This window comes from Struthio camelus, chromosome 7 (genome assembly GCF_040807025.1).
Source record: "Struthio camelus isolate bStrCam1 chromosome 7, bStrCam1.hap1, whole genome shotgun sequence".
NCBI classification, from domain to species: Eukaryota; Metazoa; Chordata; class Aves; order Struthioniformes; family Struthionidae; genus Struthio; species Struthio camelus.
The window spans coordinates 22,934,519-23,076,151 of NC_090948.1; the positions used below are offsets into that span (position 1 = coordinate 22,934,519).

At 46.5% G+C, this 141,633-nt stretch overlaps 4 protein-coding genes across 16 annotated transcripts; 2 read left to right on the forward strand and 2 right to left on the reverse strand.

The window, feature by feature from the left end:
- Positions 1-34,330: 34,330 nt before the first annotated feature.
- WNT8B (Wnt family member 8B) lies at positions 34,331-39,507 on the forward strand. Its single transcript, XM_068951167.1, has 5 exons — positions 34,331-34,471; positions 34,556-34,694; positions 36,116-36,241; positions 38,250-38,392; positions 38,831-39,507. The coding sequence occupies exons 1-5, from the start codon at positions 34,331-34,333 to the stop codon at positions 39,386-39,388; spliced, it is 1,107 nt and encodes a 368-aa protein (XP_068807268.1). The 3' UTR covers positions 39,389-39,507.
- Positions 39,508-43,234: 3,727 nt separating this feature from the next.
- Positions 43,235-80,848, reverse strand: SEC31B (SEC31 homolog B, COPII coat complex component). 13 transcript variants are annotated; one of them, XM_068950265.1, is made up of 28 exons: positions 80,702-80,831; positions 78,769-78,995; positions 76,073-76,161; positions 74,817-74,972; positions 74,352-74,475; positions 73,426-73,621; positions 72,533-72,628; positions 71,235-71,375; positions 70,127-70,269; positions 69,775-69,874; positions 67,587-67,748; positions 65,473-65,625; positions 64,530-64,760; positions 62,967-63,041; positions 61,897-61,980; positions 60,860-60,968; positions 60,277-60,455; positions 59,485-59,611; positions 58,191-58,336; positions 56,670-56,843; positions 55,877-56,065; positions 55,226-55,439; positions 54,500-54,826; positions 50,508-50,563; positions 49,115-49,261; positions 48,571-48,687; positions 47,087-47,158; positions 43,235-46,429 (listed from the first exon to the last, which is right to left on the reverse strand). In XM_068950265.1, exons 5-28 carry the CDS (start codon positions 74,384-74,386, stop codon positions 46,250-46,252), a joined length of 3,453 nt encoding a protein of 1,150 aa, XP_068806366.1. In that variant the 5' UTR covers positions 74,387-74,475; positions 74,817-74,972; positions 76,073-76,161; positions 78,769-78,995; positions 80,702-80,831; the 3' UTR covers positions 43,235-46,249. The 13 variants fall into 13 exon arrangements, with proteins under 13 accessions (XP_068806366.1, XP_068806368.1, XP_068806367.1 ...); XM_068950257.1 differs by lacking the exon at positions 74,817-74,972 and adding an exon at positions 53,402-53,440 and having other exon boundaries at positions 44,527-46,429; XM_068950260.1 differs by lacking the exon at positions 74,817-74,972 and having other exon boundaries at positions 44,526-46,429; positions 80,702-80,833.
- A 2,869-nt stretch (positions 80,849-83,717) lies between these two features.
- Positions 83,718-87,781, reverse strand: NDUFB8 (NADH:ubiquinone oxidoreductase subunit B8). Its single transcript, XM_068950270.1, has 5 exons — positions 87,617-87,781; positions 87,290-87,416; positions 86,789-86,888; positions 84,793-84,948; positions 83,718-83,951 (listed from the first exon to the last, which is right to left on the reverse strand). The coding sequence occupies exons 1-5, from the start codon at positions 87,711-87,713 to the stop codon at positions 83,859-83,861; spliced, it is 573 nt and encodes a 190-aa protein (XP_068806371.1). The 5' UTR covers positions 87,714-87,781; the 3' UTR covers positions 83,718-83,858.
- Positions 87,782-90,209: 2,428 nt separating this feature from the next.
- HIF1AN (hypoxia inducible factor 1 subunit alpha inhibitor) lies at positions 90,210-99,225 on the forward strand. Its single transcript, XM_068950271.1, has 8 exons — positions 90,210-90,493; positions 91,490-91,740; positions 93,095-93,243; positions 95,049-95,194; positions 95,503-95,609; positions 96,006-96,069; positions 96,311-96,421; positions 97,604-99,225. Exons 1-8 carry the CDS (start codon positions 90,329-90,331, stop codon positions 97,646-97,648), a joined length of 1,038 nt encoding a protein of 345 aa, XP_068806372.1. The 5' UTR covers positions 90,210-90,328; the 3' UTR covers positions 97,649-99,225.
- The last annotated feature ends 42,408 nt before the right edge of the window (positions 99,226-141,633 follow it).

A 141,633-nucleotide genomic window follows, 5' to 3' on the forward strand; every position in this document is an offset into this window, starting at 1 on the left:
AAACACATCTGCTTGTTTTACATTTTTTCAGTTCTCCTAAAATAGCTTTTTACAAAACCCTGGTCTTTAGCACTCCAAGAGAAAAATGCCTAGCCCTTCTCAAAATGCTCATGACCTTCAGTCATTTTACAAGCTGACTAAGTGAAATTCACATTCTGACCAAATCATTGTAAATATTTGTCACTTCATCTAGATAGAATTTTCACGTTCTGACTGTAACACTTACACAGATATATAAAATTCATTGTTTATAAGCTAATCACATGATTCTGATGACACCTGCCATGTGATTTTTAACATTCAAAAACAGGGGGAAGGCCTATGCAGACATAACACTGGACCTCTTCCTTGTCTTTTTGAGTTTCCTAATTAAATACTGGTAAGGTAAATATCATGAGTTTAACTGCTGTTTCATCACCCAAAAATATTGAATTAGCCTGATCCTGAATCTCCAAAAACCCATGCTTAAATACATTGTTCTTGGGTGACCACCAGCAAGTGCATCACTCAATAACCAAGCTAATTGATTTAAAAGTCCTGAAACACCACAACCGTGAATGAGTTTAGAGGGATGTTCTCACTCCTGGGTCCGGTGACTGAGAGTCAGGTTACACTGCATTCACCCACCCAGCATTCCCCTTTGGCCAAATTTCTTATAAGGTGACTTAAAGTTTAGGCATCTCTTTTTATAGAGCAAAGATGGTGGGGGCAGGTTTCAACTAACTTCAGCAGTTTTAAACCTAGGTGTGAAATCTGCTCCAGTTTAATAGGCATGCTTTGTAGTCAAGAGAGACAGGGAGCCAGCTCCTGGAGTGATTCACACCAGGAGTCTTGGATACCTGTATTAGAAAAGGACAAATCATCCTCTGGTGGTGCATCTTTAAATCAGAAACCTAGATGAGTGGCCAGGTACCTATATTTCAGATGGTGAGTTTGGTGCAATGAGTTCCACTCCTGGAGTTTAAGCATGGAGAGCCCTCCGCTTTCCAACAGCGACCATGAAAATGCAGGCTCCGAGCACTCAGACTCCGACACACATCGGCCAGGGCACCTCTTGAAAACAGCAGCTCTTGTCTGGGACTCAGCTTCCTCATTTGTGAGCTGGGGAGGTTCAAAATAACCCGAGAATTACTGGAAACTTGAAACCAGAAAATTTTAGATGTTTTTGATAGATAAGAGTATCTTTTTTTTTTTTTTTTTAAACACATGAGATGATAAGCTTCTGGAATTTGTTCAGTAGGAGGTCATGGAGGCAGGCAGCGCCAGCATGATCGCAGAGGGATTAGAGAGACTCACAGGCAACAAGGTCTGTCAGCAGATGCTAAAGGCAGGGATGTGCCCTCAGACACATGCAAGGTTTGAGAGATGAGAGTAGTAGACCACAGACAGCAGCCAGGCTTGCATGCTCTCCTAAGATAGCCTTTCTGGTTGCCACCCACAGAGACAAAATAACAGGCGAAATGGAGGACCATTGGTGTGACATGGTACAGCATTCCTTCTGGAAAACCTCTGGAAACCACTCCCATGTGAGTACAGTAGGCTAAGAAATTATTGCCAGGAGTTACCCTGCTCTAAATTCTCCTCCGATCTTTGTTGTAATCACAGCATGGGGATACAGAGAGCTACAACCACAACTCCAGAATCCCACACATGTTTAGAGACAACACTCCTATTTTTGCCATATCATTCCTTTTAGGTCTTCTAATTCATTTTTATTGCTCCAAGCTTCTGAGAAGTCCAGCTGCCAAATTATCAAGATGTCCACTGGCAGAGTACACAAAAAATAAATATTGAATCTTTGGGAATGAAGCTCATAACTCCGTTTGCCACTCCTGACTAACGAGCCCATCTTAAACTCATAAATGCATGAATATGTTCTTCGGACTAATGACCACATAACATGCTGGGATTGACATGGTGGAAGATATCGCAGACACATGGGAGTTTTCAGGAAATATCAAGGCTCTTCAGAACCGCTGCCGACAACACACTGGCTTTGTTTTAATGTCCGTATGGGATTTATTTTCTGTGTTTATGAGAATTTTCTTTGTCTCTAGTTTCTCCAATTCCAGTTAAGCTGAGTCACATGTAGGCAGTACATGAGGAGTTGTATTAGAGGAGCATCAAAAATGGATTTTTTTTTTTTTTTCCAGAGAAAGTGCCTATTTCAGTACTGGTTTTCATTTGCATTCAGGTCATAGTATAAATGTGAAAATCAAAGCAAAAAAATCCTCACTCTTTTTCTAGGTTTTTTCTTTATCTGGAGGTAAAGAGCTGGGACTTCTTGTTTGGCTGTTTGTTCATGAGGCAGTTCTCTCCTCCAGCTTCCCTTCCTTTTGATTTTGACTCCTTACATCATAATATATATATAAATGGCATCTCTGCACATAAATATAGCTGAAAAGTCCTTCCAAGCAAAAGCTAAAAACATTTCATTTTAAAAATACCCAAACCAGAACATTTGAACATAGCCAGAACTTTTTTTTTCCTTTTTTCTCTTCCCTGATGATATTTCTGGCAACACCAACATGGTTTCAGGAGGCATTTCACTTCCGATGGGACTATGTTATCTCCTGGCAAGGGGTCCCCTCAGTGGAATTTAGCTGGTCAGGAGGATGACACAGTCCTCATACCACTCGGGCTGGGCCATCCTATTGTTTGAGTCACTACGAATGAATTCATTTCGTTCCCCACTCTAATATTGGCTTCTTACGTGACACTGGGCAAGTTGCCTAATACCAGGTTTTCATGAAGGCATTGGCACAAATGTTGCTTTCCTCCTTCTCAATTTGTTTGCTGTCTTCACCTTCCATGCCCAGCACAGGGAAGCCTGAGCTTGGTTAGGGATGTTATCATAACCCAAATGGCCGTAAGAGAAAGCTTCTGTTATCTGCTATATTGGGATTCAGCTATTCCTGTTTCTGTGAGGTTGCCGAGGCAGGCCTGCAGGGCCTTCAGCCATCCCTCAGCCTTTGAGGAAAACCAGAGCAAGATAGTATCCCTTCTTTTCTTTGTGTGCAACAAGAGGGAACTGCAATAAGCACTGAAACTAAAGCACCCTTTCCCAGGAGATGCATGCACAGGTTTTTCTCTCAGGAGTCTCAAATCAGTTCTAACTGCACATGTAAAAATTTAATGCTTTTTGAATGATTGATGGTTTGAGATACAGATCTCCTAATGCCTGGTTTACTCTATGTCTGCATCCTCATCTGGATGTCCTGGGCTAACAGAACAGCATAGCCTGATGATAAAAGCCTTTGCCATGGGAACTGGACATATTTCATTCCTTAGCATCATGTTTACTGTCAGCTCCTTCTACCTGAGCAGGTAGAGGACATACCACAAGGATCACTAATTGCCTGGCACGTCTTTGTCAGTTACTTCAGCTCAGCTGAATTTTCCCTGCCCTACTCTGTTGGGTTCATTCAGCCCCAATATCATGCTGAGGCATAACGAATTTCTCTCTAAGTGGGGGAACCCTTCTCTGCCTCCCATGCAGCCCTGCTCTGCTACCCAGCAGTCCAGTGATTGAGCCATGGCACAAGAAGCAAACTCATAGCTCAGCTCCTGCTAAGTACAGTCCCATTGCCCTTTAATAGTGCAGTAAAGAAACACCTCAATTCTGTATGGCCAGCACATGCAGATATTTCTAACCCAAATGGCTGCCTAGGCATAGTGAATGGTATCAGAGTGAATGCCTCTGACCCTTCTCTGGTCTCCAGGAGATAGGGCAGACAGGTTTCCTGACCTCATGGCACCAGCCCTAAAGCAAAGGTTAGCACCAGTGCACACACTTGCAAGTGTGCTTGCTGTTTATTGTTGTGCTGAAATGCATAGGACTGGTCAAGGCACACCAAATAGTAAATATTTATAAGATGAGGCTGGGATCTGGCAGCGCACCTTTCATGCAAACTCCACTTCAGTGCACATTAGCATGTTAAATGTACTCAGTTCCCCTCTGTAAAAAGGGTCCTGTGGGGAAGAGAAACCATTCATGGTCATGAAGGGGCCCCAGCGTAGCAATAAAAGAGAGCAGTGTTCACTTAGGAAGTGAGTCAGTCTAAAGCTAATCCCCCCCATGCTCAGTGAAAACTAGTGAGACACTCTAGGTCAGCTGGCATAGGTAAAGCACCTCCCAGTAAAAGCACAGACTTACAAGTACTGAAAAACTGCCTCCTTCTTCCTATACTTGGAAATATCTTCTCCAAGGCTGAAAGGAAAGGGTTAGGCAGCTCTTCCTATCAGGGAAGATGGGGACACTTAAACAAAAGCACCATCTCTCGGAGAAATAGGCAGCAAAAGCTGAGCAATAAACTAGAGCTGTCTGAGCTGTTTGATTGAGCCAGCAGGGAAATGGGAGTGGGGGTTAATTCCAGTTAAGGGCATGACAGATAACAAATGACACAATTGCCATGGTTGGCACTGTACCTATCATAGCGATGTCCTCAAATAAAAAAGGAGAAGGTGCTTAGCATTGCAAGTGTCCAGCAAAGTCCATGCAAGCCAAGGTCTGTCAATAAGGGCCCCATGTGCATCTGATTTCCCAAATGACAGTACTGTAATAATGGGGCAAGAACCGGGCTTTGTAAAACAGCTGGTATCACTTCACTTAAGACTTAAATCCACAGCTAGTGACTCTTTACTGCCAGGTCATCTTGGCCTTTTCACACTTTCCTGCTGGTTTATATTTTTTAATCATACTAACCACAAACAACCATCTGCTTTTAATTTCCAGTTGTGTCTGGAACTCCTGAATAGTTCTCAAACTCAACAGAAAATGCCAACAATGTAAAGATTGAATGTACATTAACCTGCACATCCGCTGACCTCACCTCCACATCACAGGTCATAGCTACACAGTTGTTGTCAAGCACAGCAGCATAACCCTCTCAATTTTCCCCACAAAAACTGTCTGAAGTCATTTCTTCCCCACTACAACATGCCTGAGTGAGGCAGAGAGTGTTTCTACATTCTGGTTCCTTCTAAAAATTCTCTTTTCTTGGTTACTCTGGTCAAAGCCCCCGCCCCCCCAACCCTCCCTGCTCCTCTGCCACTACGACCTGGCTCCGTACACGCTCCTCCTGACCACTGGGCTGCCAACTGATTGAAGCAACAGGGTTCTTCTCTCCTTGCTGCTGCTCAAGTCACGCTGAAACTCAGCCAACATGCCAGCCTGCCTTCCTGGTGAGGTGTGGAGCAATACCTGAGGGATCCTGCAGTGGGAAAGGGAATGACCCATGCAGTAGTGATCAGGAGTTTCTTCAGTAGCCTTCTTTGTTACACTGTCTCAGTACCCAGCCCCTTTGATGAGTCAGGGCAGGAACCTCTTGGAGGATCAGGCTCATTGAAGGTGAAAAGGCAAGGCTAGAACAAGGAAGAGTTTCAGAGCACTCACCCCTTCCTCCACTGTTGAAACCCAAGGTGATAACAGTCCTCTCTCCAGGCTCACTGGCTGGCATTAAATTCAGGCTTGCCAACTACACACCAGCTGCACCCCAGACTTCTTTGGAGACCCTTGCTGTGCAGCCAGCAAAGGTTTTTCCTCCTGCAGCAGCAGGAGACCAAGAATTGTCTGGGTGAAACCAAGAAAAGCCAACTGAGACCATTGGAGAGGCTGCCAGACTAAGTCAGTGCTGCTCACAAAAGAACCAGACTAATTGAGACCTTCTGAAGGAGCAGACTACCTCATTAACCACAGGTAGGAAAGCTCCAAGCGAACCTATTCACAAGCAATGCAGCATGCCATATAGCTAAATGCCCAGAGAACTCTCCTGGTTTGAAAGCCTGGGCCATCCTGCTCTGCCATGTTCCCATATATGGCAGATACATAATTTGCTAGTTGCTGGATGCCATGTGGTTATATTGCTCCTCTTAACCCTTCTAGAATCTGCATGGAACTCTGTTGCCTACCAGTAGACAGACTGGGTAGCTATACTTTGCCAAAGAACCTTTCAGAAGAGGTCATTGCTCCATATGTGAGACAATTAGACCAGCTGTAAAAAACTCTGCCTGTCCAGATCCAATTACATGGAGCATCAGAGGGAGTGTCCTGAAGACAAAAATGCTGAGACTGGACAAAAGCCTGTGGATACTATTAAAAATCAGGAACCAGACTGTTCTACCTGAATTTGTCAAGTGTCTATACACCTTTAAAGGGTTTAACTGAATGGCTTTGGTTAGAAAGGAGAGAGACAAAGTTGGGTCATAGGGTTGGTCACAAGCCCAGGCATAGGCTTTAAAACGGGAAGAGAATTACATTTGCACGGATAGAGAGTTCCAGAGAACAGCAAAGGGGAAAAAAAAAAGTTCTGAAAAACACTCAGGAGAGCTGTGCAAAGAGCCTTTCCTTTGAGTCAGGAAGCATCATATACAGACTCAAGACTAGCTGAAGTAGATGAACATTGAGTCTATCCGTATAAAAATGGTGGTGGTGTGCCCAAAGACTGATCCATCCACCTATTGATGCAGCTTATTCTCAATGAATCTGAGCCCACCTCATGCCACGACACCACATACTCTGCCAAGGTCATACCTTAGTGACAAGTCTGTGCTACAAGGGGTGATGCTTATTTGCGCTGTGCCTTGCCTGTATGAGGCAATTCAGCTGTTCATTTCAGCTTAGATGCATGAGACTTTACAGGGACAAACAGCCCATTTCGAGCAGGCTACTTGTTCTCATGGTCCATCTTCCTGACCAGGAAGGTTTGCCTACCGCCACCCCAGTAAAGTGATACTTCCAAGTGTTACAAAAGTCCCCTTTGTGTGAGTTTTGTATGGTTGAGTTCTGTATGTTTCTATAGGTGTGGATGGAGAAATAGTTCCTAAGAAACATTCATGCTAAGGAGGTACTTTGTGAATGTTTCCCCAAGGACTGATAAGCTCTGTAGACTAGTAGTCCTGATAAATTTGCAAGAACTGACAAACTTAGACCACCAGAGTCTAATGCTGTACAAGGCTGCTAGCACACATTAGCATCAAGAACAGGTTTCATAACCTGGATCACACCCAGGAGGGTGGTGGCTGCTATACACAAATGAAGACTGCAGAAGTATGCACGCACCTGAAGAAAGCAAGCTCTGGGGAGGAATTTCCAACCACCTACCTAGAAATCACTGGTGGGTCAGGATGACCTCCTGCTTCTGAGTACGCACGTTGGGGTTGGCCTCCCAACTGTTGCTCCAGTTGGGTAACAAGAGTGAACGTCAGTGAACTATGCAAGTAAGTGAATTGTTGTGTAAATAATTATTATTAATAACAGATTGTCTCTATTAATAATAACAGCTATTGAATAATACATATTGTAAGAAGCCACACTTATGATCTGTATCTCCTCCCAACTCTATCAAGAAAAAAGGAATTTACAATACCTGTTTGGGAGAAATGCGTTAGAGATGGTGTAACACTCATACATCTTGGTGGCTGGAACCTGCAAACCCAGCTAGGACAGACATTGTTAGCACAGGACAGCTTCTTTGACTGAACAAGCCGCGAGCCATGAAACAGTTTGTTGAAATCCCAGTGAAATCCTTGCTGCTGCTTGCCAGAGGGAATTGGTGGATATGGGGAATATAGCCTTCTCCTGAAACATGCTGTAGAAAATTCAGTCAAATCCAGCCCTCAGAAGGAATTTAACAGGAACCATGTGCATGTTTATAAGGGCAAAATCTGGTCAAAGGGAGAAGGTCCCACCTAAGAGCCAGCTAACCTCTGTCTGCTCCAACACCCACACATCTTCCCTGCACGCTTCAATGAGTCATTGGGGATCAAACCAGCAGACCCAACTCTGTCACTGAGTCACTCATACAGACACAGGTTGTCACTTAAATCTGCATTTTTTTCTAAAGTGTGTGCTAATTTGGGGTGTTTCTACAGGTGATGCCTCAGGGCTGCCACTGATGTCCAGAGAAACTATGCAGATTCAGCACTTCTAATGCAGAAAAATAACAAATGTCGCAAGTTGCTTGGCCCCCCAAAAGAAACCAGCAACATTTGACCTTGTAAGCCTCCCCCTCAATCCGACTTAAGGTGATCTATGTTCACATCTCTCCAGGGCTGTCATATCTGTACCTCCAGTTAAGGAGCAGACAGATTTCTCCATCTATAAAAATAATAATTTTTTAAATGATTATTGCAACAAAACTAGCTCTATTGAGTCAGACCAAATGTATCCTCTGCCCAACTACAGCCAGCAGCAGATATTTAGACCTATAGAAGAGCAGGCAGATTACAGCTGGACTTTTATGTCTAATAACTGTCAGTAGGCCCACCCTCTGTGAAGCACTCCTCCCATGTAAGTGCTGAAAGGTTTCAATCGGATCACAGGATCTTGCACATCAGAGCAGCTCCTGCCCTAGAGGAAGTTTGTAACTTGTCTTGCAAGAGGCAGCCCAAAGCTTTCATGGCAAAGCTGAGAATCAAACACAATCTCTTAAGATGTGCTCCTGGGTTATATCCTCAAAATCGTCTGTCCAAAACATGGTGGAAGTGTGCAGACTAAAGAAACAAAGGCTTTAACAGCTGAAACTTAATTCCAAATTTTCTGTAGGAGTTCCAGCCTTGATCACTGAAGTTTCACATGCATACCTACTCTCTGTTAGTGCACGAGTCCAGTATGAACACACACACCTAGCTGAAACAGCAATCAGGCAAAATATTCTGCTCTGGTGAACATATTTCCTGTTGTCTCTGGTAACTCCTTCGATCCTAGCACATTAATATCAGCAGCATCATGATTTATTAAGATCTGGGGCAGTGTTTTTCCTGTTGTTTTTTTCCCCCCCCCTCACCATTGACATTGCTGATTAGGTCCCAGCTTTGAGTGCTTTCTCAGTTCAAGCAGCCAGAGCTGGCACCTTCAGTGAGCTGCAGCCAGCAAACATCTGTGATTAGACAGCTGATTTCTTTCACCTGTCCTTCACACAGATAACAAAGCACAAAGCACTTTGAGGCCAGCACCTCACTTGGACAGCAAAATAAAAACCCTCAGCCCATGGAGCTTCCTGAGCTTATGCATTTGCCTAAAGCTATTGAATCTCTTCAAAGCCCAAGAAGAAGAAACTAAACTGGGTGCAGTCGAAGAACATGGGACAAGTGAGCTCTCTCAGTTGTGCTTTAATAATATTAGTCATGAACTTTTAGTCACTCAAAGTTTTCAAAGCTTGCTTTCCTTTTTCCCCTCTTACCTCTTTCATCTGTGTGAAACACAGGTGATATCAAAGATGGTGAGACATTCTTGAAAACTTTGTTTGGCATTAACACTTTCACCTCTGTCTCAAGCTTCAAGGAAAGCCTGTGGGACATCAACAGCTGTAAAGCTAAACAGACTACTTTCCAATTCTCTCTGCTGGTGCCAAAATGTTATCCAATCTCCACATATCAAGCAGAAACCTTCCTCCTTCAGAAAGCAATATGTCTTCCCCTCTAACCCCCCTCAGGCATCACCAAGCACGGTAGCTGGTGACATGGCAGCAATGGGTACCCAAGCAGATGCCATCTCTAGGGTAGCATTTAGAAAGCTACAGGTTATCAAGTGAGTTTTCCAAGGCTGCATCCCTGGTGCTGCTAGAGAGAAACCAGCAAGAACCACAAGATCAAATCCCATCACTTTAGGAGTTAAACAAATTATAGTGCAGATGGAAGGGAAAGAAGTGGATGGGCCAACTCGTAATTAAGCAGCACACCTACTCAAGGTAAACCTGAGGGACTTCCACTCCCTTGCCTTAGAGAAGTGTCTCTGCTCTAGGCCTATATGCGACAAGGTGAACATACCAGCTCCTCCACCAACAGGGAGGAAATAATCACCTCTCCCTTCCCTCTCCCATGGGTATCAAAGTATTTTTTTCATCTGACACATGAAACATGAACTGGACTGGGACTTGGGAAGTTTGAATGCCCATCCCCACTCATATACTGAATAACCTTAGCCATGCCTTCTTGTTCCTCCTTCACCTTTTGTCTTTTCAACTCCATACAAGATGGAATAAGGCTGCTGTAGCTTATACAATATTGCCTCACACATTAAAGGGATAACTGGACCTGCCCTAGATCTCCAGAGGATTGGGGAAATACTTTTTTTGAAACATCCCAAGGTCTATTTGATTCTGCATTCTTGCCTAAGATCTTTTTGCAGATGGGGAAATAAAGTAAACTGCAAGCAAAAACACTTTTAAAATTGAGATAATTAAGCAATAGAAAGGTTTGCAACTGATTTATTTGCTTAGTGATGAAACAGAAGAGAAAATACAGCTACTGGAAACCTTTCAGCCAGTATATCTGTTGTTCAGATATCAAAAGAGATATGATAGCCATTCAGATCTAGTAAAATTCCCTACAGACAGTGTTTGGGGATCAAACAGCTCCAAATATCCCTCAGACATGACAGCCTGCCAGCTACCTCAGGGACATGGTCACACTAACAAATGTGCCAGATTTTCTGTTTGTCTATGAGCACCAGGGCCAGGGAGCTGTTGAATCTTTGGTTGACCACAGAAACCCAAGAACAGTAAACTTCATGCATGATAGGACTCATGCCAGACAGTGAGGAAGCTGGCTGATGCACATCCCATGCTCTCTGAGACCAGAGAGGCAAAGGTGTTACCCAAGTGAAATGCACTTGCCGGGCACCGCCATCACACGAACACCCTCTAGTCTGAAAATACCCAAAGATAGCAGCTCAGGGACAGACCTCATGAGAGGGGTGGCCTTCTGCAGAAGATGGACTTTGCTTATAGATCCTCAGACGACATTTCATGAGCTCTGCCCTCCAACACAGGATCTGTGAGGTTGCCAGCTAAGAACTACTACTGACTTGGCACAAGAGAACCTGCAGCAGAGCTGTGCTAGCATAGAGAGGAACCTACATGTCCAGTAGGGAGTTATATGGACCTCTGAGAAGAGGCACTTCCACTAGCTTCCAGATCCTATCAATATCCCAGTGGTAAGTAGAGAAACACTGTTTGGGAGACCAAGCTATCACATCAACATCAGAAGAGAAAAAGACTCTCAGAAGCCTTCATTGCACATATGGCCAGGGACACAAAGATACTCCTTCCCTAAAGATAGCAGGCACAGAATCCACACTTGCAGAAACACTTACAGGCTCTAGAGCCTCAGGATAGCTTCAGGCTTCTAATATCAGAGCTTAAAAGCTTCTCTCTTTCACAACCCCCAAAGCATTACCTAGTCCCAGAAACCAGACAGAGACAAGAGAGAATTACAAAAGATTACTCCCTTTCAAAAAAAAAGGGCTTTCTTTCTCTGAAAGCAGACCATGCATTGCATTGCTCCCTATCCCTGAGGAGGTACTAGCTGCAATAAGCACTTTCCAAATATGTCTTATTTTCTCTAGCAGTCAGGTTATTAGTCTTAAGTAACAGCCTAACTCATAGCCAAAATTTCTGAGGACTAATCTCTAAATCTGCCTGAGAGCTTTGCTCCTGCACATCATTCTCTTCTCCCCCACCCACCATGTTCACATCCCCAGAGGAAGAAACAACCTTCTGCTGTTCCAGTAAGCTCCTTTTATAGGAAAGGCTCACTGCATCAGCTGCTCTCTATCACTCAGTACCTCAATCCCTGACACCTGGGAGGTGGAAGCAGGCAGAGGTGAGGTTCAGCCTGGCTCCCCTTAAGGGGTCAGTCTGCCTTTCTTCAGCAGAGAAGTTACATGGTTTTGTTAGTTTCAGCATATGCTATCCTCACTGGATGGCAAAATGCATAGACAAGCCCCTAACCATGCCCAAAAAAAATATTAATGGATCTAGGTGAATGTAAAAGAGTGATCAACCATCTTAGCCCTGGAGAGAAGACATCCAGCTAAGGTTCACGTATGCTGAACGTGGTTTGGGAAATCTTACCAAAGAAATTGTGAAGGGCCTGGTTTTCAGAGGGCAGGGATCTGTCCTTACTGGTAACCAGGACTGGGGGGAGGGTACCTTCTTTTTCTTAGGTAGAATTCTTCTGAATTCTACTCTGGGGAACCAAAGCACTCACTAGTTCCTTGGAAATTCTGGCTTTTGTCCTCCCAAGATTACCCAGCAAAGGGGAAGGGAAAATAGTTCCAAATGACCTTTTAGTTAATGCTATAAACAAAAAATTTGTTCTCCCTGTTTTTATAGGGCTTATCACATTTTGAATGTGCTTTGAATCAGCTCAGATTAAGTCCCAGCAATATCTGCTGATGGTCCAGACCAAAAGAGTCATTCAGCTCTGCATCAGAGGTAGCAGGTGGATGACACACAGGAGCTCCTTTGGTCCACGGGAGAGATGGCTGGCATGGTAGAACTCTGATAAACTCCCCTGCCACTGCATCATTAATGCAGCTGATTTCAGAGAGAAGGAGAAGAGTCTAGGTTTGATGGAAATGGTCACAGAGTCCTGACACGCATATCCTTCCACTGAGAGGAGACTTTGGTACTGAAGTCAATTCAGTGAACCAAATGCCATTTCATTAACCAGTCATTTTCTGGGCCAGTATGGCCAGCAATGATTGCAAACTGCCCTGCCTTTGGCCAGACATTCAATAGACTGCAACATTATATATTTATTAAGGGAGTAGAGAAATCCTAACTGGATAAAAATAGCAAGGACTGGATTAGAAATTGGCTGGCAGTTGAGGAACAGAGGTTCACTGTTGCTTCAGGATGCCCAGTGATGCCAGAAAGATAATGCACGATGTTGATGTGGCTCCGCTAAACTGGGGTAGAGGAGACACAGAAGACACAAGAGTGGCCTGAAGAAGCACAGTGAGAAACAACACCAGGTCTCTGGGATGAGTGGCTGATGTCTTAATCAAGAGAGGGAACAAGCCAGTGAAGTAGGCTCTGTCTGGTATAGACTGTGCACAGATCTGCTCCTTGCAGCTCAGCAAAGCTGGGTGACACTGCTGTTGGAAGTGAGGCTGTCAGTGGGGTTCATTCTTCTGCCGTGCTAGATGGGAAATTCACCCTCTTAACAGACCAAAAGAGCAGGATCAGCAGGCCTCGCGTTACTTACGGAAAAAGGACAAATACCCCTATTTAGAATGTTCTGTGCCTTCCTTTAGTCAGAAGGGGGTTTCCCTTGCAGACGAATACCTCCTACCTCTAGGGATGTTTCTGGTTTCTGGTTAGGAAAGGAATAGGGACAGGAGGTTCCAGTCTCCTCAAGGCTCTGGCTTTTGCTCTCTCTTCAGAGGGGGTGAGAGGTTTCCTTTTGTACCTATTTATGATGAAGGTATCTGTTCTTCCTCCAGCATTACTGTGTTATTAGCCCCTCTCACTAACAAGTTGCTCTCTGCAGAGAACCACCACAACTGCTACAAGATCACACTTTGGGATCCAAGACCAGAAGCTGACTCCTTCTTCTTACACAGAAGAAAGCTTCCAGCAGGCAGTGGAGATAGCAGACAACATCATGTCTGAAGTGCAGTGCCGTACATGGAGGGCACCGTCACCTCCACTCACAACCCAGATGTCAGACCTTCCCTCACACCAAACCTAGAAAGTGATTTTAAATGCACACACACACACACACACACACACACACACACACACTTACTTTCCTCTGCCACTCTTTATCACACATCTGATCTAGAGTCAACATGGCCAAGGGAGTGTTCAGGTAAATTTTTTCTATAAAGACTTTGATGCTTATTATTAAAATAATGAATGAAAGCTGCCATCAAGATCAAGGTCTCTATTGTGCTAGGTGCTGTACAGACTCACTCTGGGAGATACTTACTGCCTCCAAAAGCTTACTGTTAAAGAAGATACTTGACTGGGGAGGGAAACTGGGACATGTGATAGGGGAATAATTTGTCCAAAGCAAAGGACTGGGCTGGAACTAGAAGCCTCTGTGTCCTGATGGCGGCCTGCTATCTCTCCTCTGCATCACCACCTACCAATCACTGATACAGTCTGCAAATAGTTACAGTAAAAAGCCTCTCAGAAACCAGCAGCACTTAATCCCTGAAGACATGTTGTTCTTTCTTTGGTTACAAACCGTGGGAGGGTAGGACTATTTCAGCAGCTGCAAGGCTTTGAATATTGCAAGGCTTTGAATATTGCAATGGCAGACTGACTTTAGCTATAAGCATGACTCCTGTCATATGCAATCAAATATCACCTTGCCCTGTGGTGTTAAAAAAAAGCCCTTCACAAATTGCATAGTATGCATTAAGGGCTGAAAGAAAAGCTGAGACAGCATCGCCATCCCTGAGTCAGAGAGGGAACTGCAGGGGAAACTCATCCCAAGTCTGTGCCTGCAGTGCTATTGTGGGTTACTCTTCGTTCATCCTGTCTGAATCTCTTTGCCATACCTTCAAAAGCTGAGGGAGAGGAAGGGTGGGAATCTTTCTCCAAACTTGTACTGCTAGGAAATCTGATAGCAGAAAGTCTCAGAGTTAGCGCGTCTTTCACAGTAGTGACAGGTAAGGAGGAAGTATAGAAAATACCACTCAGTGATGGATTAATATGAACGTTACTCTCTTCTTAAAGTGGTGACAGTTGGGGCTTTTTGCCTTCTGCTCTCTATTGGTGTGGCATGCATGGTGTAATGAATACTTTGCCGTCTAAACATAGGGCTTCATTCCTACTTTGCATGTGTTAACATAAAACCAATGCAAACATCACTGTTGAAATATATCATGAGATCTTTATAAAAACTCACTGTATAGAGAATCTGCTTTTTCAGATACATTTGTTCCTGAAATGGTTCACTTCCAGGGCACTGGGGTCTTAGCCCAAAACAACCCTGACCAGAAGCCCCCCATTTCACAGGATACTCTTGCACCTGCCTCCATGGGGTACCCCCCATCTCAGCATCATGTTGTAGGGAGCAGCCTCACTCACTTTCTTCTCCTAAATGGCAGGCTATGCAGGGGTAATTTATGAGCATGCAACAGCCACATTATGATCAGGAAGTCAGAATTACAGTTCTTCCACTTTAAACTTGAGAAGACACTTGGTAAGCTCTCTGAAGACTGGTGTGCAGCTCCTGCCATCTTGCGGCCTGACTGTAGGCAAGCCAATTTATCGGTGCCATGCTTCAGTTCTCCGCCTCTAGCCTAGGCTGAAACTTCATAAGCATACCAAGAGGTTGTGGTAGACTGTGTCCTGAGATGCTGCAGGTAAGATCTGGAGGGTAAGATAAGGATGACTTTGTAAAGCATTGATATGAAGCAAGCTGGATTGCTGTCAGTCACGACAAATGATTGTAGCTGTCCAGAAGAAAGTTAGCTGTCATGCATTGACTCCTCTCGGCAGCACCTAAGCAGAGTAAAGTTCTCCTTCCTAGCTGTGTTCCAGCACTCACAATGAGCAAAGGGTTATTGTTTCTGGCACATTTCTTTTTCCCTCGCTCTCTGGGTCCTTATTTTTTAGGACTTGGTCCAAAATCATTTCAACTGCAGCAGACCTCATACCATGCTCATAACCTGTAACCAAGATGTCTGGTCCCTTTAGTCAGGAAGAGAAACATCTCCAGAGTGTCTTATGCTTCAATAAAGCCTCTCTCTCTGTGTTGACCCTCATCAGGGTTGAAACCTTGTCCAGGCTGACAGTATGAAAGCCAAAGGTCTTGTTCCCAATAGGCCAACACAAGTGCTGCTTTACTGTTTAGATGACAGCATGCTCGCTGGAACACTTTTATAAAAAAGGTCAGGGCTGGTGAACAACAATTTTTTCCAACACCCATCAATAAAAATACCTCTTGCTTAAGATTTTGGTAAGAAGCTGGATTCTGGCTTTGTCAGCAATGGTATTTGCAATGAATTTGCAAGAGACTATGTGGTGCTCATTTACCCTAGCCATCTTGAAGCTGTTTCTTCATCTCAGCTGTCTGATTCGGCCTCCAAGCTCCTGATAATCACCATTTATTGGGATTGACTGAATATTTTGGCAGAAGAGATGATCTTGGTCATTACAAATGACACAAGGAAATGCAGGAGCTCAAGCCAGCGCTTGAGCCCTGGGTTTTATTATGAAACAATACAGCTTCCCTTGCAGCTCACTGGGAGCCACAACACCCTGCCGGCTGGTCTGATGCTCACCACTGAAATGCAGCCACTCCCATGGTGAAAAGTACAACACGTAACACATTAAAGGCCAAGAGAAGTTCCTGGCCAAGGTCAGAGTGGAAGAGACTTAGTATTTTAATGCAGGAGCACTGAATGCATGAGATCTCTCGTGTAACTCGCCAGGCTCCCCACTCAGCAAGTTCTGTACAACTCAGGTCCTAAATCCCTTCTCAGCCTTGCTTCCTCCTAAGATTTTATTGCCAGCCTTTTGACATTTGATTTTCATTGGAAAGCCCCATCCCCTGCAGCCCAACACTCTCAGCTTGCCTTTCGTTTCACAGAACAGCATGTTCCCAGCCCTGCCGATTCCAGAGGAAACGAGCCCCAAGAGTACCTTAAAGGCTTGGACACAAATAACTCCCACTGTGTATTATTTTCAAGCTAGCCTCATGATTCTGAAGGCTTGACTCATTATGGGTAAATGCCTAGGGTTAGAAATATTAGTCATCAGTAGGAAGAGAGGAAGAACTTTGCTGGACTTGTGCAAGCACAATTTTTACCAGTGTTTTAGGGCAAAGACCTGGGTCAGACCTGCTTGTCTCTGGCCATGGGATTTGACCTAGGATTTATTAGAGGACATGACTGGAGGAAAAGTGTAATTCTAGATCTTCTGTGCATACATTTGATAATTTTACATTCATCTCCATGTCTGGGGTCTCTAAGCACCTGATCTTTCCCAAGCTAAGGGCAGACGTCTGTAGGAGACACTCTGGCAGTCGCCACACCTGCACCGCAGAGAAACATGCCACAGCACACATGCAGCGGCTGCACTACATTGTGCTGGGGCTTTGGCGGAGCACGGAGGCAGAGGGCTTGTGTCAGGCCCTCCACCTAAGGGCCCAGTAGCCAGCAGTTCGTCAGCACTGCTATGAAGCTGGTCTCTTAACCAATTGAGTGATGATCTTTGTAGTTAACTTAAGCTGAGGCCTCAAGGTCCTTTGATCTGGAGAAGGGAGGAGGCGGAGAGATGTTTTTCAGGAGACCAGATCCACCGCAACTCACGTTGTCAGTGTCTCACTCGGCATTTCCCTGGAATCCTGCCATCAGATGATGCTTTTCGGAACCAACACTGAGCCCAAGCCCTGCTGCAGACCAAGCTGGGAGCACCATCTGCTGGCTGCAGCAACGGTGAGAGGCATCACGAGAGGGAAAATTGCAGGGGAATTCAGAGATGTCTGTGCCTATGCACGATCGTTAGAATGTGTAGCAAATTAGAGACGGAAATGATCACACGCAGCCCTCAGATAAACACCCCCGTCTGCACTACGAAAGGGACTCCAGACCAATCAGTCTTTGCTCTGCACTAGAGCCAAGCAAAATTGCCTTGGTGAAGGATATCCAGTTCTAAGTCAGCTGGGGCTATTCATAGCTCCTGCATAACTCACTGATAGTTTCAGCTGAAAAAAATCAAAGCATTTCACTAGGCGGTTTTCCTAATGAGAAGGCTTGGTTTTGTTCAGTTTGAAATGAGGCTTTGTTTCAAAATGTTCCTGATAATAATAATATTGAGGGCAGCACAGGGAGCTTGAAAGGGAAACAAAATGTAACTCTCCAGTTTAACAGTAACCCCATTTCATCAGCTCCCATGTAGATTTTTTTGGGTTCCTCAGGTCTTCCAAGACCCAAGCTGGCAATTATTTACACTGCTCTACTGAGCCACTTTCTTGCTTTATCTGCCTCAGCTTCTGGCCTGCTGAAACCCATATCCCTTTCCTCCTCCAGCTACTAGTCCTTCCAGCCAACACAGAATGGTGTTTCTCCCTCACTTTTTTTTTTTATGGCCTTGCCCTGAGTCTTAATGTGCAGGGGCCTAGCCAGCCATGAAGGGGGAAACACCCTCTTGGGGGCTGAGGAGATGCTCCTTTCCCCCTGCTGCCTGCAGCTGTGCCCGATAACATTACTCCTCGTGTTCGCTAGCTGGTATCCCATAGTCCAGGCAATGCTCTGGGAAGGAACGTGGCCGCATCTGAGCCAAACCTTGGCATGTGGCTGGGATCCTGGCCCAGGGGCCATGCTACAGCAAACATCAGCATGTGAGCCAGGGTTTCCTGCAAGCTGCACAGGGGCAGGAGTGAGATGTGGTTGGAGAACTGCTGGGTATGTTGCTGGACCTGGGAGCTCTCCTCTCACCTCCTGGGTTACCTTGCCAGCAGGTGCTGTCTCCTGCTAGCCAGCCAAGAGTATATTCCAACTTGTTCAGTCCTGCTTCCTAATTATACCTTCCTGGAGTGCTAGACATAATTTCTCTCCCACTCTCACAGTCTTTTTTATCTAAACTGAGCCTGCTAGCCCTTTAATGTATGACATCTCCTTGCTTTCCTTTGATTATTGAGAGGTAGGTCACGCCCAGTAACATCAACTCTCAGCACTCCTGTCCCTTTCCCTCTTGCAGTTCTTGGCTGCCTGCTTGGCAGGTGCTGGGGAAGGGGCTCTGGGCCCATACCTGCTTTCTAGACTCTCAGAAGAAATATTTTTCTGGGCAACACAGCGTGAGTCCATGCAAGTCACTGCCACAGCAAGTCGAGACCATTTCGAGGCAATATCCTCTATTACTGTAACTAAGAGTATGAGATTAAGGAATTACAGTCCTACAGCAGAAGGCTGAACTGTAGCTTCTGAAGTGTTCTAAGCTCACTTGCTCCTGGGCACAACCAACTTCTTGTTAGCGTGGCCAAAGAGGACCTTTTCTTGGAGATCTTTGTCTTTCCCCTGAAACCGGCTGCCTTGGACAGCAGCCTGGTCACACAGAGGCTGAGGCCCACCCTAGGACACTGGAAACTGGATCTATCCCCAAGACACTTCCCATTTCAGTGCCTCAGTTTCACATTACGTAAAATGGGAAAAGTGCTGCTGCACTAAGGCACTCTGAGTGCTGCAGATGGAAAATTTTCTGTAAATGCCTATGTTTTGAACCCTCAACAGATCCTTTATAGCAATTGCAGTCTCCCTGTCCCTTCTGAGCTAAATTTTTCTTGGTTTCTTGTGTACACATTAAGATTTTTTCCAGCAATTGAAGAACAGCCTAAAAATCTGACTCTCCCACCTTTCCCAGCCATTTAGTAGTCACCTCCTATGAGATACATGATGACTGTATCCAATCACAAGCTGTTAGTCAGAGTGTGTCGGTGAAATTGGAGACCCCAAAGGGTCAAGCTTAGCCCAAGTGAAGTATCCCAGGGAGCAAGCATCATCCAGCAGCTGTTTGACACGCTCTAGGTGAAATCCCTGCCATAGCAAATAAATAGACAACCACCTCCTAATTCACCTGCTCCGAGTTTCCAAGGTGGCCAGTGGCTGAATGGAGGAATCCAGGCTGGTTCCTCCTGCTTACAAGTGGGCTGGCTCTGCCCATCTCCCCTCACTTGTAACTGCAGGGACCAGCTGCCAGGCTGCACAGGAGTCAGACCCTGAGACATGATCCCCATCCCCGAGCAAGGATCCTTCCCAAGGACAAGGAGACAAGGTCTCTCTCTGGCTGTAGGTAAGAAACCAAATGGTGCGTGCACAGCCTTTTGCTCCCTGCTTTCTCTCCTTCCCGGGCAGCATGAGCTTTGCAGAGCCCTCCAGGGAAGGGTACGGAGAAGGTCTGGTGGTGGGCATTTTGCTTTGCATGCAGGCAGCCAGTCACAATGGCAGTTTTTCCAAAAGTATTCCCTCCAAAAAAGAAGAGGAAAAAAACCCAATAAACTTTAAAAGTGTTCCTTTTTCCTGAGACAATGCCTAGTCTTACTGAAGGCAAGGCACTTTGGTTGTCAGCTATACAGTCCAACCCCTGCCCGGCTTGTTTATTGCAAAAGACAAATAATCCTTGAACTGTTCCTATACGAAGGAAAACTTGCAGGTATGAGGATACATTCAATATTGATGAAGCACAAGCCGATCTTACGGGAGGCTGTTCAGTGTGTGTCACCATGCAGAGAACAGTGCTAAAGAGCACAAAGGTTACAATGGCAAGCTCACAGTGAAGAGGTCACACAGCTGTTTGTGTGTGCAATATTATCATCTGTGGCATCATCCCATACTGACAGAGCTAAAAAAAAAAAAAAAAGACAGGCTTCTGGGCACAGTAGCACCTTTTTTGCCTTTTCCGAGCTGGAATGCTAAAAAAAAATGTTTGTTTCTTCCATTTTGTATCAATCAATCTAATAAAAGCTATTAAATTTCCCCCAATGTTTGTCTTGCTATTTTTCTGAGACCACATGACTGTAAGAGCACTACTGTGTATTCAGTGTTAGATTGCAAGCAACACTTAAATTTTCTTGAGGCCATTTGGGGATATTTTGACAGGCATTGGCTACTACTGAAGCTGTATTTAGCTGCTGTAAAAGGCAAAGATGCAGTCAAGTCAATCGAAGTCTGTGACCGCTCTGATAAGTGCGCCCTTCCTGTATCTTTTTCTAGCTCTTTCAGGGTTGAGTTCTGTGCACTCCCCAGACATGATTAATTTCCTTTTATTTTGATCCCTTTATTTTGATACTTCTTGCATATCTTTGAAAATAAGAGACTTTTAATCCCTTCTTGACCTTTTTAATGATTATTTTTTTAAAAAAATTTGTCCATTTGGGCACTTCGCATTGACACAAAGAAACCTTTGAAATTCCTGTGGGCCAGATTTAGAATTTTCACCTCACCCTCTTAACCCCATTTTTTAAAATCCATCAGTCAAAGTGATATCAGAATGGGAGGCAGCAAGAGCAACAGAGGCTTTGTTTTTTTAACTTTTTGTAATCACTTTTACAAGCTCTTTAAGGAAAGTTCAGATCTTCTCTGTACTCTTGAAATTAAAGCTACATATCTTATACCCTTTTTTTCTTTAAACAAACCAGAACAAATCACCACAGAGGGTGGTAGGTTCTGTATCTCCTGCTGTCCTCAAACCAAGGCTGCCTTTCTGAAAGATGTGCAAATAGTCAAACACACATTACAGAACTCAATGCAAAGGTCGGTAGAGAACTGTATTTGTCAGTAGGTCAGATGGGATAATATACCAGTCTCTCTAGCCATAAAATATATGTAATGTTTTCTGGGCTCATTTTAGACAATTTACAGAGTTTTTGTCGGTAGCAGTAACAAAATTTGGGGAACATTATAAAACAATTTTGCAGCCCATTTCTTTAGCGAGTACCTCGTAGATGTTGTTATATAGCCCTTGAGAGCTGTAATTAAGTGCTTTGAAACATATTTGGGGCTGTTTCGTTTCAGGCTTTGCCTCCAGCCTCTCTGGCTTGAAGAGCATGTTTGTTTACAGGAAAGTTACCATTGCATTTAATTGAGATTAGAAATCGACTGGGGAGGCTCCTGGCTCTGAAGCACTCCGGTGATCCTGGTGTTTTGTGAGCTATCAGAAAGGCCTGACTGTCACAGCCAGAATAATAAAAAATAAATTCCTAATCTTTGTTCTGGATCTACCTACAACTACTTTTTCCTCATTTTTGCATTCCCCAATCTAATTTAGCTTGAAAGTAAATAAAAATAGCTCATCCCACTTGGCCAGTATATGTCCTGCCTTTTCAGTTAGTCAAGATTTGTCTGAAATTTTGTATGATTTCAAAATGCTATTGGCATTCAACCCAAGGAACCAAGAAGGTCTGGTTCAAGAGTAGTGAAACAAACATTGGGACACTTAGAAGAAACAACTGAAAATTCATCTTCTGCCTGCCGTTGAAAACATTTGTCAAATGCAGAGGGCATTTGGAAAAAAACTGGTGGCTGCAGTGTTTCTTCCCCTCCCAGGCTCACTCCTCAGGCAGAGCAGCCCCAGCCCCACTGTGTGAGACCATGGGGACACTCAAGGACCCAGGACACCTGGGCCCTGCCCGGGGCTCTGCTCGCCTTCTTCAGCATTTCCTCCAGCAGTGCTCATGCAGCGCCTTCCTCGGGGGCCCCTTCTCCAACCTGCTCAGACTGCTGATATTCAGGACCCCCACGAGCATCTGCATGCCCCCCCCCACCTCCTGCCTGGGCATGGGGGGTGTGACCATGGTGTCCCCTCCGTCCCGCACTCCCTCTCCGCCACTGCGCCCTGTGTGGGGACCCGGGACAACAGCTGCTGACAGGGGAGTGCTCTCTCTACATGGCCAGCTCTGAGTACCTTGGAGGCATGAATTAGGCCACTGAAACCATTCAGTTGTGCTAAATAGCATAGCATTAAAATGATAATTGGGCTTATTTCCTTTGCCTTTCCGTTTCTGGGGTTTTAACCTCCACTAGATACATTTTCAAGCTTTTTCTCAGTACATGTAACACCCTGTTTTTTAAGTGCTCAAGACTCCAGGAGCTGGGGCTTTAACTACTGCCAAAGACTGTGAGCTTTCCTGTAACAGGATGCAGGTAGAAAGCACAGCTGGCCCTGGCATAAATTGCCAGTGGCTGCATTTTCTTCTTGCCTGGGTACTTGGAAACAGCTAAGCCAACCCCCTTGTAAGACAGGCCCCACCAGCAGGCTTGGCAGCGCTGGGGGCAAAGGTACTGATTTGCCAGCAGGGCCTTGCATGCACCCTGCGTTTGCCTGGCTGGAGCTCCCTGACCTGGGACAGAGACGGTCCCCGCGTGGCTCGGTGCAAAGTCCTGCTGAAAGCAAACCTCTGCAGGACACAAGGATGGAGCCAACAGCTGAGCGGATTCTCCTCATTTTCGAAGGCAAGTGATCATCTCCCGTGATGACTCCCCCTTGTGTCCCTCCGCCCCACCTCCACGTTTTGTGGCAGCTCCACACCAAAGGCAGAGGAGGCTGTGTGACAGTCATGCTGTGACTCAGGTCAGGGCCCAGGAGGAACATTTTGGCTGCCTGACCTGGCACCGGGCACAGCACGGCTTCCTGCCAGCCATAGCTAAACATTCAGCTCCAGGCTTCATGTCCTTGCTCCCATTCAAATCCTGCCCCAGGGTGGCGCACTGCTTTTGCCTGGCAGCTGCAGCTCAGATGAGATGAGTTTGACTGGTCTCAGCCAGGTTTTGAGCCAATCACCATCCACAGCACAAAAACCTGCCCTGCAGCCATGCAGGGCTGTGAAGACGCATCCTACATCTGGGAGGGCAGCACGGAGGAAAGACACAGCTCAGTGCATGAAGGGCCTGCGCTCTGGTAGCACCTCTGCTGGCAACATCATGGGCACAGCGGTGGGAAGGGACAGGGACATGGGACAGTGGGTGGTTGCGTCCTGCTGCTTGCCTCGGCAGCCTGGAAGCAGACCTCCATTATAGCCCCTATAGGCCTGGGGAGGTGCCCCTGGGTGGACGCAGAGGATGCTCCTGCAACTGGGGCGGGGAAGCAAGGCCAGGTGCCATCGACCAGGGGAACTCAGGGTGGCTGTAGTATGCAGCGCAGCAGTAACTGTGGCATGCCCCACACAGCCAGGAAGGACAGGCTGGGAGCATTTCCAAGCAGCTCCAGCTTGGCCTGGGAAAACCCCTTACCACTAGCTCTCCCGAACCAAAGATCCCCTGGTGTGCATGTTATGGGAAGCCCTGATTGCAAAATTTAAGGGGGAAAGTAAGGAGGCTGTCAGAGGGTTTTCTTGCAGGCTGAGGATGGCGTGTTGCAGACAGGAGCCAGGAAGAAAGGGCAGGTCACCATGCTGAGGGCGAATCAGCTGGATCTGGCCCCAGTGCCTCCTAAACCCCTGGGGGAGACCAAGAGAGAGACAGTGTTAGTATATCGTTTCCCAGCCTTCACCCTAAGCACGCTCCATGGCCACCGAGCAGCCGGCACGGGCGGCCTGACCCCGAGCCCCATCTTGCAGCAGCCGGTGAACCCCAGCCCCAGCTATCAGGGACATCCCAAAGGCAGGCGAGATGGAGCTTGCAGAAAACAGCCCTTCGAGTCGCCTTTGGGGGATGGAGAGGAAGGCATTTCTGATGGAGATTGAATCTAGTGATTACTTCAAGGGATTTGCTCTATCTCTTTCTTTCTTCCTCTCTCCCTCTCTCTCTCTCTCTCCTTTTTTTTTTTCTTTTCCCTCCCTCTTATCCCTTTCGTGGTGCATTTGTCTTCGAGGAACCTGGGGTGTTCTTTTCATCAGTTCAATCTCTCTCTGGCACTTGAGTCCTGATTGGCTGAAGGACTTAGTGAAAAAAAATCTTTAATTAAGTAGATAATCTCTTCTTAGGAAGTTCTGCGGCTCCATTTCACCAACCCCCTTTAGCTCTTACTTTAGGATTGGTTACCCTTCACAGAAGTTGGGATTCAGGGGGCATATGCCTCTTCATCACACCAGGAGCGCCGAGTGGAAAATAACTCCATCCCTTCCCTAATTTTGTTGTGTTTCTTTTTTTTTTCTTTTTTTTTTTTTTCTTTTCCTTGGTGGTGGTGGTGGTACCCAAGTTTTTTTAGGATCTCCTTTCTCCCTCTTTATTTGGATTTTATGTTTCACATGGACCCTTATCTGGGCATCTTCTTCCTCACTCCCTTCTTCCAATCCTGCTATGCCTGGTGAGTATTGAGAGCGCCTCCGTTTGTGTCACAGGCAGGTGCTCTTCTCAGAGACCCTAAGGGTATTCCTCTTCACCTTTCTAAATGTCCCCTCTTTTCCACTTAACTGAGTTTTGGCCTTTAATGGGGTCAGATATTTAACTAAGTTGAAACATGCTCAGTGGTAGAGAGGTTTGATCTAAGCAGAAAAAGCCCCCTTTCCCCCCCCCTCACCTTTCTGTAGTAATTTTATGGGCCAAATCCTGATCTGATGTAAATTAAAGTAGATGCCCTGAGAGCAGACTTGAAAATCTAGCCCCTCATTTCCAATTAGGAAGATAACCCAACTGGAAAGCTGGGGATTTCTTTTTTTTTCCCCCCCAAAGGCTTACAGTCTGCTTGTCTCTTGTCTCAGTCAAGTGGGGCTTCTCTCACTTTCCCTATAGAGGACAGTCACTGATTAAGAGCTCAGAGACAGCAGGGATAAGTTAAACGCACAGGAGTGTCACTCCGTAAGAACAAACTGAAACCCAGACTCCTTTGGCAGGCACAGGGTCAGGACTATGTACGTCTGAAATTCAGGTATTTGGATTTCCTGGGAGAAGGACATTTTTGGTCTAGAGCCTGCTAAGGTTTTACTCCCTTTTCAAATGGTTCCCAACCACCTGGACCCCATCAGACCAGTCCTCCCAGTACAAACCAGGAATCATTTCCTGTGTGCCTACTGCTCTGTCCTCAGGGTGGATTACTTTAATTCCAGAAATATTTCACAAGGTGAACAGAAAAAGATTACACTTGCATCAAATCTAGTGTCAATCTTTTTCGGAGTGTACCTTGTCCCATCCTCATATGGAGGTGGACTCAAGTGACCTGGCTCTGCAGGTATTTTTTCATATGTAATTTCTACTGAGCATCCACACTTCGTTCTCTCTTTCTGTGATACCCTTGGAAATCTGTGCAGTAGGTTACAGCCTTATCTCTGGCAGCAAGGAAAGTCTTTTCCCATTCAGTGACTAAAATCTCGTCTGCCCCATAGCAGATCTCTAGAGTTATTACCATGCACGGAGAAGCTAAAATTACAGAAAGAGAAACTCAAAACTAAACGGGAACTCACTCCTTTTAGGCTGAGAATTAAATCTATGTTCTCTCAGAGCTTCTCTCCTCCCTTCCTTAAAAAAAAAAATATGCAACTTTTTGTATATCTCTAAATATTATAGAATAGCAAACTCAAGATAAATTCCCCATCCTGAACAAGGAGAATATGTAATTTTGCACAGCGAGAACAGGCAAGAACTATGGCTGATTTCTCTTTTCTCTGTCTCCTTGTACGTTTCTCTTGCTTTCCTCAATATTAACAGGTTTAGAATATGCTAAAAGAGAAAAAAATCAAAGTTTGTTAGGAAAAGTTCAAAGGGGGGAATTTTCAGAGGCACAAAGTACAGTTAAATGCACAAATCCCAGACATTTTCAATGAAAATTGGGTGTCTAAGTGCTCTTTGTGCCTTTGGGAAGTCTTTATCTTAGGGAAAATTTTATAGCTCAAGATAGTCCTACCTCTCTAGATGTCTTACTGATAGGTCATGATTTCCTGAGAGAAAGGAATTGTTAAGATATAATGCAAAAATTTTATTCCTGATTATCCTATTATAGACCCTCTCTCTTACTTCTTGAAGAGAAAAAAAGTAAGGTTCATAGAAATCATGCAAAAATACTATTTGCAATTTTTACCATTCTTTATCTGATCCAATAGTTTAAAATGCAATAAGATTCTTGTTTCTGTGATCTGATCACATGCATTTGCGGGGAGGGACAGACATTTAGATCAACAACTAATATTTCTTATAGAGGTGGTCACTTCTTTTCTCTGAATGTTTATTAGAGACCTCTGGTGATTCTACTGTGTTGGCTAGGTTGGATGGCCAGTTTGTTTCTAGGCGATTAAAATGTCAGGAGTGCGTTTAGGAAGAAAAAAACTAATATATATAACAAAACAGAGAGAAACAAAGAAAAGAAGAAAAAAAAAGTAAAGCCCCCAATGTTAACATGTTGCCTCCCAGTCTCCTATCTTGCAGAAATAATGTAACGCTCTCTAATATTGCAACTTGCTCTTAGTTGTTTTTTACAGTTCAGCTATGAGTTTGTGTCTAGTTCCCAGTATTGCTGCTTTTCTAACAACTTGAGGGGTTTTGTTTTGTTTTTTTTTTAACTAGAGAACAAGATTCAGATCCAAAGTGAAATTGGATCCATTTTCTGTATTTACAATAATGTCAGTAAAGATCTAAATTGCAACCATATAATTTTCTAAAGAGAAAGAGCCAGCTCAGCAGCTCAGGAGCTTGTTATTGGATGATCAGGTATCAAACAAACACTTTAATGGAAGACTTGACAAGGTTCTCAGGGTATGTTCTCAGTAATGAAGATTGATGCTGATTTAACAAAACTGATGAGGAGAGTGCAGTTATTGGTAAAATTGTAACTGAGCTGAAATTTTCAAAAGCTTAGTAGTGTTTCATGTGTGTAAAATATAACGGGATATCTGCTTGGCAGGGTAATTTGCTGTTGTTTCCAATAGAGCTATGTTAAATAACTCCTGCAGTAGACATTCATTAGCTTTGATATAATTATAATTCTGTAATATAGGATGCAATGAAACGTCACCTGTCCTAGATTTGTTTTTACCCTGGGTGAACGAGTTGCGGTTAGTGAAGAAGCACGCCCTGCACCGGCCCCTGCTCGGGCTGTGGAACGGACTGAAATTCTTGGTGGGACCCTTCTCTCGCTACCTGCCAAGGTCTATCCATGCTTCTGTTTTAGTCCACTTAACATTTTCTTGGAATTTGAAGAGAGAATGAAAGTGCATCATATAGCTGGAATCACCACAAGTTTGCTGAAGCAGAAAAATCATATCAAGCTCTTCCTTTCATGTTTTTCATCAGTGTGGCAACACTGAAATTGTTGGAATTGGGCTGGTTTACACCAGTGGCTGGTGAGGCCAGCTAGTTAGTTTAGGGTTAGATTCTGCCTTCCTTTACAGTGGAAGGGATAATTAGTGAAAAAACTCTGTCTCACCACAGAGGCAAAAATGGAGATTCATTTTCATACTGATACCCGTTTATAACGTAGAAATTACTCTACTGCTATTGTCAATATTGCATTATGTTTGTGGCACAAGTGGCAAAATTGCTCTCTGCCATCACTGGAGAATATATCCAGAACAGAGATGTATTTTTCTTACCTAGATGATATGGGCAAAGAGAATTTGGTTCCATTATTACCTTTTGTTTCTTCTTGACTTAAATAAGAAAAAATTCCAGCTACCTCCCAGACAGGCAACTGCCCTGCAGCGTGTAGCATCCTGATAGCCAAACCGTCCCACCTCCCCTGCTCCTCAATCCACTTGCAGCTACAAGAGTTAAATGTGGCAGGTTAAGCATATGCGTCTAAAAGACTCCTTTACACGCTTAACTCCTACAAAGCTGCCCTGCAGTATGCCTGCTAATCAGAGCAAATGCCTTCTGTCTCTCCGACTTCATAAAAATGTTTAGAATATCCTGCTGGGAAATTGCTACTGTACCATTTGCTCAGCTGCAGATGGTGAATTGGCATGTCCTGAACTTGACCTTTTCGTGAACCTTGGGGTTTATCCCTCTGCTTCAATGCGGTTATATCAATTGGCACCTGCTAACGGGCTGGTTCTTTGTAAATCCTGAACTTGTGGATTACTGTCCTCCTCCAAAAGCCACCCTTGCAACTGCTCAGATGTTCCTAACCCAAGATGAGGCCAGCAAGGCTTTGAAACAGATACTTCTGTGAGTTCAACTTTTCCTACCAAGGAAGTAGGAAGCAATGCAGATGGGATGTAGTTCTTGTTTTAGTCTCAAAAGCAGGACAAGAGAGGACTTGCTTCCTCTTAGTCTTGCCTACGTGTGGACATTTTAGCAGAATTTTCTCGCAGCTGCTACGCGGGGGTCAGATTCACACTAACACCATCATGAGTGAGCTGGTACAATCCCCATAGCAAAGCGCTTAAGGAAAAGGCAAAGGACGGGAAGGAAAATAGAAAGAAAAATGACTTGTTCATGCAACTACGCAGTTGCATTAGGATAGGGACAAACAGAGTTTACAAGTCTGAAAAGACCCAGGTTCATGCCCCTGTGTGATTCCGGTCACTTGATGCTCTAATCACCAGGCGACAGATCCCATCTCTGTGAGTCCCAGGAAATATTTAATTAGCTGTACAATGCAGAAGCAGCTCCCAAAGGAAAATTCTACTGAAAAACAGCCATAAACTTAGTGCAAAGGCACCCATAGGGGTTGAAGAACAGCTGGGTTGGAAACTCTGCCCGGGAACAAAGGAATAAGGATTGCCTACCCTCACACTGTGCCCTTGTCACAGCCCGCTCCCTCCCGTTTTCGCCCAGAGGAATCTTTCCCAACGCAAGCTTCACTCTGGGTACATTTCCACAGCAAAATTTTAGCCTTCCCAAAGAGAAACTTTGGAAACTAGTTCTCTCAACTCTTCTAAAACTTTCAGCTAGTTTTAAACAAGGTACAGTACTTTCTCCGAATAATAGCAAAGATCAGGTTTCCTGTGATTTTGCCCAAGCTACAGTAGCTACACCTCTGTCTCTGAGAGGACCTCTATGAGGGCAATTCTAGCTAAGGTGAAATAGGCTCGGTGACCACAGGAGCAGTTTTCCAGGGCAGGGAAACATCCTCACTGAATCTGTCCTGTGCTTAGTGTCTCTCTCCATTTTGGATTTGTATCACTGCAGGACAGTGCTTTTCTCTAAACAGCAATGCCCGTGGCACCAAAAAACATGGCTTGAAGGAAGAAAAATATTTGAGGCTCCTTCATTTGCCCTCCCATTCCTCAGGGAGGAGGCTTGCTGGCCAGCCGGCCAGCCACCTCTCAGCTGAAAACACTGTAGAGCATCCCTGTGGCACCCATACCCAAACCCTCCTTCCTCCACCATGCACAGCCAGTATCCGTTCCCTGATCTGCCTTTTACCCTGTGTGCAGAAAACCCCAGGGCATGCAGTCACGCTCGGCGCCTAAGCCCCACCAGCCGGGCTGCCAGCCCCATCCAGGAAACAGAAGCAGCTCTGCCAGACGTTGGGGTCTCTGCCTGGCTTCTGGCTAGAGCTGTTCGCGTCCCTCATCAAAATGCCTGGTGTGCATAGCTCTTCAGCAGCCTGTGTGCTGGGAAAGGGGTGGACTGCGAATGTCTGCAGGGCTCACCAATGCCAAGAGGAGTGTGAGAGTGTGCAGCAGTCACCATGCAGGAGGGTTCTTCCCAGCCAGGCTACACATCACTGTGCGTGGCACCTCGGGGTGTGAGAGGGGCAGTCCAGAGGGGGGGATTCTCCAGCCCCTGCAAGCTTGAGCCCGCGGGCAGAAACAGGGGGTCCCACAACCCCTTGGCTTCACATGCCAATGTTAGGGCAATGAGAGGGAACTGGACTGAAGCTGCAGTCCCATCGTACCACTGCTGACCCCCCTCCTCAACTCTACTACCGAGATTTTCAGGGAATGGAGTAGATCCCAGCCAGCAATATAACAGAGACAGAGAAGCAGAAGCAAAGGCTTCAAGCATCACCACACTCCTGGGTAGCCCAAAGGTGGAGTGGTGCATGCAGCCTCACTGAAGGGACGGAGTGCACATTAAGGCTCTGCAAGGGCTAGCAAAAAGGGGAATGAGAAGCATCCTCCACTGGGAGACAACCGGCATTTAAATGGGAACATCGTCTTTAGAAGTTGAGGAGCCCTGTTTCTCTTGGTACGTGCTCTAGCTTTTCCCCTGTCATTTACTCACTGCAAGGTCTCTATCAGCCCTCATCACACTTCTGGTCCTCAGTGCCCTTCTTGGGCACAAGGACCCTTACTTATCTCTGCAGGGTATCTGGGGGCAGGCAGGTGAGACGCTCCTGGGACTCAATAGGAAGAGCGATGAGAGTAATTTTGCAGATCTGTAGAGGATGGAATGAGGTGTTTGCAGTGGAAACCTCCCTCCTCCAGCTTTATTTCTAGCTAGAAACAGTTAGGGTGGGCTCCTGGGCTCTTTTAAAGTCCTGTTCCTATCTGCAGTGGCACAGCTAAGCTGGATTCACCCAGCCATCCTCCAGAGTCCTAGCAGTGGTCACTGCACTACAGGGTCCCTAACACACTGACTGACCATTTGCACTGAAACAGCCTTTCTTAATGGAGAAAGAGATCCAGACCATTTCCATGACCCTGGTTTGTAGCACAGGCCTACAAGTGGTTGTGGCAGTGTGTGTGAAAAAGCCCAGGGCTGCAGTGAATAGAGGAAGTATGTGGAGATTTTGCCAGTGGGGAAATGTACAGCTAGACACTGGCCTGCATGTATGCAGTTGTGAGAAAATATGGCTGGACATGCACGTGTCGAGGAAGCAAGAGCAGGGAAGCTATGAGCAGGGGATTTCAGTGCAGCCTGCCCGCGTCCCAGGGTCCGACCTGTGTGGTGCCCCAGCTCTGCAGCACGTCACCTGTGCTCAGCCTTCCGAGCGTTTGGGCTGCAGGTCTTACAGGACAGAGCAGAGACTGAAGGGAATTCAGGGCTGCTTTTGAAATGCTCTTTGTAACCCCTCTTCAAAACAGTCTGTGCTCACATGCAATCAGATTGGTACACGGTCTTAGATTTGGGCTGGCTACTGGGCTTCAAGCACTGGCAACAGAAGTCCAGAGGATGCAATTTGCTACTCAAGAAAAGCAAGCCACTTACCCAAAGGGTTGTAGGCTCCAGAGGGCAACGGCAGCACCCTCAGCTGCTCTAGTCTCTGTTCCCGTGGCCCTGATTCAGCACACAGCATGTGCTGAAATGCAGGTTCAGTGACAAGCCTACAAGAGCACCCTGGAAGGAAAGACGCAGGAACCCTGCCCACCAGCAAGTGTTACCTCAGACCTTTCACTCTGTTAAGTGCAGAAGTGTGACGTGTGATGCAGCTGCCTCCTCTCCCTCTTTTCTGCTGGAGGGAAAGCTGTTAAAACCTAGGAACCATGGACACCTGCAAGAGCCCCATCTGCTGCCTGACCAGCGTGAGGCTTGAGCAGGGGATCATTAGTCTGAAGGGCTGTGTCTAGGGATTGTTTGGAAACAGCTGAAAGCTCTGCTTCTGCCTCGGTGCCTCACAGCTGGGTCCCACCTTCCACCTCCCCCAGCACATTAGGAAATTCAGGATCCTGTCAGCCCCCCTGTGAAGAGAGCTCATCTTCAACAGACAGTCACTGGCTGAGGGAAGGACGAAGCTTCCCATCACTAAGGCAGAAGTTAGGCCCACGGCACCCTGGCAAGAGCTAAGCAGAGCACCCCATACCAGCACTGACAGCCATGGAGGAGCCCGGGGCGGGGGGGGGGCAACGAGCCAAGAGGGCTAATTTGCTTTTTTCTCCTCTGCCACCTGGAAGTGGGAGGAATGGGTTAATGACCTTGTTGCACCATGCTAAACCACCAAAACAGGTGCCAGAAGGCTGTGAAATTTGCTTTAAAACCTTATGATTTAAAAATAAGTAAATATTAGTGTTTCTTTTATTTGCCTTCCAACACCCTTAGGGACAGGGCCCACATTTTAAAGTTTTTTCCCTTCTGTACAAAAACTAGGAATGGCTGCTCCAAAGAGCAAAGAGGGGAGAACCCTGTAACTCCCAGAGTTGAAGGTTTCAGGAGCCTGAAACTTAAAATTACTAAAACAGACCCCAGCATTTTCAGTGGAACAGTTTTCCATTAATAGTGGCAAAATCAAGGGTTTCACGGAAATACTTACAAGTAGACAGCTTTTGAAATAATTCATCTTGAGTTTCATATTTCATCTAGAAAACATCAGAAAGCTTAATTCTGACTAGCATTTGCTGGCTGACTCAAATTGCTGGCTATTATTAAGTATAAAAAGATACCACATCACAGAAAGAAAACCCTTTTGAGGGTTTTTTTGAGGCCAGCTGAAACTTGGGAACACACTGTCCCATTTCAGTTTTTCAGAATGGCAACTTATTTTCATCTTAATTCAAGAGGAGAATAAGAAGACCCTGAACTATTTATTTCATTGATAAACTCTAGAGGAACACAACCAGCAAACCCGGCATGCACAACCCTCAGGAGCACCTCTGTGCACCCAGCCAGCACTGGGGCCGGCTGTGGGAGCCCGAGGGCAGCACAGAAGGCGCAAGGGGCAGGAGTGCAGCTCCACTCCCCGCTTTGCTTCCTGGGCCACCCAGGGCAAATCTCCATGTTCCTCCCTCAGCACAGGGGGGATGCAGGGCTGCCCAGCAGGGCTGATGGGATAAACGCGGCCAGCGAGGTGCTCGGCAAGTGCAGTGATGGCCACTAAAGAGAGACTATGGGCTGATGGAGATCAGGGATGCTGGGATCTGGGGGATGCCATGGGGATGAGCCCTGGGAAGGCAAAGCAATGCAGCCTCCCTGCTATGAGGTCCCTTAGCAAGAGGCAAGCTGCCACCATGCCAGGCTTGGTGGTGCTGGCACACAGGGCCATCTCCTGGGGGCTATGGGAGGCACCAGAGAGGCTCCAGTGGAACTGAGCTGAGCAGACATTTGATAAGGCAAAAGGCAAGGCTAGGGGAACATGAAAGCACTAAAAATGGGGGAATCAGTGTGAAAGGCAGCCACAAGGAGGAAAGTAAAAGGGAAGAAGGGTGAGAGAGGGCAAGGGGATCACAGCTGGGGGAAAGGAAAGGAGGTGAGCAGGCAGCTAGGCTGGGGGGGATGAGAGGAGAAGGGAGGGGGGCCACCCTCAAGAGGCTGGAACAGCCATGGAGAGGGAGCAGGGGAACAGAGGGGAGAGGGTGCTCATTCTGGAGGAAAGGCCAGGAACATTGTCACCAGGAGGTGAGATTCCCAGGGCTGTTGGCTACAGCCTGGATGGGGGGAGGAGGAGGCACTGTCTCCCTCCACCACCCCAGGGAGCTGCAAAGAGGGACAGGGGTGAGGCCGAAGGTGCTCAGAGCTGGGGGTGAGAGGATAGCTCTGGGATGGCAGGCATTCCCTGGGCCCTCCACCATCACCGCTCCCCATTGATGATTTGTCTTTCTCTTCTAGGTCAGTGAATAATTTCCTGATGACAGGCCCCAAGGTAAGAGAAATCCCTCTGATGTCCATCCCCAGTTCCACTGAACTGGGAGGGGAGGAGGCTCTGCATTTCCCTCTCCTCTTCCTCCAGTCTTGGCCAGCGCTTTCCTGCCCCTGGTTTCCAGGGACAACGCAAGGGAGAGCCAGGAACAAACTGGTACAATCAACATTTCCTTGCTCCCTGGGCTGTGCCAGCCTTGATCAAAGGGGGTCAGATTTTGGAGATGTGTTTATTGACACCAGCTGAGGATCTCACCTGTCATCTATTTCTTCGCAGAGATCAGGTTACATCAGGACCTATGTTCATCAAGGTGGAAGAGCACTTTCTGTGGGTCTTGCAAAACTTACTTCCCCAGAGAGCATGGCTGGACTTGCCAGGACCTTGTTTCAATGTTTTTTACTCCCTTTCTCCTTGCACCTTGCTTTCAGAGGATTTTTTTCCTAGCCAGAAGCAACTGTATAATTCATCTTAGATTTTTGTCCCTCCTGAAAAAAACTCATCTTTAAAAACCATAGCTATTCCTCAGGAACACTTCCAAGCATGGCTAGCTCTTGCCAAAGCTCCCGACACTATGCTGGAGCCTAACCCCAGAGCACCAAACATCCCAGCACACAGCACATCGACCTTGCAGGGCAAGGCAGGAAAACTACAGCCATGTTAGCCTCACAGCTTGGTGGGAAGTGTCTGGGACTATACTGGCTTTGCACTACCTGGGGGGGAAACTAGAGCACCAGGCTGTGAAGTGATTCTCCCGAGCCTCGATGGCCTGGGAACAGCTCAAGGAAATTCCTGGCAATTCCCCCTTACACATAGCGCTGTCTCTGCCTGCTGACCAAGGAATTGTGACTCCAGTCTTGCAGGCTAATGCTAGCCTCAGGGGTACCAAAGCGGGAGCTGTCTCTGTGCCAGGCACCCTCTGTCCCCGCACATTAATGTGGCACTCCCTGAGGAGGCATCTCCCCTCCTGACCCACGCTTTGCTCCTAGGCCTATCTCATCTACTCCAGCAGCGTGGCAGCGGGGGCGCAGAGTGGCATTGAGGAGTGCAAGTTCCAGTTTGCGTGGGACCGCTGGAACTGCCCCGAGCGGGCACTGCAGCTCTCCAGCCACGGCGGGCTGCGCAGCGGTAAGGAAAGCATTGGGTACCACTACTGGGACCCCTTTGCTGCAGGTTAGCGCCTGGGGGCCCCTCCTCTCTTCTCAAGTGCCTTCTTTTCCTTCTTCTTCTTCTCCTGGGATGTCACTGTCTCAGACGGGCCCTCTCTCCCGACACACGCTGGGAACTGGCTTCCTGACATGGTGGCCTCACAATGCCAGCATCATCTCGGGACTTGCTGGGGCCCCAGCTGGCACGAGATAGGAGGGTGCTGCCAAGCCTGGCCTAGCTGGTTCCCCGAGTGGCTGCCAGCCCCGTGAAGCAGCGTTGACACAAAACACTGCGAGGGCTGCCAGATACACCAGTCCCAAGTAGTGCCTGTGGCAAGATTGTCTTGGGGAGACTGAGAGCCAGTGGAGGTGAGGGAGAGGCAGGCAAAAGGATTTGGCTAAAGGGAGCAATGAAGAACTCTTCAGTGGCTGTGCTCTGGCCAAGTAGCAGGAGAGGGAGGGAAGTCTTCCCACAGCTTCCTGGAGACCGAAATGTCAGTTACCTTGGCCAGTGATCCATGGTAGCACAGGGCATGGGGCTGCCATTCACTGTCACTGCATCCCTTTCTCTGTCAGCCCTTTCTTTACTTATTTGCAGGTGCCAGGAAATGCTTCGGTGCAGACCTGAATCCTCTATACCCATGTGTGCTGCTGGAGTTCATACCTGTCACGTACAGGCAGGACCTAGTTATGGGGGAGTGCCTGAGGACTTTGGTGGGACTGGCAGTAGACAAGGGACCAGGGCCCTAGGAAGAGAGGGAAAGAGGTTTCAAAAGCTGAGGAAGGTTGCCAGGGGCCCTGAGGAGGAAATTGCAGCATGAAGTGACACCCCTGAGACAGGGAGCAGGTCCCAGAACTGTCCCTATCTAGGTTATCTGCTCAAATCCAGACCTTGTTGATATTTAGTGTAAGCCAAAGGCTCAGGGAAGTGAGCTGATAATCACCACACAGACCCCCCACTGGCAGGTAAGGACATCACCCTGAGCCCTGGACACTCTTGAGTTGGTGTCTGGCAGAAGCTAAGGCTCAAGTGGACTGCAGGACATGAGCTCTCTGATCCTTGCAGAGGGCCCCTTCCTCTCTGAGGTACTAGTAAGAGGTGGGAGACATACTGCTCTGCACCATCCCTGCTGGTGAGCTCTCATGGTGACAGCCAAAACTCATCTATGCTCTTGGAAATGGCACAAGTCAACCTGGATCAAACCTGGAAGCTTCTGTCCCCATGTAGCTTAAGCCAAGACCAGGCTAATCTGACACATAGGCCTTCCTCTCCACCCCACAGAGCTCTGCCCTTTGCAAAGCTCTTCCTGCCCTGTCTCCTGCATGGCAGGAGCACTTCTGACACTGTTCTCACCATGAAATCCTTAGCACGTCCCCTCTCCTTGTATTCCCATTTGACAGCCAATCGAGAAACTGCTTTTGTCCACGCCATCAGCTCTGCGGGCGTCATGTACACGCTGACCCGGAACTGCAGCCTGGGGGATTTTGACAACTGTGGCTGCGACGACTCCCGCAATGGACAGCTTGGTAAGGAAGAGATGAGCTGCGGTCCATCTCTCATGCCCCTCACTCCGTGGAAAGCTGTCATTCTCTTCCCCTAAGGAGGTCTGGAGAAACAGCTCCTTCCCCTGGTTCCAGCATCTGCAGGTACTTCCAGAACAGAGCTTTGTCTAGCTTAAATCAAAGCAGCTCTGTGGAAGTTAATGGACTCACCTCCAAATTACACCAGTTGAAGCCCTTGATGTTTTCTATTACCTTCCGCTGGAGAAATAAAATGAGCAGAAAAGTGGAAGGGGATGGCAGTTCCTCTGATTCAAATTAAGAACAACTCGGTTTAAACCACTGGAGGGAATGGAAGCGTAAGACAAGCAGAAGAGCAGATCTAGTGCTGTATGTCTAAATAGTACATCCAGTTAGAAAAGTGCTGATCAGGGATCTCAAGGCTCCTGGGTCTGCAGTACCAGGGTAGTCCAGGAATAGGATTACTAGAATTACAGGGAGGGGAAAGCAGGGTGGCCTCCATAGGCCCCCATCAGTATTTGTCAGTATGGCTTGCACAGTCAGGAAAACTGCCGTGGCAGCACGCAGCCTTCACCCCATCGCTGTCACAGCTGTACCCAGGCCTGCAGTCACATGTTTTGTTTTGAATGGAAAGAAGCCACATTTCAAATTATCAAAATCTTTTAAGTGCTCAGCAGTACTAATCAGTTTATGACAAACTCAACAGTAGTGCCCAATATTTAGTAATTTGCTTTTTTGGCTAATAGTCTTAAAAACAACCAGTGCTTCTCAGGTGTCTGATGTCCGGGATGGTCCATCTCTAGGAGAGCAGGACTTTGGGGCAATGACACACCAAATTTTAACTTCTCTGGAAAATTGAGTTAGTCATGCTACACTTTTTTTCCCCCAAAACACATCTGTTTTCCATGAAAGTTTTCCATCGTCAATTTAAACCCTTGGAAGGCAAAGGAAACTTTTGGAGTTGTCCAAAACAACATGATTCAGTTCTAAACACTGCTGTACTGACTCCAGAGTTGTTATAGCTGGGCTTGTTAGTGTTTCCATTTTCCCTTAGACACAGGGCTCTTGATCTGGACTTCATCATCTGCTGCAATTACCCTCCTCCCCTGAGACACCACTGCCTTTCACTGGGAGAGTGGACTGCGATGCTCTGTGGAAGTCCAGTTAAGGACCTGATCTTTCAGGGAGAAGAGAAGCACAGGGCCATTAAACCACAACTCCCAAGATGTGCCACCAAGACGCTTTAGGGTCAGAATAGTCCAGATTTCAAATCTTCACAGAGAATTTGGTGATCCTCTCTAGGAGGAAAGGAAACAAACCACATGACTTGTTGCATGTCAGCTGAGCTAAATTATCAAGCCCACATTAGGTTAGAAAAAGTAACTTCCCTATCTTATTACAGAATTTCCCAATTCTGTGCCAACTCCTTTGTCTCTTTATGATAATTAGAAAATTAGAGCCTTCTGAGATGCCCAACATCTGTCTGGGATCCTGGGTACTCCAAAAAGAGAGCCTTCTAGATACTTATGTACCAGAGTTGGCTTGTTTCCTGGTGGAGGGGAATCTGTCCGCTCTGACTAGGATGTGTAAACCAGTTAAATAATCCACGTTGGCAACCTGTGCTAGACAAGCAAGATGATGTCTCTGCAAGTCAAACTGAACCAGTTAAAGTCAGGGTTTAAGGGAAAGGGATTAAAGACACACTGCCTTATCTGTACAAGTCTGCTAATGCATGATAATTAACATCCTCTGAATCTTACTTTAGAGAAAGCATGGAAGTCCCTGGGCTGGTAACATGGAACATCCCCCTGACATTGCCTACATGAACCACTTCATATCTAAACCTTTGTAGAAATGCCATGCACCAGAGAAGACAGAATCTGGGAGTATCACTAGGCAAAAAGCTGGATTTTCTGTTCCCTCCATCACTTCTGGGGCCCTTTCTTACCCTGGGAGCCACAAGCCAGGAAGGCGAAGGATTCCCTGAAAGTGCTCATCTTGTCTCCTTCCCTAGGGGGACAAGGGTGGCTGTGGGGAGGCTGCAGCGATAACGTGGGCTTTGGGGAAGCCATTTCCAAGCAGTTCGTGGATGCCCTGGAGACTGGACAAGATGCCAGAGCTGCTATGAACCTGCATAACAACGAGGCTGGTAGAAAGGTGAGCCCCATCTCTACTTCCAAATCTGAAAGTGGGTACCAGCTTTGCTCTGGCTATCCACTGCAGAGTTGTGCTCCTTTCTGTGGTAAAAGCATGTGCTCAGAAGAACTGATTACCTTGCTGAGGAGAAAGGGAGGCACGTTAGCGGTACTGACGTGATCCATGTTGTTTGCTCTAACATGGCCACCTCTCCACGATTACAGTGTTAACTCCTGCCTGGTGCCCTCTTCCTCCTTCCTCCCACTATAAATAGTACCATACCTTGGAGAAGCAAATCTGTGAGCTTTAGATCAACCGTCCCTGTGCAATGCTATCGCCCATAGGAAATCCCTCTACAGTCTTGGAGCAAAAACTTATCCTTGAGCTGCAGTATAGAAATGACCCCCATCAAGTCCTCTGGGCTTCCTCCTGAGACCCTTTTCTCTCCTCACCCTGCAGGCTGTGAAAGGAACCATGAAGCGGACATGCAAATGCCACGGCGTGTCTGGGAGCTGCACCACCCAGACCTGCTGGCTGCAGCTGCCTGAGTTTCGGGAGGTGGGCACCTACCTCAAGGAGAGGTACCACAAGGCCCTGAAGGTGGATTTGCTGCAGGGGGCAGGAAACAGTGCTGCCAGCCGGGGGGCCATTGCCGAGACCTTCAGCTCCATCTCCAAGAAGGAGCTGGTCCACTTAGAAGACTCCCCTGACTACTGCCTGGAGAACAAGACGCTGGGGCTGCTGGGCACAGAGGGCAGGGAGTGCCTGAAGCGAGGCAAGGCACTCAGCAAGTGGGAGAAGCGGAGCTGCCGGCGGCTGTGTGGGGACTGCGGGCTGGCGGTGGAGGAGAGGCGGGCCGAGATGGTGTCCAGCTGCAACTGCAAGTTCCATTGGTGCTGCGCTGTGCGGTGTGAGCAGTGCCGCAAAAGGGTCACCAAGTACTTCTGTGTCCGCAAGGAGAAGCGGGAGCGGAGCGGAGGTGGCGGGGCCAGCCGCAAGCTCAAGAGGAAGCTCTAACCAGCCCCTGCTCCTCCATGGTCCTGTTTGCCGCTCTCTTCCCCTTCCCTTCCCATCTCCCCAGCAGTCATCAGCACCATTCCCTTTTGGCTTAGTTTTGTCCCACTCTCAAACGGGGCCTTTTCAGCCAACACCACCTCACTAGGTCTTGGATAATGGAAAAGAAAGGGCATGAGCCCTAGGGCCATGTCTACACAGGGCATCTCCCATTAGTGCAGTGGCTGATGACATCTGGAAAGACACGCAGCTGTTTAAAAAGCAAAGTGAGATTTGGTCCCTTCAATCCGGAGTCACTCTGATAGCTCTGGTTTTATAGCAGAAAACACAGCCAGTCACTGTGGCCTGTGTTCTCTTGAGCTTGTCTGCTTCCCCAAGCAAGCACCTGCTCTGGGTTTTAAGCAAGTGAGATCTACACTCAAGAAGGCATGACTAAGCTGAGATGGCACCACCAGATTTGGGCCATGCAGAGTTGTAGTCCCTAAAACAGAAGAGGCTTGTTTGATAATTCTGGTGTCCTAAGAAATAAGAGGCATTAAAGAAATTGTCATTGCCTTTTATTAGGCCCTCCACTATGAGGGAAGATAAAAAGTGCATAACTCCTTTCTGCAGCAAGCCAGCCTCCAGAAGTGCCATAAATTCACATCCCATTCATTCACAGATTTGCTAACCTCGCCCATGCCTTACTTTGCATTGGAGTGACTCCAGCAGCAAGATTTCAAGCTGCTGCTTGACCTGTCCATTAAAGAGCTGTCCAAAGGAGGGGTCCTATCTCTTGCTTTCACACACTTACTCTGTATCTTCTCAGCCCCAGGTCTGGCCACTCTTTTCACCCAGCACCCCAACCAAAGCCCTCGACTGATGCCATAACGATACCCTCACACTTCTCCTCTCCCTCTTTACTCCCAAATCTCTCCCAGAGAGCAGCTGCCAGCTGAGCCTACTCCCCACCTCCTGGTGTACTTGCCAAGCACTCTTACCCTGTCAGCTAACTAACTAAATACTTCTTCCTAGTCTGAGAAAATAATGTCAGTTACTATTTAATGGTGTTGTAAATAGGAATGTGAAGCACTTTGAAGTTTAATTTATTGCACAGTTACTGTGATGTATACATAACAGTTTTTCTCTACCACTTATTGTATATATTCTATAGGCTAAGCAAGCAGCAAGAAGATTTGGTTGATGCATCTCTGTTCCCTTGCCATCGTTGAGGTAGGGAGGGAAGAGGCTGTCAGCTGCAGGCCCTGGGCTAGCTCACTGCCCATCACAGTGATTTCCCCTGGGCTGTGAGGTTATTGTCTACTTTGCTGTTTGAAGTGTGCTTTAGACAGATGAGAAGCCAGCAGAGCTAAGTGACTGGCCATTAGACCTGTCTTGTAGCCAATGTTCGTAAACCAATAGCCAATGCAATAAATCATTAGCCAAGTGCTTGCAAAATGCTGGTGTGTCTAAGCAGTCATCCAATTGCATGTGTGGATACATGTGGTTACAGTTCTGAAAAGTAAACCTCAGCCACTTACCTAGTGGTGGGGAGACAGAATAAGAAGAGCCATTTCCCTGCACATAGCACCACCTCTGCCCCTACCACGAGGGGAAAGGGCCTGCTCTCTCCTTGAACTTGTCTGAGGTTGCATCCAACTGCAATGTAGCTACCTGGGAAGGGCAGATAGGAGCCCAATTGCCCATTTTAGAGATGACACATCAATGACATTCATCAGTCTATCTGTGTCTCTTGGCTAGAAAACATCTCCTTGATATCAGGACTCCTTTGCTGGAGACAGGAATTTGGACCTAGTGCAAACCTGGGGTCTCCTCTGAGCAAGACTGCTCACATCAAGCAAGAACCTGGCCCTTCAAAAACAGCCCATCCTCAGGGAAAGCTGAAACACTTCACACACACAAGCCACCAGCTGTTTGTTCAAGGGTTCTTATTAGCACAAGGACCCTGCCCTAGATTTCCCTTGCATCAATGTCAGTAGATACTCCTTCACACTGCCCTGCTCTCTATCTCCCTGCAGTGGGGTATGTCCTCAGGCAGGAAAACAGAGAGCTCCCACCTCTTGCTCCATGGGGGAAGGCTCCAGCATAGGCTGGCTCCGAGTGTCAGACTGCAAGGCACAGAGGACAGCTTCTGCCCCCCTCTTGGCCCTCTCAGGCACCCTTTCCAAGGCCAGTTTGAGAAGAAATAAAAAGGGGAAGATATGGAAGTTGCTCCTCATTTCTTCCCCCTCTCCAGTACATGACAGGGCATGGGACCCCTTCCCTCCCTTGCCGTTACGACTGCCCCACACAGTTGCCCCGCAAAGGTTATGGCAGAGCCCAGGATGCACCCTCTTGGTGCAGTGACATCAGCCAGTGGAAGGCAACCAAGTCCCCCTCCCTGTTGCTGCCAGAGTGAGGGGGCGCACAGGGAGCATTACAAGCAGGGGCCCCACCGCTGCATGCATTTTTCTGGGACAAAATGGCGACAACGCAGCTGCAAAATGTGCTGACCTCAGCAGCAGGTCAGGCCCAGAGGGGTACTGCTTCTAGGCAAAAGGAGCCCTTAGTGGTAAAGGCACTGCTGCCATTGTGCAGTAGGATTGGATGCTTCCATGTATTCATTTCGGTTTAATGAAGGCACATTCCTCAGAGGAGAAATATTTACATTCAGCTTCCCAGGTGGTCACCTTCGCCCAGATGACACACAAACAGGCAGCCCCCCGCTCCCTTTTCCAATCCAAACCTCTTTAGAGGGCTCAAGGAGGAGGGGAGCAGAAGGAGGGGGGTGGCCGGGGGAGTAGAACAGAGAAGGGAACAAAATGCTAATAAATCAGCCAGCCAGCCCTTTTCCCCTCCCCTCTGTGGAGTCAATGGAAAGTGTCATTTCACATGCTAATCCCCCTCCGCTCTCTTCACAACACCTTTTCCGAAAAGTGTTTGGGAAAAGTCCTTGTGGCCCGTTTACAGCTCCCTGCCGCTTCGGATTCCTTCTTGTCTAAGGCCGCGGCCCCCGTGTGGGTCTCTCCCTCCAGCAGGGCTCCTTACAAAAAAAATCTCAACAAAGACTTTGGAGTTCATCAGCCTCCCACTGAAATTCACAGCTGCTGAACAAACTAATCCCCTCTCTTGGCCTTTCTTCCTTTCAATGGGTTCTTGGCTTCAAAGACACTTTGGGAAAGGACTTTGTGGGGACTCACACTGCTCCCTCAATAGAAGTTAGTGCAAGCATTATCTTCAGAGCAAGTGGCTTTACAAACAAATACTGCCTAACAATCTCTGCCCCTCCAGCTCCCCCAAACACACACAAGCCTAGCCTGCAGACATGATGTTATCTGCAACAGGATTAGAGCTCAGCTTGCTCTGTGCCCAAGGATCCCTTCCTACTGCCCCCCCAACTCTTTGTCAACTCAAAGGCCTTCTCACCCAGCAGAAAATGCTTTCTCTGTTGAGCAGTGCAGGATGCTGCGGGAGCATGTGCCCACAGGGGAGGAGGCAATGCCAAGCAGCTGCTGTCCATAAACCAGAAGCTGTTACCAGCCAGTAGAGATAGTGCTATAACTGGAGCAGCTCCGTCCAGTGAGGCCTGCGAGTCAGCACATGGCATGAGGGCCCCAGAGACCTGGGTTCTGTCCTTGGCTCTGCCATGAGCCCCTCAAGGATCCTTGGGCGGGTTAATTCACCACCCCTCTTGCCTGGTTGCCCTCCAGTGCTCACTGGAGTAGGCCTGGCACAGAACTGAGCAACAACATGGCAAAGGGAACAAGCAGGAAGGACATGCAAAGGCAGGTTAAATAGCTAGTCCCTACACAAATCCATGGATAGTAGAAACAGTACACTGGAGGGAAATTGAGAGCCAAACACATCTGAGAAACACAAGGAAAATCCAGGCTTATTTCTCCGTGGTACAAGTGGCCTGAGTTAAAGAAACAGCCAGGGTGGACTGCACAAGGTACTACAACTGGATCCAAAAAAGCAGAATCTAAGAAATATGATGCTCATTAAATCATGTCAGAAAGTCTGAGGACTTTGCTTATACACAGGTTAAGCACATCAGAATCCCTGGGGCTACCTGCTTACTTGTTCAGCTTCAGAAAGGGTCATAACACAAGTGCAGCTCCTGAAAAACAACTTGCATCTCCCCATTGGCAGACAGCTGGGGAGCTGTCTGATTGCTAACTGCTCCCAGACCTGGCTGCAACATCTCTGCAAGCAAGACTACTGTCCAGTTGGTATTTGCCTCTGTGAGCAACAGGACTAAAGCTGCTTTTCCAGTTTGTATCTACTGTGTCCATACACCTCAGATCCCTCAAATTCTGTTCCCTTTCCAGCAAGGACCCTTGTAACGTTCCTCACACACCAAGCACTCTCTCTAAACCTTGGCCTCCTCCCAAGTCCTCTAACCAGGAGCCAGGTAACAGTCCTGCTTATTTCACACATTTTTGCATGTTGACTGGCAGGCCCATACATGTACACCAGGTGGCCAGCTGGTAGCAAAAAGAAAATAGCTCCTTTGAGCTTATATCACTCTTTTTTGCAAAAGCTAGATTGATTTCCCCTGCTTTATCCAAGTACTGATCTTTCACTTCAGACTTCTTACTTACAGAAAAGCTTAAATGAAACTGGCCAATAGATTCAGAAGTTATTATCTAATGGCAAGAACTGACAATTCAGTGGTATAAATCTGATTTACACAAAGGGGGTCACATCCTCAGCCTAGTCTAAGCAATACTGCTTTAGTGGTGTAATGCAGACTTGCAGCAGGAGAGGATGTCATTCAGGACTCTGCTTGCTTGCTGACATACTTTCAAGTCCTGATATAAAGTGCAAAACCCCCGTGATCATGGCCAAAAACCGCTGTGATTCCCCAAGGGAACATTAGCCACCCCACGGCCCTCCTAGTTGCATCTGATGTAGATGAATAGTCACAGCCGCGGAAGGTGATCTGGGCAGTGGGTTAGGCCTGAGGTCTTGCCACACAAGGATGTTTGCTGCCCACACCAGCAGAGCCCAGAATCTGGTCTGCCCCACACCTTTTTGAATTCCTCTTCTCACCATAGCTGAGAACTCAGTGGGTGGCCCTGCAGATTGAGACAAGTCTCCTGAAGGCAGAGGTGACAGGCAGCTGCCTGTAGGCCCAAGCCTACGAAAGACGCTAGCAGCATCACAAAATGCAGCTTTTATTTCACTGTTCTGTAATCTCTCAGTGCATCAAACCACAGCAATGGCAACAGAACACAGCAGCAACAAGGAGGCACTTTGACCTGGCAAGGAGAGAGTGAGCCCTGCCCTCTCCCTCCTCCCTCGGCTCATGGTAGAGCAGGCTGATTCGCATAAGTCACTGAACCAGGGGCTCATAATAGCAGTATCACTCTAGCAGCAAGCAGAGGAAGTGGGGGCAGGCTGCAGCCAAATGGTGGGAAGAAGCCTTGCTCCCTGCCAGGGTCTAAGGATTTATGCTGCCTGTTTAGTAAGAAAGAGGGTGAAAGGAAGAGAGGGAGGGAAAGACAACACACACACAGATGTGTCCTAAAATCCTATCTGCCTTCCCAGACTTCTTCCACGGGACAAATATGCTTCATTCATCTGTTTCATCCCAAAGGAAATGCCATAGTGATGAAAAGCCTCAAAATAGCCACATCCTCAAGACCTGACAGCATCACCCCCTGCAGCATGTTCCTGTCACCATGGTGCCATGGGATCTTTCAGAACCACCCTCACACACATCCATTACTATAGGCAGAATGCACCCACCACACTTGCAGCAATGAGCTGTCTCCCCCTGCTCAAATCTAGACAGTTCAGAGCAGCTTAACGGGACTCTTTAAGGGACTTGTACAACCCCTGCTGCTTCTAAAGCCCTTAGACTGTCTGGAAATCCCAATATGGAAAGCCTTTAGAGCCTAAACACTGGTTGGCAACAGGCCAACTGTGCTAATATAAAAGAAGTGAAAAAGGCCAAGAGCCAGACAGTGCAGCTTTCAGCCCAAATACAGGGTGCTACTGGCTCTGGGGAGGAGTGCACTGAGCAGGAGTCCAACCTGCCAGCATTCCTGAGGATGGGAGAGTCCCCAAAGCTAGAAGGGGGGAAACAATCCTAGCCCTAAAACAAAAAGGCTCAAACCTGGGGCTTATGAGGAAGAGATGAAGGAGGTGGGAGAGGGTGCACAGAAGGCTGTAGAAAGAGGATTGAGTGCAGAAGAAAGAGATAGAACCAAAGTGAGCCCAGAGCAGGCTGGTAGTCAGCCCTAGTGGTAGCAGGGTAAGAGGGCAAAGGAGAGAGAGGGAGAGAGAGAAAGAGTCAAGGATCAGAATGAAGAGAAAGGAGGAATGAGAGGAGAGAACCTGACCACAGCCCAATGGAGCAGGAACATCCCAGCTTAAGTCCCAAAGGAGTCCAGCTGTCACTAAGGAACAGTTTACGCACGAGCAGGGAACAGACCCTGAGGCTCTTCTGTCTGGTGGTGCTGCAGGTGCCAGCTCTCTTTGCTTCCTACTGAAAAGTCATGTCAGCCTGGGAGTGAAGGAGTTTCCCCTCTCTGGTCAGGTAACAGGGAAGAGGAGACCAATGAAGAGCAACTCTGGGAGGATCTGTGTGTAACCTGGACAGTCTGAAATTGAGATCCCTGGGCTAGGAAACAGCCTCACACTGTGAGAGAGAGAGAGAGAGAGAGAGAGAGAGAGAAAGAACAGTTTCCAGCAGACCCAGCCCCCAGTAGGCTCTCTGGAGAGCAGATAGGACCAGGTGCACTGGCCCAGCACAATTCCAGACACTGGCACAGACTTATTTCTCCAGAGCCAGAGGGAGAGTCCACAACCTGCAGCACATCAACAGGTGAGGGAGTCCACCAACTCAGTGCACCACTGCACCAGCTGCTTCAGACTTTAGACATTCAGCTTGCCAGCAATGGTCATGAGGACTTTCAGGATGGGCATGAAGCCAGACACCTCACTGAAACTGCTGCTGCTCACCACTTGGGTGTGAACCAGGAGACCCTGCTGGTAGTTTCTAGCCTCAATGCAGCGGGCAATCTCATGGAGACCCATCAGGATGGTTGGAGAGAGCTGTAGGAAGGGAACAGAAATGCATCAGCATGCTCAGCACTATAATACAGGCCTCCTCCTTCTGCACCCTTCCCTTCTGCTGTCCTCCTCATCCTCACCAAACTCAGTACCTACAGAGCCAGGTACTGGCATAAAGGATAGCCTGCTCCCCTGCTGGGTTATAGTAAGCATAGGTCCTAGGTAATGACACTTCAGCATTAATTGAATATTTGACATACTTTAGGAGGTCAAAGGTCCATCTAGCACAAAATTCTGTCTCTGTTTGGGCCTAATACAGACACTGAGGAAAGCGTTATAAAGACTCCACCCGTGACATATATCCCTCCAGGAGTTGATATGAGCAGTTCAGGAGCTTTCCTAGTTGCCCATTCCTGTATGCCAGCATACTTCCCATAAGTTCCTTCCCAGGTTTTCCTTACACAATTTCTGGGCCAAGGTGAAGGGGGAAGGAAGGGAGATAAGGCTGAACGGATTCAAGGAGCGTTGTAAGGTTTGGCACTCCCCTAGCTTTTCTCAAGAGAGAGAAAACACTTTTTTCTGATTTTTTTTTGTTTATTTGTGCTCAAAACACTGGGAAAGAAGCCAAGGCCCACAACCCAGCACAGAGGAGAGATCAAGAACCCAGCCTAACTACAGGGAACAGTGGCAGCTACTTACTGCCTGCTCGCGGAGCTTCTCATACAAGCACTCCAGCCGTTGCAATGCATCCTCCAGCTTCCTTCGAGTTTTCTGAAGTGAAATAGGCATTGTTGGGCTTCAAATTCACCTCTCCCAGAATCAAGTCGACCTGGCTCAACCCCTCCTCTCTTTCTCCCACAGCCCCTTGCAATTCAGCTGTGTCCCAGCCTATGCCAGACAAAGCACAGCCAGGGACTGTGATACAAGCCAGCATCCCATGCCCTCACTGTGTGTGTACATGGGTACATGTTCTCTCCCCAGGACAGGCAGCTGGATCTGTCACTGTCCCCAACTCCCAGCCCAGGCATTCCTCCCTTCTGCCAGTGCACGCAGACTACAGGAGAGAGCAACTACTTCCGAAGATTGAGAAACATCCACTGACTGACCCACTGGGCATTCAGACAGCCTCACCCTGGCTGACCTAAGAAATAGCTCCTTCCCTGTCTCCTCAAGGAGAGGAGGGAATATCCTTCCCACACCAGGTAACCACCAAAGAAAGGGGTTGTGTACTGAAGGTCTGGTGGGATAGACTCCATTAGCCCCACCCTGGATAATAATATCCACAGGTAAATCGCACTGTGGATAGCAACGATTGGCTCTGGGCAATGCTGGGGCAGGCGTGGCAGGACTTAGAAGCTCAGGTGCATTACTGTGTCAACCCAGCTATTCAATTTCTATGTTACCTTGGAGCTATGGATTACTGAGCCCAAACACCAACATGCCTTTCTCTCCCTACAGGGAACCTTTAGATGCTCTCCCACAAATTGCTGCTCTGGGCTCCTAGAAGGTACAGAGCAAACATGCTCAGGCTGATGCTTCACATAAATTGTTTAATTTCATGACAGCTTGACAGTTTGGGTTCCGTGCTAGTCCCAACACCCACTAAGTAGAGGTCATCTGGGAGACTTCACAGTGGCCCCAAGGTCTGGGAAGACTTAGCATCCTAACACAATGCTGCAAAAACTGCTCTTCCGGTTCCAGACACAGTCAAGCCTGATACATTCATGCAACATGGCATGCATGCCAATAGCCCTCCACAAGCCAGGGGTGGAGAAACAACAATGCCTCGAAACTAAAGATCGTCTGGCTTTCTCTTCTAGCCAGGGTATCCCTGCCTTTCCCTCTAAGGTCTGAGGATGGTCAGCTCTGCAAGAACTATCTACAGGTCGAGGCAGCAAAAAAAAAGAGGCTGGATTTGCCGAGTTGTTTTTTCTGTTTTCCTCAGAGAAAAGAGCCAGGAGGACAGAACCAAGCACACTCGAGAGGCAATGGATGAGTGCTAGAGAATACATCTCAAGTCCCAAAAGATGGACAAGCCTAGGGCCTAAAGGGAGGAGGTAGATGGAGATTAACCTGGATATAGGGAGAGGACTCTTCCTCTCTTTTCCTTACCAAAAGAAAGAAGTCCCTATCAGAGATCTGTTAGGGCAAAAAAAACAAAGAGCAGAGAAGAGAGGACTTACTGGATCAGTGGCAATAGCAGAGCAGCGCTGCACCAAATCGTCAAATGTGGTCTTCAGACCCTGATGCTCAGGGGGCAATCCCTTTCTCTCGACCCGCTCCACAGGCAGCTGGTGATACTGACAGAGAAAGAAGCGGCTGAGTAAAAGCAACAGGAGCATGAAAGGCCAGGTCAGGCAGAATCCCCACCTGCAACTACAGACAGAAAGCAGTTCACTCCTTGGCAAACTTGGGAGAACATCTGGAAGCACTGGGTTATATTGTCATACTGAGACTGCAGATAGCTTCAGGCCTCTGTGGGCTCCTGATTCCCAGCAGGCAGACAGCCTAGCTGGCCTCCATCCCTCCCAGCTCTGCCAGGTGTCATTTTCCACCTTGGCAGCAATTCTAATAATTCCTCTAAAACCCAGGCAGAGATGTCTTCCACGGGCAAAGGGACAGGTATAAGCCTGGCAGCTGCCACGCAATAAGAACCTCAAAGGCTGAGTTGCTCTTCTACTTGACTAGGAGCAAATGCCTTGGGAACGCCCCAGTTTCCCTGGGTACCTGCAGGCTGCCTTCCTTGGGTGCTCCTGGGGGTGACTGGCCAGATTCTTGCAACCTGGAGAGCTGAGGATGGATCCCTTGGAGCTCCGTGGGGAGGCTCATTACTGGAGCTGTGATGGGGGCTGGAGGTGTAAATTTCTCTGGCAACTGTCAGCAAAAGGAAACATTTAAAATGGGGGGGGGGGGGGGGGGGAAGAAATCAGTGCTGCAAGAAAATCAAGTCCAAGGAAGGAGGGTCGGTCACACTCTTCCCAGTCAAATTCAGTATCCTTCCTAACTTGCAGAGTCCCCAGTTCTCAAAGTGATGTGCACTACAACCCTGTTCTTTCAGCCCACTGACTCAGAGCGTAGGGCCCTTCCTCTCACATCAACAGTCAAAGCAACAGCAGGAAAACTCCACTGGGATTGTTCAAACAGATTTGTTGTCCCCAAAAGCACCGCTCCTCAGAAAGCCGCCTTGGCTCTGCGACGGCACGAGTCCTGAATGTAGAGATTAGCAGCAGTAAAGTGTCCGACAGAGGAAGTGCTGGGGAAAATCCCACAACATGGGGGAGGAATCCTCTTGCAAACACTTCATCATGCCCCTACTAAGCCAGAGAGTCAGGATAGATTCGCTCTGACAGGGCTAGATCAAAAGGAGATGGCTTTAACAAGAGGTTAATCCTGTTGTAGTGAGCACAGCCTGAAGCAGGTTCCCAGATATGCTGCCAGAAAAAGGGCTAGAAGTCTGTTCCAAGCTAAAGAGCGGGAGCTGGGGTAGGAATGGTGCCAAAGAAGCTTCTCATCACACCTGCCAGCAGGCAGCAGTGATGGAAATTGGGTACGAAGAGCATTTGTGGCAAAGGAGCCCAGCTCACAGGTCCTCCAGTGGAATCACTGTGAGGCAGAATGTAGCAGGGCCAACAGGGCAGGCAGCTCACAGCTGCAACTCTTTCAGTAGAAGGTGCTACACGGTTGGTATCAGCTTCTGAGGAATCACTGTGGTTCTCGCTATGCTGAGAGGAAATGCTGCCCCCAACTGTCAGATGTAAAGTGAGCATGACTTCTCCAGCCCCGGTCAAAAAAGGTGGGTGGGCAAGGGGATAAGGAGTTTAAATCTGTATTGCTAGAAACAAGTGACTGCAGTCAGCCTGGGAAGTACCAACAGAGAATGCAGCACCACAGATGATAAAATGCAGAACAGGCACTTTGGAGAATGGCATGCGAGTCTGGATGGCAAAGGGACAAGACTTGGATGGATTCCAGCCTTAGCTGAGTGCACAGTGCAGAACTGGACAGACCTACATGGAAGAGGAGCTGCTGACTGCAACAGGGAACATTTATCAGAATTCAGCTGTTGCATGGAGGTGCCTGGTTGCAAGACAATCAGGAGATATTTGAGCTGAAAGCTTACCTTTTTCTTCTGAAGGCCTCCTCTTGCAGCAGAGGGATCAGTCCAAGATTCCTGAGCTGCCAGGGCAGAGAACAAGACATGGATGTCAGACTTTAAGAAGGCAGTCACAGTAGCAATTTGTGGTTGCTTTCATGGTTTGGAACTTCCCTCAGCAAAAAGACCCACACCTCCGATTTCTTTACCCTTGCATTGCCGCATTTTCAGACACTTCAACCAAGGAATTTGAGGCTCACCTCATGACGCAAGAACTGCTCTCTGTTCCCTTTCTCTTTCTTAATTACATTTGTAGCATCTAAGCATGCGCACAGACTGTATAAGGTGACATCTGATCAGACTGTTCGGGCGCACGCACACAGCTTTTTCTGCAATTACCTGAAGCTTTCCATATTCTGCACAGGCTGCAGGAGTCAGCCTCAGACTTTGGTCAGGACCTGCATGTGGGTGCACATCAGGGTTCAGGGACTGCCTGGGGGTTCCCCAAACAGGGGATGGAGGGCTGTGGAACTGCTGCAAAGCCTATGCTATAGGTGAGAGGGTTTCTCACCAATGCTTGCAGGAGTGCCTCATGGTGGCAGTCCATAGCAATGCAGGTTCCTGTGACAGGAGAGGGATGGAATTTTGGGTTGAATTTTCCCCTCATCTAAAAGCATGTTCTGGACCAAAGCTTGGGAAATTTTGCTGGCTCCCTAGCTAGAAGGGAGCAGAGCTAACTGATAAATTTATCAGTTTTGGGAGCAGACAGATATCTCAGCAGATATTTCTGTGGTACCTTGCTTCTAATCTCATTCCAGGCTATTAAAAATACATCACAAAACACGAAACCCAAAGGCTTGTGGCCACACTTCATTCTGCTAAGGTCAAATTCCAACTATCTTGCTTGTTGCCACTCTTAAAGGGTATCTGGATCTCAAAACAAAACCCCAGTGCAATTTATTTATTTATTTATTTATCGTCACCCCAGTATTTACCTCAAGCCTACAGGATGGGAGGATTCTGTGAGAAAGTGGCATAGTTTTAAGAGGCAATATCAGAAGAATTTCTGGAGCTCAGTGCCACACTTAATGAGCCACTGATCCTGAACTGAGCTTTAAAACACAGGGGAAAGAGCAAAAGGTGCTTCATTATTTTAATTACCTTTATTATTACAATTCTGGCAGCTTCTTTTTGCCCTCCCTTTTCCCATGATTTCAAGGCTCATTCTCTGATGAGTTTGAATCAGTAGTTTAATTAAGTTGGCACTTATTTCTAGCTTGGGGATTCTGTGCCCTAGAACTCCACTGGCCCCCACTGAGCCTGTGGCCTAGCAGTCCCTGGCACTGCTCCAACTCAGTGGCACTTTGAATCCTCACAGGAAACAGCTATTTAAATTATAGTCGTTAAGTCAGGCTCTTAAGGTCATCAGTCATGAGATGACAGAACCCTGCTGCATTTTTCTGGGATGAAACCCTGACTATCTTCCCTACGCTACAGGCGAAAGAGGATTTCTCACCAATGCTGGAAGAAGTGCCCCACGACAGCAGTCTCCAGCAACGCCTGTCCTAGAAAAATCCAAATTGTCACAGGATGGAGTAAGGGATTATCCTGGCCAGAAAGGAGATCAGCCAGCATGTTACTGTCTTTCATCCTGTCCCTGACACTCTTCCAGAGCATGGGATTTCTACAAACAAAGGTCTCTCTTCACTAAGCTAGTGAGAATTTGTCCATGAGATGTTCAGCTAGGGGAATTTCCAAAGCAAGCAAGTTTGGCCAGTCAGACTGAGTGATTTAACAGAGTCTTTCCAGCTGTTTAAAAAAAAAAGAAAAGAAAAAAAAAGGCAGGAAACCACTCTCTAGGAAGTAGGAAGCCTATTTGCACGTGGTGATCTGGGCATGCCTTTCACATCTATTAAAACTAACCATGGCAAATGCCTGCTGGGGAAGAGAAGTTCTCAGCAGTGAAGTCCCACAGAACACCTTCAGCCTGAGAAAATGATTGATATCTTTGCCTTGGAATAATCTTTTATTTCTCTGCTGAAGGACAATCCTTTTTCTAGGGTCTTACTCTACAAAGCTGGGCATGCTAGGTGGCACAAATAGGTACCCAGTACCCAGATTTCCTAAACAAACTGGATAACTGGAGAATCCCTAGATAATCTCTGTGCCTGGCCAATGGTCACATGGCACAAGAAGCTACTACTGTACAGAATCATCCCACTAAAACTCCGAGCCATCAGCAGTGTAGACTGGAAAAGACCTACTCTCTGTCATCAGACCCTAAGGAGAAAAATCAGTACAAAGCAGCAGCAAGAAAAGCTCAAGGGTCCAACTTCTCTCAGCAGACGGACTGAGATTCAAACCCAAACCTTGTCCTGTAACTAAAGCCACAAAGGCTTTCTGATTCCCCTTGGAACAGAGCCCCCAAATTCTCCTGGGGAAGCTCTGCTCCACCACTACCCTTGCTGGGATTTGCCTCTTCCAGCCCACCTGGAAAGAACACAACCACAAGTAAAGCATGCATGAAGCTAGCAGTGCAACAGGGAGAAAACAAGAGGTGAGTTAAAACTGCTGGCCTATTCCTTGTGTAGGGACACAAGAAAGGAACAGAGCCCTTGTCCCTGTCCTACTGGCCCAACAGCTGTCAGAAGAGATGCAGAGACTTAAAATGCTCTGATCCTTCCATGATTGCACCCCTCCCAGGGTGCATCCCCTTGTACCATCCCCAAATGTCACTTGCTAGTTCCCAGGACAAGTATATCTACTACCCCAGCTGTACAGCTCCCCAGGCATGCAAGGAACACAATGAACAGCAATGAGCATGCATGCATGCACACACACATATGCACACACCCCCCACATTTCACTGGAAGCAGCAACATTGCCTCCTCCACAGATCTGGAGGCTTCTCTGTGTACTACCTGCATGATCCAAGTGTGGATCTAGCCAAGGGAAGAAACCTAAAAATCAAGGCAGGGTGGGAATAAGAGTGAGAGTCACTGTCACCAACAGCTTTTACTTAGTGTGTAATGTCCTGACTGCTATCCCTGATAGCTTTTCAGAAGGGATTTGTCCAGCCTGAGCTTAGAACCTTTGTATGTAGCCACGACAGGCTTCACAAAGTGGGATTTGCTATTCTTGCTTAAACCCAGCTTAGTGATGGATTCCAGGTGGAGGCAAACCACAAAGCATCAGCTCCTTCGCTCTCAGAATACGCGTGGCCCAGAGAAGCATCTGCTCAAAGACCTAAGGATCATCTGCCTTTTTCTGAAGGGTCTCCACAGCCTGGCCAAATCTTTCCTCTGAGACAGAAAACAAAGAATTAACAAGCACCAGTTGTGCTGATGTTGTGGGAAATGGAAAGAGGGGCCGCCAATCCATTGGGAACTAGCTCCAACAACTCTACGTTTTCTTCATTGTGCTAGCGAGGATTTCACAGGACTTGCAGACTGGGCTGGATTCAAACCACAGACCCAGAATGGAAAGGCTCCAGGTCTAGAGTACTGTACAGAAGGATCCAGAAGAGATTCCCAGGCAAGCATTTTAGGGCAACAGGAAGCAACTGGGTGAACTGGAGCACGGCAGATAGAGGAATTCTATCCTGAAGTTAGGTAACAGGTATCCCATGGACAGAAAAGAACCACCCTGCTCTCTCAGCATTTCAAATGCATTTATTAAGTTAAGTTAAGCAAGGCATCCCCTGGGAACCACCACTCTTTCAATCAGAAGAGATTCCTCCGGAGTGGAGGATTACTCAGGGTACATTGGGGACCTGAAGAGACAGCACTTTGTAGTAACAATCTGGGGGACAGAGCAGCTGAGTAGCCTGAAATAGTCACCATCCCTGTGTTTCACCATCATAGTAAGACTCAGCACAACATACCTATAACATTAGCCCCACAGAGCACAAGATCCAGCCTTTATGGTGATAGACCAGAGCTCTGTAGGCCAATGTCCATTAAGCACTACAAACCCCATCCAGGAGTGTCTTGGATACATGTCGCACAAGCAGTATTTACCTGTGGGAGGTGGAGGAATGCTGGTTGCTGCCAGGGGCTTAGCAGATGGGGCTCCAGGACCTCCCTGAGGGTAACCCATATTCATGGGGCAGTTGAACGGCGCTGAAGAGAATCCAAGAGGAGACTGGCTTCCCACAGGGAGAGGACAAGCTGCAGAGAGCTGAGATGATGGGACAGAGGCTGGAGTGAAGAGGGTGGGTCCAGGTGGTGGCACACCAGGAGATGCCATGGCCATGGACTGTCCTGACAGAGGAGGCTGGCTGGGAAAAGGAGCTGGACCAGCAGGTCTGGCTCCCGCTGGGCTGAATGGCTGAGACTGTGACAGTGCTACAAATGAGAGACAGTGTATCAGCACCACCTATCCCATGCTCAAACTACTACTATGGCTCTCCTTCATGCTACTAAGCATTCCTTCTCCAAGGCAAGCCCTAGAAGATCCACATCTGGGGTATCCCCCTATAAGTCAGGCTACATCAGTCAGACAAACCCTGTCACAAAGTCAGCAGCAGCTTCTCCACCTCCATCTGCAGCTAACATGGCTGCAAGTAAAGCACAGCTGCCAGGACCAGCTACGTCAGAAGCACTGAGAAGGCACTTTGACAGCTGACTTGTACTTGCAAAGAACAACGGACCCATGAGGAAGAGGTAGAGCAGCCTCCTTTGCTGAAGACTTTGGTCTAAAAAGCCTGAAGCACACCTGGAAAACTGATGACAGACAATGCTTACCGGGCCCTGGAACTGCCACTGGAGGCAAGCCCAAGTTGTAATGTGGGTATGGGGACCCTCTGGAATAGATGCTTGTTTGTGGACCAGCATTGGTCTGAGGAGGTGCAGCATGGTGAGCAGTCACAGACATCGCTGGCATCGGCTGAGGCGTGAAGAGGGAAGGCACTGAAGACTGAGCAGGTGCTGAAGGTGTAAATGACGACTGGTAGGTGGGCTGCAATTAAAAAAATAAGAACTTGCTAAGGGCTGATAGACACATGTAGGGATACACATGCATACACACACATAAGCAGATTTCCTCTCTATCCATCACTTCTCAGGCAAGGGAAGACACTGCTTCTATCAGTGCTCTGGAGAGACTGAAACAAAGGCCTCACTGCTCTCAGGAGCACACAGGACCTCCTCCACCATCACCATGCTGGGCAGGAGGAGGCAAAGAGCACAAGACTGACAAGGGTCAGAGACAAGGGTCCACAAGACCTTGCCCACAAGATAAGGGTGCTGCCCTCTCTGCCAGTGCAAGGCTTGTGGGCCATGTCTACCTCAGTGCTTGTAATCTGCACCATCTCATAAAATTTCACATTCCACCCCCCCAGCCCAGTAGCTTCCTTCCTTCTTCCCAGGCCATGAATACCTGAGTTTAAGGCCTACCTTCTCTGGATGTCTGGGACTTGGTTTGTGGGCTGCTCCTTCAGAGGTGGAGCTGCTCTTGGCTGCTGGAGATACGTGTTTAGCAACACCTACGTGAATATGAGTGTAGGGGAAAGGTGGAGGCTGTTGATCAGCCACATTCTCTCCCTGAGCATGGAAGAGCCGGTCACGGAGCTGTCGGATCAGGAGCTGAAACAAACTACACTTTAGGGAAGTATCTCGAGCACCGCAGACTGAGAATGCTGTGGAGGCATTCAAAGCAGACCCTGACCAAAAGCACTGAGCATCAACCTGCAAAATTAACCATTTCTCCAATAGCCACCAGGAAAAAAACTGCAAGTCACAGGATCTGGGAGACCACCTATCACCTCCCCACTTTCACTGATTCTTCCTGCAGCACTTAGGGCATTTCCACACCCATGTCTGTGCACTGAACAGATTTGCTCTGAACTACAAGATGACCTCCCCATTCCCTTTCTCTTCCTGCATCAGCTGGTTTCAGGATTAGGTGAATCTTCTCTGGGAAGCTACTTCCCAGCACTGCTCTCCAGGAACCATTCTGCAGCATTTTAGTTCCTCTCCTTTTCCCCGAATGAAAGGTACTATGAAAAAAGGCAAATGAAGACAAATGCTGCATCTTAGAAGAACTAAGAAGTCTACTCTCAAGTTACCATTATTCAGGTAAAACCTCAAGTCCTGATATGAGTTGAAACCCAAGCTTACAAGTCTGCTGCAGAAAGTATCCCCTTCCACATATACTACTCTGACCCATAACAACCTGTTTCTCACTCACCTCTTTAGAGCTGCTGGGTAGATAATTCATTGCGGCTGCCAAGCATCCTTGTGATGCCAGGAGGCTGGCATACTGGGTGATTCGTTCCGCCAAGACAGGGCCTGGCGCTGGCCCTGCTGTGCCTCGGAGCATCTCAATGGACCTGCTCAGCACCATCACCTTCTCTATCAGATCCTGAATAGGCAGGAGGGGAAATAAAATCTCAGGAAGAAAAGGACCCCTCAGAATCTGATTCGCTTTGCTGGTCTATCTCATGCTGAGACAATGCCAGATGGCTTTCTCCACTTTCAACCGACACAGGGGCCAATGTGATTACAAGTTAATCCACTTGGCACCACGTACTATAACTGAAGACCATTTCCATGCAGAGCTGGAAACACAGGAGCAGCAACACTTAGTGGAGGAAAACAGAAATCAAGAAGTAAACCCTGACACAGCTACTTTTACGGTAAGGGGAGGAAAAAAAAAAAAAAAATTAAGAAGCCACAAGGACATTCCAATCAACTGTGTCCTTTTTTTTCCACTAAGAAGTTTACTCCTGTCATTCTAGGAGTTACAGGATATCAGTTTGGAAGAGAAAGCATCAAAAGCGTACCAGGAGAAATTAACTAGGAAAAACTGCTACTGCTGACAGCCTGACTAGAAGGTCTTTAGTTATTCAATGCTCCTTCAACTCCTAGAAATCAAAGTAATGTTTGTAACTGCAGAATGATATAAATATCACTGGTTGATAACAGACAGGGATAAGGCCAGTTTCAAACATAACCAGGAATGCTGCAGATGCCTTTTTGCTGCTGCCATTCACTAGTGGGGCAGTAGGACCAGAGACCTCTGTAGCAGAGAGCATTATCTGCAGGCATCAGAGTGGAAGACTTGTCTCATTCCTTATAGTGACTGATGGACCCAAAGGGGGTTAGTGGCTTGGCCGGGACTGGTTTAAGTATAACAGGCAGACAACAACACTGACTTAGGACTTAGATTTCATGCTCAGTGCTTAGTCCTGATTTCATCTTCAAGCTCTGCTCTGACTTTCCATACGTGATCACTCTGCTTACAATGGGAAGAAACAGTCTAGACTTTATTTTGCCAGAGGCTGTTCTAGATGAAGGTAGAGCCAGATAATAGGAACCTTACAGTTAGACATGATTAGCACAGCAGGAAGTGTGCTCCCAGGCAACTACCAGCCAGTACCAGCCAGCTAACAGATACAGTCTAAACTTCCCTAACTAAAATGGAAGCTCAGAGACGACAATAGTAAATACAAAGACAGGCAGCAGTACAGAACTCCTGTCTGTGGCTGGATTTGTGAAGTGTAATCAGTACCCTCTAAACAAACCCCTTATCATTTAAGGGTGCAAGTCTCCTTTAGATGTAACCCCATAATCCAGGCCAGAAGGAGATACTTGGTTGAAAGCACTGTCTGCTGGAAGCCAAACATTCTGTTTGAGGGGATAACGCAAACAGATTGGGGCTATCAGACTGGCCTAGAGAGGTGTCAAATCAACATCATAACACCAGTACCTGCAGGGCAAGGGGTGATGAAGTCTCATGGTTTTTTACCCAGCATTCCACCAACCTCTCCACATTGCCTGATGAGATATAGCAGAGGCAGGCGTCATCAGACAGGGCTGCATCTCCCTCTGACTCTAAGCGGGCACCCAGCATGTCTACAGAGGAAGAAGCACAGCTGACATTAACGCTGTCTCTTTTTGATGATCTCTTTAACCCCAAGGTTCTCTCAGCAATCTTATTCTGGGGCTTGGCATGAAAAGGTGTTGAAAACTTAAGAACTGCACCTAGTTCTGGGATAACACAGAGAAATGGACATCATTAAAAAATCACAAAGCCAATTTGATTGGAAAAACAACCCTCATTTTTTCATGTCTGTCTACTTTCATATGCCTGCCCAGACACATAAGAAAAAGGAAAGCCCTTAAAAAGGACAGAGGAGTTTAGTAAAGAAAACTTAATCCACTTTTTCCCCAAGAGGTGGGGGCATCTCCAGGAAATAGTAGCACACAGTACCACAGACAGCTCATAACCTGGTAGTTATCAATGTCTAGCAAAAGCAAAGAGATAGACACGAGCCGGAGCTTTCTCATTATCACCACCACAGCCACTTTCCACCCCTACAATTTGTTCCACGCAAGATGACATGTTTTCTTGCATTTCACGCACCCTTGTTTTACTCATACCAAGTGCTGGGAGTCATTTACTCAGCCATTCTTTTGTCAGCCACGAGCTAGTTACCAGATAAGCAATCTGAGCAACTTCTTCAGATTCAGTCACTGTATTGCTCCTTAACTCTGATTCTCAGAGCTATCAGTTGCTGAGCATATTTAATTATTAACAGGACTGAGTAAGCTACTGAAGCTGTCACAGTCATCAACCCCAGTTTACGAGCTTAAAAAGGAGAGAAATCTGCAGAGAAAACCCCTTCCACATGGAGAGGACTTCACCTTTTTCTGTCAAGGAAATCTCTCTCTCCCCAAATAAAACAATAAATATCCCCCAAATAAAACAATAAATATCACCCTCTCAGCCCAGTACCTACCCTGGTCTTTCCAAGCTATTGGTGGAGACAGCAGGAAATACCAACAGGTCTCATTTTACACCTTTACTCTCAGCTACAATGTGCATAACTCATTCCCCTAACTCAACAGTCCATGCTTAATTTCAAATTTCAGCTAGCTGCAAGTTCTGTTATGCGTAAGACCTGCTGTCTTTCCTCAACTTGATGTGCTTCTTTCTGCAAGCAGTTCAGAGGTGCCCTTCCCTAAAAGAAACCGTATCAAAACAAGAGTAAACTGCATACCACAGAGCTGGGTATAGTCCTCCTGCTTTGAGTATGTTAAAAAGATGGCCAGTGCCTCCTTCCAGCTCTGTAGATCACATGTGCGAACAATATCTTGCCAGTTCTGTTGCACAATGGAGGAAAGAAGCTGTAAGGGAAGAAGGAGGCCTGTTAGTCACTGAAGACTAAGAGATGCTGACTGCTTGAGCAAGTACATCCATACTGACAGCTCACTTTTGGGCACACTTCACCATATGCAGCAACTACCTCTCTGCACACTGAGGTCCACCAATCCCCACATCCCAACATCAACAGCTGGTAACCTGATGCCTGGAAAGAAGGTTAAAAAAAAACCAAACCACCAAAGCACGTGAGAGATATGAAAATGGCCACATTAGGCCAGACCAAAGATCTATCTAACACACATTCTGTTTCACAGCAGTTGGTATCAATGATCAGGAATATTGGGTTAGGACAGACCGACCCCTGTAACACTCTCCAACTGAGAATTAATAAGCTAGGACTTTTCTAGCTGATAGCCCTAAATAGATAGCATTTTCCACAGGTTACAGGCATGGGGAGCTGAGGCAGAAACCATTAGATGAAAAGAAAGGAATAGAGAACATGAAATTCCAGATGGGTAGCGTGAAATTGTCATACAACAAACAGAATAAATGTCTAGTCAAAAAGAGACTCTCAGTCTCTGGTGACATTTTGCTTCCCCCTCAAAGCATTTCCACACATTCAGACAAACATCTGCCGGGATATCACACACCTTCCACTGTTCAGTGGGTACACCAGCTCATCACTTACCAGGGAAATTTTTGTTTTCCGCTTGGCAAAGTAGCGCTTCTGGGTCTCTCTTAGGAGGTTCTCCCCACCAGCAATAGCTAAGATGATGGCGTCGGCAAATCGTTCTGCCCGCATACACACTTCCACTGCACCCTCAAAATTCCCCAGCAAAAGGGCCTGGCTGATGAGTCCGTCAGTATCTGTGGAGGTGAGAAAGCAGATCTAAGCCATAGGGGAACCATCTACATACATTAATCATGCTCATTTTAAAGACAAGCAGTAAAAAACAATAACCTATGGAAGTCCAGCTAAAGGAAGATTTGGAAATACAGATCAGGTTTTCTATCTCCAAAGAAATCACTGACTTGAAAGAAGTCTTCCATCACCTAGAAGATTCTCCCATACTTTTCATGGGTCTCTTATCTGTGAGGAGTATTCCTTTGCAAAATGCTAACAGATGTTGCAAGACATTGCGATGAGTCATGAGTTTTAGAAGTATTCATATGGTGCTGGAGCGGACCAGGTTTTTCCTGGTCTCTGCCACTTTCAGGCTTCCCCTCCCCTTTTCTTAAAAGAGGGCAGAAGCACACTTCATGTAACACACCTGCTGTGACAGGAATCTCCAAAGTGCTCATATCCTGTGGGATGAGGTTGTCAAAAAAGGCTGAAGAGGAGGAAACAGCAGCTACATCATCACTGGAATTTATCAAAAGCTGTGCAAAGAGTGCAAGAAGTTAATTCATTGAACACATGGGTCCCTGCCCGAAACAGTTTAACGGGTTACAGAATGGGATGTGTATTCCCCATTTGGTTGGGGATGCTCATATAAATCAGATTTCAGCTTAGAAACCATTCATGTCTCCTGTCACTGCTCTATCAACCTGTACAGCTTCAGTGAGGCAGCAGTAAGAACAGTGCTGCTATTGACCTAGCTTAGGAGGTTGCTGGTGTAAAACATGCAATGACAACAGTATTGATAGCCAGCGTTCATCCATTCAACTGCCAGCCCTTGAGCAAGCCAAACAATTTTGGCTAGAATAGGATTAACAGCTAGGATCGCAGCCATGCTAGGTGCTCGATAAAAATGCAAGACAAAACTGCTACCTCTAGAATATCTCAGCAAGTGTTTAAGGTTTGTGAAAGAGATTGCTAATTTAAGTGGAGCAGCTTTAGATACCTTAGAGAAGCAAAATTTATGGTGGATGATGAACTGGGCCCTGGAAGGCACCTGAAGATGGACATCCCAAAATCATGTGAAAAAACATTTCAAAGGACAGAGGTGAAAAGGAAAGAAAGGCAAAAAAAATACCACAGCAGAAGCTTCACAGAGGAAATCCAGAACTGTAGGATGAAGTTAAGTTGGGGTGAGGCTAATTCTATCACTGGAGAAATCAGCACTGGTGAAGCAAGCCTTCTCGCAGCGTTAACAGCCAGAAGTCCATCTTCATCTTTCGCTGATTTGTTTTAAAGCCAGAAGGGACCGCTATATCATTTAGTCTGACCCTGTGAGGGTCTAACAGGCCTGTGAACTGCCCTCTGCGATTCCTGCATTGAGCCCAACAACCTGCGGTTGGAATTAAACCTTCCCATTCATTCTGCCCTCCGCTGTTTTCCCAGACTGGCAATATGTACAGGACATACCTGACCTGGTTGCACAGCATTCATCTCATCTGCCTCAGGAAGGGGCTGTTTATCTGGGATCCCATTACTCAAACATGAGGAGATCTACAAAGGAACAGACATTCACAGGGTGAAGCCTCTGTTAACACTAAACACATGGGCAGCAAAGAAGCCAACTGACCAGCAAGTCACAGACAATTCTCCCATCTCTTTCACCTGTTTGAAAAGTTCCACTTCTCCCTATTCCCGTCTAGCTATCTAGCAGAGGTTATTTGTCCCTTTCATAGGGACACAGACCATACTGCTGCAGGAGTCTCCTTCCCTGCAGCTCCATCAGTGCTATGCCAGACTGTCTTCATCTATCACTTTCTTCCTCACTGAGGAACTCCTTGACACACAGAGCGCTGGAAGCTAGATGAATGCTCTCAACTGCTATGTTGTTACACACTTCTCTGAGCATCAGCAACTGAAGACAAGATATTGGACTCAAGGGCCCTTTGGTCTGATCCTGCACAGCTATGGTTATATTCTTATGGGTGCCAACATTTGCTTTTTAATAGGAACTCAGGAGATCCAGGCCCAGCACAATCACAAGAAAGGATCTGAACAGTCTTTTCAGACTTCCTCTTCCTACATCGCCCTCTCAAAGCAGATCTCTGAGATAAGCAGTTAATCTTTCAGCTCTGGGGAGAAGGCCTCAGATCTTAGCAGAGGTTTCACAATCACACCCATCACGTCTAGGTCAGCTTTACCATTTAAGACCTAGAAAGACAATTTCGGAGTGGGCTGCAAGACAGAGAGGTGTTTACTGTAGAGCTCCAGGTCAGGAGGGGAGAGAAATGAATCCAGACTGATCCAGCACCCCATCTGTACTCCCAAAAGAAACTACAGAATGATCTCCGCTTATGCTCCCTGACCATCGCACTAGGTTTCAGTTTGGGGGACGAGGTACTCCTCACCTGAAATTTCATACAGTTTAGCATGTCTCATGTGATGTGAGATCACTCGCTCGTCTCCAGTAGGGACCCTGAAACTCCCCTTCAGTGGCCTTAGCCCTGTAAAGATGTCTCTCTATTGTACAGACCCCTTACCTTTTTTTGCAGATCATCTTTACTGTAGCCTAGCAGCTTGAGGAGTTTAGTCCTGGACTCCTGCTCCAGATTCACCTGGGTCCCAAAGGAAATTGAAAAAGACAAGAAAATCTGTAAAATCCTAGACATCTACATGCTGCCAACAGTTAGCTACTTCTAGAGCTAGAAAGTTTAGAGCTCAGACAATGGACTCAGCTATGAGAAGTCCACCTGGTGACTACTGTGGCAAAGCCTATGGAACTGAAGTTAAAATTGTCATATAAAGGTGAAATTTGAGTTTGTCACATAGTTATAATTGTGGTTTGGCTGGGCATCAGAGCTATGCCTACATGCAAATCTAGCACACTTGGTCATTGATTCCATGGACAGTCCAAGAATTCCCCAGCTAATCTCTGTATAAAGACAATGCACTGACAATGCAACGGACCAGCATGAGACAGGGTGGTTGTCTAAACTCTTAGCTGGCTTCACAACAAAGTATTTAACTAATTATTACAGAAACTCTCCAGGTGGGAATCTCTGGAAATGTCTGAAATTCTCACAGACTCTACACTGCTAAATTGACAGGAACTATTTTTATGCTTCATTGTATGATTAACCTCCTAGGAGGAAAATATGGCTGTCCCAGCAACTCTCCCATGCAGTATCTACTGTAGAATTGACCAAATCGTATACAGATGAGAAACTTGTAAATAGTCAGGAGAAACTGTTTCTGCAGGTATAGAAATGATCGTGCAGGGCAGCCTTTTGTACACAGTTAAGATGCTTGGTTTGTAGTTCAAGACAATCAGTAGCAATGGATCTTGCATACCCTGACTGGTCTTACAGAACCACGGGCCAGCCAGATTACACAAATTCATTAGAACAAACAGTTTGAAGTGTCTCATCTGATGCAGCTGAACACATTGTTGTAATGACTCTTGTAATGGAGACTTCTGTCACCACCTGGACATCCTGTTCAAGAGACTCAATTCCACACGCAAGCATTACCCTATACAAAAGATCCCAATTTTTTCCCCTCCTACGAACATAACTCCATGACTGTCTGTGCAAGGTTACCAAGGCTAAAATTCCACTAGCCCTGCCTCTCCAGGAGGGTGGTCACTCCTCGCTACTGAACTCTCATAAATACCAAATCGTCAATAGAATCAACCACCTATGTAGGGCTGTAAGGCAATTCTCATGCTGTCACAGCTCTCTTCCTCATTATGGGGTAGTCTCACTGCCCATTTGGACTTCACCTTGAGAAATAATAGGGTAGAGCTCCACAGGTAGCAGATACAGTTTGGCTGTAGGTTGAGATGAGAAAATTCTGTTTAGTTCATTGACAGGAAGCCCAAACCAGTCCAGCAAAAAGACCGTTCCAACTGAAAAAATAAGGCAGCCTCCAAGATCTCAACTGCTAAAACTTTTATTTAGATAAATAATTAATTAGTCTATCTAGTTCAGTTTAAAATCTTAAAGAACAGGAATACGTATATAGCTACAAAGGAGCATAATTAGCACTTTCCACCCCAGGAGTGCAAAAGAAATGACATCTGGGTTTCACCACGGCCATCCTACCTTCAGGAAGTTCCAGAGGTTCTCATCGAACTGCAACTTTGCTGTCTGGATCTTGCCCTTGCAGTACTCAACGAGGTTGCCTGACTGCAGGGCCATCTGTAGTTCTCTGGATCGGACCAGGAACTCTGTTTCAGTAGTGACTTGACTGATGAACACCTGGCGTGGGCAAGTCTGCTGCACTTGCTGTCCAGGAACTTTGGTAAGACCAAAGGTAATCAGTTTTCCCCCAAACTGAGAAAGACAAAGGGAGACACAGTAAGCATTCTTGTAAGTGAAGGTAGAAGCAACTCACTCAGCTTTTCATTTGGCAGAGTTGACTCTAGTTCCAGTCGTGATCACAAAGAACACAAACGGTTGCATGTGTACAGATGTTAGTGACGCTGAAGGAGTTCACATCACAAGCCCTTCAGCTGAAGGAGTAGCAGTCCTCACTGACCACCAAGACACTTGTGTATGTGCTGTCAGGTATAGCCAATTGCAAATGCCAGAGAGGTACAGGGGAAAAACTACTGTTTGGAACTGTTCTTTTCTGAAACAGACAGGTAGGCTGCACTGATTTAAAACCATAATGTGAATGGCAGGCACTAGACAGACAGAGGAAAGGGGTTGAAAATGAAATACATGATGGATAGGAAGGAGAAAGACAGAGAAGGAGAATGGGAATGCATGTCACAGCTTACAGGGAAACGATTTATGAGCTTTCCTTAGCTCCATTAACTCCTACTTATGCTCTGTTATAGGACTCTCTTCTTTCTTGTTGGAAATGTATCCGAACATAGAGCAAGAGAGCTTCTTTGCACAGGATACCACACTGCACCTTACACAGGCATTAAAAAGAGCTAGTACCAGGAAGATAAAAAGCTTTCTCTACCAAGAGAAATGGATTGCATCACGACTAGAAGAATCTACTGCGTTTTCAGCTAAGGATGCTCCATTTACTTACTGCAAACGAAACCCCTACAGGCCTGCGAATCCACTTGGGTGGCTTTTTTAATGGTGGAATCAAGGTGGTCTGAGCTACTTGCTCCGGCACTTGCAGAGGAGGGAGGGTCTGTCCTGTGCCAAAGGGATCAAGGTTGTTGAAGGAGGAGGAGATCTAGGATCAAATGGAGAGGAGGGTGAGATATAATTCATTTCCTCGCTATAGGCTATAAGTACATTCAACTGTTGCTTAGTAGTTAGTTACTCTTCTTGCTGATGAAGAACGAGACTATTACTCCTCTTTCTGGAGCGCTACCAAATCCCTATGTGAGAGGAACAGTATTTCCAAACAGTTCTCGAAATTATTTCTTAAGCAAGGTTCACCTTGAGAGATTTTAAAGTAAGTTTTCCTTAGCAAGATGAAGACTGCCTAACAAACACTGATTGGCTTAGCATCCAGCTCATAAACACAGGGGTTACACAATTACTTGTTTTATGCAAGACAGTGATTACATATGATCAAAAGTTGCCCAGCTTATTTCTTGTTTTGCTCATAAAGGAATGCTGACTGCCTTTCTGTTGCTGGAATCTTTTGAATGAGTTGGTTTTAACGACTGTCTCAGCTTTTATAGGACTTCAGATGAGGCTGGCGAAATAATCTCTTGAGACTTTCTTGCCTAGACAAGAGTGTCAGAAGCGGCCCCTGATCTTGATTTCTGACATTTAGGAAGTCAGTGAGTATATATAGTCAATGCTGCTTGCAAGTGTTCACAATTTTTAATATTGCGGGCATAGATTTGATGTTTGTGAAGGAGAACCCTGTTCAAGCTTGACTAGCTCATAGGGCATAGCTGCAAAGAATGGCTGACTGGCACACCTGAAAGGAAACAGCTCAAGTTTGAGCAAGGTAACGCTGCCAAACAAAGAATCACAGGCAAGTCCTAGACGCTTTGTCCTTCAAGTCACTGAGTCACTTGAGCAGAAATTAATTCTGAAACAGATCACTTCCTCGAGGAACAGCTTGTACTTAACAGATCACTCACCCTAAACCTTAAAAAAAAAAATAAATACACACCATGGAGGTACCAAGAACATCAGAATGGAGATCTTCAACAAAAGATCTGTCCTGATACCATGAAATCCAGAGGACAGAGAGCTTAAGAGGTCATCTCCCCTGTCTCTGTAACTATTGCTGTAGTCTTCTAATTTTGTACTTATTTTTTATTCTATTCATCTAGGAATTGTTCTACCCACATTTCAAAATTGGAGAATAGTAGGAAGTATGGTCACATGTACATGAAGAACGCACATGAAATTCTCCAAGAGTTCTATAAATCCTTAGTCTGCTACGGCTGTTGCTTCATAAAATATTTTCTGTCTCTTTCCTATGAAACCAAACTCGGTCAGCTGTAAGTTACTATATAGATAACACAAACATGCTTATATGTTTTCTCCTCAAATCTGTATTGTAATACATTTGTTGGCTAGGAGAGAGGGAAGGAATTAAAAGGCTAGACATTAGATTAAAAGTAAAATTTTAGATAGCACTGACATTCAATTTGTTCAGAGTTCGGCCATCTATTCATCAGCTAAATAACGGGTTTCAGTTTCAAAATATTATCCTGCTCCAAGTTATAGTCAACTGACTTGGGGTAAGTTATTAACTGTGGTTTATAAGCTACTTTTTAAGATCCTCTTCTGAGCTAATAAAGGAAAATGCACTGTATTACTTGGTACTGATTTATTTAATTTCAACTTAATGGCAAGAAAAGCTTGCTGCTCTAACAGCTGTGCTGCTTTAGTTTCATTCTAGCAGCATTAACCATAGACTACATGCCTCATCAAAGCTACACTTGATTTTGGTTTTGTTTATGCACTTTAACAACTTTTACAAGAGATACTGAGAAACCTCTTTATCAAGAGGCAATATAAGCCTACAACCCTTCTGGACTTGTGTGGATATTAAGTCCTCACCCAGGTAGCTTCCGGTTCTCCACACATCAGTGGTGCATCCTCGTGGGTGAGATGACTGCTTTACTTAAAACCACACTGTTACATGGTGTGCTTCTCACACTCTCAGAAGCCAGACAAAAAGCTGCCAATGCCTCGAGCCCTAGCATGTCCACAGGACTTTACCTTGTCAGCCTGAGTCTTCTGCTGAGCTTCTAAACTCCCGCCCATAACAGAATAAATGTTGATCCACCCATCAAATGTGGCAGCAGAGAAGACCGTAGGGTTCCTAGGGCACCACTGGACATCAAAGCACCACTGACTCCGAATGGGCAACTCGTAAACCACCTATCGCAGAAAGAGAGAAGGCAAAAGCGCATGACACAAGAATAGTCCCCCGCTCTCCCCAAATTACTTGTCTACAGCAAGTGTGTCATACCTGATTTATACCTCACCAAGTATAGAGGTTTCTTATTTTTACTTCTTGAAGGATATATTTGCAACGTTAGAGTTGCAACGCACTAAGCCCAAACAGTGGAAAGCCATGAAAAGCTGCTAAATAATATTGTGATTGTAGACTGAAATAGCAAGCAACAAGTCAGTTTTGCTCTGTCTTCTAAGTACTACTGTATCAGAGTGCTACAGTATTGTGGCACCTGCTGTTAACACAGAGAGACAAACCAAAAAAAACAATGGCCAGAAAAACATAAGCCAATAGGCAAAAAGGTGTGAGGAGTAAGAACGTGTAAACTAAAAGGATTGTCTGGAATAACAAACTTAATGGGGAAAATGAAAGGCTACAGAAAAAAAAAAAAAGTAGAACAGCAAAAGACGACTGTAAAACCTACAAACCACAAAGGATATTTTAGCCAACAGGTTTCTAGTCCAGCATTCAAAAATCCAAAGTTCAATTCATGGACCAGTCACAGACTTCCTGCATGCTGTTAGGCAACTCACTAAAATAACCTTGACTTTAAACCTCCAGTCTGTAAAATGGAGTTTTCCTCTGTGCCTCACAGGCAAGCAGTTTTCCAAGACACAGAATCCTAACTTTCTTTTCACGTTTTTGTGCCTAGCAATATGATCTGTGTTCTCTGCTCCCAAGTATACAATTTTGCATTTGCTCATATTAAGACATAGATTGCTTAAACAAAACAAACAAAAAACAAAATCCCCCCCCACAAAATCACAACAAAAACAAAACAAACATTAAAAAACAGCTTACCAGATCAGTCATTCTGTATAATTTCCCTGTCCTTACCGTTCAGAACTCTCCCACTTTTTGTACCACCTGAAAGTGTTCTAATCACTGCTAAAGATTGGCACTAAGTCAAGAACAGACCCCTAACAATAACCTCTGCATAAATGTCTCACTTAACTTCGGACCCTGCAAATCTACAGCAGCATGCATATAAAGACAAGCCAGTTCCACTAAAATTGGCTTTTAAGTTCTTCTCCTAAAACACAGTGAAAAGACTTTAGTAACAAATAGACACCAGGAATCTTTCAGGGTCAGATTTTCTTCCAGCTACTGGACACCTGCACAGAGTGAACATCAAATCCCACAAAACCACAAGAGCAGCATTTCATACCTCTTTCAAAAAATGGCTTAACTTTTTTCCTTTGCCTCCAAGGCAAAGGTGGGACAGTTTCACTGAGCTTGACCATGAGATGAATCTGGCATGCGGCTCCCAGCTGGACTTTGTTGGTATTGTTAGATTACTTTTCCCAGGCTATCATCAAGATCAACTGAGTGAATTTTCTTCCAAGTTCAAAATTCAGTTTTATCCAGAAACTTAGCATTGAATAAGTAGGTGTGCAGAGAAATTGTTGCACAGCCCTATTTTAAATGTTTAAAACTGTTGTGATGCTAAATATTTCGAATATGGTATTTTTGAGACACACGACCAGAAAAACACACACATGTGAGAAGCCACTGTACTATGGAGAAAGTTTATATACATCTTTAGTTACACGGTTCTGCTCTCAATGCCCCTAACAAATGCTCCTCATTCTCCTTGAAGTTTCCCCCCCCAGCTTTTGAATACGCTAGGAGAAGGAGGAAGAAGAAACAAATGGACACAGGGACCACTACATACGTGAACAAAATAAGAGTAATCAAAATTAGCTGAAACTAAGTTTTAGTTAGTTTTCTTCCTTCTATGACCTCTGTATACAAATAGAGAAAATATCTGCAAGTCTCTGTTGTTTTCAGTTTGGATAGGGACAACAACCTCTTTCTCTTCAGACAGGGAGTGTAGAAGACATACTGGAGGAAACGACATTGGCACTCCACAGGGGGATACACATGCATAGCATGGCACACAGCTCTGCATAAAAGAGAGAAGGTGTACTTCTAGCTGTGGTTATGTACCTCCCCCATACTTGGATTCCAGCACAAGATCCGGTTGTCTTTGGCGCTACTCAACAGCAGTTCAGGGTCAGCCTGGCACCAAGAGATAGACAGAACTCCTCTAAAACAGAGCAGAAAGAAAATACAGTCATATTTCATACTCAACCCACTTTCCTGTCCTGTCAACAAGCAAGCAGAATATATTTGCACTTAAGCTCAAAAATGCTAGTTCTCCTCTCTGCCTGAACCAGACCAATCAGTGAAACAAAGCAGCCTGTAAAAACATCATAGCTTGCCAAAGCACAGTCTCCCAGCTGCCTTCCTTTTAAAGGCAGAGATCCTTGAAAAGGCAACATGACAAGCAGACCCTTACCTCGTGTGCCCTTCGAGTTGGCTCAAAGGAGAGGTAGCAAAACGCAAGTCCCATATTTGGATCACTGGCAAGCGGTCATCCTCAGAGGAAAGGACTAGTTGGGTTGCAACTTCTGGGTGCCAGGCCATTCCAGAGCAATGCATCTAGAGACAAAAATAGCATGGGCTGAAAATTCAGCAAGGCAAGCTGGCAACAGAGCAAATGGCCCAGAGCCACATCATTCTGCACCTAACTCTCCTAGAACGTTGGACATAAAGCAAATCCAGCAATGCCTTGCTGTGAGAAGTATTTCTACCTTCTCTACACAGCAAAAAAAACAAACAAACAAACAAAAAAAACACCCCACTAACCCTATAGAAACTGAAGGACTAGTTCTAGGTTTATCTAGGAAGAGAGCTGTGATTGAAACCTTTTGTTATTTTTGCACTCTTATGAGCCAGAGGACTTGAACCCTACCCCTGCACAGGTAGGGAGCCTTCCCATCTGCTTTCGCTATAGAAAGATTTCCTCACATGCCCATTATGAACTACAGCTCTCCTGCTGCAAGGGCATATGAACATCTGCCACGCAAAACCTTAGGTCGTCCTTCTTCAAAGGATGATTTGTATCAACAATTGGATCTTTCTCAAGATCCAACAACTTGTAATATGTCACAAACTAACAACTTGCTGCATTTATTTCTGGTCTTCCATGCTTTAAAATGAGCCAAATGCCAGCTTGGAGTGACAGCTACAGCATGGCAACAGTGTCAATTATGTATACGCTTGGCTAGCTCATGCTCTGACCCAGGACGAGAACTCCAAAAAGCATGCTAATATCCTGTTTCTGCTGTCTACTTGCTCCTTGACTTTTCACCTTCCATTGCAAACAGGGATTCCAAATACTGCTACAGCAGCACAGAATTGCTAAAACTTAAGGATGCTCTGGACAGATCCACTCCCACCCCCCACCTACAGCCTTCTTATAAGAGCCTTCCAGTTCCAAGAGGTCCAACCCCAACAGCTCCCACTATAAAAACATTTCATCCCTAGAGCCTGTGCCACTGCTTTGCAATTACTAAGGTGGCATGTTGTAGGCCCGTTGGAATCACAGTCTTTCCTCCACTCACTCTGTTGCTGTGGTCACTGACTTTGATGATAGGCTCATTCTTCCTGAGGTCCCAAACCACAGCCTTGCCACTGGGGTGAGCAGAGGACAGGATATGTTGCACCTGCCGATTCCAGGACACCACACTGATGTCTTCGTGAGGCTGCCAAGATAGGGAAGGCCACAGATCCATTACCCCCCATGCTAAGGGGACATCAAATTGCAGGATTCTGTCACCAGCTTGAGAGATTTGAGGACCTACAGATTCCTCTCTTCAACCTCTGATCAATCTACTGGAAATATCAGTAGCACTGACAGGAAACACTAGGGAGCATGGGAAATCCTTTACACAGAAAGTGCAGTGGACAGTCTAATCGTCTAGGGGAATGTTACCTGGAAAAGCTCCTTTGCATCTTGGGAACAGGTATTAGATTCTACATCCAAGTCTGCTTTAGCCAAATGCGTCTTAAACTGTTAATTCCACAGTAAAGCAACAGATGCACATAGAACTAAACAATTAACAGCCTGCAATATACTGACATCAGGCTGCATACCAGAGGGAACATAGATGTTTCTACCCTGACTCTCCCAAGAGAACTCAAATGGAAAGATGACCTTGTGCAACGTTTCAAGGTCAGTGCAGTGAGATGGAAAATGAAGCATTCAAGGCTAATTCCTGTTATTGTATCTACAGCAATGAAGGAGATGCACAAGGAGACAAATGAGAGACTTACTGCAGGAAAGAGTAAGCTTGCTTAAAAGCAGGCCAAGTATGATCTTTCCACTTTCAGGAATTGATTGCCCTGATAACATAATCAGGATCAGAAGATCAGAAGCTTCCCCTCCAAGCTCAGGGAACATTTTCTGGAAATAATAGCCAAGATGCATTAAATGGCTGTGGCTCACTGACTGTGTTGGGGATATTACTATCATGAGATATGAAAAGCTTCAGCTGAAGCAGATTCATACCTCAGAGAAGGTCCAATAAGCCTTCTTAATCCATCACACAGGCCCCAGCTGAATCACAAGACAAACTGGTCAGTTACTGGATTCAAATCCGCAAAGCGCTTACCCATCCATGCAATATGCATCCTTCCAGAGCTTGCCTGCCTACCTCCCTTCCCTTTATACCACTCTTTCCACCTCCACAGGATGAGGCTGATTAGTCAATTCTGGTTCATCTTCCTCCTGAGAGGGGTCAAAGTGATTTCCCCTTCAGAGAGCGAATACAGCAGGAGCACTCTATACCTTCAGATCATTTCATCTTGCTTACTGAGATATAAAACTGCGGGGGTCTTGCCCAGAGGAAAATTCCTTTACCTGCGATTTAGCCCCTGGTGTCATAGGCACACTGAAGTTATTCAAGTCCCAGATGAAAATTTCAGAATCATTGGATCCAGAGGCCAAGAGGTTACTCTGTACGGAAAGTAAAAGCTCAGCTGAGTTTCCTGCTCAAAAGGAAAGAGGGCGGACTTCTTAAAAAGAAGTGTAATATCGAAAAAAACCCAAAGCTGCCAAAGTCAGGTGACAGCTGCATTTCACAACCATCGGCAAGCAGAAAGATATTCACCAGATTATAAACCAAGCCCATTTCTGGTCTCCTTGCCTTCAGCTGTGCCATGGTGGAGACCTGTTTTTTTTTTTTTATTTTTTGTCTGGCAAGCTACATATGCAGGTGGCTAGTGTGATTCATCATGAAACTTTGCCACAGGAGTGGAAGTCACTCGCTCCGGCCAGCTAAGCTTTTGCACTGCATCCTGGCACCAGGGACTTTCCTTCTGGAAAGATGAAGGTGTCCCACAATGGGCTGCAGCCAGCTCTCAATTTGTCTTTCTGCTGCCTATGAGAACTTGGGCTCTGTTGACTAATCACTTATATGGCAGTCTCTTCAAGTGCAATCAGAACCCCACTAAATTAGACACCAATTGAACAAATAACCAAGTTCTGATTTCAAATGGGTAATAGGGTAACATGTAACAGCATTACAAGACATTTTTTGCAGGGATATTAATGACATAATCAAGATCACTGGGGAATTCAGTGACAAAGCCAAGAATAGAACTCAAATCTGAGTCCCATATCAGTCCTGTATCACAACTACCTTGCCTCTTCTGTGTTAAATCTGTACCTTCAGTTTATAAATCCGCATAAACATGGGAAAAACTCATGGTGGCTAACCTTCACTCAGTTGTAAGTATCTTAAGGCTGCATACCTGGAACGGGTTGAAATCAAGAGCTCGAACAGGGCCTGAATGCTTCTCTGTCTGACCAATTACAGCCTCACTCTTTGAAGCCAAGATCTGGTGTGCACTATACATTGTCAGTACGCCATTATCCCCTCCACCAATGATCACTCCAGAGGACTCAGGGGACCCATTTCCAAAGTTACCCCAGATCAGCTTATGAAACCTGAAGAAGGAGAAAATAAAGCTGGCATAAGCCACAATATTCAGTGGGAGCCAAGACACCCTGCATTACCAAGAATCACATCCATAGTCCAACCTATCAAATACACATATCAGTCTGTACCTTAAATAACTAGAACCTACAATGGAAGATTTTTTTTTAAGGAGTTTTTTAAAAAAAGAAAAAAAAAAGGAGTTTAGGACTTCATGTGGGATTTTGGGTGAAATCCTCTAAACTACACTGTACAGAAAGTTAGATTAGAGGACCATACTCCTTCCTTTCCAGGCTTCAAATCTGAAAAATATGTTGTTTCACTGTAAAAGCTGCTAGTTACAAATCAAGGGAAATTGTATTTTGCATTAGGTACATATGTGACTGACAAGTGTAATAAATCACCTCCTCCTAAAAAGCTGGAAGATAGGTTTCATTCTACTGCTGTTTTTTTTTTACTTCAAACCAAAAGCCCCAGCTAATTCACATGATACAGAATGACCACCATAGAAGTCCTCTTAGAATTCTCCAGTGATCCAATTGCTGTATCTTTGCAAACACATTAAACACTCAGCATGATTTGTCTCAAGCCAAGAATACCCAGCACCTTAAAGACAAGGTAAGCCAACTCCAAAAGATCACTTTATACCCAGAAAATATGATTTCACTCTCTCACCTTTCCTGTACTAGAAAAGCCATTTTCAGTTCCACCAACTGATATGTCAGTATAAGTCTCTAATACCTGTTTGAGGCAGGAAGGGTTCCTTTCTGCTTCATGTCCAGGGAGGGATCCCTGAAGTCAATCTCAAATATTTCCAAGGTGGCATTTGTACTGAAGGATGCATCCAGTTGCTGGGCAGATGTTCCTAGCAGAAGTAGAAGGGGGACACTTAAAAATGGGCACTTTTTTCATGAGCACGAGACACGAAAAGAGCAAGGCTTTAGCACTGCAACCAACCCTTGACCAATGAACCAATCCTTGACTGACAGTCAACATACCTTTGGTGCTGTGCGTGCAGGAGAGGATATGTCTGAATATCTCAGACAGAGCAGCCAGAAGTCAAGACAGACTTTTAAAGAAATCAGAACTTCTTCAAGAAATTCCAGGCATCAAGGTCACTGATGCAAAAATATCTTTTCTCTTTGGGGAGATAAAATTCATATACCCTCTTCCAAACAGCCACAGCCTCTGACAGTAGGTCCTTACCAAATTACAAAGGCAGTTGCATCATGAAATCCAGGTACAATTATGATCCCAAATACTTCTTTATGCTGCTCCCCAATCATGATCAGAAAGTCTTGCTCAGATTTTCTAAGTCTGGTCTACAGCAAAAGTTCATCAACTTTAGGCGTCTAAACATTCCTTGACAACACACAGAGAGGTAGCGGTCACACACAGTGATGGCTTCCTTACTTCTCCCTCGTTTACAGAACTAAAATAGATTTAAGATTGCCTAACGGGACATTGCCATGCAAAGAGTCACCCGGTTACCAAAGGGATGCTTCGTAACTGCTTATGGGAGGGGAAGTGCCCAAGGGACCGTAAAAAAGCAGTACAAATTATGAAACTACGCAGCTTCTAATCTAAAGCGGACTGAAGCCAAGGCCTTTAGTCTAACGAAAACTCTGGCCTTATTAGAAAAACACAAAATAGACCATCTACCCCAAAAGTAGTTATGTTGCTTTTAAGGCAGTAGTTGAACTTTAGTCACATTCTCCTGACAGTCAGCCCTATAAAAAAGCAAAAACAATATGGCAGGCCTGCACAACCCAGACAGGAGACCGAGCTGGCTCATTCTCATGTTGGGTAGACGATTCAGGCCATCAGTTCCACAGAGACACTAAACTCACCTACTGCCAACTTAGTGAACATGCTGACTTTGAGCTTCAGGAAATAAAAGGTTTATACTGATAAAGAATAATGAATAATATCAACAAAATGCAAATTTGAGGGTTTGCAGAAGTATTAAAAGCTGAAGGTAAGCAGAAACAGGCAACTTTAGGAAAAAGATTTCTATTCTTGGACTGTCAAGCCACATGGTAGTGTCTGAAATCCAGCAAAGTGAAAGCAATCTTAAATGGATCAGATTAGAATGAACTTTGCTCCACAGACATACCAAATAAGTAACCCTAATTTGATTTATTTTTTTATAACGAGCAGGTGTTAAGAGTTCAGATATTTGAAGTGAACAGTCTTAATTAGAAGCTAGATCTGAAAAGTCATGTATTCACTCTTTGAAAAAAATCACTGTCCTTTAAGGAGTCAAAGACTGGTATAAAAATAAACCCCTTAGGTCAGCAGACAAAAAAAAATATCAAAGCTATAATATTTTCAGTATGTTGCTTCTAATTTTTCCAGCATCTATTAAAGTGGGAATTGTTGAAAGATAAGGCTGGTACAACTCCACACAAACTCTCTCTGTGACTCATACTTCAATTCTCTTAAATAAGGAAGAACTTTACCTGTTGCTAGATAAATGGGGTGGTTGTTTGCTGGACTCCATGCCTGAACAGCTGTTCGCTCAATTTCCTTTAGCTTCATTTTCTAGGCTCTAGAAAAAAATTTCACATAGTGGTTAGAAAAGCCTGACAAAGTTAACATGAAAATAACCATCCCAGGAACAAAATATCCCGATTAGGATTACACTGTGAAAACAAACGGCTCTCAAGAGAGAAAACTTATTTGCTGCTTCCTGAGCTAGTGAATATAGTTTTACTGGAATGAATTAGGATATTTTAAAATTCATACCAAAAAAAAAAAAAAAATCCCAGCTGTCTGATCCCAGATTTTCTTTCACACACAGCTCTCTTTTTCCTATATCCCAATTATAGGAGAGTTTTAGTACAAGGAGGAGAATTTAAATCAAACAACATACTCTAGTCTTCAGTTCAGGCTGGCTTAAATCAGCTGCAGAAATTCATTTAAACAAATGTCTTTGCAGAGCTCTAGTTGCTCTCTCTGCATAAGCTGATGTCAGGATATACCCAGGCAGAGGAGAAGCAGAAAGAATCTCAGCACAGGCTAAATTCCAAGTGCAAAGCAAAGCAACGTGGCAACAGAAAACAAAGTGCAATACTGTCAAGTGCCAATTCAGTTACTGTACTTTGTTCTCACTCCTCTCAAAAAGCCCAAAGAAAAAAAATCATTTGACTTTCTTCTTCAGTTTGTAAATGGTAGGAGAAGGTGAGGGGAAGCGATCCAGAAGAAACTGTTGAGTTTCAATCTCAGCTCTGACAATTCTTCGTATGGACTCTGGATAGATCATCTGGCCCCTATAAAATGGCAACAAACTTCCCCATGTCACTGGGAGGGATTAATTAGGCAATAACGTAGCTGGATAATTAAAAGTCAAACTTGAACAGTAGGCAGCCAGGAGGCTGCAACACTTAATATAAAACCACACTCAAATTGTTACTCCATGTTAAGATCCCATTCTTGCTGAAGATTAAGCACCCAACACCACTGGATCCCATGCTACGCCCAGGCCCTCTAGGCATATCAGGAACATAAATAATATGTAATAACAATGACATTCAAACAGATACGTCATTCACAGGCTAGCAGGGTTACGCTCATGAGCGGTTCCTAAACCTTTCAAGTCTGGCTGCAGTGCAATCTTTCAACTCTATCTAAACAGAGCTGCTAACCATACCCTCAGCTCATATCATGCTGAATAAAGTAAAACTGTTGGCAGGCAGCACAGCGAAACACTCTGCATCTTGACAGCTCGCGGTGATTAACCTCCCTTAGTTACTCGACACTGTATGCCTTAGCCAGGCTAACAGTAAAATCACAGTTTGCATCACATTGGCCCTCTGTTCAGGTGCAGGGGTACAAGCATCAGCTTTTGACAGCTTGGCCCTACCCAGACCAGAATATACATGTTTATTCCTAGCCAAGTTCATAAACATAGTGTGCTGCAGCTAGCCCATTGTCCAGTCAAACCATACGGAAAACAACTTCAAAGCAGACTTCAGCCATCTTGTGACTTATATGAAGTTTCGGCCTCCCAGTACCTGAAGCCCACAAAAAAGGGAATCTGATTGGCATTTCTTCTTGGACTTGGACCTACTGACTAATAACTCCACACCCTTTTTAGGGTTTCTTCTCAACACCAGTCAGAAGATAAGGACACCCTCTCTCCCCTCCATGCACTATTCATTCATTACAGGACATGCTGTTTGGTTAGAACTTCTTTAGTGCTTGTTAGCATTAGTCTGCAGCAGAATCAAAGCTCAAAGTACCCATTTCAATTCTCATATTAGCCTTATCCCAACTTAGCTGAGGCCCAGAGGAATCTGAACAGAACACATGTACAATAATATAACTGTTTCCTCATGCATGCTAGGAAGCGAGTAGAAAGGTCATCTCCTCAGCATCACCATAACAGACCTCTAAACAGACCTTATTTTCCCACCTTCCAGCACACACTTTGTCTAGTAGGGCTAGGGCTCCATCAGATTCTCTCTGCCAAAAGCTTCCAGCCCCTGTTCATCTGTCTCCCGCAACAGCACAAGAACGCTTTCCTGATCTGCTCCTGTTGTCAGCAGCGGGGAGCAAAACCGTGCCCAGAAGGGGCTGGGGGAACCTGTTGCCTATTGCACAAAGCACTACCTGACTCAACTGATGCTGGGGAGCAGGACAGCTGGTATTTTACATACCAGTCCCTTTCCTGCTTCCTCTTCCTCCAGTTACAATCCACCAGTCACAGGGACTTGCTGTACATGCACACATCACTGTTTCTTGGCTTTTGAGAGGAAAACTTCCCTGCTAACCCATCAAAACTATGAGGCAACAGCCAAAAGACCTCTCTCCTCACCTCAGTTAATTGGCAAGGAAGCAATGAAGAGCGCAACCATCAGGAATCAGCTAGGTCAATAGTACCAACTTCCACATTTTTCCCCTCAACGTTGGAGTGCTTGTGGGGTACGGCTGGTATAATTTGCAATTAACAGGTAAATACAAAGTCAAGTTACAAAAGTGTGCAAGATAGTAACGATCAACCATCCAACTCTTCTTTTCAATAGATCGCAAATCGTTCTGCATAGAAAGTCAACACAGGTCTTCCTATTTCACAAACTTAAGTCAGCACAGAACGGGAAGGTAAAGTGTCTTGCACAAGGCACCCTAGCCAGTCACAGGAAAGCAAACAAGGCACCTTTTAGGTTGGTTCTGTATTAACAGAAAAATTGCAGAAGCACTGGGTCATAAGTGGAAAAGGTACAGATGTCCCTGGTCCTGAAGGCAAAGCAGCAGCAGTGCCAGACTTGAGTAGACCCACAGAAGATGCATAAGAAGCCAAAAGGTCACAGGATCACACCCTCTCCGAAGCATCTTCTATCACTTCAGCTCCATTGCAGCACCTCACCACCAAATCAGTGGGCTCTAAGTTTAGAAGGGGAAAAAAAAAAAAAAAAAAAAAAAAAGGCTGTTTCAGTCTTAGTCTTTGGAGAAAGGTGATCCTTCCATACACTCTACACCTCTAGATCCAGAACCGGACTCATGGCCCTTGAGGCAGAAAAAACCCTTCTTTAGCAATCTCTTGTGACTGCCTGACAAAAATTCACAAGCACTGCACTGTTCCACAAGAAATTTTTTAAGGAGAGATTGCCACCTGCTGTTATCTCCCAAAATAGCATCTAAGACTTGTGAGAAAGCTCATGCTTTTCTCAGGACCTCTAATTAATTAAACATTAAACATGACAATCCTTCTCCTCCTTCTGCAGACAGACATCCGATTACAGACCTAAGGTATTAAGAAGCCTCAGCCCCAATAGCAGTCACAGAACAGAAGCAGCATTTCCCCGAAGCCTCCCCTAATCATGGAAATCACGTTTCCTGCATGATGTCCTTAGAAGGTAGCACCGACTGCAAAGCAAAACCCAGCAGGTCAAAGCATTCCTTGCAACTGGGAAATGGAGAGCACAGAGATAAGCAATCGAAACTAAACGCACACACTCTCAAATCATGGTGGATCTTGCAGACAATGCTGACAGAGGCAAAAATTCCTCACCTATGCTAACCTGAAATACTTGTTGCTCAGAGCACATCGTTAAAGACAGCAGTCAATATTGTATTAGCTAATTGAACCTGAGTGCTGCCATGATAATCATCCTTGGCATCTCTCCAATTTAATCTGCTCTCTCTTTCACCACCCAAGTACTGTCAATCTGAAATCTCTTCCTATCGACTTCCCCAATCTTCCCCCTGCTGCTGGGCACCCAAGCATCTCTTTGAGTAATTCCTGCGGATGCTGGACTTCCAACACAGCACACAAAGGAAGCTGGTAGCCTGATTGCCCGTTGCTGGGGGTGAAACTTGGGCAGCTGGGCAGAAATGACTTGTCCAAGGTCATCCAGGACCCTAAGAATTGAAAGAGGCCTCCTAGCCATAACACAGCGGCTAAGAAACAAACTGTCCTACAGTCCCCACATCCCAGCATCAATTTAAAACCTCCACACCACCCCTCTCCTTGGCAGGGATCTGACACTCCCCTTTCTCAGTCCTCCAGCACCCCAGTCAGCCTCTTTTCATAAGTGCATGTTATAAATCCAGGTTACAGAAGGCACAGAGATGCTAATCTCGGCTCATCGCTGGTGTTTGCCAGGCGGCGCAGGGCAGGGCAGGGCAGGGCTCACCACCTTCCTTCCTGACAGCTACTGCGACATACGAAGAGGCTCCTTGCGCTGGGGGCGCATTCAGGAGCCATTGCTCAGCGCCGCGGCGCGGTACGCGGGCGCCCAGCAGAGGGACAGCCCCGGCGCCGGCCCACGGCGGCAGCAGTGACCCAGCACCCGCGGGGCCGCACGACGCGCCCGGCCCCCCCGCGGCCTCACCCGCCCCGCTGCCCAGAGGCCGCCCCGCTGGCTCCGGGGGGCGGGGACGGGACGGGCCCAGCCCGGCCGGGTGGCAACGCGGTGGGGGGGGGGGAACCCCCCGGCGCCGGGGCGCCCGCAGACAGCGGGGCCAGCGCGGGGGCGGGTCCCGGGCGCGCACCCCCGAGGCCAGGGCCGGGGGCGCGAGGGCGGCGCGAGCCCCGAGGGAGCGGCCGCCGCCGGCGGGGGAAGGGGGAGGCGGGCCGCGGCCCTTACCGGCTCCCAGGCCGTCCCCGCCGCGCCGCCGAACCGTGCCCCGGCAGCTACCCGCAGCTGAACCCCTCGCGACGGCGGCCGCCAGGAGCCGAAAAGGGACCGCCCGCGAAGCGCCGCCCGCGACTCCGCCCTGGCGGCGTAGGCAGCGGCGGCCCCAGCAGGGAGCGCGCGCCGCCCCGCCCCGCCCCGCCGCCCCGCCCCCCCCGCGGCGGGCTCCGCGCCGTTGGGGGGGGGAGGGGGCCGGGAGCCGTTAGCGTGGCGCCCCCGCCCCCGCCCCCGCCCCCGCGGCGAGAGAGAGAGAGAGACAGAGAGAGACAGAGAGAGAGACCCTCCCCCTTCGATTTTTGTAGCCGTTAAACCCCTTCTAGGGCCTCTATGAAATATGTATGTGCTAGGGCGTCTATGAAACACCGAGGGCGTTTCACAGGCGAGGGCCGGCAGCCCCTCGGACCCCAGCCCAGGAGCACGCAGTGCTCAGGGGGCTGTTCTGGGTCTCTTCTACAGTTTGGGGGTATTTGGGATTTCTGGGCAGTACTTCCACGGCCATATAGTATCACCAGGGAGCAGAGGGGGTTCAGCTCTCTGCTTGGGCTTCACCATCACAGAGGAAGCCTTTGTCACTGATCCTGAACTATTTAAAAAAAAACAATACCAATTTTGTGAAGAGACAGGTGAAGCCCCTTAGCTTGAAAAAAACCTCAGCCACAAGGAACAGGTTATCAACAGCTGCTGAAAGCACACGGGGAGGAGAGCCCACATTTCCAGAGATTTGCTGCTACCACTTGGGTCCTTCCCCATCACGCAGCAGAGATATATGATGGAAATTCATATCCAGTTACAATCAGCAGAAAATGGACAGCATTTATTGCTTCCTTCTGTCCCATTTCGTTCTCATTTTTTCAGGTACTGAACTGCACCTATTAGAGCTTGAATTGGTGGCTTCCATATAATCTGTACTGCTAGGAGCAAGCCCAATCTTTGCATCCCATGTGCTTTCCCAGCCAAGAGGATCTTAGGCATCTTTTTCATTTTTAAGACACCTGGATTCGCTTCACCCACTAGTTTGATACCTCCTTCATCCTTTAGGCCAAAGAACACTACAGCTGAAGCCAGGGCCTGTTACCACTTAAGTCACTCGCCTCCAAAGATCTTCACCTCAACTACAGCCTTCAAGCGCTGAATTTAAGCCTCTCTGATACAGCATGCAGGAGGAAAAGGAACATGGCATAGGCAAGGGATATTTACTGCTAACTGCATTTTAGCTACCAGTAAAAACATAGAAAAAACATAGAAAAACATAGGCCCCAGACACTCTTCCCTCACTTCTCTTCCCTTCTTGAAAAAAAAAAAAGTTTGTCCACATTACACAGTAGGCAGTCTTTTCTCCTTCAATTACATCTTTCAAATTGTCATTGCCTCTCAAAGCAGAAGCACATTCTTAAGGATTTCTGAGCCATATTTTCTGCCCTACCCCGTATGCCTTCCCCATGAAGAAAAACATCATCCAGTAGAGTAAGGTACTGGTTGGAGTTGCGCAGGGCATGGCATCTTGAAAGGCAGCAGCAAACACCCTTCTGGGCAGGGCAGCTATTTGGAATGCAGTACAATAAGCTGAACTGAGGCAGGTTTGGGCCCATATAATTGTTGTGACATAATTTTGGTACCTAGACCAAGCTACAGTTCAAGACTTGGCACCTATTACTGCCATGATCTTTTTCAGTTTAGCTCAAGACAGTTTCAAGACATAGTATGCTGTCACAGAACAGTATCCTGTAACAGCTGTGCTTTGTGTGGAATGGTAACAATTCTTATTCCAGTATGCCTGAGGAGTACTTTCCCATGCATAACACTATGCACTAGAAGTCAGTTGTAAGGCATCTACACCTCAGAAAATATTTTTAAAATCCACCTGTGGGACAGGAAAAAAGCATCATCTGTAACTTAAAAACGAGTATCTCTGTAAGTAGGATACAAGGTTACAGCTTACAAAAGCCAGGAGGAAGGGTGACTGTTCAGCCCCTCCAAGGAGGTTAGTTGTAAGCATAAATATTTGAGTATCATTTAATTGCCTTGAACATACATCCTTATAGAAACTGCCACATAGGGGTCAAGAGAGCTGTCCTTTAGAATCCAAATGTAAAATCATTATAGACTGGGAATTTGTGAATAACTTTTTTTCCAAATGCCTGCCCCCTTAAGAAGGCATCAAACTATGTGAGTCATGACAGGAATTTGAAAGGGAAGCACAGCACCCAGTTTATAAGCAGCACTAGGAAGAGCCCAAGCCCTTACCATTCTGTGATGGCCCGCTCCTGCAACTAAGTAGCAGGGCCTAGGACACCGCAACAGGGGAATTAAGAGAACTCTCAACATACTGGGAGTACTGAGAGTACTGTCTTCCTATAATAGAGGGAAAAACTTATGTGAAGGGAAGGGCAGAGCGGAAAAGTCTAGGAGCTTAACTAAATCATATTGATAACTTTCTCAAATTTGAACTACAGATGAAGCCACAGGAAGCCCGAGAACAAGTGTTTGCAGCAAAACTGGTACCCTTCGTAGGTCAGACATAACCACAACCCTGGTGGTCTGTACTCTTGGAACAAGGAACGAAGTTCAGACAGAGCAAAACAGGTCTGGTCAGAGTTGGACTTGCTCCTTAGCCTTGTTTTATCACTGTTATAGATAGCTCTATTGTCGGCTTCAAGCCATGCACAGCAAGGCTCTGCGCCTCACTAGCATTGCCAGCTGGTTTCATAAGCCTCACTTCAGAGCTTATCTAAAGAAGGAAGAAGAGGCCAGAGCCAACTGGTAACAGGCAACATTTCCCACCTAAATATTTCAGGCTTAGCTAAGGAAAACTTATGCGCAATGTATACAAACTAGCAGCAGTCCTAGGACTGTACTCAAAGAACTGTCCCTTCACAGATATTAGCCTGTTTAGAAAAATGGCAAAGGTAACTTTAATTTCGTTAGCTATTTTGTAGCCTTCTCAAACCAACAGAAGACAACCAGCGCGATAGGTATCATCAATATATTTCACTGCAGTTGGTGGTTAAAAGTTGAAGAACAAATGTTAACATATGCCACAGTGCACACTAAAGAAGATGCCATCCCAAGAAGAGCTGACACAGAAGGAACGTTGCACTTCCAACAATTTTCAGATTTCATAGTGCTTCACCACTGGTGGCTCTTTATTGGGATCTCCTCCTCTCTCCAGATACAGGTCATTGAAGGGATATTGCTTCGGTCCCTGCAAAGACAGACAGATATAAAGTGCAAATTCATTACATTGAAACAAGCAACTTGCAGGAAAAGGGAGGAATGCCCCTCCACATACATATACAATCAAGGCTTGCCAGTTACAACTTAAGTTCTTATTTCCTAAGTGTTTCAGAAGAACTAGTAGAGCAAGAGAAAAGTCTGTAAATGCAGAGATGGATAGAGGATACAAATTCACGTCCTTTAACAGAAGCATCAAGGCAGTCTCGCACTTGACCTTAACCAACAGTTCATCATGCAGGCTGAGGACAATATATTGCAAGAGTCACATGTATGTTGAGACTTTTTCAAAGTCAAAACTATTCCAAATGACCAAGATCATATAAGATGCAACTAAAAACACTGGGCAGGAGAAGAGAGGGGATTTCAAGCATTCATCTTTAACAGCACGGAAAACGTTCAAACTACTTTATAAAAAGACTGGATGCAGAAGGTGTCTCTATGCAAGTAGAGTTTATTAGCCTAGACACAGAGGGGAAAAATCGCGAGTCAGACACACAGAGAAAGTGAATGTCTAGGCCAAAGAAGGAAAACCGTAAGACACGTAATTTAAAATTAGGTCTATGAGAATGACAGCAACGGTAGAAGTTTTTCTGCTCGTTATGAGACAGAGCCCATGCCGAGCCAAGCCAGCCAAGAGAACAATTCAGGTTGGAGGGGGCTGCAGGAAATCCCCTTGGCCCAACTCCTGCTTACAAGGAGGGCTTCACATTCACACTCTTCACCTAGCTTCAGCAAAACACTCTCCTGGGCACTGGAAGCGACATGCAACATGGCTACTGTCCTTCCCTTTGCCTGAGAGCATCACTCACCACAGGCCTGTAAGATGGGTACATCTCTCCAACACCAAACATGATCAGCATGGTAGTCAAAAAGATAAGGAAATGTTTACGCATGGTGTGCCAGGGAACTGGAGTGGGGGATGTATCAACGCGGTTCCGAATATACATGTCAAAGTCCCAGTGCATCTAAAAAACACAGGAAAAGGCTGTACATTTACTCAACAACACTCAATCTGTTTCTCCCCAGAAAACAAGTGCTTTACACCGCTCAGATTCACAAAACTGCCAGAAGTGGTTTCATCTGCATCTCACAACAAGAGATAAAGTCACAGGAGCCAGAGGGATTTACCTACAGTCACAACAAGTTGTTGCTCACAGTAAAATCCAGGACTCCAAATTCCAGCATTTGTTCATACCAGGCAATGATGCTTTATTATTATTGTTCTAAAATACCAGCAGCCTATTTAATCACTCTACCTTACATTTGTTCCCCTACTGGTGGTGAGAAGGCATGGTAGAAATTGGTACTCTGGCTCATGGAAGTCAGTTACACACCTAAATCTAAGTAGCAGTGTTACTTTAAACAAAAACAACCTCTCACCACTTGGAAGCTGGTTCCTCAAAACAGATAGAGTGCCTGCCACCGTTACTCCGCAACAGGAGAAGAGCGGGGGTGGTAGCTGGCTAACACCCTTCCTGATTGAGCAGGACATGTAAACTTCTATCCTCACATACCAAAATACAAAGCAGAGTCCTACGTTCTGTCCGTTGTTTCCTTTCACATTAAAGAAAGCAGACAGATCATTAATTTCCAGCTTAAATATTGTCTCTAGTTCCCTAGCTGCCCACTTTGCATACACAGCCATTTGCTATCAGCCCAGGAAAGTGAGATTCTGAGCAGAATTCAGTTGCCTGAACAGACACCTACTGACATCTGAAATGCACCAGCATATTCCACCCGGCTCCCGGCTGCCAATCCCACATGGAAATCTCAGACACCCTACAACATACGAGAGGCATTAGAAATGTATGCTTAGGCAACTAAATCTTGCCCTCCACGTTATAAAGCCATCCTTGATAAGCAATGACATATGAAGGAAAACATGGGAGGGTTGCTGTTTCCAAGTACTGTTTCAAAGCTCCATCATAACTAGGAGTTATAGGCAAAACCCACTTCTTACTAACCAATATCTTATCCCACCTCAAGGGTAGGAGTACCTGCATAAGCCTTCCTGTGCCAGGCAGCACAAGAGTACAGAATCATCACAATGGTTTTCATGTGATTGCTTCTACAGTCATTACAATAAGGACTTCAAACCCTACTCTGTGGTACACATGCTACGATATTCTTGTATGTTTATATTATGATATATATTATATACACATACTTATGTTCCTTTTTACTTTTAGTAAAGGGAGCTCGAGTCAATTACTAACTTAAGTATTCATGGTTAGATTTCAGTCATTCATAGAAACATCGTGCACTAACTAGAAAGTTACTCCTGAGAAAGAGCCTGAGGAACTTAGAGAACCTAGGTTAACTTTTGAAATCTACTTGCCCATTTCTGTTAAGGATATCTTAGGGACTTTCTTTGGAAAGGGCCATTTTATTTCTTCTACCTCAAAACAACCCTAGAGTAATAAAGTAGCAATGGTTGCACCCACTGGACAAAAACTTACACTCTAAAACTAGCTTTTTAGCTAAGTGATTCAGAAGTAAGCTCTGATACTTAGATCAGACAAAAAAAAAAATGAGCCAGCCTTTCACCTTCCTACAGGAAAAGTTGAATTTGAAAAGCTACTTATGTTAACACTCCTTGGCACCCTCAAAACAAGAATTTACCCTGATGGCAATGACTTTTTTTCTCCAATCGACTGCCCCGTTTGCATAGGAAACATATCCCTGCACTTAGGCATGCAACTGGACAAGGAGTTACACAGAGAAAGCACCAAGGAGAAATGGACTTAAGTATTTTGTAAAAGCAGCACTGTTTAGTAGCTTGAAAACAGCTACTAGCATTCCTACCGGCTCTCCCCAGTTATGCCTCATGTCTTGCTGGTCCCACTGGTACCAGGGGTCTCTCTCATGAAGAGATCGATTAGGGAGCTTGGGATAGTCACCATACCTATGAGAACCAGACAAAAACCAAACGTACGGGAAACCTGTGTTAGTTTCTATACATCTTGTGCAAAACATTATAAGCCTAACTGAAATACAGATCTCTTCCTGTCCACTGCTTTGCACAGTTCACGGTATTCCCCAACACTTAAACGTGTCTTGAAATCTTTATTCCAGAGATGGATTTCAGTTTACCCCTCTCAGCTTTGCACTACAACAGCACCTGAAGCCTCTCGCAGAGTATGTTACCCCCACCGGCCTCCCACCCGTTCGGTTTGCTCCTGTTCTAAAAACATTCAGGTGTGCTTTCAGCGACTCCACTCACAGCGGGGTCGCTCGGCTGCAAGCCCGCCACCCGCGACACGGGGCAGGGCGCTGCCGCCCCGCTCCGGGCCCCCCGCAGCTCACCCGAAGCCGTCGTCGGGGTACGGCTCGTAGTCCTCCACCCGCATGTTGTATTTCTTGGCGGCGGCCGCCCGCTCCTCCGGCGTGCGGGGGTACGGGCCGGGCATCAGCTCCTTGGGCAGATCCGAGGCTGGCGGGACACGGACGGGGCAGGGTGGGCGCCCGGCGGGGCAGGGCAGGGCGCCACCCGCCTCACAGCGCGGCGGCGGGCACCGGCCTAGGCCCGGGCCCCGCCGCAGCCGCCCCAAGGACGGGGCGCCCCCCACCCTCCCCGCCCGCTCCACCGCCGCCGGCGCCGGCCGAGGCGCCCCGCCGCCTGGCCCCGCTGACCTGCTCGCGCCCCTCGGGGCGCCGCCGCCACCCCGGCCCGCAGCTGAGCGGCCGCCCGCTGCCAGAGGACACGGCGGGCCCCTGCCGCCGCCATCATCGCCGCCACTGCGCAGGCGCCGCGGACGGTGGCCGGCACGGAGGTGAAACCTCGGGGCGGGGCGCGGCGTTGCCAGGAGACGGGGCAATGGCGGCTGGAGCCTCCGCCTCCGCGGCCCGGCCGCTGGGCCGGCACCGCCGCGGCTCATGCGGGGCGGGCGGACCGTCGGCGGGGCCGCGCTGCGCCCCGGTTCGTAACCGTCTCTGCGGCGGAAGAAAGGCTCTGGTGGCCAAGGGGCGCTGTTGCGGGGGACATAGGCGAGGCCCAGAGCCGCGACCGCTGCTCGTCGCAGCGGTGCAGGGGCCCCTTGGCCGGGGCGGCCGAGCCTCGGCAGAGGGTCCCTGCCGCGCCGAGCACCCTCCTCTCCGGCCTGTGCCCCCATCAAAGGCCTGCGCTCAAGAAGGAAAAAAAGCCTCCCGTCCAGAGCGTTATTTAATCAGCCATCGTTATTATAACAATTGACATAAACACTAATACCTGAAAAGGGGGCTGAAGTGATATTTCACTCTGCATGTCACCGTCTGAAACAGGGAGATGAGAATTTATTGCAGATATTATCTTTCAAATACAGGGCAGCATCTTATGGAAAAGTTGGATCAATACTAAATAAGATCAATTCTGCAGCTGGCTGTGTTATGCAAATTGCCTTTTTTGTATTAGTATCAATATTATTAAAGTTAATACCAGAATGTAATTGTCTTATCTCAGTGGAGCCAGGAAAATGTGAACAGCTAAAATGGCATGTTAATTTAGTGATGTTATTTTTCAAATGTAAGCGATATATTATTGTGGATAAGATCAATATTAACATTAATGGATTCTGCAGTTTACTTCATTATGTAAACTCTGTGGTAGTTGAACTCATTTTCCTTCAGTTATTCACATCAGCCATAATGGGTAATGTCTCTATAACGATCTACATTATAAACCTTTGCAGATCAAAAACTATCATGGATAATTTGTCATTAAAGTCATTTATTCTAATAACAACATTAATTGTAAACCTACTAATTTAATGAAGATAGCGATGAACTCACAAAGATCTATCTGAAATACAGCATGTCTCAGGTGGGGAGCATTGCGACAGGTTGAAATATGAGCCTTTTACTTAATCCAAGGAAAGTCCTTGTCTTGTTTTAGGGACAGCGTCTTAATCCAGCTGACTACTTTACAGTTAACAACCAAGTATGCAGTGAAGTTAGTATATCAGTTAGTTATTAAATAAGTTATTATCTCAGAGCCCAACCCTCTAGTGCAGAAGCAGCTGGAGTTTTGCCATGGAGCAGCATTCGGTGCCTCTTGGCATGGCGCATGGGGCTTTGGGGACCAGCAGTGCCATCCTGCAAGTTGCGACCTTTGGTTACTCACTCAGACCATAGTCTGGGGTCAGACCTCATCCCAGGCCCAGACCATGGTCTGTTGCTCCTTATATGGGCTCAAAGTCTTTCAGAGATGTGGCTTGAGCTTCCTAAGAACCCCATTTTGCAAATACATAGTATAAGTTTTTCTTACTTCTACAAGTAAGTAAGTAGTTCCGTAGATTTAAAGGGACCCCTTATTTTCCTACAACTAAATACATTAATAAATCTGGGAAGGACAGAGGAAATTGATTGCCTTATTCTCCTGACCATAAAGCTATACCCAGCTAGAACAACAGAACCATCAACTGTAAGATGAAAACTACTCAGTGCCGAGACTGAACTTTTCTCAAGAGCTGATGCGTAACTGTAGTGCTCATTCTTGGGAAAGAGCAATCGTAGTTCTTGCCGCTTTCACATTAAATGCAAAATGTAGACTTCGGCTTACATAATAAACATACACTAAAGAAAGATTTTGACAGCTCTGGTCCTAGGAGCACAATTCATATAATGTCCATTCATTTCCTGATCTAAAGGCAGAGGTTACAATGAATAGAGCAACATTCTTTTCCCTTGTAGTAACTGTTAATTAAACCTCAGTTTTCAGGAGCAAAATATGGCTATCCGTTTCCCTTAGACTGTTTGAGGACAACACGTAATTTGCTGTTTTCCCCAAGTCACTGCAGGCATCGTCGCTGAAGCAATTGCAAAATGTTAGCATTAACAATTTGTCAATTAGCAGTAACGGTACAATTTGTGCCCTTTGTTATTGTCTGCTGCAATCAATGGAAAGGAGTTATAAATTAAAAGCATGAAAATAATACAGGAGGTTGATTTCCAGCTTCATCTGGCACGGCGTTGCGGCCCCCCCGGCGCACACGGAGCAGCGGTGCCGGGGAAGGCAGCGTTTCCCGCCGCGTTCGCCAGGCACCGTGATCCCTAGGCCTGGTGACATGCCGTCCTGGCCCCGCAGCGCTGCAGCTGCAGGCCAGGCCTCCTGTTCCGCGGTCTCCTTTCCCCGGTTTGTGTCCCAGCTCCCGCCACCGCGGGAGCCCCGCGGCCGCGCTCGGGACCCGGCGGAGCCCCGCGGTAAGCGCCCGCCCCGCCGCAGCGCCGGGTCCGCCCCGCGCCGGGGGGCGCTGCGCGCCGCGGCGCCGCTCCCTCCGCCCTTCTCGATGGTGCGCCCTCCGCCGCCCTCCGTTCCGGGTAACTTCCGCTTCCGGCCTCCCAGTTCCGGGCTTCCCGGTGGAGGCGGCGATGGCGGCGGCCTCCACCTCCGCGGCGGCGGGGAGCCGGCAGGGTCCGGCGGCGGCGGGGCCTGGCTGGAGCGAGTCCCAGTTCCGCCGCTACTCCTTCGAGACGCGGCCCATCCCGCGGCTCAGCCACAGCGATCCCCGCGCCGAGGAGCTCATCGAGAATGAGGTGCCGGGGCCGGGGGGCGGCGCGGCCCGGCCGGGGCCTGCTGGGGGGCTGCGCCCGGCGGCGGGGCTCTGCCGGCCCCGGCGCTGCTGCGCCCCTACCGCTGCCTGTGCGCGCGGGCACGGTTGCTGCCGGTGTCCGGTTCCTGTTAGGTGCCGTGAGCTGCAACGTTGTGTTGTGAAACCTGCAGGAAACGTTTGCGTTCAGTGCTTTGGTCCTGGGATGTAAATCCCGGTATGGTTACGTGAAGCTATGGGCTCACGTTTGTTCTTTTCTGAGTGAGAGCAGCCACGGATGCGAAGGTTGCATTCTGATACTGCCTTTGCACTGGTCGTGGAAGGCAAGTTCAATCTAGTTTTGGTAAGGTTACGAGGGTTTTGGGAAGCAAACCTGTAAGAAGGGAAGTTGTGCAAGCACAGCTTGGGAACATAGCAGCTGTTGTTCTTGTCTGGGTTTCTTAGTATTTATGTTTCAGGAGGCAAGTTATGACCTCTGTTTTGTTCCTGTAGTAGCTCTGTTTTGATGTAGAAGACAGGGTAAAATCTTACTTCTTTTGCTGGTTTGAGGTTATCAGGAAGGAGATTTGTGCTGTCTCTTTTTCCAGATGTAAAGCTATCTTTTTGCCACCACTTACGCCTTTGTAGCTGGGGCTAGGAGCAAGCAGATGGAATCTATTCAGCCTCCCTGCTACGTGGCAGGACCAAGTAGACTTAAAACTGTTCCCAGCTAGTGTTTGTCTAAGCTCGCATGTTAGAGATTAGCTAGGTAGATAGTGGAGTCCATCCTGTTGCTGCTATGAACTTGCTGTGGGAGCAGTCCACTGCTTTCCTAGAACTTTCTGTAATGTTTTGCTTGTTTTTCTACCCAAAGTCATCTGATTACTTTATATTCCTTTGTCAATTTCCTATTTTAGAGGAGAATTTGTGGTTGTGGTAATGAAAATGTTCATCTTCAAGTTCAAGAGGTCCTTGAATCAATAAACTTCCTGTGTCTTTTCAGGAGCCAGTGGTGCTGACAGATACAAATCTGGTTTATCCTGCTCTGAAATGGGACCTGGACTACCTCCAGGAAAACATTGGCAATGGGGACTTCTCAGTGTATAGTGCCAGCACGCACAAGTTTTTGTACTATGATGAGAAGAAGATGGCCAATTTCAAGAACTTCAAGCCCAAGTCCAGCAGGGAAGAGATGAAGTTCGCTGAGTTTGTGGACAGACTTAAAGAAATACAGCAGAAAGGGAGTGCTGAGAGGTAAGCAATCTGTGGCATTTCCTACATTTACCTGGGTTTAAGTAAAGGGTAAGTTTCCCTTAAGTAGCTGTTGATGATTAAAACCTCTGGAACTTTTTTGTTTTCCATAAGCTTTTCCTGTTTCGGGACTGTTACTTCACAGCACCTGTGTTATCACAGCACAGTGTTATTAGGTTAAAGTCATGCCCTTAGTTAATCAAACTGTTTAAATTGTCTGTCTGCAGAGATGTTTTTTCCCCTTTGTCCATAGCGGGAGTTGGATAGAGAAGGCCCTAATCATCGCTTTATTTTGGTAGGTTGTGATATTGGTAGAAGGAGCTTAGTTAGCCAATGAAAGGGCACGGGCAGTGGCACTCAGAACTTTTTGCAAAATCCTGGGCTAGTTGCTGTTAACTCTTCCTCAGGAAGATCAGGAAAAGTAGCATGTGTGCTCTGTGTGTATTATGATGTTGACCTAGACTACTAACAGAGCTGTAAATTAGTAAGAGGAGCTTCTTCTTTATGGAGGTGTATCTATTAGCAACTGTACTTAAACCTCTGGTTGATTTTGTCAGTCACCAAATAGCTTTCTCAGAGGACTCAGAGGATGGTTATTTGAAGCAGCTCTGTGTGTCCATGTCTGCTGGTCCTCTTGCCTTTGCCTTTCTCAGCTTTGGATGTACTTTCTCCAAGGCAGAAGCCACTCCTTGAGCTTAGAAACATGTTTTTTCTTCTAGCATTGCAGACAATATTTTGTAATACTGAGATTGTTAATGTGGAAGTTTGGGTTCTTCAGTCCGCTGTATCTAAACGTGTGTGAGGCTTTAAGATAACTCGATACTGAGAAGTGCTGGGTTTTCTGAGCCCTCTTTTTGCCCTTCTGCACTGTAGAAGAGGTAACTTGTATGGCAAATGGCTTAGAGCATTAATCCAGGGGTTATTCATAAGTATTTTTGCTATTTATTTGTGGCTTATTTGTTTAGAGTTTCCTAATGCTGCTTGGTCAGGGGTTGTTCTTGCTGTAGAAGTCTAAAATTTTTCCCCTGTGATTTTTCCAGCAGAGCTGTGTTCAGTACCAGGAAATCTTTCAGCAAAGCTCGGGGGTTTTTGAAGCTGTCTCCTTCCGTGGGTAGTTGTGGTGGCTGATGATAGAAGAGAATCCCTGAAAGTTAGATCTTGATGCTGTACAGAGGAGGATAGCTTTTCCACTGTTTCCTGTAGATCAAGTATTCTATGTTCAAATGTCTTATGTGTCTGGTAGAGGGGCACATATGTAGAGGACCAAAGAAGTGCCTTTCTGAAGGTGAGCAAAGAGGTGCCTTTGTATTTATGCAAAAGCTTAATACTTGCTTTGTACTTGTCTGGGGAAATACAGGCTATACCTGCAGCAAACTCTGAATGACACAGTTGGAAGGAAGATTGTAGTGGATTTTCTTGGCTTCAACTGGAACTGGATTAACAAGCAGCAAGGGAAACGTGGCTGGGGTCAACTGACTTCTAACTTGCTTCTTATTGGCATGGAAGGTAAGCAACTTTATCTAAATGGAGAGGAAGGGAAGGAGATTCGGTGAGCAACTCTGTATTTCAGTTCCAGAGAGTCTTTTCAGATGAATTTTACACTAATTTCTAATGGTCCCTTCAGAGCAAACAGGGCAAAGCTTTGAGTTGGGAGGGGAATGTTGTCGCAACTTAAATTGGATTATACAGAGAGACAGATAAAAGCATAACCTGCTTTCTGTGGATGCCTGGAGGTCAGCTCTCATGAAAAGGCTCTGTGCAATGCTGTTAGAGCTGTGTTTTCAGGGATCCCTAATCATATTCTGAGACGGATCCCTGTTTATCACTTTAATGCTTCAGATACTGTAGGTTTAAAGTGCCCAGAGTCTAAGGGTTTGCAGGCTGAGCAAAGCCAGCCCTCTGGGTTTTTCTTAGCAGTATATCCAATCTCTGTCCTAAAGATATGTCCTTTACAAGAGGAAATGTTAATTATTCTGTGAACCATTTGCTCCCATTTGAGTTGTTACGCTGCGGGGAGTACCTTTCTTTAAGTAAGACCTAAATTTCATCTGCAAAGTTAGACAGTACTGTGGAATTTGAAGACTGGTAAATCATAAAGTGTCTGGAGAGAGTGGAATTCTCAATAAATGTGGAGACTGACTCATAGGCAGGTACACTAGAAAACATGGATACTACTGCAGTGTCCATAAGAAGAGCATACTAGTAGAAAGTGTAGGTCTCTAATCCCAATAATCAGGCAAGGAATATACAGTTTTGCGATGTGGGCCAGCCTGTGTTTGAAGCGGCCGTTGCATCTGTTTGTCCAATTATTTTTGTCATTCATGGCTTTTCACTTTTGGCTGCAGGTTTTTGCTCCCTTGCAGAAAGTAGTGCTCAGCTCAGAGTAGTTTCTTTGCCGTATATTTTACTAGCTGAGAGAAGAGAACCTCATATAAAAGCATTGCACCCGTGCTTCTCTGTGGGTCATAATATGATCAGCTAAAATTCTATTACGAACAGGCTAGTCAAAAGAACCAAGGAATATATTTGGACCAGTTTATGCTAGAAAAAAGGAATGCCTCTATGGAAGCATCTGCCTGCATGATCTTTTAAATGAAGTGATAGGATTAGCTGTAACCTTAACTCTCCTTAATCTTAATTGTCCTTAGTGAAAATACATAAAAAGAACAAGACAGAACAGCAGTACCTGAATTGTCAAACAGCCTGAAAAAAATAGTTGTGAAGGGTGTTTAAAAAAAAAAAAAAAAAAAAAAAAGACCCACTATGTCTTCAGATTTGGTTATATTTAAGATCCGGTGGTGGCAGTCAGGCTTGATAACTCTGTTAATCAGTTCCTGCGACAAAGGAGGGGCAATTGTATTGTGACATCCTAATGACAGGATTTTTTTACTTGTTTTCTTGCACTATGGATTTATGACTTTTTTCAAAATCAACCTGTTGGACTTCTTTTCTCTAGACTAAGAATGCTCTGAAAGTCCGTTCCCCAACTTGTCAGCTAAACAGAGTGATTTTCTGAAAAAGCTTCCCATCAACTTTCACCATCTGCTGTTTGTGGAGACAAGATGGAAATTCTGCAGAGTTGCTGAATATGAATTTAGAATGGCCATTATTAAGTGGGATAGCAACTGCTGTAGTAAAGGCTGACTGATATAATGATCAGTTTGTAACGTGTAACACTTTCCTTCTTTAGTTTTCTCTATATGTGGAAGTATATTTACTGTCCTTGCTCTAGAAAGGAGTATCTTGTTCATAACTCTTGTAAATATATGTGAAAATGTCTTGTTTTGATTATCAGTCTTTTCTCTCTGCAGGGAATGTGACACCAGCTCATTATGATGAGCAACAGAACTTCTTTGCTCAGATTAAGGGCCACAAGAGATGTATCCTGTTCCCTCCTGATCAGTTTGAGTGCCTCTACCCTTATCCTGTGCACCATCCATGTGACAGGCAGAGCCAGGTGAGAGCAGCAGAACTATTCCCTTCACCGTGCTGAAAAGGGGCATTTGTGGAAATGCTAGGTGGGAGGAAACGGCACTGAAATTGGAGCCACATACCACTTTCTGAGCCTTTGCAACAAATTTCAGGGTGCCTGTTTGAATTGGTGATGCTTTGGGGGTACTGCAGACCTCACTTTGGAGTTAGGCACTAATGGGAATGTAAAAGCTGTATAGGAAGATTATCAAGGACGATTTGATACCAAAAGCCAATAATGAGAGCTGTCATTGCAGGAAATTGTTCTGAGTTTCTTACTTCTCCTCGTGTTAGGTGGACTTTGACAATCCTGACTACGAGAAGTTTCCGAACTTCCGGAGTGTTGTTGGCTATGAAACAGTGGTGGGTCCAGGCGATGTGCTCTACATACCGATGTACTGGTAAGAAGGATGGTGGGGTTGCACGTTGACTAGCAAACAAGTTTAAAGGATCTTCTGCCTAAAGTTTTGGGCTGGCTTTTAAGATAATTTTGTTTTGACTTTTCCAGCAATATGGCATCTGCTGTAATAACTTGGGCCAGTCTGGCTCTATTTCCCATCTGTAAAATGGAAGTGATAATTCTCTCTGGCTCCTCGTTATTGTGTGGGCTATCTGCTAATGTGTGGGAGAAAAGTATCTGTATTTAAATAAGGAGAGCTTTCCAGAAGTTCTGGGATTTTGGTGATGGAGGTACAAGTCAAGGCCTCTCTAGTGCAGTCTGCACTCATCTGTTCAAGATGTTTCACCATAGGCTGTAGCAATAGTTTCTCTTCTTTTTTTGTGTGGCTTCTGTGTAGGTGGCACCACATTGAGTCTCTCCTGAATGGGGGAATTACCATCACTGTGAACTTCTGGTACAAGGTGAGTACATGCACCCTTCTATGCACCTTAGGTAGTTCTATGCCAGAGGATTTTTTCAGGTGGAGATGTATTGGCAGGTGCTGTCAATGCAGGAACTGCAGTACACCAGATCCTATGCCTTAGGACTTGTCATAAGCTGAAAGCTACTTTCTCCCTTTTATGTTGTGAATGAAGAGCTGGGAGAGAGTGGAATAATCTGCTAATTCAGCAAGCATGCAAGAAGCTATTTTTCATATTTCAGGGTGCCCCTACCCCAAAGAGAATTGAATATCCATTAAAGGCTCATCAGAAAGTGGCGATAATGAGGAACATTGAGAAGATGTTGGGAGAGGCCCTAGGAAATCCACAAGAGGTATGAAAAGAATGGAATTGTTGAAATAGTTGGGCATTAGTACAGAAGTCAAGATGCCAGCTTTTTGGCTCTGCAGGTGTCACTGAGGGGTGGGAGAAAGCAGTGTTGTGTTGTTGCTCTGAACACTTCTTCGTGCTCTGTTTTCAGAATGCCCTTGGGATACAAAATGCAAGTTCCTTAAATTATAATCCTGGAGAGGATCACTGCAAACAAGGGAATAATTGTTCTTATACTTGGGAGGTTTACCTTGGCTCTGGGCACTGCCAGGAAAAGCATTGCTCCCAAACTCTCGTTAGCCTTCAGTGCAGCAACAAGAGAAATAGATACCCAGTATTTGTCAAAGCAATGAGAGTGTTTTACCTGTCGAATACAAATCTATTACATCTGAGCAGTCTCTTCCATTAGGCCATGTGCTTCCCCCTCACGACCTGTCCCAGCCATGTCTGAATTTTGTTGCAACTTTAACCAGCTGGTGTATCTTAAATAACAGTGTATCGAAGTAGTAAGAGTATGACTTTTGAAGATCAGTTGATATGAAAGTGGAAGTACTGGATGTGAATATAAATGTTTTCATGGTCTGTAAGCATTATCACTGTGCAGCAACATCTCTAGCACACCCATGTGAGATCATCTTACTGCCATAACATGTTGAAGCTCTTCCCTTGGTGATTGGCAGTGCTGAGAAATAGGAGTGGTCTTGGCTGAAAACAAAACCATAGCAAAGGTGTTAGTACTAGACTTCCTTCCAAGTGACCCCAAAGACCAGACAGAATACAGAGGCTGAGAGCATTTCTTCTCTGCCCTGCAAAAAGCAGCTCCTGATGACTGTTGACTCCTTCTAATTGCACCTCATGAAAGCATACATCTAGGATGGGAAGTTAAAAAGTTTCAACCAATTGCAAGTGGGATGCTTTGGTGACATTCCAAATGTGGTGTTGGCTGAGAACCCTGGTTAACTCCTGTGACTGTGGTAGAGTATTTGAGGATGTGCTCAGGCATGCCCCGGTGTTTTAATTTAAAAGATACTCTGAAATTGATTCAGTATAGTTTCAGTCTGTGTACTGAGATCCTCTACCCTGGGTTCCTCAGCTCATAAGCTGCTATGAAGGGGAGGGAGCAGACTGTGCAGCTGCCACTTATATGTACCTATCCTGGCTAATGATCTGTCTTTGCTTTGAACAGGTGGGTCCCTTGTTGAATATGATGATTAAGGGACGGTATGACTAATGCCTGGCTGCCTGGGTGACTGATGTTGGAGCTGCTTTGTTCACAAGCAATGGAAGATACTGAGCGCTAGTATTGCACGCAGCACTTAACAGACTGATGGGTTTTCTGGCCCATCCCTGCCCCACTACAATAAAGGGGGCTACTGGAACTGCAGAACCATTAGTACCCCATCCATCCTCCACTCTCATCTAACTGAACCTCCCAAGAAAGAGTCTGCACTTATTGGAAGCTGGATTCATGCTCACTAACTTGTTTTTTTTTTCCCCCTTCCCTCTGCCCTGTTTGCCACAACGAGGAGCATGGCTTCTGGCACTCAGATATGTTGATTAAGGATTTTCAGGCATTTGAAGAAGAGCTTGGAGGGGAACCAAGAGTGGTCTTGTTTCCTCAGCCTCCCAGAGTTTGGGCTCCCTGGCTGGGTTTATGTGCTGGTGCCTGCAGTGGATATAAGATGTGAAATGTTAGATTTCACAGTCCTCTGTTGTTAGAGGACCTGTCCATGCTCAATTCTGGCACCTTTTTGTGTAGTGGAAATGAACACGTGATGGCCTATGTGTGAGGAGCAACTGGACAAATGATTCAATTCCTTCAACTCAAGACGCTTATGCTTGGGACTTTGATATAGAGTAGAGAGATCAGAGTGAATTCATCTGGTATGTGAGCACCGAATCCTATGCTCTGCAAATGACATCCCTGTTGTAGGAGTATAGATAAACCACCTTCCTTCTGATAGCAGCTTTCTCTGCACAGTGAAGGCTTCTCTCCTGCTGTTTTGAAGCTGCAATAGGATTAAAAGGAGATATAGCATTATGAAGGGAGATGCATAAACACTTGGGCGCTCTTCAAGTCTTGGATGTTTAAGTTACGTTTTAAAAGAAATTCTCCAGGGATGCTGAGCTAGAATGTCAAAATGCCATGTCAGATAGGTACAGAGCCTCACTTCTCCCCACCAGGGGGTGCCGGCTCCTTGGACTAACATGGGAAGTGCCCTTTTTTCTGAAACTGCAAGAACTTGAGTGTGTGTGGCTGCGCGCAGGTGCGTATGTTTGTGTGATGTATGGCTCCTGTCCATCAGGCGAATTCATGCCAGTGTGTGGTTCCCTTTCTTGTAGTCATGTGAAAGAGGTCAGGCTTTCTGTTTAAGTGTGGTTAAGTTCATATTCATCCTTTCTTTGTTCTGAGACGTGACATAGCAGGCCAGGAAGCAACAAAAAACAGGGCGCAGGAGCTAGAGGAGCCTCTGTTTAGAGACTTCAGCAGTAACCCTGAAAAGTCCGTTTATGCATTCTTCCACCTCCTCCATGCAAAAGCCTTAGGCTCATGTGAAGACTGACTTCTTTTCCCTACTGTGCACTGCCTTGCTGTTCCTGGTTTGGGGGGTGGAGCAAAGGAGTTGTATATTTGGTGTGGTTGTAATGGGTCCCAGGAGCTAGAGGTAGGAGAAGCTGTTTCATACCCCATCTAACTCATCCCAGAGACTAATGGGCGATTGTTCAATTGAGTCTTCCCAGTGCTTTCTCCTTTGTTCTTCAGAGCTTGTTCTGACATGAGTTTTTGATAAATGTGTTGAGAAGATACTGCTGAGGAAGCACTCTGTATCTTTGGCTTCAGGTCCCACCTTGTGCTGAGAGTGCTCCTGTACCACTTGCTGTGAGCTTCTCTTGCACAAAGGTGGAAGACTTCTCTAACGGGAATTCCCAAGGACTTGTTCTATGACTGATTTACAGGTCAGAAGAAAAAATGAAGTGTAACTGGCAGCTGCAGAGCCCTTGTTACAAAATATGTCTGTGTCACTGAGTAATCTGACTGCCATGTTACTTGTTGCAGACTCTATCCACAGCTCTGGTTAGATTCATAGAAAGGTCACTCAGCTGGATGCTTATCAATGCCCAGCCTTTGGGCAGGTGAGAAAGAAGGCTGGTCTGCTGACTCTGGCCAAAAACAAGGCCTTCCCAGGAAGCTGGAACACATGCACAGCCACTGACGTTGGTTAGAAGATGTTCAAGTGAAATCCCAGCTCTGTGCTACTTATTTAGCACATGATAGTTTCAAGTACTAGTTGTTAGGCACCATCAGCTCTTGAAGCTCAGGGTGGCAGTTCACATCCCTTGTGGAGAGAGAATGGTACATGTGGAACTTAAGGATTTTTTTTTTCTTTATTTGCCAAAGGTCTAACTTTTTAAGTGTCTGAACTGTTTTCGCTGCACTTGACTTTGTGAAAGCTCATTTACAATGCACTGATGGACTGACTCTCCCCTTCCCTTTTCACCTTGTGCTTTCGATGCCCCTTGCCATGGTATTGGGAAGCTGTGTGTGTTCTATGCTAGGGGTGTGTGTGCAGGGGGTGGGGTGTGAAAAACACACGGTACCTTCTGAAGTGTAGTTCTTAAATACAACCAGTGTTGAACAACAGAAGTGTGTGGCTCTTATTCTGTGAGTGTCTATGTAGGAGAGCTTTTTAAGGAGATGTGCATCTGAAGTTAGTGTTCAGTCTTTCTAATAACTCTGCCTGTATTCTTCACCAGTGAAGGCTTGTGGTCTTTAGAGCTGCCTTCAAAATAGCAATGCTAGCTCTGTTACTGTGAGTCTGCACCACCCTCCCTTGACCATTCCCATAAGCCTGAGAGGAAAACTGGGAATAAGAATGTATCCTTGAACTCTGTCAAGTATGAACGGATTCCCTGCCCTGCTGGCCTGAGTGGGAGTTTTATGCTCTGGTCACTGACCCACGCAACAAACTACGCTATCAAGTCTAATGAATTGCGTCAGTTGCTTTTCAGTTGGGATATCTTGTTCTCTCCTTGATCCATTATCTGATTCACACTTTGGACAAGGTGATTTTGGTGGGAGGCTTCCTCTGTGTGTACTTCTGTTGTGTGTTGGCAATCTCAGGTGGTGGAGTCTTCTACTTTTTAAAAACATAGGCTATTTTACAATAATATTAGCTCTACAGTCCCTTTAGCATCTAACCACCAATGAAATGTTGATGATGTGATCTGAACAAGTTTCTAATGTGTACTATGGGGGAGGATTAAACAGAGGATAGAGGTGTTGGGGGCCTGTATGTGTCAAACAGCTGTATGATACTGGGGTCCCACAACTGGCCTTCTCACACCCTTGGAAGGACCATATGGATATGGAGAGAGTAGGAAAGACAAGCAGATGTGTCTTCTATGGCCATGGGCATTCACCCTTCCATGCTGTGCCTGCTGGAATCATCATCTCTTTGAACATACAGTTGTTACTGGTCTGCTGAATACAGTGTTCCGTACATGTCTGATCCTGTAGTCTATGCCTCTTGGGTAACATGCGTGGATGGTACCACAAAGTTTAGAAATGTCTCGGAGTGCAGAGGAGTAGAGGTGTGAGAACCGTCGTTTGAAAACCAGATAAGACTCTGAAGATTTTCCCTGGCACTTTTAGTCTTTCTGGTTTGCTGTTTCTCTTAGGTCTTGTAATATCTTTTTTTTTTTTCTTTTGCCTCCTCCACTCCCCTGGTCTTTGAAAAGTGAGATTTCCTCCAGGGAGGAGAGACATTTCTCTTAATCCTTGTAGATACTGGCTGCAAGAGCTTTCTTGTAGAGAAAGAGCATTGTTTTTTAGATTGATACCCTGCTTTTTGGGGTGTGTGTGTGTTTTTTTTCTTCCCTGTGGCCTGTAGCACTCTAGAGGTGCTTGAAGGTAGAAGTAGAGCCTCAGCTTAAAAGCAGCTCCCAAGGAAAAGAGGGGTAGGCCCAGGCTGAGGCTGCTTTTGTTTCACAACACCTCTTACCAGTGAGTGAGCTGACCTTGAACACAGCCAGCTACTCCTTCACTTGGCCAGCCAAAGCCCTAGAAGGGGGAGAGTGCACTCAGAGTCTTGACAAGACACTGCCCTGGCACATATTTTTTTCTAGTGCTTTCTTTTAACCTTCCCTTCTACCACACATGGGTGTGAGGAGCTTCCTGGCACTCTGTTTTATGGTCTCCATCTTCCATTCCTGTTGCGGAGACAGCAACTCTTCTGTTCATGTCCTGGCAAGTTCTGAAGTCACCGTCTTCGATGTGCACTCTTCTGTATTTCTGCTGTGTAGAAGGAGTTCCTGCCCAAGGAAAGGGGAAGAGATGCTGCCACTGTGACAAACAAATGCAAAGTAAGTTCTAATTACTGCCTCACAAAGTCAAATATTTGTTGCGAACGGAGGACTAATTGTGGGGGGAGGGAGCGGAAGTAGAGGCTTTTGGAGCGTAAGTGGAACAGATGCCGGGACGCCTTGGGGAAACGCAGCTTTCCTCTACAAATCAGAGCTTTAAATTACAAGGCTTTTACCAACGAGAACAGTTGTGGGAAGTCGTCTGCTCTCATTTGCGTAATGGCTTCTGTCACTGGTGATTAGACACAGGATGAAGGAAAAGAAATTTGACAATTAGGAATGAGCGATCATTAATCAGAATCTTTGTTAGAAGGAGGGAAGGGGGAGAGAATATCCCACAAACAATGGAGGCAGCCACAGGAGCCACGCCACTGAGAAGTCCGAGTGCTAGTGTTGCTCTGCAGAGCCCCCTTCGCTGAGGTATGGAGCAGTGATAAGGGCCTTGGCTCACTTGAAAAACTTGTGGAGGAAGGCAGGAAAATCCTTCCCTTGCTGTTCAGTGATTCTCAGCTAACTGCTTTATGAGGAAGATGACACTCTGGAGCCCTCTCCTTGCCCCATCAGTACTTTTAGCTTCCTTTTCAGTGCCTGGCCACAAACTGCCAGCAAAAAAAGAAGGAAAAAAAACCCCAACAACCACAACAAAAAACCTAACCCAGAAGCAACTTAAATTATTGCAGATTCTCCCCTCCCCAAACCTTGAATACAGCCTTGAAGTTTTTAGCGGAGAAGAGCTGGACGGGACCTTGACTGGTGTGCAGAAAGATTAGAATGAGCAAAGGGGAAACAGTTCCAGCTCTTTCCCTGATAATGTCATTACCTATGAGAGCAAGGAGGAACCTGATGGGATGCATGACAGGCAAATAAAGCAGTTGTGACTGTTCTGTGTCTCTGTCATTTGCTGGCTTAGCTGATCATCCAGGCAAACACGATCCAGTGATAAGCGTTTTTTTTGTTGTTTTCCGATCAAATTATCGGAACACATGAAACTGTTACCTGTCTTTTTTTTTCTCACAGCTGTCATCTTTGAAGGCATCCTCTCTGACTGCTGCTGTCAGGAGGCACAGACAGGGATATAGTGTGCAGAGCCTCTTCAGCCTAACATTGATGAGCAAACTCATACCTCTCAGGTGAGGGCTTATATTCCAACAAAGTAAGGTGTGGCTGGGGGACAGGTCAATTGCAGGGACAGATGGCTGCATGGTGGCCAGGGGCACCAGTGCTCCCTGCTGCAATGCCCATGCTGAACTGATCTATAGGGATATGACAACTTTGGGTAAACCCCTTCCTTTCAGTGGAATGACGCTTAGATCTCAGTACATGTTCAATACACAGTCCTGTTTTTTTACTGAACATGATGCTATGCATCTGTAACAGCCACCAAGTGGTTATTAACCCTCTCAGAGCAATGAAGTTGGAAAAAACACTTTTTTCCCCCCTTGTTACTGTGTTACATAATCTTGTTTAGAGTAAACATACCCTTCTTTCCCTTTATTTAAGGTTCCTGGAACATTCCAGAGCAGAGTCTTGTATTATGAGAGAGAAGGGCTGGAGACTATCTATCTCACCACCAAGAAAGGGCAGGTAGTGCTTATCGTCTCTCTTTCCGCAGCCTTTCATTCCTGGTGAAACTGTTTAACCATTCACTATTTCTTTGATCACATTAGACTCGAGAACAAGCGTGTGGATTACCTTTTTTAGAAGAGCCTAGTGACACAAGAATCATACAACACAGCAAGGGACTGTTTTAAGCTACAGCCCCTTATTAATTCCATTGATCACAAAGGTCCTATGTTAAAATCAATGCAGCAGTAGATTCAATGATGCTGTTTACTAGCATAGTGTCTGCAATCCCCGTGCAAATAAAATCTAAGTTTCCTCTAGTTAGGAGTTCTTCACTGAGCCTGCCCTTGTCATGCAGAGTTACAGTTCTGTCCTCTATTTATTTTGGACAGGCTAGATTTTATGAATTGGCTGTCGTCAGCCTAAGGCCGTACTTACCAATAAGCCAGCAGCGAGCAAGGCACAGAGATGTTCAACGCAAAAGCTACTTTGCCTCCAGAATTATAGCCTAGACTGTTCTATCAGCTCTGACACATTAGGTCATGTCTGTTTGAAGTTTCCTATCCAGCAGGAAATATTCATATGGAGAGAACTTGAAGAAATTAGGTAAGATATTTCAGGGTTCTCAAAGTAAAGAGAAATAGTTGTATGTATGTGATAGCTTTTTTTTCCTCCTTCATAAGAAGTTACAGCGTCTCTCCATGTTACTCCTGAAGTATTTCCCTGTTTCAACAAAAGCTCACAGACCTTAAAGCTGGTAGGAGCACAGACACAGCTGGTAGGAGCATGACAAGAATTAGAGCCTTAGTAGAGGAGTCTATCTTAATGCCCTTATTTAGTGGGAGTGCAAGAACAATTCAGCTCTTATCATTTGGAAGAGGCAGTAGCTAGTTGGTCAGTCATCACACGTGTAGGTTGGAATTGGTCACAGCCTACAGTGCCGCTTGCCTGGGCAAACAGCAAGATGAACGTGGAAAATAGGAATATTTAGGAAGGAAAGGGATATGACAGGATAGCTAAAGTTAAAAGAAGAACAGAAGGATCTCACAGGGGAATGGGTATAACAGACATGAGAAGCTTTGGGCATACGGCAGTGGAAGCAGTGTTCGCATGAAGTGAAGTGTGTATTATTGTGATGGGAGGATGTAGGACACGTTTTTAGTCCTCTTAAAGGACGAGATGGCTTTATATTTCAAAGTCTTGTCAGATTAAACAATTGGGCATGGTTTCTAGAAAGAGGCCCTGCCTCTCATTAGATCAACCAAAATAATTTGGGGTAGATGACAAGCAACTTCTGGGGCATGTAAATTTGCTGGATGTATCATCTCAAGACTTGAGCTTACTGGAATCATTGATTTCACTGAGGACTTGTGTCTTTGCAAGGCTGCGTTGTTCACTCAGGGCGGGGGGCCTCCATGAGGGTGATTATTCTGTCTGTGAGTAGAAATCAAAGCAGATACCTCCAGAGGGGAGAGCTGAGCAGTTTCTCCTTCTTCCCAGCTGGCTCCAGGATCAGACAAGTAGTAGCAGATTGGATTTTTGAGCCTCTTCCTGTGGCTAGTATTGCTTACCAGAGGAACTCAAAAATGAGAGAGAAATCAGCAGATCTCAGGACAGGATCTAACTGGGCTTTTCATCTAGTGCTCATCGTGACAGCAATCAAGAGAATCATTGGTCACATTGTTCGGTGTGCTAGATGTGTCAGGTAGTGACTTTCATACTCTCAAATGCGTAGGGGGAAGGCTGGTTCTTGTTTATAGTCAGATGTTAAATGCATGTTTACAATGTTTATAAATAAAGCTTGAATGTTTACAGCTGGAGAACCTCATGTTTTGTGTGACTGGTAAGGCAGCCTGTGATAATGTGGGGCTACTGTGGGAATTCACCAACAAACTTGGAGTGAGACCTGAGAAAGCCCAGCAATTGACATAGAAAAGTACTGCCCTTGCTGTAGGAAGTGTCATTGTGCTGGATAACAGGAGCTGCAGGTGTGATTTTCATCTCAGTTTCAGGTCTGTTTTTCCTGAATACCCAGGCTTGGGTCATCTTGATAAGAACAACCTCAGATTTGATTTGAAACTATTAGGGAAGGCAGGTTAGGGAAGAGAGTATGTGCTATCCTGTGCTCATAATCTTATGTTACGAGGAGATCTGCTGCAAGTTTTGTAGTCTGTGAACTTTTGAAGCAGAGATGGCCTCATGCGATAAGCTATATGAGGGCACTAGTTGAGCTGAAAGCTGCTAAAGGGGTAAGGTAAAATCACCTGTTTCTACAGTACGACAAAGTCCCTTGCCCACAGAGAGGGCATATGGGAGGGTAACAGTGGCATCCCAGGGAGTGTTTTTTGTGGGAGAGCTTAGTGCCAAGGATGCTGGACTGATTCTCCCCAAGTCTGGCTGCTTGGAGTTCCTTTGCCAGGGTACAAGCCCTTGACAGTATCTCAGAAGTTTCTCTTACCCAACCTGTACTTCACTGGGGTGATAAGCCGGTGCTAGCAAAGAATTAGTGGTGCTGGGGGGACTTGGTTCAAATGCCAGCCATTACAGGCTGTGGAGCTGGTACAGGGGCAGTAAAGGGATCTGAGGTAATAAATTTCTGGTCTGAAGTCCATTCCTGTGAACTGTAGAGATTTGTACGGCTGGGCAGTGCAGGGCAGTGTTCCTTGGCTTGTTAGGTCTGACACCACTGTGGTAAGGCAGACCGTAATGCTCTTTGAGCCTATGTTCAGGATTGATGCAAATCTGGAGTGAACAGGGGTGGAAATCTAAGTGGAATATGGGGCTCTGAAGGGCCCATTCATCTACTACCAATTCACTCCAAACACAGCCTGAAGCATTCCTCAAGATCCTTGCTTCTACCTCCTCCCCAGCACAGAGGCAATCCTGTGTCTCCTGCTTTTGCTGTTTGTTTATAGCTCTCCCCATCCCATCTGTCTTCTCTCCTCCTTCCTTTTCCTTCCCTCTCCCTCCTCCCCCTCATTCCCTGTAAGCGATTAATCATTTTGACAGGCTCAGCGATGGCCTTTATTTCCTTGAGGCGGCCGAGAAATGTCTGTGAGCACCTTTTTTGACACCCCTCATGTTCTCTCGCCAATCAGCCTAGCCAGTTCTGCTGGAGTGACACCACTGCAAAGAGTGGGAGGGAAGCAGCAGGGAGAACTCCAGCAGAGCCAGCTGGGAAAATGGGCATTGGGGCAGCATCCAGTTGGGGTACCATGTGGGTCCCCTTAGCTGTGATAAATCTTTCATTTCACTATAGCATGAATGTGTCATATTTTCCCCCCTCTTTCTCCCCAAGCTCCCCTTCAAATCTTGGTTTCAGTGCAAAGGCAGTTAGGAAGAAATCAGGCTGCTCAGAGAGATAACAGCTTCCAACAGAGTGGCTGGAAGGAAGAGCTTGTAGGAGAAGGAAGGAGAGCAGGCTGGGATCATCAGGGAGAAAAGAATGGGAATGGCTTGGCAGATGGGAGTGGAAACCACCCTGGGAAAATTCCCTTTGCCCTATGCAGGATGGAAATTACCCCTGAGTCTATCATGGTTGATATGGATTGTCACATTGTAACCAAGGTGCCTTCCATCCATCTGCAGCCAAGGGAGGTCTAGTATATGCTATTGCAAATGCTCTGCCACCTAACTGGAATGGATATGGGGTGGATTGGGGTATATCATACTCCCAAGTGTTTTGCATCCACTGTAATCAAGCTGTACAGCATCCTTCATCCCTGCTGCATGGCACCAAGGGATGCTGTACTTCTAGAGTTGTTCTTCCTCCTCTTATCATGAATGCAGTTCTATTCCCATGCTACCTTAGCATCTTGTAGGAATAGCTATGCTCCCAGAAGGGACAGTGCTCCCCTGTGAGTCTCCCCTTGCTGTGGAGAAGGAAGTTCATAGACTTTGAAAGCAAATACCCTCTGCAGTGGGAAGGAGAGGCTCGGAAATAAACCTGTTCTCCCCTGGGGCTCCAGGCAGGTCTAGGGACCTTTGTGCAGAGCAATGGGTTGTAGTGAAGATTTACAGAAGTAAAGGAGATAGTGAAGGAGAAAAGGAAGTGAAGGATGCTGCACTGTAAGTCAAATGAAACTTGATGCAACCTTCTTCCATAAGGTGGCCACATATAATAAGGCGGGAGATTAGACATAGTGTCCAAAGCCATCCTCTCTTGTCTCATGTTCCTCTTGCACAAGTCAGTAAGTCCTGAGTTGAGCCTAGAACACAGCGAACAGGATCGTCCTGGTTGAAAGGCCCTAGGGCAAGACTGCCCTAAGTCTTCAGGAAGGGCACAGAGCCGGGCAGATGGAAGTGAGTGTTTGTTCAGAGGTTGCCACCTCTTGAGATGAGACACAGCAGCTATGCAGCAGCACAAGGCCAACCCCCACCAGCTCAGTGCAGCTATACCTCTGTGAGGAGCTGGCTAGAAAGGTGATAGCTTCCCAGAGTCAATTGGGAGCTCACACCCTCTTATGAAACATCAGTAGTCACTACTTACGCTGTGAGCTAGATTCTTTGCCTTACATGTTAGACATGAGAGTCAGTTTTAGCAGCAGGGCCTGCTAGTGGCAGGCTGGATAGGTTTGGTAAAGATGCTGAGGAAAAAACACCGCCTACTTCCTGCACCATACAGTTGTTTGTTTTCTCGTCATGAGAAGATTTCCTTACAAGGGACCTTAAAAGCTCATGCAGCCCAAGCCCAAATGGGGGGGAATGAACTCATCTGGAATAGGCATTTTTGTCCCTTGGGGGCTGACTCTGCATTAGATCTCTGGCAGGTAAGATGACTCAAACTAGAGAGGAGTTAGGAGGCACTTTCCAGCAGATCAAAAGGCAACATGCATTCCCTTTGACAGACATGCTGCCCCACATCTTGGGAGTGACCTCTGCCAAGGTCACTGCTGAGTTGGTCTAAACTCAAGGAAATATTGATTTTGTGCCAGTGATGCTAAATAGTGTTGTTGGAGAGGCCTGTAGATGCTTGGCAGAGCGGTGTTGGCCTTTCTTGGCAGTTAGGCTAGATGATCTGGCTCATTTTCCACAGCTTGTGCTCACGTGTCAATGGTGAGGAAGGCTGGCTTTGTGATTCTAGGCTAGCGGTCGCTACTGGCTTCAGTCTTGTCTCCAGTGTGAGGCCTTGGGGAAATTGTTTGCTCTCTTGTGTTCTGTCAGGGCTGCATTAGCAGGGCTTTATTTTGCAGCAGAAAATGACCTGTTCCTGGACAGTTAACTCCACGAAAGAGAACTAATGTTTCTTGCTTGGATGTAACAAGAAGGGAAGATGGCCAAGCTCTTCAATAGTTTTCTTTCTGAAAGCTCCCAGCACTGAAATAAAGCATAGGATCAGCAGAAATGAACTCTAAACAATGCAATTAATGCTGGCTATCCTAGAAAGCCTCTTTTAAGTCATGAACACCCCCCTCAATGGGATGTAGGTCTTTAAGGACTCTTGCCTGTTGCATGCACTCATGGCTTGGCATCATGTAGTGCCACAGTGACAAAATTTGTCTTCCTTCCTCCCTGGCCGTAAGCAACAAGCAGAACATCTTCTGCTTGTTTATCTTTCCAGTCTCTTTTTACAAGGCTAAGCTATGGTAAGGGAAGTCTGAGTGTGCAGCAGTGGATTTTTCACTGTTGTTTTTATCTGTTGAATCCCAGTTTGGTTACTCAGAGGGTTTATATCTCCATTCTTGGAGATATTCAAAACTTTACTGGTCAAGGCTCTGAGCAATCTGATCTAGTTGGACATGCTTTGAGCTGGAGGTGGGACTAGATAGTCTCCAGAGGTCCCTTTCAACTCGGACTATTCTGTGATCCCCTGGCTTAGCCCAAGAGAACTTAATGCCTGATGTTTTGTATTTCACCACATCCCTTAAAAGGACAATAGAGCTCTGATAACCCAGGATGTATGGGAATTACCAGATGATTTTATTTCTCTATGCGGAAATTATTGTGGCAGGATATCATGGGATATGTTCTTTGGTCTTCAGGGCTGCGCAGAGATACCTCACTGAATTTGCACTGTCTCTCTGCAGAGTTTGTTAATAGGGCAGGCTGGGGTGGACAGCGTTGGAGTGGGAGCTTAGTTCTCACATGGCAGATGCTTGTCACTTCTCCCCAGTGAGCATCCATACCATGCAGTGGAAAGTGTGGGGTCAGCACAGGGCTAAGGCAGAGCTGTTTGACTGCGTAACTGAAGCAGTGCTGCTACCTCAGCACAGTGCCAAGGCCTAGATCACCACTGGGGTCTTATTGTCAAAGCTGAGTCAGGTCCTCTGCTCAGTACTGTACTGAGTCAGTGAAATGCATTAGTTCACATAGGGGTATCAGTGTCGATGTGTAGATGAATCTCTTGCTAGTTTTATGCCGGAATGCTGTGCCTGGCTGCATAACCACCTCTGTGGCCCTGAGCCAGCTGGAGTTGAGGGGAATTCTGTCCTTAGGCACTGGCTGACCTTCCTGGCAGAGTGTTTTGTGCTGCGATGGGATGGTAAAGTGACTTGCCTAGTTGCAAATGGGAGGGCGTTGCAATCAGGAGCTGTGATCCTCACCATGGACAAGTTGGACAACCCCCAGTTGGCTGGAGGCTCACTTTCAGGGGTGCAGATTCCAGTTTCAGAACAGGTCTGTGCTGCAGGGAGAGAAAAACAAACAAAATCCTCTTGCATTGTTAGCACTGCTGTTGTCTCCATGGATTGCTGCAACTTCAGGTCCAGGTGCTAAACATCCTTATAGTGGCCTGGGTCAGCCCATGTCTCCTGGAAGATCTGAGACATCCTCAGGTATCTGCAAGCATCTCCACATTGTGCAGCTGTTCTGTACCTCTGAGCAGCACCCATTGCTTAACAGGAAAGCTGGAGCATGAGGGTGACTTTGCATGTTGCTTTTAGGTGACAGAGGTGCTTGTGCCCTTGGGGGCTTTGGAACTGGAGGTTAGGTCAGCTGGACTTTTGAATCTAACATTTTGAGATGCCTTGGCCAGTGGAGACATTTGCGTCTGGGCTCTGTCTGTCTGGGCTGCTCTGAATGTTATGGATGTGTTGCTGCTGTCTTTGCGGAGTGGATGAAAGTGTTTGTGGTAAAATGTAATCAAGTGGAAAATTGCAGTGCATATAAACACATATGGCACTCAATGACTGGGCATTAGGCACAGTGACTGCAGGCAAAAAAAAATTATCTGTAAACGTTTCGCAGCAAGTTTCGAAATCTTAAAGAACAATAAGATATTAGCAATTTAATGGGGTGATTCAGCGAGGCAGCGATCCTTGGGTTGGGAGAACGAGGATGCATGCAGCTGCAGTGACAGGAGCGGCTGGGATTACTCAGCCAAGCTCAACAAGCCCTGTCTCCCAGCACAAGACAGCTGCCAAAGGTTCCCTTCACGTGGCAAGGTGGCTGTGCTTTGAGAAGAGAGTGCCAGGAGGTGGCCTGTGAACCTTACCAGGGCTACCTTCCAGCCTCCTCCAAGAGCCCACTGTTTACAGCAGCATTTGGAAGAGGTTGCATGCAGTCAATGAGGCAGAACTGATGGGCTAGGTGGATCAGGCCTGGCTGTGGTCGGGAGCTATGGAGTCACTGCAGGTTAATGGCTGGTTTGGCCTCCCAAAAAGGGAGCTGTGGGTCCAGTTGACTTCCATGCCTCCAGGCTGCTGACGCTGCCTGGGGAAGCATGTTCCCTGCTCTTGCAGAGCCTCTAGCAGTTCAGATCCTTCCTGTGAGCAATCATTTTGTACCCTGCCATGAAGCTGTGTCATCTCTTGGAGCTGAACTTGAGTCTTCCGCATCTCACGCCATGGGACTTCACTGCCTCAGCTGGTTGTCATTCTCCAAACTTCCTGCTTTGATCCAGCTGCTTATAGGGGACAAAGGCATGTCAGGCCAGTGTATGAACGTAGTTTGACTGGCTGAAGGCAAAAGTGTTTTTTCTCCTCTTGACTTATGCTATCTTTTCTCTTTCTGACATTAGGCAGGTTGCCAACAAGTGAGAGGAAGGGAGAAACGTACCTTGCCAGTACATCTCCCAAGGGGCAGAGGAGTGTGCCTCAAATACTAGGAGAAATACAGTCTTGATAGCTCTTGACAGCCCTGAGGTCCTGGATCTGGTGGTGCAATTTGCTCAGCAGTTGATGAGAAAACATCTTCTGAAGGAGTGAAAAGGGTACCAAAATGGAAAATTGGTCCAGCAAGGCCCAACTGGTTCTGATTCTGTCTGGGAAAAACTTCCCAAACTAACCAGTGACGCTGAGAACTGCCCAAATTAAATAAAAATAGACAAAGCTATTGTTTCTGTGCTATAGGTCACAAGTGACCACTTCACAGGAGCGTAAAGCTTGTAGTGGGGCCCTAAGCTGTTGTGGGTGAAGCAACAGGGTTTCTTTGCCTCTCACCATAGGACTTCTCATTTTCATGTAGGCTACCATGAGAACATGCTTTTTCTTGGGTGTGGGGTCTGATCCTGGAGAATGAGATCTAGGTGCCTCATCCATTAGCAGTGTGTCACTTCAGTGATATTACAGGCAGACTTGTCTTGATGTCTTTCGCTTTATCTGGCAAACTCTGTGGGGTTGGACTTAGGGTAAAGTACCATACCTGCCAAGCTTGAGTACTCAGCTCTGGATAGAATCACTGAGCATAATGATGGGAGAAGCTTTTAATAAATTGCTTTTAAGTGTTGTTTATTTTCATTACATGTTTTTATGTATTTAAGAAATCCTTACTTTTAGTCTTAGCTCCTTAATTTTGGTATGTGAGAAAGAAAGATTGTATTTCTTGCCTTGTGACACTTGCCGTCTTAGGCACTCATGGTATTTACAGTAACAGCTAAAAGCACCTCTACTTGATCTATGTTAATAGAGACAGAGTTCTTCAACGCAGGGATCATCTATGTAAGCAAAAGCGGTAAAGAGATACTATGACTTGTCTGGCGTCACCAGCGCTTCTGGATTGGAGCTGGCAAGAGGACCCAAACGCTGCCCATGCTGCTTTTCTCTTTCTGGGTCAGTCCCTCTTACTGCTGGGGGAAAAACACCAAGATTCCTAGCTCTTAACCTTCTATACAAAGGGACTGGCACTAATACAAAAGCTCTGTGAGCATGCTTGCTCGTGCTGAAACGTAAGTACCTTAGGGAAGCCACTGTCCCGCTACCAAATCAAGCTGAGGCATGCCCACCTTTATATATTATCTACTTTTGTGAATACAAATACATTTATCTGCAGAGTCCTTCTGTCTTTATAACCTTCAAATGAAGGCAGGATTGCCCAGAAAATCCCCAAAATGTTCTGCTGTGGTCAAGTTCAACTGATCCTCTCAAGGCTTGCCTCTTTTAAAGGGTTCCATATTTGCTTGAGCTCTGCTCCCTGCCTACTCCATTCTTTGCTTTGCTATCCGTGGACTGTAGCTTTTTGTCAATTTGATCTTTTCTCAGACTATTTCCATACTGCAACAGCACTAAGTCTAGGGGTTTTGAGCTTCAATTCCTCACATGAAAGAAGGGGTTAATAATCCTTGCCCTTTGTGTGCTTTGTCTCATCAGTCTGCACATAGATCTGGAGGCAGAGGTCTCCTAGGCTGTGTACATATGGTGCCCAGAGCAACAGAGTCTTTATCCATCTATCTCGGCTCTCGGCTGAGAACACCAGCTCTTACTTCCTGTCAGCTGAGACAGACTCACATCTGCTGCGATTTGAATGGAGATGTTATGCTCAATGTTCACAGGGAGGTAGGGGACAGTAAGGCAGTAATGCTTAATATTTCTGAGTAAGTTAGTATCACCACTCCCAGCTATTATCTGCCCTCTTCCCTGTCTGTCACATAACTCCTTTGTGCTGTGAGCCTTGCACGTGTGGTGCTGCAGAAAAATTAATGCTCAGGACTTATGGGCCTCCTGAGGCTCTCCACAGTGATCTAGGTTTGCTCTGGATTCCCTCGATTTCAAATACATCACTGCTGAGTAGCTTTACCCATCCTGCTCCAGAGCTGGAGTCTGGTCACTGGTAAGCAGGAAGCCTTAGGGGGTGAAGGGAGCAGAGGGTGGAGGTGGAGATTAAGGGGATTCCAATATCGGTGGAAGTAAACATGTGAAGGCAGGATTTTCTCGGAGGCAGTTGTTACTGTGTGTTTGCCTGAGATGTGTATTGGTCTAGCCAGAGATTCGAGGTGCCTGGACCCTTAAGGGAGCTCTCGGTTATGGCATTGTCATCCAACTTGAGTGAATGAACAACGGGCTGAAGCAGGGCCCTGCAACTCATGAGTTTACCTGCACCAGTTTCCTTGGGGAGTTGCTGGAAAAATGTTGGGTTAGCCTTTGCTGAACTGTTCACAAGGGGTGAGGTACTTCTGGAGGAGGACTAACAGAGTGTGGGAGGGTACTTCATGCCTCCCTGTGAACAGCTGGTGTCCATCCCTGGGCCTGAAGTGCAAATTGGTTCTACTTTTGTTGGCAGCTGCCTCTTTTACCAAGAGTTATGGTGCAGTTGCTGCAACCCTGGTGAAGGGCACCTGGAGGGTGACATACAGGTCAGTCTTCTGGCTTATAACCATGTGTAAGTCCATGAGCAACTGCATGAGAGACTTTGTAGGCAGTGGATGAACCAGAAAACTGCTCCCTTTGAATCAGTACAATCCTCTGCTGGTCCTGTGGCCCAGCTGCTCTTCTGAGACAGACCACTGGTGGTGGTCTTCACACAGGTCAAGAATGAAAACTTGCTCCTCTTGGTTGCTGCAGCCCAAGGCTGAGTAAGAGAAGTCCTTGCCCTATTGTCAAGGCCTCCTTCTACTTTAATATGCCTTCAGAAGCCAGCCTGGGGCTGAAGGGACAGCTGACTCTGCAAGTTCATCCTCCAGCTTGGTTCACAGCTGTGTTGCAAACCAGGCAGGGGTCTTCCACCTAATGTCACCCTCTGTTTCTTTCCTGTTTGCTGTTGCAGGCACGGCTGACTTGAGCAAGTGACTGTGGGTGGGCAGTGCCTCTAAAACTCAGGCCTTTGCCTGATGACAAGCTGCTGCTTGGAGCAGCTGTCATGTAGTTATCCTTAGGAATGATAAATCTGGTCTATGGACTTCACACCAAATCAAGAGCACTGCTGTTCAGTCTTCCAAGTGGCTTTGGTCTCCTTGTCCCTGGAGCTGTTGCAGGTCTGCTCAAAGGGCTCATACCCTGGTAGCCCAATTCTCTGGGCCTTCTATATCATTCATTGAGCTCCTGCTTGGACCTCCAGCAGAGCTGCCTGAGTCCTGCCTCGCTCTGGCTTCAGCAAGAAGGAGAACAGATGCTGGGTTTAGGGGGAACGAGGAGAACGCAATCTTGGGACTGGCTTCTGTCACTTCCCATTTTGTTCCTTGATTTTCCTGCATCCCACCATTGCCAATTGGCGCAGCTCTGCCAAAGCTGCCAACAGGGTAAACTGAGAGTTTGTCAGTGATACCAGAGCAGCAGGTGGGTTGATATTCAGATGGGCAAGCTGCAAACGGGAGGGTTGGTGGAGTGCACATGCTGGCTATTCCTGCAATAAGTGGAGTTTGTGAACCCACCTGAGTCACTGTCCCATTGTTCTCATCCACATGGATGCTGCAGTACTGGAAGCAGGTCTGCCTGTCATACCTGAAGGAGCTGTAAGGCTTGAGCAGAGCTAGGGACAGATTTTAAGTCAGAAGCAGCTGTTTAGTCACTCAGTGTAAGGTTGTGAGTAACTGAGGGAATTCTCCTGTTTTCTTTTGTTCACACCCATCTGTCCCAAAGGGCCTTCTGTCAGGGTTTGAAAGCATCAGGACAGAAAATCTACTGCTGCTCTGAAGAATTTGTTGCAGAGGTAAAAAGGCCCCATTGCTTTGTGTAAAACCCATCACAGGGTCTTTTTTATTTTTGACTGGAATTTGTCTATTTTTACTGCTTCTTCAGGTTCTTTTCTTTCTCTGTCAGCATAAAGAACCTGTGTAGAAACCAGCACGCTCCCCTGGCCCATGGTAATCAAGTTGCCTTTGACCTCCGGGTGCTGCTCCACCTGCTGTGGTGACTTCTGGTTTATTTGGCCTGCTGCTGGCCTTGCTGAACAACAGCCAGACATTGCTGGTCATCCTGGCCCAGCATGAGGGAGGCTTTTCCGTACAGGCTACATGCTGGCTGTGTTGTTCCTGCCTGCAGCCTCTGCTGCTGTGATTAAGGCCTATCTTTCCTGAAGTGGTTCTTCAGCTCTGTGATGGTTACTCCTCACGAGCAGCTGTGATGAGCTGTCTCTCCTGGTGTAGCTGGCTGAGGAATTGCTGTCCCCTCTAATAGTTTCCATATAGCTGTCAGGCCCCTCTCCCTCCTTCTGGAGCAGAGCAGCGCTCGTGCTAGCTGCTTGCTGATGCAGTTATTGCCTGGTGCTTCCAGGGGAAAAAAAAAAAAAAACTGTAAAAATTGCTGGGTTACTTGTCACCCCTGTTAAGACAGTACTGGCATCAGATTATGGCCTTGCCTCAGGCACAACCTGAGAGTCACCGCTTAGCAGTTTCCAAGTACTGGGGCTTCCACCTGATGCTGGATGTGCTTGCAAGTGCTCACATGCACTGGGGTAGGAAAAGAGTAGGGGTGAGTAGGCAAATTCCCATGGCAACTGTTGGCCTTGGCTTATGGCCCTGTGGGAGGGTGAGCAGCGCTTCACTTACTTAAAGGTGGGTTTCAGTTAAAGAGGAAGGTTGTGGTGGGACATGAAAGTCCTAGGATCTGACAGCTCAGGGCATGGCTTTCTTTTAAAATGCTTAAAGACAGTCTCATGGTTGGGCTAAAAATCAGGGGTGCCTAGCAAGTAAATTAGCAAACAGGGAGCTGTCTTGTGGGAACAAGAGAGATGAGTTCAGGCCCAGAAGGGATGAATTTTGAAGTGCCTGGGCTGTGCTGCAATCTGGTTTGCGGACAGGAACCCTGGGCCAACATCCAGGTCTCTGGAATAAGCAGGAGGAGAGCGCAGATGGACAAAACCATGATCCTCCCCAGTAAGAAAGGAGGCAAGAGAAGGGATCTGGACCTGCAGCTATAGGGGTGTATATATAGGGGAAGTGTGTTTGTGGGCAAAGCTGCTGCACCGCAGGGGAGCAGCCCTGGCTGGGGAGGGGGCACCCAGTCCTGCAAGCCTGCCAGCCCTCATTCCCAGGCTGCTGTGCGCTGCTGCGGTCTGGCCACAGTGTGGAGCTCGTGGTCCATGCAGAGCTGCATGGGGCTACATGGGCCACCCATGGGGCACGGGGGCCTTGGCGCATGTGAACGGGCTTGCTGGGGACCCAGGACAGGGGTGCTCTTGGCCTACAGCTGAGGGCACCCGTCTCAGGTCCATGGTAGCTCAGTGCCTTAGAGGTGGCCTGTGGATGACAGGTTAGCACAGCCTGGAGCTCCCAGCTCGCTCAGTGGGCTGAACTGTGGACAAATGGGGCAGTGCTCTGGCAAGGTGATCCTCAGATGCTAGTGAGAAATGTGGCTGCACAGATAGGAAGAGGTGAACCCAGAACCTTGTCTCCTAGGCTTCGGAAGGTTTTGGGGGTTGGGGGGGGGGGAAAGAAGTTTGGACTCCAGATGCCAGAACTGCTGCAGAGGTGTTGAGACAGACTTTCAGAATGCTCAAAAATCTAATTCTGAACTGAGATCTCATAGTAATAGTTTGCCCATGAAACTCCTGTCCCTTGGCACTGGAGTCCTGATGTGTCAGAGATGCTGGGTGTGAACTTGAATCCATTTTCAGCTTTGGAACGTAAATGCTAGATCTGGTTTGGATTTGCATATCCTAGGCTGTGTACACTGGTGCTGGGCACGTACATGGAAGCAGCTACCTACATCTGCATGTTGCAGGCAGGAAGGATGCGGACTAGTGTGCTAAGTGTTGTACGACTGCAATTAGAAGCATTTGCTGGAAGTCATGTTTTCATGGTGTCACACATGTTGTCCTATACCAACATAATCCTGCTGAGGTCTGTGTGTACTCTAGTCACACTGCTGGGAGGAGGGTGTATGTATGAAGTCAGTATACTGACTTCTCACACTTCCCTTTGCTTTATGGTAGAGGAAAAAGAAAGCTAAAGAAAAGTTTTCCCCTTTTTAATTAGCTTATCTAGCAGGTAAATCAAGTCCAGGCCTCCTTTCCATGGCTCATATTGCTTTGCTTCTTTGCATCGCTGCTGCTTTTCCATCTCCCCCAGTACTAGAAGTAACGCTGGGGTGTGCTTCAGGCCTAGAGAAAGCTTTCAGGTGACTAGTATGGCTGCAGCCTTTGGAGGCGACCAGGATCCCACTGTACTCAGCACTTCATGCACGGGGCATAGAAAACCCTGGGAGCCCGTGGACATGTTAGGTTGAGCTATGGTGATGCCCACCTGCCCAGGGGAATGGAGGAAGGACAGGTGCCCTGTAATGCCATTCTAAAGTGGAGGTGATGCTCTAGCTCCTATGAGCGCTGTCTGCAGTGTAGGGAGCTTGTTCTGACCCTCTTTTCCACAGTCCGTGGGGTTGGGACTGGGACCTGCCTGAGGTCTTTCCTGGGGCCCCTTTGGCTGCTCTCGGCCCCCTTCGCCTGGTTCAGACCCAAATCAGCGACCTGGCTCCCTTTTCCGCTTGCGCTTTCTTCTAGCAGGAGAAGGAACAACTTGTGCCCTAGGTGCTCTCTAAGAGAGAGTGCTGGCAAAGGGTGCAGGTGTGGGCCTGCCAGAGGGCTTGCAATGTGTGCGCTGGGCCCGAGAGGGCAGCAAAACACTGCAGAAAAAGCAGGCTCTCCTCCGAGGTGGCCAGAGCCTGGTGACAAAAAGGACCCCAACTCGGGGCTGTTCAGAGGCAGGGGAGTTTTCCAGGGCTGTAGTCTAAGAGGCTTAAAAGATGCTGCAGGAGAGGCGAGGCACATAGGTCCTTCCTGAGAAGGCCAATCTCCATTCCCCTTGCAGGCTCGGGGCTCACCTCGGGCTTGCCCAGGAAGGGTGCCCTTTCTGTGCCTCTGGAACTTACAGTAGTGGAAACGGGGCTCTGCCTCAGCCCCAGTGCCAAGGGAACTGGAGCTGGCAAACTAGTGTCAGCATGGTGTGCCTTCACACTTGCACGTGTTTGAGTGGTTCTGGGTCTGCCTTATGCTCAGCCATCAGCACCCTTGCTGAGCAGGTCTTTCCTGGGAAGTATGTTGGAAGGGGGGTCTCTTTCAAGCATGTTGTCATTTCAATCTGATCCTACATGCTAGCTCTCTGTACATGGGTGATTAAGCATCACCCATCTTCTTTGCAGCTCAGAGAGGCTTTAATGCCCTTGTCAGTGCACCCTAAGGTGAGGAGCACCACGCCGTGGGCTGGCTGGGGAGGTCAGCAACTGAGCAAATGCTTGCTCCTTACTGCTCTCTCAGCAAGACAAAGCACTTCAGGGAGAAACAAGGAGGAGTGGAGGAGCTGTTGAATGCTCTGGCAGGGCTGCATGTCTTGGGTTCCTGTGGCTTGGGGAGGCCAGAGGCTATGGCAAGCTTCAAGCTAGACAGCAAATGTAAAGTCCCAAATAAAGCAAGGCAGTGTTGTGAAGAGCTTGATCCCGTTGCCTTGTCCCTGTCAGTTATGCACCCACTACCCCAACCAGGCTGTGGCCCCAGAGGATGTACCTCAGTGCACAGTGGGGTGAACAATGGAGGGCAAGGAGGGCTGGCTTGCCCAGCCTCCTTTGTGGGGGAGATGTTGAGGGATGCTGTCATAGTGAGGAAGAGGAGGAGGCCTTTGCTTCCACAGAGCAGGGTAAGGCTCTAAAAGTGAGAAAACTAGAGACCATGGCCAGCCACCACCATCTCAGACCTTCTGTTCCTCGGGCAGTGCACTCAGCCCCACTCTGCAGCCCCCTCCCTCTCCCTCCTTTCCAATCCTCTTGCACTGTTTCTTGGCAAGGATTCTGGCTTTCATCCGCTGCACCTCATGTGCCCTTTTGATAGCTGGTAATTTATGTAAATCTCCTAATATATGGATTCTGGGATCAGAACGGAGGGTTTGTGTGTGAGATGAGATTAATATGTTTGCAGATTCTCTCTGCAAAGAGAGGGAGAGAGGTAGGCAGGCAGGCCCAGGACGTTCACCCTAGGTCTCTATTAACACTTCTGCAGCACTGCTAGTCTTTGCATGTTCCAGCTGTGTCTGATCTCTGCCTCCCCATGGCTGGAAGTGCAGGGGGCTCTCCCTATTTTGTTTCACCTGCTAAACCACAGCCAGCCTTACTGACCAGCCACCTCAGAGAGAGTGATTTCTGGGAGGCTGCAAAGTGACTTGCAGTGCTTTCCATTGCTGCCTATTCCTCCCCAAGTATCAGCATCTCCGGAAGGTGGCCAGGATGAGCTGTGACAGAGACTGCTGCCTCCGTAGTATCTTGGGGCTCTGTGGAAGTGCTGGAAAACTGCAGCTCAGCTTTATTCTCTTTGCGATAGTTCAGGACAGCTGAGGCTGCCTGTAGCCGTGGGCTTCTTGGTGCAGCTGGGGCTGGGGCTCTCCTGGCCCTGTTCTCCTGGCAGAAGAAACGGAGCACATGCTGGAGGGGACTGGCATCAGGACTGGCTTTAGCCTGGCATGTCAGCAGGGTGATGGGGCACAGGGCTCCAGGCAGCAGGAAGAGGGTGGGCCCAGTTCCCGATTTGGTGCCCATCTGCCTGGCTGAAGTGCCACAGTGAGGACAAAGGTCCGGCAGGTCGAGGCTGAGGAGTGGGCAGAGAGGCTGCTGTGGCTGCTCCTTCCTAGTTATTTCCTCCTTTGTCCCCTTAGCCTGTGGATGATGCTGTTCCCTGGGATGAGGCTCAGACAACATGCAGGGTGTTAGTGCTCCCCTTATCTCCCACGTGTGTTTCGTAGGGGACATGGAGCAGAAATCTGAGCTGGGGGACCTCCCACACCCTTTCTCCTGCCATGTTCCCCATGCTGTACTTGCAGCTTGAGGCTGTGGACAGCAGGGACTGATGAGAGGGATGGTGTGCATTCCCTGTCCGCCCGCTTCGGGGCATTATGGGCTCTAGGGCTAGAGTTGCTCCCTTCTGAGAAAGCCCCTCCATCTGTATCCAACTCCATCCCATGGCCCACCTGCTCCAGGAACTACCTGTGTTAAGGCCTCTATCTCCTAGCCCAGCGCCTGCACTTGGTGGCCCAGGCTCAGTGCAATGCTATTGACAAGGAGGGGCAGGGGGGAAGCCCCCTGCTGTCTGCAAGGAGCTGGGGAAGAGCTATGGGGAAGGGAGCCATCCTCCAATTCAGATGTTCCCAAGGAGTTCACGTTCCATACCTGACATTTAGAAACCAGGAATCCTGCTGATTGATAGGATTTGATGCGGTAGAGTATATTTCACACTGTGTCATTTATCCTGGTGCTGCCTCATGTGAAATGTCAGCCGTCCAGGAGCTTTTCCGATCGCTCTTTGAAACATTGGTTTCTGATAAACTCAAAAGAAGGAGGCTTCCCCCCCTCCCCCCCCCCCCCGCCCAAGTCAGGGACTGGGAATGGCAACAACTTTTCTCCCTTCTGTGCAAAGTCCCTAGGTAGGAACTGCCAGCTCAGCCCCATGTCCTGAGGGGCACAACGGGATTCTTGCTGTCCTCCCTTCCCCTGTTGCACCTCTGCCCCTTTTCACACCATACAAACCCTTTTCTCTCCTGCCATTGCTCTTCAACAACCCCTGGACCTGTGCTCCCTGCAAGGGTCTTTCTCCCTCTCCCTGCCTGCATCTGGATTTGCTCCCAACACCCTTTAGAGAAATATTTTTCAACTCTCCTGGGTTTGCTGCTGTTGACAATGGAAATCTATTGTGTTTTATGTGCCTGGAAAATGAATTTCCATGTCAGAAGAAGAGAGCAATTATCACAAGCAAGAGAGATCAAATTGGGTCTTTAAAAAGAAAATAAAGTTCAGATCTTATCTGATTAATGAGATTTCTTCCAAACCTTAACAAATCTTAATTACAGTGACTCTGCTGGAAGGGATGAGGTAAAGCTAGGATTGGGGGCTATCTAAACAGAACTGCTCTCTTCCGAGCTAGAGTACATCCCTGCATGAAAGCAGCGGGGACGGCCATTGAGTGTGGAAAGCTGCTCAGCTGGAAATCAGCAAGGCAGGATTCTCCATGGAGCCTGAGCAGCTCCTTTGCCGAAGGCCGCCGGCGCTGGGGGACAGAGCCGTGGCAGGCCCTGGGCGGCAGCAAACTTGCTGCCACAGCTCTGTCCTGGATCCTGGGATCATTTTTCACTTCAGATCTGTCATTGCTGCTACGAATTTTTCACCTTTTTTTTTTTCCTTAATAAAAATGATTGTTAAGTTGTTGGAATTTTTTGTTCTCACTTTCTGAGATTTTTAAAATAAGCCTCCTGTTTAAAATAGGCTGAGAACCCTGAAGCTGTTCATACAGTTTAAGTTCACAAGACACTTTAAGATGATTTTATTGTATTCCTACATAGCATGGGCCTGAAGTTGTCACCCCATTACCCCGTTATTAAATGCAATAACTTGTGTGAATAAAGCCCCACTTCCAGAAAGAATACAAGTCTTGATTTGGTGATGATGAGAAACGGAGACTCTAGCGCTTCCCTTAATAACTCGTTCTAATGGTAAAACACCCTGACTTCCTTTAAAAAATAAGACAAAATAAAAATAGTCCAGTCCTTGATTTTTAATTGAGACTTGTCTGGCTTTAGCATTTATCCATTGATTCTTGTTGTGGCTTTCTCAGGCAGATTAAAGGGCTTTTTAGTACCTGATATTTCTTCTCTAGGAAGGAATTTATATGCGGGAAGCAAGTCACCTCTTGATCTTTTTGATAAACTGAATGAATGGATACCTTCAAATCTTTGGTCTAATATGCTTTTTCCCCAGTTTTGGGTAACGTTTGGACTCTTCAATCCTGTCACTAAAAAACAAGCTGAGAAAAAAAGAGGTGAAAACCAAAAATAAGTCCAAACCCCTGCAAAAGCAGACAAACGCTCCCTTCCCTTTGTCTATATGAATACGTTGTTCCCCTTCCCATTGTCTTTGTAACAACTTTGGGAAAATATCACTCATATGAAAATATTTTTCAAATCTTCCTATCATTAAAGATTAATTATTAACAGTTATTAACAGAGATGAAACAGCCCGTCAACGTTTGAATGAGGAGTAAAAATGACAACAGTTCTGTGTATTTAACCACACATGGATTCTCCGGGTATTGGTGGGAATTAACGAAAGCGTTACGGCGTGCCCAAGCATCCTATCTCCCACTCGCCTGCCGGTCTGCTGTGCTGTTCCCGTACAGAAGCCCAACTAGGTAGTAAGTAAAAGTGCCCTGAGTGGGGTTTGTTGTCCAGGCAGCTTTGAAAGGGAGGCAGCCTGAGAAGCTGAAAGCGCATGAGAGAGCCAGTCACTGTAAGATCTGAAGAGGAGGCAAATAAAACAGGTACTGATGATGCAGATGCATCCTCTAAAAACTTTTCACTGTTGGACTCCTAGGATTTGTACCTAGTGTTTCCAGTTTAAACTGCTTTTCACAAATTTTGGTTATGTCCCTGATTTATTCAACAAGGTTTCACCCTCCCTTTTCAGCCCTGCGAAGTTTTGAAATGTGTGAATAATTTAAATTATTTTTGCCTCATTTCCACTGTCTGATGTGATTCGCATCTGCCTGTCTTGTTTGCCTGATTTATGAAGGTTTGTTTTTTTAGGAATTGCCTCAGTTTTTACTAAGGGAGAGATTTTTTTGTCATGATAAATTTTGTTATTTTATTGCCAGCTTTCTCCTCAAGGCCTTGATTTGGTGAAGCCCTTCTGCAGTTATTCAACTTTAGGCATGTGCTTAAATCTTCTTGGAATAAACGATCTTGGGCACAGAATTAAAATTAAATCTTTTCCTGAATTGAGAGGCAATTCTTTAGTAAATACTGTAACTTGCCCTGCTTCTAATTGTTATTGTATTTGCAAAGTTTAATTTCTTTTAGGACACTAGGAGAGGAACAATCAAAAATATTTTTAGAGACAACTGTGGTTTTCATTCCATTTCTTTACACTTTGCAAAGAAAACTGCTTTTGCGTTAAAAAACAGACCCCACTTTCCTAATATTATCAACTTCAACTGGTCAAAAATGAAAGAACAAGCCCCCAAACCAGCAAGATTATAAAAATAACATAGCTGGGATTCTTTTACTGGCTTTCTGTTTTAAAGGGATGTGTGTGTCACATTTTCAAGCCATTCTCTGCGTTGTCCAAGATTAGACAGTTAGTTTTTAATTGAAGGCTGAGTTCTTGATCCTAACATGTGGCTTTTTTTCTCCCTCTGCCCCCTTCCTCCCCAAAGTCTGCATATTACCTTAATTGGCAGGATCTTATTTCTGCCTGTGATACTGCTATGCCAAAGCAATGCCATAAGGTTAAGGCATTGAAACTCAGCAAGCTAATATCAATCTATAGACAGATCCTGGACTATACCTGACTCTTCAAAAACCATGGGCTCAATCCCCATTCTCCTCTACAGTTGTAAAACTGGCTTAAAAATCACTATGTTAAAAAGAAAGTAATTACTGTGTGGCTTCTTTTCTGGTGCCATTGTGCTGTGGAACAGCAGACCAGTTTTTAAACATTTTGCTGCATCCACAACAAAGACTTATTTCTTAAGAGAAAGGATTAAAAAAGTCTGCTCAGAGCTTTGCATATAATCCTATGACGCCAGGACCCAAGGCTTTGAGTAATATCAAAATAGGAATAAATTCTCCTTGTGAGAATCATAAGAAACTGCCAAATTAGTTTACAGGCATAAACAAACAGCCAAATATTAGTATTCCACGCTAAGAGCTAAATCCTGTAAGTGGGGCCAGGGCTGCACATGGATTATCCTTTTATAGTTCAGGCATGGATTTACCAAGGGGATTATAGGCCTTTCCCTCCCAACCCTCCCTCTCTCTCTCCCCTCCGGCCGTCAGGTTTCCCAATGCCGCACGCTCCTGTCGCGCAGCACAGTTCCCCCAAGCCCTTCCTTTGGCTCAGGGCTGCATCTACCCCAGCTACTCCACTCGAACACCCTGGGAGCAGGGGTGAATCGCCGGCCCCATGTTCAGGATGACAAAAGCAAAACCAGGAGAGAGGCAGAGGCCAGTCCCAGGCACTAAGTCGGTGCAGCCTAGGGGATGGGGGATTAAACCCCAGATATCCTGATTTCCTTTCTTCCTACCAGTACTTTGCATTGCCCGACCCTGCTTCCTAAACAGGGATAATGACAATTCAAGTTGACGCACTAGTTCAATTTTCCTTCCGTAAGGACTGACACCACAATCCTGATGGGTTGTCGCTCTTAATATCCTGCGTCCTTCCTCTGCCTCCCTCGGAGCCTCGGTCAGCTTTGATTGTGCCCAGAGTAGTTTACATGATGCTGCGGGGCCACACAGCTACAGATTTGAAGGACTTATCTGCTTCTTGTCTCTCTTTTCCACTGAATGCACATATATATAGCTGCCTGTGCAGACACACACACAAACACACACACATTTTATTATCTAAATGAGCACGGATATTTTTTACTGGATTTTCACTTTTCGTTTCAGGCAGAAACAATTCTGCAATATCATTGCTTGGTCTGATCCTTTTATTTATGTATTTTATAGATTATTACTATTATATAAAAGTGTCCAGTGCTTTACAAAACAGAAAATATAGATAATCTCTGTTGTGAAGAGTGTGCAATCTAAACAAAACAGACACTGTAGACAGGGCTCCCTGAGAAGCACAGAAGAATGAAGATTAGTCTTGTTTTGTTTTTATAAATATATTGCTAACACTACCGGACAAGAAATAGGCAGGTTTTCTTCTTCCCCATCCATCCTCCCGTTTAATAATACTTCTCTCTCATTCATGCAATAGAGTTATGATGCAACATGAAATAAAGCATATTTTGAACTGCCGGCCCTGATTCGACAGCCCTGAATCTGATGCTTTGCTTCAGAGTGCTCACGTGCTTAACGTTTTTCTGGATTGGTGCCTTAGATCATGCAGTCTATTGACAGCTGCCCTTTCACTTACAAATGAAACTGCCCCTAAATCAATAAGAAAAAACCTTATTCTCCTCACCTGTTTAATGCCACTGTTGTGGGCTGGTGTAAGATTCATGAACAAGCTGATGTCTACAGAGAAAGCAGTAAGAAAAATAACACCTTTCCTCCAAACTGAGCGGGTGTTCTGTGTTTACATACAAATCACCTTCTGGGTTTTTTGTTGTTTTGTTGCATAGATTGACAAACACAGGCTATTGTCTTGTGTACTTTCGCCTGATGCAAAGCCATATTGCTTTAAAAGGGATGCTCACTGCTTGATCATGGTTTTCAGAAAGGCACTTTTGGAAAGAATCTGCACTTGGGTAACAAGTTGTCAAATAATTTTTACAATGGAGTCCCCTTTTTATTTTTATTTTTTTAACAAAAAACCATTTCTTCTTGCCTCCTTCCTCCATCCCCATATTTACCTCCCACCTGGTGATTTTCAGTATTTTGGAGTTTTAAGGGAAAAGGAAATCTGTGATACAGAGGAAACTGCGCACTTAGTCCCATTTAAAGAAAATGGAATAGAGGCTAAGGTCAGTGCCTGATCAAATCAATTGGAGGTCTCCCAAACTGGAAGAACTGTCTGGCTGCAGGGGGCTACCCTGGCACTTAGCTGACATAGACTTAATGGCACTTGCTTGCTATGTGACCTACATCCAAGTCACTGGATGAGTCCTATGGCTCAGATCTCTAGCTGGAAGATGGATGAAGATGCTTTGTGAACTTAGGGAAGTTCATGTGCACAGAAGAAAAGCAACTAGCAGTTGAGATGCCTTGCACATGTTTCTCCTCTTGGCATACTTAATTGCTCAGACTTTACTGCTTTTATCTTCCTGGAAACAATGTGAGCAGGGAGCTCTTCTCTGGACATCACGGTCACCAAGCCCAGTGGTTTGGAGAGGAGGGCTGGCTGGCTCGGGGAGGCACTAGGGCCACAGGCATCTGTAGGTAGTGAGAGGACACTTTAGGAAGATAACACTGGAAGATGCAGAGAGGAAGCCAGAATGCTCCCATCTGATCTCCCCTTCCATCTCCCCTGGAGGTGGTATAGTTTGGAGAGAGGTAAGCATGGCAAGATGTAAGGTTTCAGCCAGAGCAAGGACCTGGGAAAGCTGAGCCTTAATTCATAGGTAGGCATCCATCAATTCACATATGCAGATACTGTCAAGACCGTTTTGACCAAAAAGCTCTTTCACTTGACTTGTGATGCCCAACGAAAGCCTTAATGCCAGTGCCCCAGCCAGGCTACTCATAACCTCTAACATGCCCAGGCCTCTCACAGCCGTTCATCTCACTGCAGGCCTGTGATTTTTGCTGGTGGTCTCCCTGGTGGAGTGGGATAACAGGTGAGATTCCCCTCTAAACCAGGATTTTGGTTTTCCTCTCACGAGCCTCCCAGCAGAACACAAGGAGGCCCCCGGCACTAGCTGTGGAGACATGAATCCTGGGCCATAATTGCAGGTCTGCAGCTGATGTGCAAGGTGGTCTTGGACAAGTCACCTACCCTTCTCTGTGCCCTGTGCTCTCTCTTTGTCATTGCCTGCCTTGTCTGTCAGTATTTTGCGGCAGGCACTGTCCTCTCCTCCTTTGGCCATCCACAGTTCACCGGTTGCTACTGAAGGACAATTAACAGCAGATCTGCAGCAGAAGATCCCCCCCATCTCCCCTAACCAGAGCTGCAGTGGTTTACATTGTTGGCATGCCATGGCCGTGATTCAAACCCTACTGATGACCCACATTTACTTCTGCATCCAAATTGTGTGACTTGCATCAGGCCAGTCACTTTGGCAAAAGGTTTTGGCTACTGCCCTGGTAAAATAGATCTCAGACCCTATCAGTGTGATGCTGAAATCAGGACATTTTTCCTAGTGGGTGTCTAAGCTGCCACTGCTAACCTAGCCTCCTGTTGTTTTCACCCATGCACAGATTCATTACCAGCACATTCTTCTCCTGAAACTGATACATCAGTTTTAATTAGTTGAGTTTTCTCTTTCTATCCAGAGGACCCTCCTGCCTTCAAAGACCAACTTTCAAACATTAACTCTTCTAAATGTTCCCTACACACACAAACTCCTCCCCATCTTGCTCTGTAAATTATGTCCAGTCCTTTATTTTCAGCAGGCAGGTACTTAGTGTGATAAATTTGGGTTAGTGTCTCCTTAAGTGTGTGTGTGTGTGTGTGTGTGTGTGTATGTGTGTGTGTGTGTGTGTGTGTGTAAAGAACAAGCAAAATAAAATTGTATCAAGCTGTAAATTACTGCTCCAGCATCATAAATTGCCAAGGGAAAGCTCCATTTTTGGACTTTTCTTTCAACTAAATGAGATAATTAATGTAAGAAAAAAAAAGAGGGGAAGACCTTCCCCCTCCCTGGAGCCCTTTGCCTTGATGTTTCTCTGGGAAACTTCAAGGTTGTAGTAGTGTGGAGATCTCCATTCTCGAGTGGGGGGAAATGGCAAAGGAGCCAGAGATCTGGGGGGGTAGCGGGCCATGGGGGAGGGCAAGTGTTTTCATTTTGCCTGGGCCGTGGGAGGGACTCTAAATGCAGGCTGTGACCCTATTTAATAAAATGCCTAGTAAAGAAAGGGGCCAGGAGGGGTGGGGTGAGCAGGAGACATGGTGGCTGGGGGCTGGCAGGAGACTGTCATGAGATGAAAGTGGCCCTTCTTCCATTCCTTTCCTCCCTCTCCGCTGTCAGCACTTTTTAATGTCAAACAGTGTGAGTGGTTGGTGCAGCTAGTTTCTGTCTCCACATACACATTTTTTTCACTTTCCCCAGAACTTCAGCCAGACGAATTCACTGGTTAGGAGGGACTGGAGGCCAGTGCGGGTGGGCCTGAAGACATCCTTTTCACTGGAACCTTAAGCTGAACTTTATTTCAGGCCTTTCTGTGAAGCAAAAGCTCGTCAAGGAATTTCCCTTTCCCGCACTGCCACCCTCAAGTCCTAGACCACCCTGGGTCTAAAGCTGATCTAAGGCAAGGCAACACTGGGATGAGTGTGAGCATCACACCATGAATCCCATCTGCATGGCAGAGACCCAGAGGCAGAGCTCTTGGTGCACAGGGACCAGATTGTAACTTGGGGAACTTGGGCATCTCTGCTGTCCCTGCCACCAGTCTGTTGGCAGGGAGTGGGAGACGCTGGGTCACTCTTATCACATGGTGCCTCAGTTTCCCTGTCTTTAATGGGGGGTAATCATGACTGATTATTTCACTTGCGATGCACTTTGAGATGCATGAAAAACAGGAGGTAAGGGACTGTTGCTTTTTCAGTTGTAGCAATCTGTCGGTGAGCTAGGTACTGCACATGTCAAAAACATGGTCTTTCCTTCCAAAGAGCTTAGTCTGAATTATCTTGTCACTCCAGGATTCCTAGTTGGGAATATCTGATCAGAGTATCTGACAGAGAGAACAGCTGGACCTCCTAGAAAGGCAGCTAGGATTGTGGCTGTTGAGGATGAGGACCCTGCAGCACTGCATGGTGGTAAGTGCTGCCATGGAGTCAGTGCACACGTGGTGTCAGGCTCTATGCATCTCCACTGTGGCTCTGGACCTTGTTTGAGGAGGGCAGGTGATATCAGCTGTATATGCATATAGCATGTTCTGTGCAGGTACCCATATGTGGATCAAACTTGCATATGCCTGTAGCACCAGGTCCTGCTTTCAGGGTGTCTTTTATGTAGCAGTGCCTCATGCAGCATGTGGACCATCTCAGGAATATGTTCTGTGCCTGTCTATGTGTGCATGTAGTGGCTGGTGGTACCTAGTCTCAGCTGAAGAAGAGCTGCAGAATTGATATCTCTGTCCCTTGCAAAAGCAACCTCAGGCATGCAGATTTCCTAGGCTCCAGACATGAACAGGAACGTACACCTCAAAGCTGCAGCCAGCACTGATGGGGTATGTCAGATGCACGTACTCTGGTGCATGCAGGCAGTCCTAGGATTGCTCCAGAAGGTAAGGAAACCCAGCTTTGGCCTTCACTTTTCTGTTACAGACTTCCTACATGACCTTTAGACCTCTCTCTCGGCTCTTGTCCCTCTCCCTTTCCCAATGCAGGCGCAGAGGGTCTAATACCAAAGTATCATAGCAGTGCTGGGAGAGTAACTCTGTCAAAGACTGCGAAATGCTACAGGAAAGCATCTATAAGGTACCAGAAACAGTGGCAGTGGTTCTGTGTGCTTGAAGTACTTGGAGTGGGTTGACCAAACATGGAGACTGAAGAGACGTACATTAGTCCTGCTGTTTTCCAGCCTAGCTCATGGTAGTTGTGTTAGGCTGAGGATGTATTTATGTAGCATTCAAATTAAGCAAGTCCTTTCTGTGGGTGCACACAGGCACCCCAAGGCATGGACATGTGGCTGTGTGGCTTCCTCTGCTAGACCCACTGGCTGAGCCATGGTGATGGACCCTGAGTCGGTCGACTCTTACCCTTTGCCTTCTAGAAGCCCTTACAGGAGAGATTTTGTCTTTGAAGTGGAGCCAGGGCACAGGACCCAAGAAAAGTGATTTCTGCAGCTTCGCTGATGGGTGGTAACTGATTAGGCTGTGGTGAGCCAATTGCCTATGACCATGAGCCTAAACTCTTCCCTGATGAAACAGACACTCCCCTTTCTCTATGTTACACTCAAGGAAACAGCTACAGCAATTGCACTGTCTGTTATTTGTCCCCCTCCTCACCACAATAATGTGTAAACTCCCCATCAATGTTAGCCTTACTTGACAGAAGGGCAGAAACCCCCAGACTATTCCTGTCCTGCGAGATGAGCGAAAATTAATGGCGGGTTCAAGAAGGGAGATTCCTACTGATGCCAATGATGGTCTGTTCTGCTCACCTTTTGTGCTGGCCAGCCAGGACCTACGTGCCCAGGGGCCAAGCAGCATTGGAGCCAGTGATAGCACATAAGCTGAGGGTCCTTGGGGGAAACGGGAAGCACTGGAGGTGAGGATGTCAGTTGAGGTCATTATAATGGTGATGGAGCGAAGGCTAAGGAATCAGGACACAAAGCCTTCAGAAAATGTGTTCAGCTAGTCCTACGGGTCCCAGAACTTGGTTTTTCTTCCTCTTTTCAGGTTCATGCAAAATCCTGCATCTCCTCTCTGGACTGGCCTCGAGGCTTGTTTGAATGTGATGACATAAAGCTGTCAATCATTTTCTACCTGGGAAGCTGGAGGAAGGAGATAGGAAGGACAGGGCTGATCTGGTTTCCTCTTTGCCGCTGGTGTGGGGTGCCTGTGCCACAGGAGTGGGCACATGAGCACAGTGCAGGTGCCCAGGGGGCACATAACCAGGATGTCTGGGGCAGTCAGAGGTCCAGGTCCAGGTTTGCTGTCTGAGCGGATGTGGTTTGTTCCCCTGGGGTGTGATCTGCACTGGGGCAGGGGGGGAGCGGGACCGTCTCTCTGCAGTCAGCGGGTTTGGAGTGTGCCCTCTGCTCAGGGGTGCATGTGGGCTGTGTTGTTTCTCAGTGGTGTGTGTTTTGTGAGGAGCTTTGCCTGTCTTAAGCACCTTTCGAATACATTGGGCACAGCTCATTGAATCCTTTAACAATCCAATTCCTGTCTCCTCTCCCCGCTCTTGCCCACAGCCAGCTCCTTTTTTGACGAAACAGCGACTACGCAGGCTCCCTCTGCCCTTACCCCAGGTCCCGTGGGCTCAGCTCCTCAGCCCCCTCACCTAGGGCCTGCCTACCTGTCCCTCCCTCACCCCCCACCATTTCACAGAGACCCCTATGAAAAGAGAGGATTTTGTTGTTGGCAAAACATTTCTTGCTTGTGACAATTTTCCAGAACTCAGCAATTCCCTGGCCCTACCCTTCGCATAGAAAGAACTAGTTAATGGGCCATTAACCAGAGGAAGGGGAACTCTCCAGTGGCTGCAAGCAACAGTAACAGCAAAACAATCCAAAAACAACAAAGCATACCCAAGAAAAATGCACCAAACATCAGGAGGAGTTTCAGGGAAAGGAAAAAAAAAAAGCAAATCCAGAGAGATGTAATTGTAAAATCCTGGTTAAAAACCAAAGCCTTGTTAAAGTAGTTGACTTCCCCGGTGAAAAAAAGAATGGTTTAGACTTGAATCTCGTAGCTCTAAGAGCTCTTCTTTCCCTCACCCTCTCCAGCCCTGTCTCAAATTACTCTGCTCCCAGACCAGGGAGCAGTGGGAGGAAAGTGCGGGATGGTGCCTTGGGAGTCCAGCACCTTTGCCCGGGGTTGCAGCCCTGCTCTGGGAAAGATAAGAGGGTTTGTTGGAAGATGAGGGAAGCAGCGGATATAGGCTTAGGAAGGTGGTTAGCAGGGGAGAGGGTCCCCTTTGGGGAATGAATGGCTGTGTTAGAGTTGGGGGGGTGATAGGAAGCTGGGGAGCAGGGTGTTGCGTGTGTGCAAACGGCAGCTATTTGAGGAGGCAGAGCAGTGCAGGGGGCTGCATGGCACTTGCAGTTGCCGCAATGTCCCTGAGCTAGCTAGTGTCAATGGCTTGTGAATCTTTAATGGCCTATACATCTAGCTGAGCTGTGCACCCAATACAAGAAAGCTCTTTGGGGGAAGAAGAAAAGGGAATGAGTCCTTGTATTTGGAAAGCACCCACTTAGGAGTTAGACCCGTGTGGCTATGCTGAGCTGCTTGTCTCACTGCAGCTTGGAGGGCACTGGGGAGAAGCTGGCTTTTGCAATACGCTTGTGCAGTGCCTATCACAGGAGAGACCCACAGTGCCTGAGATCTCCCAGCACGGCTGCAATGCAAGTAATGCAAATCGTTCTTTATATAACTGCATCCATATTTTTACTGTTTTCATTGCAAATTCACTTGCTTTGCACCTGGAAACATGCACCTGAATGTTCCTTTGGTGTTGCTGGTGGTTGGAATATTAATTTACTTGTGCGTATAAATACAGGAATGTATTTATAAGTTTCAGATCAGTTGCAAACACATGCAAATTCTGTACATAAATTCTCACTCATTTATGTAATCTCTTCAGTAATGTTATTAAGGAGAGCACATCTAGTGCCTGCCTAGAGTTACATTTGCAATGTGTCAAGATCAACTGGGAACATACACTTAACACACACCCTTGCCCATGCAGCTCCCAGTAGATGGGTGATACTCTGACTCCAGGTATCTCCTGCTCTTTTCCTGTGATGTGCTATTACTATTTTAAGGGTTTTTGGTCTTTTGAGCACAACTGAGTTTGCTTCAGGATTTTGGGAAATCTGCTGCTGCTTGTGGCATAGGGAGGGGATTTTTCAGTTTCTTTTGGACTAAACACCTGTTGCAAAGTCATCTGTGACTGCAGATGCACTGGACTTGATGGCATAGCTGGTCTCCTCCAGTCTTGTGTTTCTCCAGCTACTGATCACAAGAGTAGGAATTATTTACAATTTTACAAAAAAGAAACATGGTCAAGCAAGACATCATTAAAATACACTCTTAACAAAACATGATGTGTGTATTTCCCAGAGCTATCATTTGAGAACTGCTCAGAGAAGTAACTCTGAGTGAAAGGAAAAGTCATCTGGTTAAACTTATTGTATGTCAGTGCCGAGAAAATCATTAACATATATATGCCGTAGAGAGAAGAGAATTCACCCACTGAAGTCCATCAATAAAGATATACCACATTTTTATGATATTGGAATTAAAGAAACCTGATAGAAAAACACTACACTCATTTTATGAAAAATACAGTTATGTCAAAGTTGTTTCCTCTTCAGAATGAGTGGAACTGAGTCATATCAATAATACTATTTTTAAATTTTTGTTTTCAAGCTCAATGCTTTATTATTTTTTATTACTTAAAAATTCCAGAAGATTTGAATTGGTCAACCCTCTAATTGTGGCTATTAAAAATGCTAGGAAAGCAGTCCTGAATAAAAGGCACAGAATTTTATATGTACAACCAAGTGTTTGGCAATATTGCCACTTTTCGCACCAAAATGTTCTAAAGAATGTCTTCTGTTCTGAAGAATGCTTATGGCTCAATGAATATGCATTTTAGGCCTGCCTTAGAAATTGTAAAATGAAGCACAGATGAATGAAGATTCCTCCCCATAGCTACCTAAGGTGGGAGAAACAGTATACTGCATTGCATTATTTGATAGGTAACAAATGGCTGTTACAAGGTGTTAGGTGTTATACCCCAAGGCAGAATTAAGGCTGCCTTAGCATTCACCTTTAGTATTTTTATTTCCTGCTGCACAGAAGTCTGCACTGCATTATCATGAATTTTTGCATTTGATTTTCTAGGCTTTTTTAAAAAAGGAAAAAAGAAACAATAGCAACCAGGAACAAATAAAACTCAAAAGAATGTGTGTGCTGGTAGTGGTTGATTGCAAAAAAAAAAAAAAGGACTAACCTATAATAGATTCAAATACTTAAGTGTGTACATATATTAAAATATTCTGAGTCATTACATAGCCCAAAGAGAGGTACTAACTCACCTTCCTTAAAGAAAGCTGGCATTCTCTCTGCTTACTGTGGTAGCTTCAAGATTGAGCTCATGATAATGTGTCTCTATATAGGGCATACTAGTATTAAAATAACTCTCCTGTAGGTGTGTTTTACTGTGCAACGGGTACATGAGATCTTTGTTGCATACATGCTGGCTCAGTGTTTCTGAGCTGAGGACATGCATCGTCGTCCAAACTGCCATTAGTTTTGATTAGATTGGGGTGGCTATTTGACTTTTGATGTCTCAGCCAACGGGAGCAGATCACATTGGAAAATGTTGCTACAGAAACACACGCACGCCACAGGCATATTTTGTGCTCCGTACTGCAGCTTCAGTCCTGAGGCAGAGGGGAAAATAGACCTGGGCAGGACTGTACTAGGTGTGGAGAGATCTTTGCACACGCACACGTCGTGTTTTGGCTGCACAGTCCCGGCGTGTCGAAGGGCCGTGTGTCGGTTACAGTCTGTACACACGTGCTTGTTAGCAGATAATCTGATGGTGCACATTTGCTCTGGCTTGTGCAACTGAATGGCTGCACACAGGGGGCTGGGTATTAATTACACGCTTGAGAGAGATGTGCCTGTATGTGTAGCTGTGGTCCTGGGGAAGACCCTGAGTTTGTCGCAGGCTCCTTGTGTTTGTGCAGCTGCGGTGTTTCATGTAGAGCACTGACCTGCTATTTGCACCCTTGATGGGCTTCATGGACCTCGCCAGGCAGCTTATGCATGCAGTGGCGTTGCAGTGTATGCAGGTAGGGTAGGTTTGTTGCCCACTCAGTGGGTTTTATAGACTCTGTGTGTGCCTCCCTGAGCACAGCTCTGAGACTACAGCCAGCCGCTGAACTCCAGTGGTAACAAACAGCCCCATTAATGCAGTGTCACAGATTTCATTAGGGCGTCAGTCCCAACCAACGTGGCCATAAATCAGGGAGATGGTACAAGGGCTTGCAGGCCCTGGTTTCAAGGGCCACATAGCCAGAGACTCATAATGCTCAAGAGGAAATGATCATGAATATTATTTAAAAAATCAGAAATGTATATTAGAAAATCTCTGAGCTTATCAGATGGAGTGAGGTTGGGTAATAGCTGTTATTTATACTGCTTGTGCAGAGTGATAAAGTGGTGCTTTATGACCTGTGGTTTATCACTTAGAATAAGAGTCATGTGACTCCATTAAGGTTCCTTCTGTAGAAACGAAAAAGGGTAAATTAATGTGTTTTTTTTTATTGTTAAATATTTGCACTCTCCTAAACCCAGTTTTTATTTTTTCTATTTAAGAAGTAGCATAGAAGCACAAATAAGTTTAAGTTTTGATTGATGGAGAGGTGGGGTGAAAACTCCCTTTATGTCAAAAGCTCTCTGGAGTGAACCAGCCTCCCACCCGATAATGTCTATCAGCAGGGCTGGGTTCAGAGAGGAGGGAAAGGCAACACAGTCAGCATGGTTACACCACAAAAGTTGCTCCTCTTGGCATCCCTGACCCATCATCTGCTTGAGTAATGTGTTGTAGTACAGTTGCCACCTCAAACCTCATTCTGTTCCGGGAAGGGAGGGAGGAATCTGTGGAGAAGGGAGGTGGATGGATGGCAGATGGTCTGAGCAGTAAGAGAAGCTATAGGCTGAGAAGAGACACTCTCAAGAGAGCACAGGCTCTGCCAGTGTGTTGAGAAATCAGATTCCTCAATGACATTTTGAAGTAAGCCCTAGAAACCTTCCTTATAGATGTCCATATGGACCCTGCCATGGTAATGAGCTCCATGGATAGCCATAGACAACCTGCCAGGACAATGTGGTCCCTGGGACCTGATGGACTGCCCTCACGGGAGAGCAAAACCACAACAGTGTTATTCATGAGAGTATACCATTGCAAAGGGCACACACCCCATAAAACCTGTGAGGCTACCTGTTGGAAAGGCAGTGGGCACACGCAGAACTGATGGTTCTCTTCTATGCTAGGCAAGGTTCAGGTGCCCAGGGGCACAGGGAAAGACAACTCCTCCTCCAAGGAGTTGCTGTTCTGGCATAGGTATCAACCCAGACTTTTCTTAGGGCTTTTAGTTCAGTTTGAGAGGCTCACAGATGGGGTTTCCGGAGGAGAGCAAGACAGTGCTCCTCAGGAGGAGAGCATCATAGCAGGTGCAGCAAATGGCACCGCTGAGTGACATTAATTGGCACGTTCCTCTGCGATCTTTAGCAGGGTGGCAGGCATGGGTAGGCATGGGTCAGATGAGTGGAAGAACAGTGTCGGGTCCTTCACAGCCGTATACCCCAGCTTTGCAGTGGGAGCAGAGCAAATGCTGGTATTGCAGAAGCCATTGCCACTATCAGAAGAAGGGAAGTGACAGTTTTGGAAAAGGAAACAACAGACAAATGCAAAAATAAAGAAAAGAAAAGAAAAGGAAAGAAAAGAAAAGAAAAGAACTGGAAGCTTTTTCAATCTCTTAATGATAATGTTTCACCAGGATTTTAAAGACACAAGCCACCCCTAATGCTACAGCCTTCTGAAGTGGTTAGTCAAGCCTGTAGCCTTAAGGACAGTTGCTAAGACACTTCCTCAGATCCCGTTACACCTTGGGGTCATGTTATGCTAAGATCTGAGAGTCACAGAATCACAGAATAATTCAGGTTGGAAGAGGCCTCAGGAGGTCTCTAGTCTAACCTCCCACTCAAAGCAGGGTCAACACCGAAATCAGACATGATAAGAAGCCATTCTTGCCTCAAAGATCAGGGCAGTCTAAGCAGGCAAAGGCAGCTTCAAGGGCACACTTTAAGTCACTAGCATAACATGGAGGAGGCTGGGGTCTCTGTCTTTTTCTGGCCGAAGAGATACCAGCTCTCTGGAAGACTTCACATCCAAGCTGTCTGCCCTGCAGGCCAAATTTGCCTCTGAGCTGTTCAGTCTGTTTTGTTGTGCTTTCTACCCAGTACCGTGATGGGTGAGGCTTTTCTCTCCAAGTGAGGATTTGAGCGCTAGTGGTAGATTTCAAACGATCTTGTCTGTAGGCAGAATTCAGCCTGATGTCTAGCTCTCTCAGCATATTGCTTGCTTGTTCCTCACAGTCATTTCCCATCATGGCTATGTGCTAATTGTCTCTAGGGGAAGTGAGGAGAAGGCTTATTAATCTGTGCACTCAGGAAAGGCTGTAAATCACTGTGTGTTTCCAGCGATAAAATTGGCTAAATAAATTAAAACAAGCACTAATGACACAAATAGAGCTCTGATGTAGTGGGAGTGGGCTGGGGCATATAGCTGGGTTTGGGTATAGGGTACACCTCATTCATATACTTTGTCTCTTATGACAGCATCCTTGGATATCTCCAGCCATAGTCCCTTCACCCTTGTTGGTGTGTTCCAGTGCATTGCCCGTATTGCATGCTATTCTCTTTCCTCTGCTGCAGTGATGGTCTTAACTTTTTTGCTCAGTTTTCTGTTCCTTTTGTTTTTCAGTCCAGCAGAGCTTGCAGTTACTCCCTCCTCGTTCTCTGGCAATTCCCAGCAAACCCAGTGAACTTTTCTTTAATGCAGATATGCTAAACAGCATTGAAACCAATGGAGAGGTATAGCCAGTAACAATAGCAGAGCTGTCCTTTTAGATATTAGTGTAGAAAGTCTGGTCAGAAATTTTTCATACATTAAAAAAAGGGCAGATTGCAAACAGTCTGTCTGGTGATGAAGAGCCAGGATGCAAAAGTCACTCCATAGTCCTGTTTTCCAGCAATCTCTTTCATCTGAGAGGCCTGTAAAATCCTTCGTAAACCATTCATCAAGTGCCAATGAAGTGCCCGGTAGAGCTCTCTAGAGAAGACTTTGGTTCTAGACAGTTCTATGTTTTCTGTGCAGTAAGGGTCCACACAAGAAACCTTCTGAGAATAGCCTCCAACACTTTCTGGGATGATTAAAGACTGCTCTGTTTTGTGTCATCATCCAGCTGCAGATTGCTGATATTAAGCAGAAAGCACCAATTTTATGCCTACTAATATAAGAGCTACTAGCAGAGCATCTTCTCAAACCAGCAGCAGTCTGCAGCTCTTTAGGATAGCTCATCTGCTTGTGGATGTCTGATGCTGCCTTCCTCGGAGACCCTGTCAGCAGATGGTGCATTCAAGTTTTGAGGGACATCACAAGGAAAGAAATTTCTTTGGTATAACTTTCAGCGAGGGTGCATTGAATCAGCGTATCCCTCCATCCCTGTAGGCTCACCGCCTTTCTCTGAAAGTTTGGTTCTCTGGGCTTTCTCTTGGGCTTTCTATTGCCAGCAAATGCTGAAGGACTGGCTCTGCTGCAGAAAGCCACCACTGCCACTGCTGTGATGTGAAGCAATGTGAGTGCCAGCACTGGGCTAGGCTCCTTAGGAAGGTGCAGCTCTGCAATGGGAAGTCAGGACCGTGAGCAGAGGCTCCATCTACTCAGTGTGCTGTTGGCTTGCACTCTGCAGGATGGTCTGTCCATATGCTCAGTTCAGGCCAAATTCTTCTGTTTCCTCCTGGGTATATTTGGCACATTTATGTATCAGAGATGAAGAGTGCAAAGAGTGCATCCAAAGGTGGCAGAACTGAGACCTCTGCATTTTCTCCCTCCCCTGCCTGACTGGTACCACAAATTTCTTCTGGAGTTGAGTGCTTCTCCTGGCGTTGAGTGCAGCGGCATAACTAGACTTCTATTCAAAATGCCTGCAAGGACGACAGTAAAACATCGGTGCCTCTATTCACTAAGAAAAAGGAGGAGAGCACCAGATGTCTGCCAGCCTCAAGCTGGACTTTGGCAGCACCTCAAAAATAAAATAGTTTATCTTGTATCAGTCTCCTGAGTTCTGTGAACTCAAACTCTCTGGTTTGTATTTGTATCTTGCAAACATAAGAACAGCTAAGAAAGTGTTTTTGAAGTGGGCAAAACAATCGCATTTCTCATCACAATATGTGCTTGCTACAAAAAGCATACAAATGGATGTTCCCACCAATCTAATGGAGCTCCATAGTCCAAAGAGCTTTTTCTCTGCTTGACATCTCCACTGCATCAGTTCAAAGCAGACAACAGCTCAGCCTCTCAGGCCTTATTAGAGCTCTTTTCTGTGTTTCCGTACAAAAAGTTAGATGGGGATTTGTTCTTGAAAATCCAAAACTTTTCATAAACAATTTTCTATTTTTGGAAACTTTTTCTATATCCCCTACTCAAAATATTTTCTGTTTTCATTCACTGTATTTAATTTTTTTAAAAATTTCCCCTACTTGTCATTCTTTCCACTTTTCCCATCTCTGATAATTTTCAAAATCAGTAGTGGTAAAGGAAGGCAAAAACAAACAGTGGAGGAAACCCCTCTCAAAAAATAGATAGATCCACTTAGAACATCAGGAAATGAAATCAACTAGGAGATTTTTTGAACTGTTTTGCTTGGAAAATTGTTGATTCCTTCTCCACCAAGTGCTGGGCCTGATTCTTCTCCAGTAGAGTGCAGCCAAGAATTACAAAGTGAGTCAACAAACATTGGAACTGAGCTTGTTTGAAAAGTAGCCAGAGAAAATCTTGAGCTATGTTCGAGGAGTCCGTTTTTAGAAGGAGATTTGCTTAGGCAGAGGAATACCAGCATATTCAGGGTGAGTGAGGTTGTGTGTGTGTGTGAGTGTGTGTGTGTGTGTGTGTGTATGTGTGTGTGTGTTGGATCTCAGCACAAGGAAGGGGTGTCTTGCCACCCCCAGGGGTCGGGAATAGTGCATGCATGGGGAGGACCTATTATATTATTTTTCTTCCACCTTAATGAACTCCTCTCATGTCCACCTCTGATCAGTGGAGTATGACAGCGGGTGATTGAAGGCCAGTCTCCCAGGAAATGAAGTTTGTTCACACACTCCAAGTATGCTAGCCCTACTGCTGCCTGCCTCTGATTTATAGGACCAAAAATTCCTTCCTCCGGTAACAATAACGCTCTTAAACTCCAGACCCCTCTCCCTCACAGAACCTCCAGACAGGGCAGCCCAAGCCCAGGAGAGAAGGGAGGCACCCAGCAAATATATCCATCAACACAACTCGGGTTTCAAAGGAATACGAGACCCCACAGGGTTAGGCTCACAAACGATGGGGAGTGGAGGAGTCTGGCAATCACCCCGCAGCACCTCCTCCTGGAAGGAGGCAGGAGCAGGAGTGGCCGTACCCTCGAGGGGGGGCAATAACCACAGCATCTCCTATGGAATGGCATGGAATGGGACCTAGAGCCGGGGACAGTATTTCAGGGTATTTTGGCGCTCTGTCTGATGCTTGCTGCTGGGGCTGGGAATGAGTCTGCTCTGAGGTCTCCGAGCAACAGAGGCTTCTTCCTGCAATGTCTTCTTCTGGGAAGGAGCTGCCAGCTAGGGAAGAGTCTAAATGTTTTGTCTCTCTTTGGTGTTGCGCTTGGTTTTGGAAAGAGATTTCCTGTGAGCACAGTGCATTTTGTGGCACTTGAAGGCAGCAGTGGATGGCTGCAACTGCTTGTCTGCAGGGCCACAGCTCTGCCCTGCGCCAGGCTCTGGCTGGAAGAGGTCCCTCCACTCCACCTTTGCAGGAAGGTGCCACACTTCACCACATGATGTGGAAGCATCCTCTCTAGAAGCAGGATGGGGCCATGCCAGGCCCAGCTACCAGAAAAGTGTTTGGGGAATCAGTCCCCAAACCTTTCTCTATGTGAGTCCCTCTATGGCCTCCTCCAGTGGCTGGATTACATATAACTCATGGATAAATATAAAAGGCAGGAACTGTCTTCCAGCTCTCAGACCAAGCAGCACCGGCTGGCCATATCCACACTCCACTGCCACTGGCCCTGGGCGTCCTGTTTGATACTATGACGTAATTGTTATTTCTTAGGTGGAGTTTTTATTTCAGTCCAGGAATGACCGAAATAACATGAAAACTGAGCATCGGCCCACCAGAGTGGTGTTTCATAGCACAAAGCTAAGGGCATGTGCGCTGCGTGCCTGAGGTATGGCATGCGGCAGTGTCCACGGGTGCAAAGCATGCTGGCATCGCATTGGAGGATTTGTCCATTCTGTCTAGTGGGGCTGGTTTGTGGTACATGCTGTTCCCTAGACCGTGGCCAGGCACTGCCTGAGAGACTGATCCATTTCTGTGCCAGGGAGCCTGCAAGTAATTAAACAGTATGGATGATCTGGGAGCACATTGTTTCCAGGTTTTGTTTTATTTAGTGACATAGACAGTCTGTACAATGTGGCTATCAGGGCAGTCTCTGAGCTGGGAAGACTCACATCATAAACACACATACATACATGTATGCATGCATGCACTCTTTTGAGAGTTGGGGCCCCAGATTTGAGCTCAATGTTACTCTCAGAGTTTTAGATCAAGGGAGAAAAAAAGCTTGAGCCCTTCTGCAACAGGACAGTTACAGGTGCCAAATTTCAAGACAAGTCCTGGCAAGAAACAGACTCATTCTGTAACTTTCTTTTTTTTATCATTTACTTATTAACAGCTCTGCCTGGCTCTCACCTGAAGCTGCTGACCTGTTCCTCCTAGACAGGGCAATTAGCAGGGAGACAATGATCTGCAGAGGGCAAGGAGCAGCCCGCACTGGGGTGGGGGGTGGCGGTGGGGAATGGCAGTGGGAGGCAGAGGGTCACTGAGGAAGAGAGCTATTTATGGCCTCAAGAGGGAGGATTCAGTAAAGGCCATCTAGCTTGACTTGACTTCCTCTTGACCTATGCCTTCTGGAAGGTACTGGTTTACCTACCTGCCCCCACCGATTTCCAGTTTTCTTGGTAGCTAGTTGCAGGGCTGGGCTGGTGAAGGTGGCAGTGGGCAGAGGAGAACGCTGTAAGCCATTTGCCAGCCCTGTTAAGCCTGTGAGCTGGTATTTTAA

Bases quoted from the DNA above. Each gene is read 5' to 3' on its own strand.
- SEC31B (XM_068950258.1), bottom strand. From the start codon at position 76,151: ATGAAGCTAAAGGAAATTGAGCGAACAGCTGTTCAGGCATGGAGTCCA. The intron at 72,629-73,425 runs GTATGCAGCCTT...CTTTCCGTACAG, and splicing joins TTGATTTCAACCCGTTCCAG to AGTAACCTCTTGGCCTCTGG. The intron at 48,688-49,114 runs GTACCCAGGGAA...TTTCTCTGTCAG, and splicing joins CCAAGGAAGGCAGCCTGCAG to TATCACCAGCTGCCTGTGGA.
- NDUFB8 (XM_068950270.1), bottom strand. From the start codon at position 87,713: ATGATGGCGGCGGCAGGGGCCCGCCGTGTCCTCTGGCAGCGGGCGGCC. The intron at 86,889-87,289 runs GTGAGCTGCGGG...TGGTTCTCATAG, and splicing joins TACCCCGACGACGGCTTCGG to GTATGGTGACTATCCCAAGC. The intron at 84,949-86,788 runs GTAGGAATGCTA...TGTGTTTTTTAG, and splicing joins GGCATAACTGGGGAGAGCCG to ATGCACTGGGACTTTGACAT.
- WNT8B (XM_068951167.1), top strand. From the start codon at position 34,331: ATGGCCTGGGAACAGCTCAAGGAAATTCCTGGCAATTCCCCCTTACAC. The intron at 36,242-38,249 runs GTAAGGAAGAGA...CTCCTTCCCTAG, and splicing joins CTCCCGCAATGGACAGCTTG to GGGGACAAGGGTGGCTGTGG. The intron at 38,393-38,830 runs GTGAGCCCCATC...CTCACCCTGCAG, and splicing joins ACAACGAGGCTGGTAGAAAG to GCTGTGAAAGGAACCATGAA.
- HIF1AN (XM_068950271.1), top strand. From the start codon at position 90,329: ATGGCGGCGGCCTCCACCTCCGCGGCGGCGGGGAGCCGGCAGGGTCCG. The intron at 95,610-96,005 runs GTAAGAAGGATG...GCTTCTGTGTAG, and splicing joins CTCTACATACCGATGTACTG to GTGGCACCACATTGAGTCTC. The intron at 96,422-97,603 runs GTATGAAAAGAA...TGCTTTGAACAG, and splicing joins CCCTAGGAAATCCACAAGAG to GTGGGTCCCTTGTTGAATAT.